Consider the following 144,179-nt stretch of genomic DNA (forward strand, 5'->3'; position numbering starts at 1 on the left):
GAAAGGATGGAAGTGTTATAGAATAAAGTAGAAAGTAAAACTTGGCTTATTTCATTCATATTCAGATTTACATTATCCATATTGAAAAAAAAAAAAAAGTATATTCTAAAAGAAAAATGTATTTTCTTCCATTTTCTATTTTCAACTCTCTCTTAGATCTTCTATTTGATATGTTTGTATTTCTACAAGGTGCTTTATGTTCATCATCATGAACATAAAGTCATCCTTTTCATTTGCAATAAAATCCTATTAATTATCCAAAAATATATATTTATCCTGATTTACTATACAGGACCTTTATACATTGCATTACTAACAAGTAACTAACTAAATCCTTCAAACTACTAAAAGTATCCTAACAGCTAACTAACTCTAATCTCTCACATGCTGAATTAAAATCTGCACGTGTTGGAATACAAGAATGTGTGATCTCAGCTTATCTTCGATGTTGCACAATATTCAGCACTTGCTCTTATCAAAAAAGCTATTCTGCTTATCATGAGAGCTCAGCTTAGCATACCAACTACTATCAACTACTTCTACACATCACCACAAATCCTACAATTGCACAGCTCTTCAAGATATCATAGCAGCTACAATGCTCAAGCTGGAATCCTAACAGAAATATAGAGTCACCTGATCCAATTTTGAAATGAATCATATGCCTTACCATTTCTCTCAATTGAAGGATTTTCCTCCCAACTCCAAGAATAAGACTGAGGAATGGAGAAAACTTATCAACCCAAGCTAAACAAAGTGAACTTGCCTTAACAAACAGATTCCAAAACACCTCATGACAGCAGCCTTATTCCAATTAGATAAGTTTACCACATCCAAGGCACCCTCATTTTTAGGAAAACAAACATATTTCCTAGCCACTCTAACACCACTAACTTTAGAATCCTTCTAAGTCCAGCCAAAGCATTGAACTTTGATCGTTCCTTCAATTACCAACCAGCATCTCCTTCCTATTCCTTTTTCCTCTTTTGTTGTAGGATATATATACGTGTGTTTGTGAATATATATATATACATATATATATATAGAGAGAGAGAGAGAGAGAGAGTTAGAATTTGGAGAACTTGAGTAAAATCCTGAAGAAGCTAGTTGTTAGTAATGAGAGTTAAACTAAAGGGTCTACTGCGAAAAATTGTGTTTGTGTGTGCGTGTGTGTACATAGCATTTTGAGAACTTGAGTGTGATCACAAAGAAGCTAGATGTTAGTAACCAGAGTTGAACTGAAGATTCTATGCTGAAACTTATGTATCTGAGACAAATCCTTGGGATTAAGGTATATTAGCCAAGAATGAGAGTGGGAGAACAAAGACAAATACTCTTCCAGGATTGGAAAAACCATTCCAATCCACATAGAATTTCACATTTGATTTCAAAATAAGAATTAAGGCAGTCCACAATCCACATAGAATTTCAAACTCAAACAATTACAAGCCATATATCATCTAATCAATACCTATAAGTACTACAAGAACTTTGATCGTAATCATTATCAGCACATCATTCTAAAATCCTAAACATCCATTCTAGCAATTCAAATTAGTTGCCTCCCTTTCATTAGGCATTGTCACCGATAAATTGTACTAGATGTGTAATTTAATGCGTCCCATTTTTATATTTGAATCCAATCATAAAATGGAAATGCTAGAGATAAAAATTTTCACCGCCATTGTCCTGATTGGAGGATCCATCACTTTGTATGAACCCATCACCCAATCATGTCGTAAAAACAGTTAAAAAATAATTCTCAGCTCAAAATAAGAACCAAGCCAGTCCACAAGGAATTTTCCAACGCAAACAAGTCCAAGCCATACGTCATCCAATAAGGACTTATAAGCATTAGAAGAACTTTGATCGTAACCTTTCCGACAAAGCAACAACATACTAAATAAAACATCTTCAAACACATGATTATAAAATCCTACGTTCGAACTAGTGACCTCCACTTTATAAGAAGTAGTCTCATCAAAAGATTAGACTACATAAGCAACTAAATAGGTCCGACATTTACATTCCAAGCCAAGTTAGCCAACCATTAAACCCTTAAAAAAAACATATTAAACACGGAGATAACACATAAAAAATTTCACAACTTTTTTCACAATCGATGACATTGTTTCATAGTAATAGCAAATTTTAAAGTTTGAAACTTTTTTTTTGGTACCCACATCAAATTATGAAGAAAGTTTGAACTTTTGTGTCTCTTAACAATGTTTCTTCCTCTATGGGCTACCTGCACTAGGCCTTCCATCTCGAATAGCTCGAAGCTTTTCCACAACCTCCATAGCATTGCATTTTGTTGCATCTGACTGTTCAATTATTGCTTCCATGCGTATCTTCGCCTCCTTCAACATTTCTCTCATCTCACGCATCTGCAACCCATTGTTTCTATTTCCTTCTGCTATAGCTTCCATGGATGCTAGTGACTCAGGTGTCTTTGTCCAAGCAAGGAACCCCACTACCTCTTTTAGTTCCTTCTCAGGAGGCTCTTTTTGGGTCCTCCTTGTCCTCTTTGTTGGTGGCAAAGAAGAAGGAGCGAGAGATGGTGATGGGTAAAGGTTTGGTGAGAGAGTAGAAGGTGGCAGTAGTGTGGACATGGAGCTTAGAGAAAATGGGAGCTCTGGTGAGAGAGAGAGCCATTCTTGAGGAATAAAAGCTTCGATTTTGCCTTTTGAGTATGGTTCGGACTTCGGAGAGCAGAGTGAACTGAGGAGGGTGACTGTGTGCGCAAAAAGCCAAAAACTAATATATTGCCTTATTTCCAATATGGGTGGATTAGTTTATTACTTTATTTATATCTCTTAAAAAAAATTGAGTTATCTAGTAACACAAATATTTTTGCCATTATATAAGTGATTAACCATCATTTATATATAGATTTATTTTTTTTACTAATCACACTTACAGAGTTATAATTGTGAAAAATTTTGTCGTCCTAAACTTTTTCAAAAAAAATTGGATCTATCTCTAAAATAAAAAAGTTTATTTAGAAGTTTTAGAAATTATTAGAGCACTCATAAGAACTTGTATAATAGAAAAAAAAAATCACATTTTAGCAAACTAACTCAAAATTCACTCACATCATGTTGTAGGGATAAGGCCCAAAATCATATATTAGGTCTTGGGCCTTATCTGAGAACGTCAACTGGTCCAAGGAGAGACAGATAATTATCAAGGATTCCAATTTAAAATTTCATGTGTAAGTAACGAATGAAAGTGGTCCAAGGAGGAACTCCTCATCGGATATGGTGAACGCAACTTAAGTATGTGTCCTGACAATTAAAATGGCCCTCCTAAAAGTTCCAATGATAGGGACGTGCCTCACAAATATATGAGAATGAAGGAAACATGAAAATATCTAAGGGAAAGTTGCTACCACCGCATTAAATGCACTACAGCTACTTTTCTGGCCGCATTTATGTGGAGAAAACCTCTGAGCAATGCTGTCTTAGCTACTACAACTCACAAAAAGCCAAAGAAGGTATCTGATTGGACAAGTACTCAAGTAAAAACTCAGATGATCAACAAGTAAAGGATCAAGATGATCCATGAGAAGCTATATAATGTGAGAGACCTTTCATGAGAAAAGGGATCCAAAAAAATAGAGAGAGAACGTTGTAGCAATCTAAATTGTCATTGTACCTAATTATGATTGACTCATACAAGTTTGACCTCCTCGGACTGAAGGTCCATTGTATCAGAACCTCTTATGTGTGTTTGATTGTCATTTAATTTAGTACTAGCCGTTGTCTAACTCATTAGGGCTTAGTTCTTTAACCCACTATTTACAAATTTATTGTACCGGGCTCATTGGGCCAAGATCCCATACATCTTGAGCTTGGATTCCAAAATCGTGTCCCTACAATCATGTCATACAAAATTGTTTAAAAATAAATGGTTACTATAGTAATCATGTAAATTTATACTGATATTGTTCATTTACATTCTTTCTTTACATTCCTAAGGATAAAAGGAAATAAAAGATGTTGATTGTTTTTGTGAAAAAAGAGAACATATTTTAAAAATCAAGAAAATTTGATATTTTAATGAAATGTAGTGTAAAATAGATAATCTGATGTAGAGTGTTTTGAAAAGTGAGTATATAAAATATAAAAAGTAAGTTTTTATGCTAAAATAAACATAAATTTTTGTACTAGCTAATGCAAACACTCTTAGAATCGTTAATGAGCTCTTGTAAAATGGCATAAGGAAGTAATTTTACATATTTAAGCTCAAAAATCACCCACATCAATCAGTCTAAAAGTATGTTATTTTACATTGTTGCTATACTTAGCATTCACATTAGTGTTTTTTTAAAATAGAATAAGGATCACATTTTAACCAGCCAAGCTCAAAATGCACACATATCAGACCATGCAAAGTTATGTAAAAATACATGATTAGCATTCATATCAACTCATGCACAAATTCATGTTTATTTTAGCATAAAATTTTACCTTTTCTATTTTACATAACCAGTTTTCAAAAATACTTACATCATGTTATCTATTCTAAACTTTTATTTCATTAAAATATCAAAAAAAATTTTAATTATTTCTATTTTCTCATACACAACCATTATTATACATCATATCTTCCTTCATTATTAAGATACGCAAAGAAAGAATAAATAATTAAATAAAAAAAAGAATAGTATCATGTAAATTTACATGGTTAACCATGGATATATACTTGAGCACTATTCATATTGGATTTCAATATTTTATTTTATTTTATTTCTCCTCTTGCTCTCATGTCTCATCAGATTCTCTCTCTTGAAGATAATAATAATAAAAAAGAATGGAAGATGATTATTTAAATAAAATAGAATATATAATAAATAATATTATATGAGTGTTTTTTAAAAGTGAATGCGTAAAATAGGAAAAAAAAAGAATTTTATGATAAAATAAACAAATTTTTTTGTACAAACTAATGCGGATTTAGGTTGTGTTTTCAATCATGTGATTTCAACACTTTTTTTTTTCTTGTTTGGAGAAATTGTTTCAAAAACAATTTTTAAGTGTTTTCTGACTTTCTTACTCTGAAAATCTATTTTGACATATGTTTTCTATTTTTATACTATCTTCAAAAAAATATTAAGCCTAGCCTTGCCAGTTGAACAGCCCGACCCAATCCAAAAACCGAACCCAAACAAAAAGCCCACAAGCTCACTGCAACCTAGGCTGCCTAGCCCCCTGTCAATTGAACAGCCAAATCCAATCTAATAACCCAAACCTGTTGCAAAGAGCAAAACCCTATTATTATAAGGCAATGATTTGCCGTAAATTAAGTTGTAGCAATTTCTAAAAAATGTATATGTATCAATGCCTCAAATAGAAACCTGTCTAGGTTTATATTTTTCTATGTCAAGATTGAATTTTTCACTTAATAGGGTTTATTTGAGGCATTGACACGTGTACATTTTGTCGGAGTTGTTGCAACTTAGTTTGTAGCAAATTATTGCCCTTATTATAATGTGAACAATAGCAAATAAAAGAAAAAAACTTTGCAAAGTAATTTTGAGAGCATTTTTTGAAAACGGTTTAGTTCATGTTGCCAAATAGTTTTGATCAATTAATTTTTGTTTTTAAAGAGAGGTAACAAATAGGCTTTAAATTCAATTACGTAACTACATTGACTATTGAACAACGTGATTTTAGAAAAGAAAAAAAAATAATTGAATTTAATTATCCTAAAAAAATGTAACACTTTTTTTTTATATTTTATTTTATTGAATGATAAAATCATGTGATTGGATTCAATTGGGGAACCACAATTGGCTTGGGGCTTATACCTAATACCTAATACCAATAAGGCTTTCTTTTACTTCTTCATTCTCCTTAATTACTTAGGAAAAAATCAATTAGGGAACCAAGTTAGTTACTGTGGAGGGACGAGGATCCGAGAATATAGATAGATATAGATTAAGGACAATGCCAGGAGTACAAACCTCGGAAAGTACCAGTAGAATGTCCTCGAAAAAATACAAGCGACCTTATGTAAGTGCAGAGAGACTACAACTCCCAAGGACTCCGAGGATGCCAACATGCCCTCGGGAAACTGAGAACCAAGGATAAGGGTCGTCTTGTGCAAACCGAGGGCAAGGAGGAAGATTTGTCACCAAGCTGGGAAGAAAGGAAAGAGGATGGATAAAACACCCATCACCTCCACATTCAATGATCTACACCCACTTTGATGGCCGCATGAATGAGAAAATGACCTATGAACAGTTTCAACACATCTCATGCCCCAGTGTGAAAGCCTTCTAGTAAGGTCTTAATAGGACAAGTATCAGAGAAACCTAACATTGACCTTCCAAATGTAGGGTTCAGATACATCTTGGTTTATTATATAAAGTTAAGAAGCCCCCTGGAGGAAGGGATGGACTTTTTAAGACTTGAAAATCATTTGTAATCTCTATTTCAGACTAAACCCGAGGAACTCAATATAAGCCTTTCAAGGCTGTGTAGTAAGGTCTTGATGGAACAAGTATCAGAGAAGTCTAACCCTAAACTTCCAAATGTAGGGCTTAGATACATCTTGGCTGAGTATATAAAGCGAAGAAGCCCCTGGAGGAAGGGATGGACTTTTTGAGACTTGAAAATCATTTGTAATCTCTATTTCGAACTAAACCCGAGGAACTCAATATAAGCCTTTCAAGGCTGTGTTTCTATCCGTGCCAACTAGCTTACACTTAGAATTAATTCAAACACATCCATTTAAATCTTTTCAACTTGTTAAGGGTATTTAAGGTTGATTGAGCATCCCATCTCTTAAAAAATTAATTATGTGAGTAAAAGTAGCAAGTTTGTGCCTGACATAAACCTGACTTACTTTTTGCCCACCACAGATACTTATTAAGAATTTTAGAGGATTGGGGGGAAAAATGCAATATTAGATATATAAAAAAAATCATAATTTTTTAAAAATTAATTGAAATATTAAATTGTGATTGATACAATTATTTTTATATCAACTTATTATTGGCAACATTACATAGAGATTGCTAATCATTGTGATAAAATAAATTTTTGGATGGGTTTATTTTGTTTGGAAGATAAATTGTATGCAAATAAAACTATATTTAAAATAAAATAATAATAACAAACGAGCCTTTAAAAATTGTTTATAAGTCGGTGACAAAAATAAGTTGTGATTTTAAACTAATAAAAGGTTCTTAAACCGTTTAGTTAAAAAATTAAAATAAAAAAGACCTTCTCTTTGGATAACGATAAATAAACAAATACAAAAAGACCTTAAAACGATAACCAATTGATATTGACTTATTATAGAAATGAAACTGATTATTGATTATCAAAGAAAAAAATAAATATAAAGAATTTGTAAGTTTTATGAAAAAGACCTATACATGTCCTTGAGCAATTAATCATAGGTCACAGCAACATACCCCGCATTAATTGAAATATTAAATTGTGATTGTGCTGCTAATTATTTGCGAAAAAAAGTGTATTTGAATGAGTTTATTTTATTTGAAAGATAAATTATATACAAATACAACTATATTTAATATAATAAACAAGCCTTTATAAGTCGGTGATAAAAATAAGTTGTGATTTTAAATTAAAACAAAAGGTTCTTAAAACTTTTAGTTAAAAAAAAACAATTGATATTGACTTTTTATAGACAAAGAAATAAATTATTAATAACGAAAAAAGAAATATAAAGAATTTGTACGTAGATGTAAACAGAATTATGAAAATGACCTATATAGTGTCCTCGAGCAATTAATCATTAGATCACAATACTATACCCCACTAGACATTTATAATAGTAGTTCCATTTAGGTACTGTTCATAGAGAAGCAACCACCAACTTCTAAGAGCATCCGCAGTGGGCTGGTCAAATGCTAAATGTAAAGGTTATTTAGCATGTAGGTCCAAAATATGCTCAACAATTGGATAGCTAAATTGGTAAATACCAAATTTTTTTGGCATTGCGCTACAGTACCATCTCATATGTGAGATGGTACTGTAGCGAAATGCCAAAACAAAATATTGCATTTTAATTCGTTCAACCCCTCTCTCTTGCTACAGTACCGTGATTTTTCTGTCTCATCCCATCTCTCTCTCTCTCTCCATAGCCTTCTTCTTTTATTAGATCAAAAGCAACAAATCAAAAGAACAAAATAGTAACAACAAAACAAAACTCTCATGAATCAAACCTCTCCAATTAAATGCCCAATCTGAATTCCTCTCATTTCCAATGGCCAACGTGTTGGTGGCCGCCGAGTGGCAACTTCTTGGCGACCGTTAATACCGATGCAATGGAGGCACATCAATCTCAGCCGCAACAAAGTCGCCTACACCCCATTCGACAGTCCGGTCACTCTCAGCCGCGACGATTCCAAAATCGTCTAGCTCTACTCCGAGTCCGCACTCCGAAAGCTCCGGCCCTTCAACTCCATCGGTGTTTCTCTCTCCGACGTCGTTCGAAAGAACCCCGACGATCGCTTGATCGGTCTGTCATGGAGTGACGATCAAACTTTGGTCTGTATCGTTCAGAGGGAGGGATTGCTGAGATTTTATTGCTAGCTTTTTTATCTTTGAATTTTTATGGTTGCTGGTTTTTTTTGTTTGGGGTTTATTGCTGAGATTTTGTTGCGACGGTGGCAAAATTTTTCAGGTGTTATTTGTGGGTCCGGCGTGTGGGTGGTGGCTGGGTTGCTGGCCAGTGGGTATGGTTGAATTGGCTATGGGTTTGATATGGATGGTGGCTGAATTTTATCTCTGCTCTTTCTTTCTTTGTGAGTATGGCTGAATTGGCATGGGAGAGCAAAAAAAAAAAAAATGAAGGCTTTTTTTCAAGTTTCAGCAAGGAGTGTATTGTTGGGTGGCTGTTCTGGGTTTAGGTTGGTGGTGGGTGGATGAGAAAGAGAGAAAAACAAAGTGAGGGAGAACAGAGATGAAGAGAGAGAGAGATTTTTTTATATTATTTTATTCTATAATTTATATTATTTTAATATATTGTAGGTAAAAATAGAAGTTTGGGATGTTGGGTGTATTGTAAAATGGTATTGTATAATTGATAAAGTAGCTTTTTGAGATGGTAAAATAAGATAGGATGGAATTTCCGGATGTGGATGCTCTAACTATTTTGTGATTTATATCCACTTTCTTCTAATTATTTACTTTGTTTTTGTTTTGATAAGCTGTCCAACACCTTCTCCAATGTCCAAACATTAAGAGGCCATTTGGATTGAGTTTTTTGATAACTCAATTCTCAGTTTCCATAACTCATAACTCAAAAATAGTGGGACCCATAGCAAAAAGGTTGTTTGGCCAAACGATAACTCTGTTTCCATAACTCTGTTTCCATCACTCAATTCTCTGATTTTTGAGTTATGAGTTATGGAAACTGAAAACAACAAAAGGCTGTTTTCAGTTTCCATAACTCATAACTTAATGGCATTTCCGTAAATAAACACACATGAGGGACCCACAGCCGCAACTTTTGACCACCTTTTGACTTTTTTTTCCTTTTTCTTTTTCTTTTTTGGGTTGGCGTTGGCTTTTTTTTTTTTTTTTTTTTTTTTTAAGTACCTAGACTCACCAAACTTAGTGAAAAAAAAAAAAAAAAAAAAAAACCAGACCGAACAGCCAACCCAGGAGGGAAAAAAAAAAAAGGAAGAAGCTGCTAGTGAAAAAAAAAAAAAAAAACACTGTACCGTGACAGGTGTGGGCCTCCAAATAGTGTGAAAAATAGTGAGTGATGAAAACTGAGTGATGAAGGCAAACGGATGTGAAAAATTGAGTGATGAGTGATGAGTTATGAGTGATGAGTGATGAGTGATGGAAATTGAGTGATGGAAATTGAGTGACGAAAATTCCTTACCCAAACAGGCCCTAAATGCCTTGTGAAAGTAACCAATGGGTTGTAAACTACTTGGACGTTTGTGTTTGTCATTTGTTGGTGATTCCAACAACATTAAGATACTTCTACACATTGGTCTCAGATTTCATAACATGGGCATTTGCCAAGATCTGGTTCTCAATACTTTATTACAAAAGGATAAAGAAGGAGATCATGTCATTCTCAGTCGCCTGTATCTCTCATGGACATGGTCCTGGTTGTGATGTCTAAGTTTGGCTCTAGTTATTACCACCGTAAATCAAAAAGAAAAGTCGTACTAATTAATATATAAGATTAGTTGGATGTCATACTCATTCACTCACAATTGCTAAATTGATCAAATAACCAAGTGTTATTAACAAAAAAAAGAAAAAGAAAAAAAAAGTGATGTTAGTAGTGGCTCATATTAAGAAATAGTAAAAATTTGTCAACTCAATTATTATGAAAAATGTTTAAAATTTTGTATATGTAACATTGCTCATGACTCATAAGGTAATTATTACCCAATGACATCTTAAAAAAACATTTAGAAAATCATCCCATATATATTATTATTAGTCCTACAATTGTGTAGAATTCATATATTACAAGAAGGTTGATGCATTTTGCGAATGCAAAACCTTCTCATGGTTGGGTTTTATTTAACACACAAAATGTTTTATTTTCCATCGATTTCTTTAGGTTGATTGTATGGTGAAAACTGAAAATTTCACTTTTTTTTAATTGATAATTTGATAATTAGGTGTTGAACTTGACCATTTAATATCTTCACTGAAAACTCCAAAAAATGCATGTTGAGCTACATGACTATTGATAAAAAATTCATTTAATGTGCGTTTGGGAAAAATTATTTTCGTCAACTTATTTTATTATTCAATTTATTTTTACTACTATTTTTGGGTCTTACTACATATTTTGGTATTATTCATGAGTCCTATTATACTATTTCAGCTAAATTTTACCTTTATTTACAGTAATTTTAGCAAAAAAATTTCAATTTCAACAAAATATGCAGATCCCAAATGAACCCTTAATTTGTAGCAAATAGCTTTCTTTATCATAATGAGTGACAAATAGTTTTCTTTATCATAATGAAGTAGATTATAATAATAACAAATAGCTTTCTTTATCATAATGAGTGACAAATAGTTTTCTTTATCATAATGAAGTAGATTATAATAATGACAAATAGTTTTCTTTATCTTACTTAATTTGCAAAACAAGGAACTATTTATTTGCCCAATCAGCCACCAAAAAAAATAAGTAAATAAAAAAAGAAAGAAAAATAAAGAGGCAAATCTCATTTACTAGTTGGAAGTTGGAACTTATAGACGTCATTACTGTCTCGTTAAGTTTTGAACTTCCTATCTCTTTTAACTTCAATTTCATAAAAAAAATAATTGTTCCAAAATCACACAAAAAGTACTATTAAACTAATTTAATTTTTGGAAAATTATAGACGAAATTACATCTCCTCCTTAATTGAGGTTTATGATTATGAATGAATTACATTGCCATATTTAAGGTTTGTGAATAAATAATACTCCCTTTAAAGATATATATAATTAATATGAGTATGACTTGTTATGTTTAAAGTAATTTCACTTTTATTTGAGTTTATCACTTATATTATTTTTATTATGTATCAATCACAATAATTATATCAACAGTTAAGTAAAAAAAAGTTAAGTAAATATTGTATCTTTATGAAAAAACCTTTAGAAAAATTCCATAGAAGCACTAATTAATAAAGCCTTTTCGATTTTGGTAGGCAAAAAGCCATTCACAATTTAAAATCAAACTTTATTTTTTTATAACAATTTAAAAATCAAACAAAACACTACGGTTTTATTTTATTTTATTGTGGATTGGTGCTCACTATGATTGCAAAGTTGAGTTCACACCAGCGACTCATGCAATCCCTCCAAAAGAGTTCAAAAATTCTAAGCCAAGTTTTATATCCTTTTTCCACAACACAAAAAACTTGGAGAGGTGGTTTTACTTTTTCAGTTTTCCAAGTTCTGACACACAAACCCCTTTAACTCAACAGCTGTTGTTGTTGCGGATTCACATCCAGTGCAATAGCTAGGGTATTGCACGGGGTGCAATAGCTTTAATATCAGCCATGGATTAAATCCAATGATCAGAAAATTGACACGTTATATCTCCACGCTGGCAATCCGCGTGCTTCAATTTCTCTCCTCTCTTTTGTTTTTTACCTCTTTTCACTTCACCAATTCAGCCTTCCCAAATATGAGTTTCAGAGAAAAAAACTCTCTTGGAGACTAAATCCAAGGCCGAATCTCAGTGGGCCTCAGCTCATCCCACACCACCACCACCACCACCGGCGATGCTTCCCGGTCTAGTCTTCTCCTCTTTCAAGGTTTTCTCGTAGCTCTCTCTCTTCTCATTGCACCCACACCACTGCCGTTGGCGTGCTTATTACCGGTGTCACCACCACTGGTGGCTACCGGGTTTCCCTCTCTCCCTCTCAAATTTATTTTCTCTTTTATTTTTGTTTTTGTTCCAGTTTTAATTATTTTGATGACTAGAGCTGTATGATTTTGTTTGGGTTTGAAAAATGGGGGTTTTGGTATGAATCTGTTTTATTGTGTAAATATATGTCATTTTGTGTGTGGGTTATTGAGTAAGTGAAATTTGTGTTCTTGAGAGTGCTTAAATTAGTGTAAACACATGGACTAGTTGAGTGCAGATCTTAAAATTTGGGTATGTAAAGGGTAAGTTCTACCCTTTTTTTTTCTTTCTTTCCTTTGCTATGATCTTTGTTATTGCCTTGCTTCTTTATTGTTGCTGTTGCTGTGGTCTTTGAGTCCTCTGTTATTGTTGCTGAAGGTGTTTGTTGAAATGCTTCATAGAGGGGTCAAGATAGTTGGGGCTATTGAAACCAAGCTCTTGAAATTCTGTTTTTTTTTTTCCCAATCGGTCTTTTGGCTAATCCGTCGGATTTTAAAAAAGGCGTTGAATTTTACTAAGGTTATTCATTGCAAAATTTTAATCTGAAATATTGTCCATAAATTGCAGTTGTTATTTTTAAGGAATAATCATACATGCAATAGAGAACTTTGACAAATGGGCTTTTTATGTTTGATTCCTTGTTTCATTTTTATGTGCCTTCAAGATCTTCATGACTTTCTCTTGTCTCCGGCTTAATTTTCTTTTCTTCTTTACTAAAATCGTATAAATATATATGCTGTATTGTATATGAATTGTGGTTTAAGCTTTAGTATCTATTATGTTTTTCTGGTGTGCATGCCCTTTGAAGGATGTTGTGCTTATTGGTTTCATTTACTTTCACGCTTCTATGTAGCACTACCATTGTCCTTTTATTTTGAGGTAAAGATAGATGTATTATTGACATAGTTTGTATACAAAGAAGTATAGACCCTGTGGGTCAGTCAGGGGAAACAAAATAGTAAATATAGCTGGAGCTAACTACAACAAAACTAAAACCAGTGCCAACTAAACCCAGTGCCGAGAGGGAAATCAATGCAGAATAAGAAAGCAGCAGCCCACATGCTGCAAGCAGCAGCTATCCAGTGTAGAAAAACCAGTGCAGAGGAATGTACAACAAGAAGAAAGACACCCCAAGAGTGGAACTAAATGAGTGCATATGACTTTTTATTTACAATTGAGTAGGGTCATGACACATTTTTATTTACAATTGAGTAGGCGCATAAGATTGTTGAAGCATTTGATCTTGAAGCATGCAAGACCTTTTATTTTTATTTTTTTGGTTATTACATGAGAATTAGGTAATATGATGGTAGAAAAAAAATTCTCTATTGTATCATGTTATTATGGCCTTGTAATTAAAGAATATAATTTAATACAATTTAGTTCATTTTTTGGATCGAAGTTTTCTTCTTTTTTGGTGGTTTACTTTTATCTTGGATCCATTGATTTTAAAATATGCCAAACGTTCTTGAAGACTCTTGTTATGTAATTCTTGTTTTCAAGAGAATATATTGAGCATGAAGTTGTAATTTGACAGAAAAGAGCACTAATAGTATTTCCAACAAATTCCATCATATAGATTGGCTTTTTGGTGAAGAGCCAGAATGAAGCTGTGAATAGTTTATATAATTTGTGTTTTTAAGTCATCCTCCAATTTTTAGTACTTGTTCCAAGCATATTCAAACACAAAGAACTGTTGGTCTGCAAGAATGACTAATTAGACTAGATAAAAAATTGGAATGCATTAAGACCTAAAAAGCTAATAATCGAACTCCATCACAACATGCTATTTGCAAAACAAATTTGTTTACATTTCATCTATTCATCAACACAAAAAATCAGTTACTACATGAAAATACAACTTGCACAGCAATTCAATTATACAATGGCAACAATGGAAGGCAAGAGATGAATCTCCTGAATGATGCCATGGCCGAGACAACTCCATTCGAAACTTCAATTTGTTTTGATTTTTCCATTACACAAGATGAATCTCTCCTGAATGATTTAACCAATTTTGAAGAATAGCTTGGCGCATTTCTCAATATGACGAATCCCCCTCAAGACTGCACAACACACAAATAAAATATCTTAACATCACTTCAAAGTTTCTAACAAATATTTTCACAAACACCTTCAGTGCATTTCACAACTCAAACCACAATAGGAACATAGGAAATGAGAAAAAACTGATCCATTGTGACAAATTTCAAACTGAGAAATTATTATCAAGCTAAGAATCATAGCTCTATTTCAGTAAAAGGAGTAAGAATTGTATGATCTTAGGCAAATAAATCAAGAAAAGAGAAAAAAAGGGGGGGGGGGGATTCAGGTGATTAATAATGAAAATGAATGGCGATTGCAGGATGACAATAGACAAAGTACCATGGCTTCCCAAAACACAATTTATTCCCCCTTATAATAGAACTTTTCTGATCCAGAATGGCATCTAATCTTTATGGAAATTCTTTAAAGGTTTCAGAATGAAAACACAGCAGTCATTTTTGGACCACAGGTCCACAACACACAAAAACAAACAAAAGGTAATATGATCAAGCTAAGAACAAAATTTTCACCACAAAGATGTTTTAGAGCCTGCAGTTTCATTGTCTCTTCTAGCGCAATTGATTCTAGTTCTGATAAGTTCTTCTGCACTCATCAATTACCTTAAAAGCTGTCATATTTTATATATATATATATATATATATATTTATACGATTTTAGTAAAGAAGAAAAGAACATTAAGCCTAAGACAAGAGAAAGTCAAGAAGATCTTGAAGGCGCATAAAAATGAAACAAGGAATCAAACATAAAAAGCCCATTTGTCAGAGTTCTCTATTGCATGTATGATTATTCCTTAAAAATAACAACTGCAATTTATGGACAATATTTCAGATTAAAATTTTGGAACGAATAACCTTAGTAAAATTCAACGCCTTTTTTAAAATCCAACGGATTAGCCCAAAGACCGATTGGAAAAAAAAAAAAAAAAGAATTTCAAGATCTTGGTTTCAATAGCCCCAACTATCTTGACCCCTCTATGAAGCATTTCAACAAACACACCTTCAGCAACAATAAAGAAGCAAGGCAATAACAAAGATCATAGCAAAGGAAAGGAAAAAAAAAAGGGTAGAACTTACCCTTTACATACCCAGATTTTAAGATCTGCACTCAACTAGTCCATGTGTTTACACTAATTTAAGCACTCTCAAGAACACAAATTTCACTTACTCAATAACCCACACACAAAATGACATATATTTACACAATAAAACAGATTCATACCAAAACCCCCATTTTTCAAACCCAAACAAAATCATACAGCTCTAGTCATCAAAATAATTAAAACTGGAACAAAAACAAAAATAAAAGAGAAAATAAATTTGAGAGGGAGAGAGGGAAACCCGGTAGCCACCAGTGGTGGTGACACCGGTAATAAGCACGCCAACGGCAGTGGTGTGGGTGCAATGAGAAGAGAGAGAGCTACGAGAAAACCTTGAAAGAGGAGAAGACTAGACCGGGAAGCATCGCCGGTGGTGGTGGTGGTGTGGGATGAGCTGAGGCCCACTGAGATTCGGCCTTGGATTTAGTCTCCAAGAGAGTTTTTTTCTCTGAAACTCATATTTGGGAAAGCTGAATTGCTGAAGTGAAAAGAGGTAAAAAACAAAAGAGAGGAGAGAAATTGAAGCACACGGATTGCCAGCGTGGAGATATAACGTGTCAATTTTCTGATCATTAGATTTAATCCATGGCTGATATTAAAGCTATTGCACCCCGTGCAATACCCTAGCTATTGCACTGGATGTGAATCCTGTTGTTGCTGTTGTTGCCCATCCTTAATTTTACTCACTTTTTCAGCTAATAAATACGCACAGTAAAAGAGTTACTGACACAAAGCACGTGATCAGTGATCTATCATTCTAGCTCTCTCTCTCTCTCTCTTCCCATGTTGTTTGATTTGTCTTAATCCACGCGCCATTTGCTCTCTCTCTTTCACTTTCGTTTGTTCATTATACAGTTATACTACACCATTTTGTTTCACACTCTCTCTTTGAACAAAAACCCAGTTGGCTTTTCAAAAAAAAAAAAAAAAAACCCAGTTGGAGTTTTTATAGTTTCAAACCGCCAGATCTGTCTCTACAGTGCTAGGTACGTGTAGTTCATGTTTTCTCTATGCTTTTCACTCCAATGGGTGTTCTGGGTTTTGCTAAAGATAGGATTTTTTTTATCAGTTTTTATTTGGGCTTTTCTAGTTGGGTTTTTAATCTAGGAAAGTTATGAATTTTCTCTGTTAAGTGCTTCACATTTGGTTCCGGGTGCTTCTGAAAACGCTTTTAGCTGGTGTAACTTTGGAATATGTATGATTCATGTTTGTTCTCATGTTCTTGTGTAGCTTCAGATGTTTTGGTTAATTCATTTATTTTGTGTTGGTGATTTTACCTCTCTTTTCTTCATTCTTGTTTTGGCCTTTTTTGGGGGTTTATAATTTATATCTCTGGAAATGTGTAGCTCAATGTTTGTCCTTTACAGCCCCAATGGCTGCCAACTTCATTTGTTTTTTGCATTTCTTGTTGGGTTGTTTCCTTTTTCTCTTTTTTGTTAATAAAAAAGAAAACTTTCAGTTTCTGGGAATGTGCTAATTTATCTTTGTTTTGTGTTCCACTAAGCTTTTCTGCTGGACTAGTGGGTTAATATTTGCTTGGGGTTTTTGACTATTTTTTTCCTTATGCTTTTGTTTGTCTTAAAAAAATTTGCAGGAAAATGGGGTTAATCTCCAGAAAGATTTTCCCAGCATGTGAGAGCATGTGTGTTTGTTGTCCTGCTTTGAGATCAAGCTCTCGACAACCCGTTAAGCGTTACAAAAAACTGCTTGCAGAGATCTTTCCTAAGTCTCTTGTGAGTTTCTTTTTCTGATCTGTTGCCTAAATGTGTTAATTTTTTAGTATTCTTATGGTTTAATTTCTGATACTGTAATATAAGCCTCTAAGGTGCTATGTGTATGTTGTGGTTGAACTAACAGACATCCAAGGTAGCTAAGCCTTGATTGAGATTAAATCTAACTAGTGGTTGTCAATGTGACTATTAGATTATGTAGTACAAGTGTCGCTGTGGCTTATGCTCTTATTTAACAAAAGTTAGTTGTAGTGCCATTATATTCCCATGACTAGGACAATATGCTTCCTTCTTTGAAGCAAAGAATATGCATGTCTTTTTCGCATATCACCCTTGGAATGGCTTTTTAAAAAAGAAAAGCTGGCCTTGTCCTTCGCTGCCATTTGTTTGTTTTGGAATGCTAGCCCTCTGAATGGATCATTGGATCTCAGAATAGGATTTGAAACTGGTTAATATGCTTAAGAATGATGCTAGTCTTTGAAGCAAATATGTGCGTTGTCTCATCCTTGTGTGACATAAATGTGTCTATATTTTATCTTTCATTATCCTTCTTTCCACAAGTTTTTCTTTTTTGTTTGGTCAAAGAAAGCTTGAGTCTTTGGTCCTACTCTATCTTAGTTATATAGGAAATTAAATTGAGTTTAAGTATTATGTTTTTGGTACTTAGCTACTTAAAGTGTTTCTTAATAGATATTTTGCCTGGACATTTAGTCTATTTACTATTTCCACCTATCAGTAACTAAAAAAATGATCAAAATATATGGCAGGATGGCCCTCCAAATGAAAGAAAAATTGTTAAGTTATGTGAATATGCTGCAAAAAACCCGGTTCGGATCCCTAAGGTATGGTCCCTAAATTTGTTGTTCTACTTGTGTGTCTCCCAGTAAAAGTTACTTTCATTGAAATTAGTGAGCCCAGTGCTGAATATTTTTGGTACTTTTTTTAAACAGATAGCGAAGTATCTTGAAGAAAGGTGCTACAAAGAACTGCGAGTTGAACACATCAAGTTCATCAATATTGTTACGGAGGCCTACAATAAGTTGCTTTGTATTTGTAAGAAACAGATGTAAGCACCTTTTTTTTTTTTTTTCCCTCATATTATTGCTGAACTTATATAGATTATTTAGCACCTAAGTTGATTTATTATAGTTTTACAAATAAACAGCTCATTTGTAGCCAATATATGTGTATGATTAGCAAATAAACTCTTTATATTTTGCATTCCACAGACCGTTGTTTTCTAAAACTTTGTATATTCTATTTCACTTACTGATATTTGATGTATCCAGTATATGATATTTCACTGAGAGGTCTACTGCATGTTGCTTTTCCATGGAGTGCTTTGAGTTGTTTTAGGGAGTCTATCGAATTAATATTTTAAACATTTAAGTATGATAAATTGTTTTGCATGAATATTCCTTATTATATATTTTTATAAACTTCAATGCAGGGCATATTTTGCTGTTAGTCTGCTGAATGTGGTTACTGAACTTTTGGATAACTCTAAGCAAGATGCTATGCGTATACTTGGATGCCAAACCTTAACAAGGTTCATCTACAGTCAGGTGAGTTTGGAAATAACTTTAACCTTTATTTTTTTTGTAAGTACCATCAAAATATGGCAAACAGGGAACTAAATTTTTGTATACACTTTGATGGACATTAAGAAACATGGAGCTCATCCAGCTTCCTGGACATACAGACACTCCCTATGCTATGACCGAAAACAGAATTAAACAAAGAAAAAAAATCTTTAACATGATATGGCTAAGGATTCACATCTTAATATGCACATGTAGCTCATGGTCCATTACGTTTATTTCTTGAGCTTTATGTTAAAGATTATTTGGACTAACAGAGATGAAAATTCAAAGATGGGTGAGAGTATAGATTAGCATTGTCATCTCAAGTTTTCTATGAAAATACATCTGGAATATATAAATATATAATGTTATTATGTAGATTTTAACAGAGGTATGGGCATACACACCTCATTTGAAAACAACAGCAGTATCTCTTTAGGTAATAGGACAATGGTCAATGTGCCCAGCAAAAACTATAGAATAAGAAAAGATTTTGATGTAAAAGGATTTTGATAGATGTACGAGTTTTGTCCATAGATTGGATGCATATTCTTATGTTAGTATTTATTTATTTGTTTTTGTAGTATTTTTGTTATATTCTTTCATATTTTTGGCTGTTGACCTGATGTTTGAACAGGCAGATGGCACTTACGCACATAACATTGAAAAGTTGGTTCGAAAAGTATGCGCTCTGGCTCGTGAGAAAGGGGAAGAACATCAAAGCCCCTGCTTAAGGGCATCAAGCTTGCAGTGCCTATCAGCCATGGTAGTTTTATGATTTGATGTTTTTCTTTGTTGTTTCTTATTAAATGGATTCAGAAAGACAATCTTTTAGAAAGTCAAAATGCCAACAGTTTTTAGTATTTGTTTCCCATTATGTCTCATTTAGTAACTTTTAAATATGTAATTGCTAATCACACCAATGTTTTAGCTGGAAGATTGGTTATTTGATATGTCTTCCTTGGCAGGTGTGGTTTATGGCACAGTTCTCACATATTTTTGCGGATTTTGATGAGGTTGGTTTTTCTTTGAGTTACTTTTTTTGAAGCTATTTAATGATTCTATGGAATCTGTTAGATTCTACAAATGTTGGCGGACATTTATGCATAATATTAACATTCAAGCACGGATTTTTTTTTTTTCAATGGTGTTTTAACAGAAGGGGTTGCTGTTTAATTGATTGATGTCATGACAGTAACCAAAGAAATTTTAATCTGGTGATGTCTTGAAAATTTTTAAGTCCTTGTATTTTTAAACAATAATTATATGAAAAAAAGGAAAACTAAGTGGCATTTAAAACTCAAGGGACTCCTTTTAAGTTCCCTATGAGACGAGTACCAGTCAATTTTTGTTTTTATGAATATCTTGATGCCTTTGTGTAAAAATAAACATATTTTGATGAACTTCCAAAGCAGTGGATAGAGAAATTATATGGAATCTCTTAAAGTTATGTTCCATATTATTCCCTTCCTCCTGCCCAAACAATCTGTTAGAACTCTTCTAATTATTGTATTAATTGTATGAACTATGAAGCAATATGTGCATGGTCCACTGTCATTGATATGACTAACTTATAAGAGAATTGGTCTAGTACAAAATTCTGCAACCTTCAGTTTTGCCTATCCCTTGTTATTATGTGGCGCTTCTCTGTTTATTTTACCAGAATGTGGCATTCCTCTTTGGGGTAGTAATTTTGGTGTTGGCTTACAATTTGTTGATATATCCACACTGCAGATTGTACATGTCACTTTAGATAACTATGAGCCTGATACTCATAATGACGGTGATGTTGAGAGAGGGGAGCCACATCATAATTGGGTGGATGAAGTTGTTAGATGTGAGGGCAGAGGTGGTGCAGTTGCAAGTTGTGATACTAGCCCTAGCTGCATGAACTTGAGGCCAAGACCAGAAAAGAAGGATCCTTCTCTTTTGACAAGGTAGTAGTTACTCAAAGCCTAGGATGGAGAAATTTTTAGGCCATATGAGAGTACTGGCAACTTATGTTGATGCAGTAACACAATTTTCTTTGTTTTAATTATTTCCTTTTTAATACTTTCTTGCCTTTGTTATAGAGAGGAGATTGAGATGCCAAAAGTATGGGCACAAATATGCATCCAAAGAATGGCTGAATTAGCCAAGGAGAGTTCAACAATGCGCAGGGTACTTGATCCGATGTTTGGTTATTTTGATTCTGGACGTCACTGGGTGCCTCAGCAGGGGCTGGCTATAATGGTTTTGTCCGATGTGTTGTATTTCATGGACAGTTCAGGTATATTGAGCCCTCTTAGACTTCTTCCTCAATGCGTGTGACTTTGTTATACTACTGTAATTCAATATGTAACCTTGAGTGGATGACTTATTTTTTTTACCTTCTCTCCTCTACTTTCAAAGAGTAGGTTGCCAAATATTTGTTAGTGCAATACATATTTGTATGGTACTTTAATCCCTATGTTGGGACAATATTTTGCTAATGCTTACTCTCATTCCAGGGAATCAGCAGTTGATTTTAGCTTCTTTGATCCGTCATCTAGACCACAAAAATGTTGCACATGATCCACAGCTCAAGTCTTATGTCATTCAAGTGGCTACTGCTTTAGCTAGGCAAATTAGATCAGGAGTTGTGCTGGCAGAAATTGGATTTGTCTGTGACCTATGCAGGCATCTGAGAAAAAGTCTTCAAGCCACAGTTGAATCAGTTGGTGAGCAAGAGTCAAACTCGAATATATTACTGCAGAATTCCATTGAAGGCTGTCTGCTTGAAATTGCAAAAGGGGTAAGTTTGATACTTCTTTGGTGTATGGTTGTTGCTTTCTATTGTGCTTTCAGTTTAAATGAGTGTGTTCTGGTCTATTCTAGATTGGTGATGCACGGCCGCTATTTGACCTGATGGCTATAACCCTGGAGAAGTTGCCATCTGCAGCTGTTGCCAGGGCAACCATTGGATCATTAATGATTCTTGCTCATGTGATCTCAGTGGCATCAGTCTCTTCACGGTCTCAGCAGGTTAGAGGAGTTTGATATAAATTGAATATCCTTTCCCAAGGATTTCTTTGCACTGCTCCCTTGTATCATATTATTTCCTTTAAAAGTACTTTTATATGGTATTGTTGGTTGTTGTCCTATAAAAAAAAAAGGTATTGTTGGTTGTTGTCCTATTAAAAAAAAAAATGGTATTGTTGGTTGTTGTATTCTGTATCTCATACTTTTGAAACAAAAATACATTGATAAGATAGTTATTAATGTAACTTCCACAAAATAACGTCTTTATGGATTCAAAATAACCCCTATACAAATTGTTTGAAGGTTTTAATTCTAACATGTTTTATGTGTTGTGTTAGAAAGCTACGTATTCAGAAAGTGACTGAAGGCTTTTACAATGTTAAATTGAAGTACATTTTTGCATACAGGCTCACCTTGTTAAATTATTTCAAATATTTTCATGTAGGTCTTTCCAGAAACCCTTCTTATCCAATTGTTGAAAGTGATGTTACACCCAGATGTTGAGGCACGAGTTGGAGCACATCATATATTTTCCGCTCTTTTAATTCCCAGCTCTAATCATCCCCGACATGAAGTTGCTTCTCTGAGAAGTGGTTTTTTATACCAACCAAGAAGATGGCACTCAAATACTGCATCTGCATCAATTACAGCTCTACTTGAAAAGCTCCGGAGAGAAAAAGATGGCATCAAAGCAGAAGAGCGTGGGAATAGTGTTCAAGATGATTTTAAAGAAAGGGACATTGCAGAAGAAGACTGGAAGCAAGGCCGTGTCCGCAAAAATTCTCCTAACTTTTACAAAATTAGCTCTATTATTGACAGGACAGCTGGGGCAACCAGCCTGTCTGAGGCTGTAAGTAGAATGTTCATTTCCATAAATGGTTTAATTTGTGTGCTGTTGTAGTACTTATTTGTTTTGACAAGATTTATATAAACCTTTGTCTACGATTGGCTCAGGAACCACATATTATGAAGTTTAGTGAGGATCAAGTAGCACAGTTGCTATCTGCCTTTTGGATGCAAGCCAATCTTCCAGATAATTTACCTTCAAATTTTGAAGCTATAGCACATTCTTTTGTTTTAACACTTATTTCTTCAGGCTTAAAGGTGAAAGTTCATCAATAAACACAGTGTCTGCTTTCTTATTCTTTCCTCAATTTTTTTTTCTTCCCCTTTTTCATTTCTGTTGCTTCATGTTGTCATGTTTACTTATGACTCATCAGACTGACCATGCTGAGCATAAATTGAATGATGGGCTTGGTTTGCGTACTTTAGTCACTTTTGATATCTAAAACTTACAATGCTGCAGAACCCAAACGACAGCCTTGTGGTCCGATTCTTTCAGCTTCCCCTGTCTCTCAGGAATATATCCTTGGATCCTAACAATGGTATGTCTAAGCAGTAGAAATTCAAAACAGCCTTTAAATTTTGGAGAATTTACAAATGTTTAACTGATGTGTTTCTCTCTATGCAGGGGTGTTGTCTCCAGCATGCCAAAGATCTATTTTTGTATTATCAACAGGCATGTTGATGTTTGCTGCAAAGATATATCACATTCCTGATCTGAATGATTTGCTCAAGTCATTAGTTCCATGTGATGTGAGTTCTGATTGCAGTATGTGTGTGTGGGTGGGAATGTTAGGGTAGTCTCTGATGCTCACAGTAGAATCAAAACTTCTGATTTTGATAGTTTTCTTAACAAAAAAATGTCTTCTACAAGTTCAGGTTGATCCGTATCTGGGTCTTAGCGATGACCTTCAAGTATATGTAAGGCCTCAGATGGATATCAGAGGATATGGATCTGTTACTGATAATCAACTCGCTACATCATTGCTCCTGGAGTTGAGGAACAAGACATATGAATCTGAAAATATCATAATGGACATTTTAGTTCAGAATCTGTCTAGCATTACTGAGGTATGGCATATTATCAATGGACTAGGCTTTTGCTGACTTAGTAATCTCTCTCTGTCTCTGATTTGTCTGTTTCTGCTTGTTAAGGTGGCTGCAGATGACCTGACTAAGCAACTGTCAGAATCATTCACACCTGATGATGCATTCATGTTTGGTCCACGATCAATACTTGAATTCGACCACAGTCAAACAGTTTCCCATTCCAAGGAATCATTGTCCTTTGATGGGGTATGCTCTTTATCATCACCGTTTCCAGTTAATAACCTTGTATGGAGTTCATTACATTCTGACAAACTGTCTTTTTCTTAATTGGGAAAAAGATGACAATTGTTAACAACGATTTAGTCATTTAGCTGTTCAACAGCCCAACCTGCCTCAGACCTGCCTCAGCTCATCAAACAATATGTTTGTGCTACATAACTATTGGCCTTGCTTGTTGCTTATGATGCAGGATTATCCAACAAATTCATTAGTTGAGGATGATGCAATAAGTGAAGCATCTGTTGCAGACATCTCTCGCTTCATCCCCAGAATGCCGCCTTCTCCATGTGTGCCCCATGTTATCAGCATTGGACAGCTTCTGGAATCGGTAACCTCTATTATGACAAGCATATATATATATATATATGCCAATGATGAAACAAGATTACTAAATTAACTTAATTTCTATAAGATTTTTTATCCAAGAGAAAAATAGTCTGATAAAAAAGGAGCAAACTTATAAGAAAGGCTAAAGTTATTTATGCATCTTTATTACTTTATTAACCTAGAGCAATGTAGTGAAATTTTTTGGAAATGTTCTTGTCTGTTGCAGTGCACCTACCTAGTTAAATGTGCTTTTGTAGATTAGGCAAGAATATAAACTAAGTTGTATGTGTCATTCCAATATATCAGCATTCATTCAAGAGTTAGAATGATTGTTCTTGTTGGTTAGAAACAGTGTGTGCGCTTCTTTCTTATCCATCATGGCATCTATATCTCTCTATGCAAATAATTTGTAAGCGCTAAAGTGTGTTGTTTTCAGGCACTTGAGGTAGCTGGGCAAGTGGTAGGAACGTCTGTGACTACATCACCCCTACCATACAATACCATGGCTAGCCAGTGTGAAGCGCTTGGCACAGGCACAAGGAAGAAACTCTCCAATTGGTTGGCACATGAAAATCACCAAAGTAGACTAGTTGACAAATTATCTCCAGCGTTTCCTGCAGATGGACACTTAGCACTCAAAAGGGTCTGCCTTCTATTCTTTTTATTAATTGCCTTGTTTTTTTCACACATTCCACTAGGCTGTTAAAATGAATTTTCAGTTGAAACAGTACGGCTTCTAGGAATTGAAAGTAAAGGTTATCCTATTCTAGCAGTCATGTTGTTTGGGTTAAGAGAATCTTGTAAATAACTGAGTATTAATAATTTGACCTTTGTTTGCATATTTTGTCAATTATTTATGCGTAATCTTGACTATTATCTATTCTGTTTATGTAGATAACAAGTATCGATCATCGTGCTCAGGGAGCTGTGTTGCCACAGGACCCATGGTTGTCTATGAGGCTGCCTCCTGCCAGCCCCTTTGACAACTTCCTCAAGGCAGCTGGGTGTTAGAAGAGAAGCCACATTCTGTCTATTTAGTGCTAACTATCTTGTAAAGTCTTTTCTAGGAAGTAACTAGGATTAGCTGCTTAACCTTTAATTTGTACTTATTTGTGGGCTTCAATGCCAGCTTACCATGTCTTCTTTGTACTTAAATGTAGTGCTAGGAACAGCATAGCTTGCAGAATTCAGCTCTCTCTCTCTCTCATATTATACCATGGTCCCTAATTTTTTTCAAAGTTTAAAAATGACAGATTAAAAGATCAGCTAGGCAAAAGTACAACCAAGTAAAATTTAAAAAGTTATCAAGTTCTTATTTTTATTTTTTTTATTTGCTAACTAAAAGTTCAGTTAAACTTAAATGGAAAACAAGATGTAGATCTTTTTAAAATCTCACAGTTTCTAAGTATAATTATACTTCTACACAACATAATTAATAAATGAAACAAAGCATTGAAAAAATTCATCCAATCACAATAAAATAATTAATAATCTAGTTTAGACCCTTTTGTTAAATATGCTGCGGAATTATTAATTAGATATGGATTTCCTCAGTTAAGTAATTCACGTAGACAATTATGCCCTACATTACAAGCAGCAATCATATAGTGAGAAATATGAAAACAATAATGAAGGATTTGGTGATATGGTGAGAAACCAATGAAACGCATCTTCAACGAAAAAATCATTCAAGGAGTAACACATCTTAGCAGGTGATCTATGACCTAGTGGATCATGACTTCTTGGTGTAATCACAGCAACTTCAGAACCTTTGAAGTTTTATAAGAATGCTACTATGAAGGACACATTGTTTCAAGAACTACAACTTCTATAACACTCCAAGGCAGGGAACTCACTAGAACATTTTCACACTTGCTGTGCCATAGGTCATAATTGAACCAAATTGCCTTCTTTTCTTGGACCCTTTGTTATATAGTTAGGTTAGATTATGCTTATGCTATCCTTCTAATTATTCAAGTTCAAAACATTTATGACAAACGGTGGAGGAGATGGTGAAGGCTCAAGCTTAAAACAAAAAAACCAACAAATGAATACTATTACTTTTCCACTTCAGGCTACGGTTATGTAATTTTAGAGATGGTGACTTTTACTTTAGGCTCTTAAAATGAGTTCACTTCTGTAGTCCATTGTTGCATATGGACCAAAAAAGGGGGAACGATATAAGAAAAATTTATTATTCAGCTTTGCAGTTTGAATTAGTTTCAAAATTCAGAACTTTATTTTATGGCATTCAAAAAAAAAAAAAAAAAAAACACCTTGGTGTTATGAGCATTTTTCTTTTACCTATCTAGTCCAAATTTCAAAATCTCATAGGCCTAACTCAGTTGGGTTGAGCAAACCTTAGGCAGCCTGGTCCAACTTGGTGCTCTTTTAGTCAATCCATTAAATAAATTGCTTTTTTTCTTTTGGAAAACTGGATCTTAGCCTCTTTCTTTCCCCTCTTGTTCACATGAGTATGTTGGCCTAGGTATGCCCAAATTTCAATCTGCAGAATTTGACATTTTACTTGAATTAGTTACAGATCAGCGCGAAGTATAGTAGATGAGACTTATAAGTGTTAGTCTCAAACCATTCTTAAAATGATGTGATTTTTTTCTAACAAAGTATAGCCGATACAATATATTATATTTTCTAAATTAAGTTGCCTATATTTATTAATTAAAAGTGTTTTAAAAGTTGTAAGTTTTTCTTTTTAAAGGAAGCATAATGCATTTTATATCCAATTATTATTTAAGACGAGATATTTTGTAGATATTGTAATGTACAAACCTTTAATCCCAAAGCATCACCCTTACAAATGGTTCATCTTCTATAAGTTTTGAATGGCCTTAAGAGAAAGCAGATATAAGTAAATCTTTCACTTATATTAGGAAAAAAAAAAGACTTTAATTACATAAGAAATCTTTTTTTATTAAAAACCTACTAACATTACGCTTAGAAAGTAGCATAATTTTCAATAAAACAACTCCTCTTTCTACACGAACTTCTTGTCCAAAAGCACCACCCAAGTGAACCGAATGGACTGAAATAGATCAAAATGGACTGAAGTGGACAAAATTGACAAAAATGTACCAAAGTGGACTAAAGTGGATCAAATTGACTGAAATTCTAGCAACAATAAATGTAATCCTTTAATTTTTAGATATTATATAGATGGGCTACAAGACTGTTAGCATTTTATGCAACGTTGAATGCAGCATTTTTTTGCTAATGCTAGGCTGTTAAAGACAGCACCATAATAATGTTTGCTCATGTTGGAATTTGAGAAAGACATGGTTTTTATTTTATTTTAGGGAACATCTATTTGTGTAGTGAAGTTATGAAGGTTTAGATTCCTTAGCCTTCTATTGTACACACGTAAAAGCTTGACGTTTTTACTAGAACATGAGGTAAGTTTTCAAACTAAAAAGATCCTTTGTTTCCCCAGAATTTCACCTGCCTAGCTATATGATCATATTATAAACAATAATTCTAACAACATATAAAATACAACAACTTTGGTCATAATTTTTCGCGTGATAGATTGCAAATAAAAAAAAATAATAATGAATTTATGTGAAAATAACTTACAGTTAATTATAGTCTAAGTTAATTATAGTCTACATAAGATAGTTCTGCCAAAAATTATAGAATTTTATTTGGAATTGGGAATTACTTTATAATAAAATAGGTTAAAATGGTACGTTGAATTATAAGCCTTGAAACCCTGAAAATTGGTCCTCTACTAACTGAACACAAACAGATTATAATATGGATGTACCGGAACGTAACATAGGTGGGACTTGTCGGCCATTTTTTTTGGTCTCTTGAGCCAAAATTGTTGAAAAGACTGAACCTCTAATATTCAATATGACTAAATATGGTAAATAAAAATAAAAATATTTGCTCGTGGGTACTGTTAACTTCATGTTTCATTTTTTTTCCTTATGAAATAAATTCCTGTGTACGGTGTACCTCATTCATACTTTACTTTGAATGAGACATTTGATTGACTACCATGGCCATTGCCAGAGATCTGAATAATTTTAGAACCACAAATTATTTTATAAATATTTTTGTTATAAATTTGACGTGGTAAGTTATGAATGATTTTCTATTTTTTATACATTAATTTACTATTTTTTCTTTATTACTTCCACTTTATTACCTAGAATTTTAATAAAAAAGTTATAAAATAATGGGTCAAGACTCAAGAGGTCAGGTATTTGAACCTGACACTGTTGTGACATAGTATAGTAGCCCTATATAGGAAGATTCTTTAGCCATGCAATTATCAAGGCATTTTGACCAACCCATTGAAAATGGCTTGACATGGCCACAGGCATGTGTATTGGTCCCAGCTTGCCATTTAACTTCTGCACTTCTCATTGCAATAACCACAAAAAAAGAAAAGAAAAGAAAAGCCTTCAAATATATAGAAGAAGACCTAACAGGTTAACACAAGCAATTAGGTAAGAAATATATACACATGCAGTGTGTATACACAAAACACGTACAATTATATAGAGGACCTGTTAAGTCATAGATAGAAGCTCCTGGTTTTTCCTCTAGTTCTAACTATGTGCACGTTTGTGTGTCAGCATATATGGTCATGGGGGCTCTTGTAAATCAAACTCTTGTACAGTGTGGTCAATAAAGTCTCTTTATGATCCATGAATTGCGGTCGATATGGGGTCTTTATCAACGAATTGTCTCATTCAGTAAACTCTCCTTACCATCCTCTCCATGTCTGTACTCTCTACAACATTGATTCAATGCTCTGTGGCCACTAACATCTATATGGAACTTGTAGTGGGAAGTCCCCTTTACCTTTTTTTTTTTTTCACCTTCTTTGGTCTTTAATACCAGTCAAGGTGCAATGCAATACCAACCACAGGCTATGTCCAGAGAGGTTTCAGTTCAAATATGTTTATGGGTCAAGATGTTAGGTCATGAATCATGATGACAAAACCCCCCTTGTTTCCAAAAAGAAGAGAGATTTTCAAATGAAAAAAAAGAAGGGATGCAAGAATTTTAGTTAAAAGAGGTTGGGAGTCTTTAAAATCTCCTAAATGGGTTTCATTGATATTTGCCAAGATGAAGGACAAACAAAATACACAATTAGTGCATAGGCAATAATGAAGTGCTATAGGGCCTATAGGCTATTTTATTAATTAGTGGTAAGAACACTTAATCATTGTTTTAAAAGATTTGAGGTTGTATTTAGGGAGGCGAATAGATGTGCCGATAACCTTGCTAGAGCAGACTGTTCTTTTTCTGGAATTTTTGTTGTACTTAATGCACCGCCTAATGATGACCTTTGTAATATTTTAAATGCGGATGCTGATGGTTTGTATACTCTAATGGTTTGTACACACCTAAGGCTTTCAGCCAGAACATCGCCATTTATGGCTAGTTAATATTATTGCAGCTCCCTCTTAACCAAAAAAAAAAAAAAAAAAAAAGATTTGAGGTTCAAACTCTGCTTATACAAAAAATTAATTGATATATTGATTTGATGATAAAGAATAATTATCATTGAATGGACATACTAGTTTAGTATATATTCAAAATAAATTATTGTTAAACATATTGGTACTAAGAAAAATGATAAAGATAATATTAATTTTACTATAAAAGATTTATAAATTGATACAATAATAAATATGAGTGATATTATTGCACTATAATAAATAATTTTTTATAGTATATTTAAAAATTGAGGCAATTAAAATTTATAAGGGTTTTAAAGTAAACTTTGTAATATCAAAAACTTAATTCCGTAGGTTTATCAAACTCAACTTATTTGGATAGCGCATCCCCACACAAACATTATACATTTTCTTGTTTTTTCAACTAATTTCATCGGAGTATGAGTGTATGACCCTACCATATCTTAACCTGCTAGGCTATCTATTAGTCTTACCCTACACGTCCCCTATCTGCTATCTACCACTATTTTTAGTCCTCTCTCTTCCGTTGCCTTCTTTCATATTTGCAGGCTCCTAATTTTGTATTGGTTAGTAATTTGAACTAAGTAATTCTTAAGTATTCTCGAAGCACGGAGAATGATACTTATATGATGAGATCCATCATGAATGTAAGAGGAGGGACATCATTTCTCCATGTTTCAAGAGTATTTAAGAATTTTCCATTTGAACCCCTAGTTCCCAATGATGAAGAAATAAGGTGGGATAAAATCTCTCTTGAGAACCAAAGTGGATGCAATTCAAAAAATTGTTTAAAACCATACTGAACTAAAAATCGAAATAATGGCCTTTGATAACTTATTTTCCCATATCATTCGAGCTATAAATAATTTTTTAGTGAAACTTATTTCATTAGAAAGTAAATATTTGGAACTTCAAAATGGACACAAATTTATTTAACTCAATTTAATTTAAAACGAGTAAGATATGATTATTTAAAGTTGGAGAATATATAATTATAGGAGGGCTCTGTCAAGCCATAATACTTACTGATACTTACCGTTTTGTTTGATTTGGTAGAAAATGTTCCCTCCTCCATCCTTTTTGTTGTTTGGCATGGTAGGAAACATATGTCAGCAACATACATTTTTTATGATCAACAAAGAACATGTCAAATATAGTGGAATATTTTTTTAGCTTTTTAAGTGTGAAAAACATTTTATATAATAAACTTCTTTCACTTCACTCCATCTTTCTATAAATTGATCGTTGACTAGTTGTTGACCAACCATTAATCACTATTGACTGACAACTGAATTTTTTTTTAAATGAATATTTTTGTTTAATCTAGTCACTTCCTACTTAACTTTTCACATAGGTTCTCAATTTGGGGTATTTTTTCTCATTTAAGGCTCTCAAATGAATGAAAAAAAAAAGAAAAAAGAAAAAAGATTTGTCTTCCCAATTGGGGTTTGTTTTCGTGATTGAAAGTTTTTGTTCATATAGTTACTGACAACTACAAGAAATATAAATGATTTTCTATCTGAACCAAACTACAAAAAATGGTTTTTTTTTTTTTTTTGGAGACATTTCAAGGATATAATCAAATATAAGAAATGAGTCAATTTTCCAAAAAATGAGTCATTTTTCTGAACTTGTGATTTGAAAGCTTAATTGAATGTGATTCCAGTAAATGAATGGGTGATAACTTACCCTTGACTCATTGTACAACTGGACACTTTCCATGGTTTTAAGTGGACAAGGTATTTAGTATCGTGATGATATATCAAATCTCACTCACAAGAGAGTGGTATTGTACCATAAAATAAAAACTGGTTCAAGTGCGTCACACACTTTTGTTAAAACGTATTTTTATGCCCTCCAAGAAATTTCTCTAACATTTTTCCTTTGAATTTACACATGCACTCGGTCAATATGATGATAATAATTTTTGGAATTAGACTCCCAATTTGTTTGGTTTTGATAGCAATTGGGCCATTTGAGATCAACCTTTTTATTGTGTGGCTGATTTAATTTGGGCATGAATGCATTTATATTTTTGGGCTTTTGTTCTGCCCCAAAAATTTCAGCCCCAAACACCTCGTAATAATTATTAGGTATATTTAGCATGGAATAAGCTATTTGGAGGAGTAAGTATGCATGAGAATAGTTGACTGGCAGAATATGCATGCATGTAGCTAATATGCTTATCTTTAGACAAACAAATCAATAACAAACACACATTTTTATAAAAACTATAGTTTGTCATGATGCTATTCTTCATAGGAAAATATGCATGTAATATATAGTACCCTGAATTCAATCATTAAATCACATTTCTGTCTTAATAAAAGAAACATATAATTGTATCCTAAAAGTTGGGGAATTCACCTTATCATTGCTAGCCAGCGTGCTTTTATATCATCAGCACTTTTGCCTAGATTCTTTGATCTCCAACATTATATTTTTTTGAAACTAGTAATTAATCATGACTACCCATTAATAATACTTTATGCATGTTCTTACTTTTAACAACATGTAAATAAAACAATCATCAATTTATACCCTTTGCTATGGCTCCAAATATTTAATTAATCTATTCTAAAAAAATTAATTAATTAAAAACTATAACATAATTAATGCAAAAGATTAACGTCCAAAGGAAATCAAAGTCCACTTAGTTGATATAAAACATAGCCATTTATTTTAGTGGCAACTCTAGAAATTTTGTTCAGGATGGTCATTAAGAAATCTAAATTAAGCAAAATTTTATAAAAATAAAATTTGAATATATTGACGTAAAAAAAAACAATCGCAAATACATAAAGTTTTAAAATTTCATTCTACAAGTTTTTCATATTTGAAATTGTTGTATGATAGCTTCATTATTAATGCTATCAACTACATTTTTTTTTTCAATATACACGGTCAAGTAATCATTAAACTACTGATCTTCCTTTCAATTACCAACATCTTACCTAAATAAGTAACAATATAAACAAAATGCATCATCCTTTTTTATGATCTGTTCCAACCTATATTTCATATTCTTTAAACTAATTAGGATTAAATTAATGCAGTGCTCCACTAATGTCTTTTTTAGGGAAATCATGGCAAAGAGGTTGATAAGAACATCTTTGTAAATATACTCTTTTTATTTTCTCTCGATTATTAGGATGAAAAGATGAGAACTTTTCTCATAGCCTAGGATCTAAAAGAAGATTATTCAAGTGAATACGTATTTGCTTAGAAGATAAATTTTGTAATAAAAGTGATTTCCTTATAAGAATTTTGTCCATAGTGATAACAAAAAAATAAAGGGTAAGTTACAAGTTCATTCAACGTATTCAACTTAGGCATTAAACCGTTACATTAATCATGTTCAATAAGATATTGAGGTATTATTTTAGTGCATACGTGTATGTACAAGATGTATCACATAAATCCAATAAATTCATCTAAAGACTAAAGCAAGTACTAACTGACTAGCTATTGAAAAATATGCATTTTTTTATTTATAAAAAAATAGCAATTTTAAAACATGTCTTTTGTAAACATAATTTAAAATATCACAATTAAACATTTGATTTGGGCTTTTAGGTTAATTTGTTTGTTTGGACAATTTTTGAGAAATACTACGTCTACAATATTTTTACAACAAATCCTAGTTGGCAATTGTTACTAGTTTTAATTTACATATCATTAAAATTGTTTTTTTTTTTTTTTTACCAGTAACAATCTACCACTTAAGATTTGTTATGAAAGTATTGAGGACATGTTGTGAATATAGCACTTCTCGCAATTTTTTGGTTCAATCTTCAATGGACCTGTAAGGACACAATTCTTTCGCGGCCCAATAATGATGTTGGGCTCGCATGTGAAAGATCCCTCACAATATGATTTGTAGAGAGTGGGCTTGAAAAGCTAGCCGTTGGGCACGGGGCGATATTCCGGTCTTGATTTCGGAGGAATTCATATGGAAAGAAGAGTTGGGTTTGAACATTTAGGCCCTACGGTGTCGCGTCCCATGGTGTTGGACTCCTCGGACTTGATCCGAGGAGCTTTAAGGTCCTACTCCAGTTCCCCAACGGTGGGTTTTTCTTTCGATCTGCATGAGTTGTTCCGGTCTCTCTGCCCCTGTCGTCTCTTTTTCTCGAGGTAGGAAGGGAGCCTCCCATAGATTTACTTACTTTCTTCTTTTATACTCGTCTGCGTTAACTGTCCTTCGTCCACGTGTAGGGTCAACCTTTACAAGACTGATATTTGTCCCATCAGTCTCATCCCAGAATTGTTGGGGATGATTGATAAGGCTGAAGAATACGGCTCTGCTAGGTGCAGAGTCTTATCTAGGAAGGGTCATAAGGGTAACTTTCCCAAGATATTTTAGGTCTCTTTTCAAGTTTAGTCCAATTCCAGTTTTACCCCTTTATTCCGGTGGGATTTTGGATTTGCCGAGGACTGAACTGTCCTTGGCTGTATTCCAAAACAGTCTTGTGATCTATGTTATCGAGTTTGGGCTATAGCTCTCCTCGGCTTGGGCCTTCGGACTCTCCACGAGCAAATGGGCCTGGCCCAGAGATTATTGGGCCTCACAATAGCCCCTCAAAACCCGACTGTCCAACCTCCCGGTTGGAAAGGGGGGTTTTGGCAATGCCGAGCCTTTATTACTGCTCCTTTAATTTAGCCCTCCATTAATGTTGACGGTTTCTCCACCTGCCCAGAAGATATATCGGCTTACAAGGCGCTCCCTTTAATTTGCTCGTGACTCGCTCCTGCCGTTTGGCTGTCCAAGATGCGCCTTTAATGACATTTCCTTTACGAGACCTTATTTGCGTCTGGCGGCTCATCTGATGAGGTGGGGAAGTGGAACGGACACATCTTTATTCTTCAGATTCTTTTGGAAACCTGAATGAATTTAATACCTTCCACTTTGCCCTTCCTATAAGAAGGCAAGCAGGAGGCCATTACTTTCGTGCAGACACCCTTCCATCTTTCTGAGATCTGAAACCCACAACCTCCCTTAGCGTTCACTTAACCTAATTGTTATTCCCCACATCAAAATACGTTTATTATAACGAGTGATGAAGGAACCATATCCCTCCTCAAAGCACCGTGTTCTAATAAAGCTCGAAATGACTCGGTTAGGGCAAGGGTGGCGGAGACTTAAGATTCGTCTCACCTTCCTTTCAGCCAAAATCCGAAGCAGGGACTCATCACATCCAACTTTCGGCGTGACTGAGTCGAGAATTCCCATCATCGTAACCAACCGCTCTCTTACGAGCATACCTAATATGGCTCCAGTGTGTTAGGAGTCAGGAACGAGGCAGGGACTAAGTGTCTCTGCTTCTTCCTCTCTTCGTTCACTGGTGGCCCTCTCCGCTTCCCTTTCTTAGTCTTCCCAGCACCAGATCCATTCTGGTGCTTTCTCTTCTCCCTCTTTTGCTCATTTTCTTTCTTTTCATCTCTTCTCTCTTCTTCTCCTCCTTCTTTACTCATGTCCTCCATCTTCCTCATTCATCTCCTCCATCTTCTTCATTGATTTCTTCCTTACTATTTCCTTCTCTTTCATCTTTTTCCAAAGAAGGTTCTTATCGTAATATGAGCAGTATTGAGGCAGAGACTGGAGAGACTTTGAAGATGAGTTTAAAAGACGCCTGACTATTTACTTATCTATACTGCGGATGTTATCGTTGCTTAGGCAGTTCACATTTTGTATAGGCTTGTTTGAGCCCCTCTTTGTATGTTGTAATAATTTCTCATATTAATAAAAATTGTTGTTATTTTACTTCGCATGTTCTGTCTCTATGTTTTTACAAATTTGCAAACGCTGCTCGGCACAATAATATAGCACTTGAATCGATGACAGCTAAGGCTAAAATACTTGCGAATAAAAAGATGTTACCATAACTTTAACAGAATTGCTTGACATGGCAATGCGTACTTGTGAATAACGATACTTGCCCGAAACAATGCCGAGATTAGAACTGGATGCTCCACGCGATGTAGGAAGTAATCATTCGAAGACATAACACCCGCAAAAATGAACAGCCCTTTAGGCTACCGAACAGTGGAGTGCCCCACCATCATCCTAACACTTTTATTGGCCTTAACATTTTACAGTATTCGGGCCGGGGATTTTCCCATCCGAGCAGTCGGTTTCCCCGTAGGCTTGAGTCCGAGGACCAGGCAAGGCCTTGGTTCTGTCCAAAACTTGTAATTTTTCTTTTTTTGTACTTGGTTTCCCCACAGGCTTGAGTCCGAGGACCATGCAAGGCCTTGGTTCTGTCCAAAACTTGTAATGTTTCTTTTTTGTACTTGGTTTCCCCACAGGCTTGAGTCCGAGGACCATGCAAGGCCTTGGTTCTGTCCAAAACTTGTAATGTTTCTTTTTTGTACTTGGTTTCCCCATAGGCTTGAGTCCGAGGACCATGCAAGGCCTTGGTTCTATCCAAAACTTGATTTTTCTTTCTTTTGTACTTGCTTTCCCCATAGGCTTGAGTCCGAGGACCATGCAAGGCCTTGATTCTGTCCAAAACTTGTAATGTTTCTTTTTTGTACTTGGTTTCCCCATAGGCTTGAGTCCGAGGACCATGCAAGGTCTTGGTTCTGTCCAAAACTTGTAATGTTTCTTTTTTGTACTTGGTTTCCCCATAGGCTTGAGTCCGAGGACCATGCAAGGCTTTGGTTCTGTCCAAAACTTGTAATTTTTCTTTTTTGTACTTGGTTTCCCCATAGGCTTGAGTCCGAGGACCATGCAAGGCCTTGGTTCTGTTCAAAACTTGTAAGATTTCTTTTATGTACTTGGTTTTCCCATAGGCTTGAGTCCGAGGACCATGCAAGGCCTTGGTTCTGTCCAAAACTTGTAATGTTTCTTTTTTGTACTTGGTTTCCCCATAGGCTTGAGTCCGAGGACCATGCAAGGCCTCGGTTCTGTCCAAAACTTGTAAGATTTCTTTTATGTACTTGGTTTTCCCATAGGCTTGAGTCCGAGGACCATGCAAGGCCTCGGTTCTGTCCAAAACTTGTAATGTTTCTTTTTTGTACTTGGTTTCCCCATAGGCTTGAGTCCGAGGACCATGCAAGGCCTTGGTTCTGTCCAAAACTTGTAATATTTCTTTTTTGTACTTGGTTTCCCCATAGGCTTGAGTCCGAGAACCATGCAAGGCCTTGGTTCTGTCCCTGGGCCCCTATGCTGAACGGGCCTGGGCCGCGAATTTACTGGGCCCACAAATTAAGAGGTATTCCCGTCGTCTTAGGTCACGCGGTACTTTTTGGCGTCCCAGTGTTCGAGGTGCGTCTTCACGAGGCTCCTTTAACCTCAGGGTTACAGACGGCATTGGAAATCGAGCCGGAGACATTTTGTCTGTAGCGTTCCTTGGGACGGTGCGCGAATTAAATGCCACCACTTTATCTTTTTAAATAAATAGGAGAGACAGTTGCTGTACCTGCGCACAAATCCTTCAGTTTCCTCCCTTAGCATATCATGTTTGAGGCGAGGGTTGGGGAAAAGGAACTCTCTCCGCCACAAAGGCGCCATGTCCTCCTGAGACTCAAAATAGTGAGGTACGGGCAAAGGAGGCATAAATTTAAGGGAATATTCCGTTTCGACAGAGGGGAAAGGGCGTTTCTCCTTCTTTTAGTCAAAATCCGAAACAGGTTCTGTTCATGCCAGAATTTTGGTGCGTCGAAAGATTCTCCGCCATCAGCACCTCTGCCTCGTTGCAGGCAAATTTTTGGTAAAGGCTCCTCAACTTCCGGCTCCCTGCACCTTTCCTTCAGCGGTGCGAGGCTCCAAGCTGGGTTCTTTTGCTGCCTGAGTTATGGGCATGCAAAAGCATTGAGGAAGAACAAGGTCTTGAAGCAGTAGCCAACCTCTCATCCGTGCTTCTTCTTCGGCTTTACCTTCATTCTCTTGTCTTTTTTCTTTTCACTCATGTAGTTAGCTTTAGCATAAGCTTATTTCAGCTTTTCATTGTACACTGTGCTGTTTCTGTGCCTTAATAAAAGATAAGTTTATTCATTTCTAAATACTTTTCTTTTCTGCAGCGACTACTTAGTGCATGAACATTTAAATACACGCTCGTCTTTAAACTTATCGATGTTATCGAGTATCATAATGGTAATTATCAGTAAATTAAACTCTGGAAACTAACCGGAATAACGGCCGAGCACTGAGCGACGCATGCAAAACAAATGACCGAGATCGATGAACTCCGAATAATTCGTCCGAGAGTGTAGCCGAATAATGAGGGACTTCGATTGTGCTTTTGGGTGATATATTGCACTATATTGCATCAATCCTTTTGGCGTTGGGGATCCGTGCAGTTTAGGGATTAACCCAACTGTTAACGAGAAGTTCTCCTCGGATAAAATTTAATGTTCAAATAACAGTTTTTTTATGTACTTGGTTTCCCCATAGACTTGAGTCCGAAGACCATGCAAGGCCTTGGTTCTGTCCAAAACTTGTAAGATTTCTTTTATGTACTTGGTTTCCCCATAGGCTTGAGTCCGAGGACCATGCAAGGCCTTGGTTCTGTCCAAAACTTGTAAGATTTCTTTTATGTACTTGGTTTCCCCATAGGCTTGAGTCCGAGGACCATGCAAGGCCTTGGTTCTGTCCAAAACTTGTAAGATTTCTTTTTATTCGGTTTATTTTTCGACCATAAGCCCCTATACCAGGGCGGGGAAAGTTGGCTTGAGGCCGGAAGCCCCTAGAGATGCCCGCGCCCTTGGCACTGCAAGGCGTAGCCCCCAGCAGAAGTTTTGCCAGAGCAACAACTGTATGTCGCCGGAGACAGAGGAAGCCCCAGGAATTTCTGCTTGCTAGAGAGCTGACTCCACCGCCACCTACGCCAACGCGCAAGCTTCCCACAGACGGCGCCAATTGTAAGGACACGATTCTTTCGCGGCCCAATAATGATGTTGGGCTCGCACGTGAAAGATCCCTCACAATATGATTTGTAGAGAGTGGGCTTGAAAAGCTAGCCGTTGGGCACGGGGCGATATTCCGGTCTTGATTTCGGAGGAATTCATATGGAAAGAAGAGTTGGGTTTGAACATTTAGGCCCTACGGTGTCGCGTCCCATGGTGTTGGACTCCTCGGACTTGATCCGAGGAGCTTTAAGGTCCTACTCCGGTTCCCCAACGGTGGGTTTTTCTTTCGATTTGCATGAGTTGTTCCGGTCTCTCTGCCCCTGTCGTCTCTTTTTCTCGAGGTAGGAAGGGAGCCTCCCATAGATTTACTTACTTTCTTCTTTTATACTCGTCTGCGTTAACTGTCCTTCGTCCACGTGTAGGATCAACCTTTACAAGATTGATATTTGTCCCATCAGTCTCATCCCAGAATTGTTGGGGATGATTAATAAGGCTGAAGAATACGGCTCTGCTAGGTGCAGAGTCTTATCTGGGAAGGGTCATAAGGGTAACTTTCCCAAGATATTTTAGGTCTCTTTTCAAGTTTAGTCCAATTCCAATTTTACCCCTTTATTCCGGTGGGACTTTGGATCTGCCGAGGACTGAACTGTCCTCGGCTGTATTCCAAAACAGTTTTGTGCTCTATGTTATCGGGCTTGGGCCATAGCTCTCCTCGGCTTGGGCCTTCGGACTCTCCACGAGCAAATGGGCCTGGCCCAGAGATTATTGGGCCCCACAGGACCAAAATTTTGGAGAAGTCAAATTTTATTTTTAACGGATAAATTTTTATTTAGGATGTTCAAGTTTTTTTTAGGGTGGTCAAGTTTTTTTTTAGGGTGGTCAACAATCCATATTAATTTAGAATTTTTTTTTTTTTTTTAGGAATAAAATTTATATATGGCGCCGCCCCTGATTTATTCCGAATCAAAGATTTGCCCCCAAAAACCATTTACACTTACAGCTACGTAATTAGCATGAGTAGAACAAAGATCATCTATTTTACTTAAAAAGTGTTCCATTTTATAGTTTATACTAGCTTTACCAATTTCAGTATCTTATATATATTTGTTTTTTGTTTCCCCTTTTAAACTTTGATTTCTTTAGAAAGAAAGAAAGAAAAAAAGAATGTAGAGCACAAAAATTAAAATAGAGGATTTTCATTTACATATTTCGTAGTTGAACATGAAATATTTATATACCATTTTTTTTTCTGAAATATTTTGATTATTAGATGCAGGCAACCTATCTGGATAATTAGGGACTATTCTTTTTTGTTTTCTTTTCTTATTTTGGTTTGTGTGTGAGCGTCTTGCAATCAATTGCTTTTCAATAAGAGAATTTTTCATTGGGTATAAGGAGGCACCATCAAGTCCATATTTATCACTCCTAATATTTTAAATTGTCATTAGAAGACAACGATTGATGAAAAGGAAAAAGAAAAGAAAAGCTTTGTCATGAAGTAAAGAAACATAATGTCCCAAGGTCAAAAATTAAAGTTAGAGCATTCTATGTAATTTTCCAGTCTCCGTGAATTCAGGAGTTTTAATTAATGAAAAACACATACCATTGATAAATATTATTGAAAACCATATGTGGTTTGTAAGGGTCATCAAATAGCCCATGACCCATGGGTTGGTCCAGTAGCCCGCTAGCCCACCAGGCTAATGGGCAGCCCAGCCCGGTAATATTGAAGCCTGTGGGCAGCCCAGTAGCCCAATGGGACAGGCTATGGGTTGGTTTCTTTACCCATGGGCGCCCAGTGGGCCGGCCCATTAGCCCAACCTAGTAGCCTGACTCATTGCCCAAAATTTATAACAAAATAATTTGGGGGTTGGGTGGGTGAGGGATTAAACTTTAGACATTATAAAAACTTTAAGACCACACACCTAACCACTAAATACTTGGAATGATTGTGATACAATATGCATAATAAATATATATTTTGGTATTAGTCTAGTAGTTTTGATTTTTAAAACAAAGTTACTAAGATGACTGTTGCCCTACCTCTGTGCCTCTGGAAAGAAAGTCATTCTTTCCTTTGATAAATTCCAATTCTTTCCTTACAAGTTACAATTATAGAAGAAATTCCTTTAAAAAAAAAAAAAAAAGCTTATCGTTGGTTGGAAGAAATTCTTTCCTTAATGAGTTGATATTTGATTCTTTATATATTTCCTTTAAGAATTGATATTTTATTCTTCAAATATTTCCTTTAAGAGTTGATATTTAATTCAATATACTTACTTATTCTTATCAATAAAAGTTAATTAATCTTATTTTAGTACCTTTTTAAGAGATATGTCTTAGTATTTTTTTTAATAGAATCTTTTTAGTAGATTTAATTGTTCAATTTGATAGTTTGTAATAATATATAATTCTTTCTCAAAAAAAAAAAGTAATAATATATAATTATAATTTTTTTGGTTAAATTTTTATAACCCCATTGAAGACCTATTAAAAATGCCCATGGAGAACCCATTAAACCCGCCTCACTAGCCCAGCCCGCTAAAGCCCAAATGGGCATTGCCCATGGGTAGGGCCATGGGCTAGGATTTTTCTATCCAGCCCGACCCGACCCAGCCTATTGACTAGTCAACAGCCCGTTAAGCCCAGCCCATTAGACCCATGGGCCAAGTAAAAACGGGTCGGGCCAGCCCGGCCCGGCCCATTGACGAGGCCTAGCGGTTTGTTTGTTCCATTGTCACTTTAGACAATGATAATCCTTCAAATGCATCATTGTTATGATAAACATTGGGCTCCCCATATATCACTTTCATTTGTCACCTGGACACACTTTAAGTTTTGTTCGATATAAAGGACAGAAAAGAAGTAAAGAAACACAATGAACCAAGTGGGGTTTCATGTGAGTTTAACTGGTCAAATCTTTAATGGTTAAATAAGAGATTTGATAGTCAATCCTTGTCTATGGTTTGATAATAAAGAGTACAATCATATAAACGGATGCCATAGGTTGAAACTCTATAATAATAAAAAAAATTAGAAAATAAAGATAAAATTATATATAAGGATAATGAAAATCATATATTATTACCTCTAAACTCTAAACTTTTGGTTCAAGTGGTATTTCAGTATTATTCAATTTGAGAGAACACGAGTTTGGTTTGAGACGTGTCCTTTATAACTTTGGGGAGGCTTTGTACCCATTTTATTTACTTGTTGGAGAAAATATAATAGTCTTTTTAATGTACCTCTAAACTCTATACTCTATACTTTTGGTTTAAGTGGTATCTCTGTATTACTTAATTTGCGAGAACATATGTTTAGTTTGGGACATTGTCCTTATAACTTTGGGGAAGCTTTTTCCCCCTTTTATTTACTTGCACGAGAAAATATAATAGTCTTTTTGATGTACCTCTAAACTCTAAACTTTTGTTTCAAATGGTATCTTTGTGTTATTCATAACTCGTTTGGTACTGTTATTCTAGTAACGTTATTTAAGTGTTGTGAAAATATGTATGGATAAAAAAGTGTTGTGAAAATACGTGTTGTATTGTTTAAACAATGAAAACAGGCTCTCAATTTGCGAGGACACATGTTTGGTTTGTGAAGTGTGCTTTTTAACTTTTTTTGGGGGGGGGGGGGGGGGTGTGGTTTATCCCCCTTTTATTTACTTGTAGGAGAAGATATAATAGTCTTTTTGACGTGACCCTAAGAATAAAGTTTACTAACGTGAATTTCATATGTTCCCATACTATGTCATGGATGCACTAAATATTTACATAGGAATTAATACATAGGATTTCAGCCAAGTAATAAAAATCTTCAGCCTAAAAAATAAAAAAATAAAAATGATGCATTTATGATTTAACACAAAGACCCCACCTATAGCGATTGAGACTTGAGTAAGAGCCATAAAGGCAATACAGATAATGTCTCACATGGAGCTTGCTATGCCTTTCCTTATATTGCAGCTTCATTTTATGGATCTTGACATACTCGTTTAACCAATTTGAGGAAAATCACACATAGGTTCAATAACCTAAATTGTAAAACCTCATCCACTCGAATTTGCTTGGAGTTTCATACAATATAATTTACATAAACAGAGCTTTGGTTGAATTTTCTGCAAGGAATAGTCAAGCTCAAGCCATATCACCGCTGGCTTCAATTATGAGTGGAATTAAAAACGCAAGTACTTTCTTAACAATACATATCTATTTGGAATGTAGTGGACCTTTGGCTAGAATCATTTTTCTTTGCTGAAGAGAAAAAAAGGGGGTTTGTACGTATCCGTATTATCACTATCACTTACCTACTTAAACCTTACTCTTGTATAATGTGGGGTCGTGAGCAATAATAGAGTTTGTTATTATTTGAACTCATAACTTTTAAACTTGTAGGTGTGATGAGACATGAGAATTTCTTATCACTGAGTTTTTTATAATTTTTTTTTTTTGTTTGTTTTGAATTTTTATTTAGAAATTTATGCATTTGAGATTTCCAAAGCAATCCATTTTAAAAATAATACATTTCATAATTGGGATGAAACAGCAAGCCAAATCCATGATAGGTTATCTATCTCCATAGCCAAATCTCTAATGTGATGGCTCTAATAAGGAAAATGATTTTGGCTTATAAAAAAAGAGCCCTGCCATTCTCCTCCCCATAGTCGTATTGTGTTATGATGACTTTTGACTTCGTAAATATGATTTTCAAAATAATGTGGATTAATTATTTTTCTTTATGTCATATCAATGTGAAATACCTAGATGCATCAAGGGGAAAATTTACACAAATTCAACATACACATATCCAAAAACTAGTGTAAGAAACTTGGTCCAGTGACGGAGCTAGGAATTTACCTTTGAGAGGCTAAATTGTAAATACAATTTAAGCCAAGAGGGAAATTTCGTGAACCAAGAAGCATGAAAGAGGCAGATGTTTTTCTTTAGAAAATGAATACTTTAAAAAGATGAATTTGATATGGTTCAACTTTTAAATAAGCACGTCTGATCATAACATTGATTAACTAGATAGTTCCACATTTGAGTGCATAATCATGGATCTTATTTTAATTAAGTAGCATATAATTCATTAGAAATAAGTGCTGAAGATTTAAAATGAACTTTTTCACGTTCCACTTTTGAAAATCCAGGAGAATGTTCTTTGGATTCAATCCTTGGAGATTTGAAAAAATGCTCATTGGAAGTTGAAGTTTCAACATTAGAATCCAAAAGTTTATTATTTTTTGAATTACCATATTCATTTATTTTGAAGAATGAATCAATAGTTTTTAGCTTGCTAGATTTTCCAATTAAATTCAAACACTAAAGATAATCACAAAAAATAATAATAAAATACTAATAGATTAAAGATTGCTGAATAATAAACAAACATTCATTCAATTTTTAATGCATTAAAAAAATATATTCAAACTTTCAAACAAAATCAATCACATGTTATATTATTTTACTTATAAATTAGATGATATAATAAAGTATATCTTTGTATCAGGTTTAATAACAGATTATTGTATTAATTTATAATCGTTTATTTTTTTTTGAAAACATTATAGGCATGACAATCTGAACACTACATATGTTTTTTAATTGGTGATCTAAACACTATTTAGAAGAACATGCTTTTGAGTCATACTTCGATTTCCACTCTCTTAAATAATATTTTTACTTTTTTATAAAATAAAATTATATGTTTAAAGCTTTTCTCTCTTTATTGATGTTCCCTCTCATGATTGTGTTTTGGGCTCTCTCCCTCTTTTAGAGTTATGTGGCAAACAGGACAGTAACCCATAAAAATTGTGTTATTTGAACGCAGTAAACAGTAAATTTAGATATGTTATTTCATTACAACATTCTCAGTCAAGAATCTAAAAAAATTTAGTATTTAATATCTTAAAAACCTAATTTATTTATTTTAATAATTCACTTTATAATATATTTAATATCAAATGTTTTATATTTTTTACCACTTTATTAATTAAAGATAGTGAAAGATAGTCTGGTGAGAAGAAAAGAGAAATGGTGGGAGAGAAGATATTTTAATTAAAGTAGTATTAAAATATTATTATATTTATAAGATTTGAGTTACAGTTGATTGTCATACATAGCAGTTGACTGTAGCTCAGATGCTAAAATTTTTAACACTAACACTTTTGTTATAGTGTTCTTTTTTGGAATAAAATGCTAAAAAATAACATTTTTAGCTTTTGAGAGCTAAAAATGCTCTTAATTTTCTGTAGTTTAACCTAAATATCTGAATGTTTAGATTTTCATGATTTTTAAATCCTAGGATTTGATACGATAGAATTATATAAAGGAGTTAGTACTCATCACCTGGAACAAAAGATCAATTTTTTTTTTTTTTATGTTCATGCATGCCAACATTTTTATCACCTTGAATTTCTATAATGGGTAAAAAGTTACTTAACATGGATAACAAAAACTGCAGAAAGAGAGAAATTTTTCATATTTTTACCACAGTGCATAAGTGCTATTTCACCAACTATCAAATAAAAAAAAGTGCTATTTCACCAGAGGGAGAGAGTTTGTGAAGGAAGGGTGAAAGGAGCAGGGTAGTGTACAGTACGAATGGGTATGAACTAACCAGCATGCATGTTGCTGTTTGGGACCCACAGATTGAGACCTCAAACCAATAAGGTTTCAAAACCTGTCAAGAATGTCATGTCAGAGTAAAACCTGGCCCTATCAGATAGATGAGCCTCTATAAATACGGGCTACTCACTCCAACTTTGTCAAGACTCCCACTGTTTAAGTCTTTCACTGCATCCAAAGTCTCTCAGAGTCACAGACTCACAGTTTCTTGGCTCTCTCTATTTTTCATCACTTTCTCTCTCCCTCTCTCTCTCTGTATTTCCCTTATCCAAATTTTCTTGGAAAAGAACATAGGTCTAGTCTCTTTTCCTTCTGGTTTTAGTTATTGTTCAATCTCTTTCTGTCTATAGTGACTGACTTTCTTTGGTACTCTTATATCAATAGGATTCTGAAAGATTTATTTTTTGTTATAATGGCGGCTTGTACTAATCCCAGAAAGATTTACTGTTTCTAGTTTAGCTCATGTAATTGGTCTTCCTTGTGGCTGTGTTTACTGTTTTTCATTGACTTCAACATAAAGAAGAAGCACTTAAGAGTCATTTCTCTTTGTTCACTTTGCTTAAACCTAAACTCTGTCTCTATCTTTTATAAAGTTTCCATTTTTTTCGTGTTAAAGCTTGTACTACAAGTCTACAGCAATACCCAGTAGTGGATTAATCAAATATTTGCTTAAACCACAATGTATTTGTCTCAAACATTCTCTCTTTCTCTCTCTGTGGGATTCTTCTTGAAGTTGGAGTTTTTTTAGGGGGATATATAGCATAGGGACTTGCACTATTCTTGAATTTCAGTATCTATGGAAGAGTTTTACAGGTTGAATTCTGTGTTGTCATGTTCAGATGAGATTGTTAGAGTTGACAACATTGTTGATGCTACTGCTACTACTTCAGCTGGATTTCTTTGCCCTATGGATAACATGCTTCAAGTGGCTGAGACTGGGGTCACTGAGTCAGAGATGACAGATCTGATCAAGACCCAGATTTCCAACCACCCTCTTTATCCAAATTTGGTTTCTGCTTATATAGAATGCCAAAAGGTAACCCCTTTTTTTATTGGATAATTTATTGGTTCCTTTGAAGCACTATATATTATTATTATTTTATTATTTGATTAGCCCTTTAGAATTGCTTTTATTGTTTCCAAAAACATATTTTTGCTTAATGAAAAAGTGAATTAGTGAATGATTTTTTTTTGGGGTAATTATTATTTATTAATTTTTGTGGGCACGAAAGGTTGGAGCTCCACCAGAAATGGCTTCTCTTCTTGAAGAAATTTGCAGAGAAAACCACTTATTAAGCACTTGCAGTGAGATAGGAGCTGATCCAGAACTTGATGAATTCATGGTACTTATTTTTTTCTTTGCTTTAATTTTGCTTTTTAGACATATTATAATATTTGTTTAATTTGGCTTCCAAGAAATAATAGTAAGAAAAGAAAACTTGGAATCTGGTTACTGTTTCCTTTCTTTCTTTTAAAGTTTATGTTCTCATAGTGGCAAAGGTGCATGTTACTTACTGTTCACTATTGCTTTTAAAGGAATCGTACTGTGAGGCTCTACATAGATACAAGGAGGAGCTATCCAAGCCGTTTGATGAAGCCACCACATTCTTGAGCAGCATTGAATTACAGCTCAGTAACCTCTGTAAAGGAACATTGACAAGAAACTTAGATTATCGCTCTGGTATGGTTTTTTTAAATTATATCTTTGAAACTTTTTTAAACAGTGAGAGTTATAATTTCCTGTATGGATTTGCACCTTCAAGTTATTGCTAGAAGTTAATAAATGGGTCATGTTGTTTTGTACTGGAGTGTTGAAGCTAGTGCCACCCTAACCATTTATTTTGTCTTGGAAGTTAATATATTTGATTTGTAAGGTTTATACAGTAAAATTTGTATTAATAACGCAAATAAATAGTTTTTTTTTTTATCGTTAAACCTCTAAAATGAGCACTATTGACTGAGTCCATACTTAGAAATTAATTTGAGGGTATCTTTTAGCTCCCCACCCCACCCCACCTCACCTTATCTTATTATTGTCACACTAAACTACTGTAAAAAATTTGCTTATGTACAAACACATGTTTTCACAATACAAATCATGAATTCAAATGCACCTTGCTTGATTTGTTTATGTTTCTTGGACTAAAATATATACTACCAGAATCAGAGCTTTTAGGCTTTGCTTGTTATATTTTATTAAATCAGTCTGCTTTGTGATCATGTAACATGGGATTAGAATCATAAATTCTTTAGAGCTCCCAGAGTAACTCCACTGTAGAGTTCTTAAAATCCTAACCCTTCATGGTTGTCATAGTGATCATTATCTTTCATGGACACCAAAAATAATGCTAGTTAATGTTTGTGTAAATGTTGATGATGCGGCAAATTTTGGACCATTTATTTAACAATGATTGATTAACATTTTTATAGTACCCTAAAAACCTTATCAGTTATCAGATCTCAATCTTGTAAAGTGTTTTTGCTTTTATTTCTTAGATGAGTAATCATGTAATGGGCTTACCACTACTATTTTTCTTTATCTTTTTTCAAATAAAACATTCATGAAGTTTATTAAACTGTGGAAAAATCAGCTAAGATACTAAACCATATTCATGAATATGTATATCAGAATGGATCCTTTTTGATTAACCTAGTTTATGTAATATAATTAAAACCCAGACACCTTAGTGACTTAGTGAGACTCTAATTGAGTAGTTAATATAACACATAGAAACACATTTAACCCAAGAGGCATAAGCCCAATAGGTATGGGCTCAGTTATGTTATACTAACCACTCATTCATCTCATTAGTATTTAATGTTGGACTTCACTCAAGAACTTACTGTAATAGAGCTCTTGAAAGTTGACGTTTATCATTTATATATACTTAGAATTTAGATTTATACTGCTATTTTAGACGATACTATTTATATGTATAACTTTGAATTGTTTGAAATATATATTAACTTGACCATTATGGGTAATTTTTATATGGAAGAATACCCTTGAACATTGATAAACATCTTACTTGAATGGAAAATAGACATTTTATTTTCTATAATTAATTCTATAAATCTAGGTAGTCAGTTTTAAGGTTTAAAAAAAAGTAAAAAATTTATTTTTGGAAGGAAAAAAAAAGTAGAATTAATTTAAGAGTTGTATAACTGATTCCCAGGAATTGTTAGTATTTTCCATCTAGAAGATAAGAGTTAGAACTTTCGTGTTTTATGAGATTTGAGATGGTGTTAGAATTGTAATTCTTGCAAAACATTATCAAATGAAAACTAAAATTTCAAGAATTCTGGTGAGTTAAATATTCCTGGTCAAAATCCCAACCAAAGTTAGTATTAAAGGTGATAGCTTTGCTTCATTTATTGTATCACTTGCTTTCTTTAATGGTGATAGGTGACTTTAGAGTCTGATGTGGATGGTTTCCAACTAAAATTTTAGGAATAACTTATTACCTTGGGAGAGGCTCTCCTCCAATCTAATCTTCCAATTGCCTCCAAATTTTAGACAGATGTGAGTGGCATTTAAAAAATTCAATGGTCTTAAAAAAATTTATGTAAACCATATAAATCAAATAAATATTCTGTGTTGCATTTGAATAAAAATATGAAGAGAATTGGAGGATTTTAAATGGGAAGGAGTATTCCCCTGGTTAAGCTTATAGCAAAGACATAACATTAATTATTTCAAACTAAACTGTCCTGAAGAATTCCAACTGGTTAATTTCTTTTCATCTTCGCTGCAAAAGAATTAAGATTCTAGTATGGGAACTCCCATCTTGTTCCATAACTCTTTCTCTTTGCTTGTTTTACCATTAAAAACTAGTATCCTCTTTTATATGGCATTTAAGTGTAAACACTTTTTGAATGGAAAATCATTTATACTAAATGCCATAGAAAACCTATTTAATTTTCAATCAAATAAATAAAAAAGACAACCCAGTAGAATATTTAATAGTTAATAAATAAACTTATTAACTATTCTACTCATAATAGTTCATGGCTATGTTTATTTATAGGGCACTCGTTAAGAATCCATTTTAGGAAAGTTATGACATCACTTTTATAGGAAATGAAAAAAGCTGTCAAAACATTAATTGTTTTTTTTTCCCCCCTAAAAACTTTTTTTAACTGGATTCTTAACCAGTACCCTAAGGACACTCATTAGCATTTCCCTTTATTTATTTTTGTTATTTAAAGTGTGCTGTATCAACATTGGTAAAAATGCAACACCAGCATTGATGAAACTTGCCTTCTAGGGAAAATAGGCTTTCAAATGTGCACATCACTGCATGCATGCACAAATTCATTGTGATTGTGTGTGTCTTTTTCTTCATATTTATGAACAGTTTGACTTTATTTTTTAATAAATACATAAAAAATATTAAATGTACCTTACCTCGTTAACGCCTATTCAAGGACAGAGCTATATATTGACTAGGGGGCAATGGCCCCTCCTAAATTTTTTTATTTATAAAAATATTAATATTTTAATAGGTACTTATTTTAGTAATTTTGTTCAATAAAATTACATTTTCCCCCCTTAACAATGCCATCAATTCTTTTTAAGAATAATGTTATAGTCACACTTTTTTACAACATTTTTACAAATTATTGAGGTAGCAAATTCTTATTTGTATGCACACTTGCATCATTTTTTACTTATCAATAACCACTTATCACATTAGTAATTTGTAAAAATTTTGTAGTTTTTTCATTTTCCATCTTTTAAAGGCCATAAAAATTAATAGATTAAATCTAAAACAAAATATACAAGTCCAAAAAAATTAGCCCAACAACAAAAATTAGCAATAATAAGCTTAAAAAATTTAAGCCCAATCAATCTATTTTACCCAAAACAGACAACTTAGCCATTTAAAAAGTTTTAAACAGAAATCCTTAGTGATAAAGTAGTAGAGTTAAAGGCCGGAGCTGCCGCACACAGCTAACAGTAGAGCCGTCCCTTCTAACTCCAAGTCCCGGCACCATCGGTGCGTCTGTTGGTTATATTTTGCTCCTTAGAGCTAACATTGGTACCAGTAGTGAACACATACCAACAAACCACCCAGAAAACTAACAAATGTGGAAAAGTTAAATATTTTGTCTGATTGTGTTTGAGTGCTTCTTCATGAGGGCCTGAACCGTTTGAATGGTAATTCTGTAGTGAAGTGTGTCATGTCCATGAACCTTCTTAATTTGTTTATATAAAGCTGGAACTGAAGATGAAATTTCATTGTTCACTAGCTACTCTTAGCATGTTCAGAACTTAGTGCTAAACAAAATGGGCAAATAGAAAAAAAAAATGGCAGTTTTAACTTCTGGAGGCAGTGTTTCTTTATGAAATATCCCTATTAGGTTACACAAGAAGTTAAGGATTTAAAATCAAGATATTTGAAGAACATTCATCAGTATAAATTTCTTGATTTGAATTTTAACATGATGTAATATTATTTAAGGGTTTTTCTTTAACAATAACGTCTTCCACCTAATCAAATCTACAAATTAACGTCTCAAATTTATTCATGTATAGCAAAAAAATTGCACTTTCATACTTTATTGAAACCATTTAAACTAAAAACTGAAATCCAAATATCTCTTCAAATATTTAATCCGAATGAACCATTAGGTTTTTTAGTTTTTTTTTTTTTTGAGAATGAGGTTTTTTAGTTGATGTATTAATTAATGTGGTGAAAGTAGAGACAAAATGACTAAAATTAGCCACATGCTGCGTAGCATTATTGAAAGTCATGTTTAATTGTTTCTACTTGCAAATTCTTTTAGAGTTTAAACTTTGAATCATTTTTCCTTTTTCTACCCTCTTTAATGGATTACTGCTGAAGTTAAGCTTCCAATAATTTGTATATAGATTGAATAATTTATATTTATCTATGTCATATATATCAAAACCCTATGCCTGAGTCCACTGTAATTGATCCTAGATAGATAGTACAAGTGGAATTAGGATGTTATTTTGCTTGCACTACAAGTCAGTCCTAGTACATTGAATACTTGAATCTAAACTTGTTACAATTACAACGGGCTGTGACCGTAAGTCTTGATATCTCTGACGACCTAATTGGGGTATGGATGTATTTCAACCTTTTCCCGATTACCATGTAACTTTTCTTTCTTTCTATGTCTATTCAGATGAAGGTGCAGTTGGGACTTCAGAGGAGGAATTAAGCTGTGGGGAGGTGGATGCACCTGAAAGCCAAGAGTACTCTTCTGGTGCTGGAACTTCAGGTGAGCAGGACCTTAAAGGAATGCTCCTTCGTAAGTACAGTGGCTATCTTAGCAGCTTGAGGAAAGAGTTTCTAAAGAAAAGAAAGAAAGGAAAGCTACCAAAGGATGCAAGAACTACATTGATGGACTGGTGGAATACTCATTATAGATGGCCATATCCTACGGTAATTTCAACACACACACACACACATATATGATCTCATGGGTGTTAACTTATCCTTATTTAGTTAATTTCTTCTTTTTCCCTTCATATTTTCACAGATCAGTACTGACTTTTCTTAAAACTATAACTTTGTACAATACGTTTCCTGGCTGACTGAGAGTGCAAAAAAGTATATATATATATATGGAAAAGATTGGAAATGAAAAATTAGCTTACCAATAATCTTTTGACAATACTTGGTACAACAAAGATATTCTTAAAACTAAAGACACCAGAAGAAAAGTACTTTGAAGCTTAAATATTTCTGGTCCTGTGACTCATGAAACTCTAAGTTCACAAAACTAGGGAAACCAGGTTGTTTTTTAAACAATAGAGGCTAATCCTTGTGCTAATGTTTTATAGGAATGAAATTTCAATTCAACTCAATGAATATAATAGCAATATTTTTGTTCTTAATTTGATATGCAAGATTTCAATTGCAGCTAAACAAGGAAGAATTACTTGAATTCAAGTTCTAATACCATTTTGATAAAATTTATGGCCATTGCTCTTACGGAACTAATTAAGTGGCTCTGGATTAGTCAGATTAGTATTGGAAGATTGAAGTCTTAATCTATCCATGTACTGTCAAAGAAGTTCCAAATATCTATGTACGTTATAGAGATATGGGTTCGGGTTCAGCCCATTGTATAGTCCTTACTACATATAATGTATCCTTAGGGTTAGTCTTATTATAAATACTAAGCAGTGTACGGTAGTTTAATGCAATAATTTGCGCTGGGTTCAAGGCCAAATCCCATTGTACCATATTGCCTAGTTTGTACTATCTAAATTCTAGTTAGACTAAAGTAGCCAGAATTGTGATACTCTAATTATGCGGATGAGATGGTTATGCGTGAGTGTGCTGAGTCTCAAATTGATTGTCTTTTAGGTCGATCATAAACTATATGAGCGATAACAAGGAGCTTTAATTATTACTTAATCAGCATTTTTATGGTATAGCGCAGATGAGGTACATCACTATACGACGTGTATTGTAACCTTGCACATTTTCAGTGAAATTAACTCCAAGATTTATGTATTCTTTGTCTGCAGAAGATGTTTGAAATAACATAATGCTCAAAATTAAAATAAACCTGTTGGACTTGGTAATGTCATCATATAATTTCAAAGAGACAAAGGTTATGCATTTTGTTGTTTTCCCTTTTTCGAATCATAAAAGAATGGATGATGTTACAGGAGGAGGAGAAATTGAAGCTATCAGAGGCTACTGGATTAGATCAAAAACAGATCAACAATTGGTTCATAAATCAGAGAAAGCGGCATTGGAAACCGTCTGAAGACATGAGATTTGCTCTCATGGAGGGTGTTACAAGCAGTGCTAGTGAACCTATGTACCTTGATACTGAAGGTGGAACAGGAGGTGATGATATTTGATTTGATCTAACAATTTGGATTTTGTCCAAGCTTAATTATCTGGTTTTGGGAAAAGTTAAAACTATTACAAATTTTACTACATAAAACTTACAAATTAATGTGGCAATCAATGTGGTTGGTGGGATTCAACCACCTTGCAATTGAATGTTTGAACTGTTTTTGGTGATTGGTGACACATAAGTTTGTTAGATCTATGTAGTAAAATTTGTAGTGTGCTTAGCATTATTCTACATGTAAAGGTGCATAGCTCTTCTTTTCCTTCTCTCTTTCTTCTTTTTAGTTTTCCTTTTTTTAGTAGATTTTATTACTTATAGTGGCTATTTCAATTACCAATCATTTACTTTTACAAATGTAAAGAATGCAAGATGAGATCATAGTTTTCTATCCAACACCGTTGTTTCTTTACCATCAATTATGAATTGATGTTCATTGTGATCATGAGTTATATCGTTGATAGCAGGCAGCCCTTCAGCGTGGTGTTGGACTTTGGGGTTGTACTATTTTATTTCTGACTAAAGTTTACTTTTGGCCCATATTTGAAATTACTTTCATTTTGGTCCATAGTGTTTCAAAAGTTTCATTTTGACCCTTAAGGTTTGGTTCCTGTTTTTAAGTGCCATATAGGACCTGCCACGTGGCACATATCATCCTTACATGTCAAAAAATGTTACATCACCATCTCTTCTATTAAAAAAAAAAAATCAAAATTAGCATGTCGCCCTCAAAAAATACAAGCACTACTCATCTCTTTCAATCGCAAGACCCTTAAACCCTGTCTGCCTCCATTTCCTTCACATTCCTGGGTATATCTTAAGCGTCTTATCCTTACTTGTGGCGTGTTTGTACAGCTCCATAACACTCGCCAGATTGCACACCATGTCCTCACTGCCATAAACTATAATAAGCTTAGGCACCTCCACCTCTTCAAACCTACTCCTGCAGCCCAATCAATACATATCCTGATCAGCACACGGGCCAGCAAGTTGTGGTTGTAACATTTACAAGTCTTTCTGCAGGTTGAGCAAAAAACGCAAAGTTGAGAACTTATGGCATCAGCAAGTATTGGTTCTACCATTCATTTACCAGTTTTTATAGCCACAAAAATTAATTTATGAAGCTCTTGCCCTAACAAAACTTATTTTTAACACGGCCATATTACTTAAACTCCCTCAAATGTTAAAAAAAAAAGAAAAAAAAAAGAAAACACGGCAATATTAAGTTATGAATGAGAATGAGCAGTGTCAAGGCAAAATGTGCACCTATAAAGAGTCCAGTAGTAACGTCTATAAGTTCCAACCCTAAAAAACCCTCCTAAATGCTTAAATCCTGGGAACTCTTTTAACTCTGAAATTTCTTGTTGAGTGTAGTACATTTGAAAAGGGTGACCATACAAAGTGCCTTTAGTGTGTGTGTGACCCTACAAAAGAAGCCTCAACTTCAGAAGTGAACCCTTTCCAGTAGAAAACCTACTTTTTTTTCCTCAAAATTGGATTCCAAAGTTTTGGTTAGAACTTGATATGTCTTGGCCTCTCATTTTCATACGGACACCAATGAAGTCAGTAAAAGTTCTTATAATGGAAAGTATAGTAGTAAACACTTGTAGGACGTGAAATTCTTCCCATACTAGGCATTTTTGTATGATTCCCATATATGGTGCAAATGAATCAAACCCAAGTCGATCATAAGCAACTTGCACAATTCATTTACACCTCTAATTTTTGGATGGAAAAACAGTTACAACATGTGCCCAAGTCCGTTATTATAGTCAAGAGTTTGCTTAACTAGTTGACATTTTCTAATATTTTCAAAATATTCAGGGTTCAAATATCCCTCCTTATTGTAATTATCAAATTATATAAAAAAAATTGTCATTATAATTTAAAGTTTGTTGTGACTATTGAAAACATTTATGGCATTTTTTGTTATTTGATTTTAATTTTAATTTTTTTGATCCCATTATTTTCTCATTTTGGTCAAATACTAGTCTTAAGAGCATTCATATCCAACTATTCAGAAGCAGAAAAAGAGAGTTCTATACACAATCATTTCAGCCGTGGAGTCTTGGTGGCGTTGGGCTTTGCTATTGTTGCTAGGCGTGGGGCATAATTAGGTGTCAAGTCGTTATAGTGAGATTTCGTGTATTAAGAAATATGATTTTAATCACTTAAGTGTTAAAATTATGGTTAAGTGATTAAAGTCACAAAGTTTAATCGTAATGATTAATCTAGTCATGAGGCGCATTAAGACCAAAATCAACAATGAGGTTCTTACAAGGCAACAAATGTGATCTCATGACTACTTTAATTCAATCATATGTTTTGGTGGCAAATGATATGTGATATGTATTATAGATTTTTTTTTTTTAAAATAAAAATTATTATAAAATGAAGTGTGGAATGTATTATAAAAATGGATGACTAAACTAAAAAAAAGTGATTTTTATTACAAAATTTGACCAAATTTTAGCATATTGAATGCTTTTATAATAGCAATAATACCACAGTGAATTTGAATAATATTATACTCTCTAGATATGGGTACCAATGTGGGTTAGTACCAAGTCAAAATTCACTTGCCATTTTTTCCAATTGTCCTCCCAAGGTGATTAAAGATATGAGACAAGTCAAAAGTCTTTGAAATTCTTTTTTTAGATATAAAAGTCTTGTAACTTAATGGCATTGCTTGTTCTCCTTCATTTATTGTTGTAACTATAGAATTACAAAAGAAAATATATGGAACAAAATTTTGAGGTTTTTTTTTTTTTTTTTTTTTTTTTTTTTCCTTAAAAAAAGAAAAGTTTATAAATTTTTTTATCCTTTTACTACCCTATAGAAAATACAAAAACCTTAAAAGCAATATGTTTTAATTTTTAACTTGTGTTAATAAATTAGATTAGTTAAATATTAGCATTGATACTCTATGTTGAATATGCTAGTATGGATGCGGAAGCGAAAACATAAAGTATAGAATACAATAACACACGAGGGTTACGTGGTTCAGCCTAATGGCTAAAATCCATGGAGGAAATCCTAAAGGGTTACATCAATAATATATTAGAGTATAGTATAAATTTTGTGTTATAATGAATCATAACATGTGTATATATAGTATACTAAATCCTAGACTAATAGACTTCTAGTAAAAGTCGGAGACTTAGCTTGCACAAAAAGTAGAATTAGGCTTGGGCTTATGTTAATGGGCTAATATATCCCTAACATCCCCTCTCAAACTCAAGATGGAAGCTTGATGGAACTTTTCAACCTTATCAAATCTCAAGGTTTCATGAAGCTAATGAGTTAATAGAATTAGACTTGGACTTATGCTAATGAACTAATATATCTCTAACACCTTGGGTGTTAATATATTTTTTACACCCCCTCTCAAACTTGGCTAAAGAATATGGTGGACAATATGGTAGTGGTGGGGTACTTTCCAGTGCCAAATCACATAGGCGTGGTCACCAAACAAGGTACACGGGGAAACATTATTCAATGTTTCATATGGCTGAACAACATTGTGGGTCTACGACTTTTAATTAATCCAAGTCTGTCTACATGTGTCCACAAGCCTTTGCAAGCATATTATAGACTATGGAGTCACTCACACAAGGGGTTTCACAGCGTCACTATGGTTGGTTTCACAAACCTAAGGGATTCAACTCAAGGGCAGCTTGATGCATTTAGGGGCCTTGAGCGAAAATTGACTTGAGACTTTTCATATATTTAAATATGATTTTTTTTTTATAAAAAAATTAATATTACTTAAATTCTATAATCTTGTTTTAGATGCAAAATTATTAATTAACCATGTAAAATCTTTTTTTCTTTAGAAAATCTATAGACACAAAAAAATTGACAAAACTTTGCACAGTTGTTGATGTGGCAGATTGATAATGGTAAGTAAAAATGTGACGTTAGTGGTAGACCCAGATGAAAACTAGTAAAAATTTGCCAGCTCAACTGTTGTGAAATTCTTTGTATATTGCTTTTTTTCTTTTTCTTTTTCTTTTTTTGTAAAAAGTGTTATATTCACAATATTTTCACAACAAATCCTAAATATTAAGTTATTACTAGTTATAATTTAAACTCACCACTGAAATTACTTTTTTCCTGCCAATAATAACCAGTAACAACCTTCTACTTAGGATTTGTTGTGAAAAATGTTGTGGACGTAGCATTTTTCTCTCTTTTTTCTTGTTTTTTATTTGATAAAAATGTTATTTTATTTATTGGCTAATATTTTTGGGCTTAATAAATAAGTTTATAATATAAAAAATTATTGTATTGGCCAAAATTTGGGGGCCTTTTTCTACTTGGGGCCTTAGGCGACCGCTTCACTTGCTTTCATACTAGAGCCGGCCCTGATTAAACTTTCAAGCATCTCAAAAATAAAAAGTAAAAATAAAAATTCACAAGGCGTTACCACGTCAGTCCTACCCACATATAGCTTGTTTTTAAGTGGTGTAATTCTATGCAAGGTATTGACACAAGATCCTATCTGCCATAGTAATTCTATCATACCAACCAAGACGTTCACTTGCATGTCAGCGACACAAGATCTTGCCATGTGAATCGAGCAGCATAGGTGCCACATTAAGCTATAGACATTCCAAACTCAAGCTTTGGTAGACTCATGTACTTTTAGGACAAGCATATTAATCTTAGATTAGGCAATGGTTAGTTTAGGATTAGTCATATATTCTCTAGAAGACTAGTATATAAACCCGACATTATGTTCATTGTATGTTAGAGATATATTAGCTTATTAGAATTAGGCTTATATTAGCTTATTAGAATTAGGCTTGGGCCTATGCTAATGGGCTAATATATCTCTAACAAGATTTATCTTAGAGGTTAGAGTAACTTATTTTGAGGTATGTTGAGAACAGTTTCATCCAACTTTGTTGTTAGGTTAGTATACAAAAGCAAGTCTGTGCACTTAGGCCCACGCATTAGACCATCATTCAAACACTAGCTAGGTTTCTATCTCTCATAACTTTTCTCTAGCAATTTCAATGTCACAACTTTATGCTACCCGTATTCTATGGGAATTGTAGTTGTGTAATATGGCTTGCTTTATAACTTGTCGTGAAACAAGCATCGTGTGCGTGGAACCACTTGTTACCAAATCTAAGAGGCACAACAAGATAGCTGAGAAAAGTGACTTGCCTTCAATCATGTTTTAAATCTTTCCAACTCACCTTTCTATAGCAGTGCATTTTGCAATCAAACTGATAGAAAAGTGAGCATAAATGAGGGGTAAACACATAATGCTTGCATGATACGTGGATGAGTAGTAGATATGTGTAACTCAATTTTCATAGAAGGACGTTTTCAAAAAAAAGAAAACAAATAAGAGTTTGTTTGGATACCGCTTGTTGCTAAAAATTGAAAATACTGTAACAAAATAATTTTTAAATATGTGAATAGTGTGTGGGACCCAGTTTTAAAGTTATATTTGCTAAATTCTGTACTTGCGGGTCCTGTGAACAGTATATGAGACCCATAGAAAAAAATGTAGGCGTGCAAAGCAACGCGTTTGCGTTGCTATCCAAACCAAGCCTAAGTGAGCGATGCTGGAAATACAAAATTTTATTTTGTTGCACAATTTATTGAGGTTGCAAATTGTGATTGATAATTTGACATAGTATCATTATCGTATCATTGATATCATCTTACTATATATTAATAATAATATGTCACCTTAATAATTGTTTAATTTTTTTATTTTTTATCTCACTAGACTTATTGATATTTTTGAGCTTCGTAGAGAATTGGTTTTCATTTATTAGAAACCGAGATATCTTTGAAGCATGGTGAAGGATTAGAACTTTGAAACCAATTCTTGGCCCACATGAATTTGGAGTGCAGTAAGTTGTTTGGGCCTAGTATGTGATTCTTAAGATATTTATGCCGAATAGAAGTTTGAAGGGCTCTCCTTGCGCAATGGGCTCCTTGACAAAGGCAAGAGGATGATTGGGATTTCAAAGCAGAGTGCTCTAGCTTAAATTTGGCCTTAAGAAGATGCAATATGCAGACACTGACAGAGGTTGAAGCCTTGTGCATGAGCAAATCACTAAACCCCTCCCAATTAATAATGATCTCATACACATGGTGTATGCATCATCTCTTTTACAACAGGTGAGCTCTACATAATTATGGAATCCGTTAACCATTTATCCACATAATGTGAAAGATATAATATGTACGTCGGATATACAATATATCTTTGCTAATTATCAATTTGGAAGATACAAATGGCAAAGGTCAAATTTTTTATACTTTGGTTGGGAGTCGGTCCTTTTAATGTGTTTTTAATTTATTTATTAATCTTATGTCGATCATTTCAGCTGTGTCATGCATTTTTTTTTTTTCATATCCTACAAGCTTATTTGACAAGCTCGATGAATGACAACAATTTTTTCATGAATATTACGAAAAGCATAACTTTGATTAATGTTAAATTTGACACTGACGATGCTAGCTAGGTATTCATGTCTGATTCAAAAAAATATATAATAGTTCTAATTGAGGATATAAATAATTTCACGTCTACGCTATCAACTAACACAAGAAATAATAGTAATCACAAAATTCTTAATATTTTACTTTATCCATTTCTAACTAGTCAAGTTCATTAGATTAAGCATAACATAAATTTAAATTAATCATAACCCTTAATCACATCACCCCAGAATTCAAAAATCTAACCTTAATGACTTTAAATCTTTGATTATTCCCAAATCCATAATATTTTTCTCCAATTTTTGTTATCAAACACTAATTAAGTGTCCCAATTACATATTATTTCATCCAGTTTATTTAAACCTTTACCATATTGAAAATTCCTAATTTTCATAATGAACTTAATACCTCAAAAACCCATTTTGTTAGATCCCTTCACTCTGGTCAATATATGACCAAATTGGGATTTCAATTTTTTAATTTGGATCCTTAATTACATTTTGAGCAATAAATTTAATATATTGAAAGTCATAATACAAAATGATCAATTTAAGCATAAAACCCTAACCCTAATATATGAGATCTCTAATAATATGTTAACCAACCATTGTGTTTTGATTAACTGGTGGTTGTTTAAATCTTCAATTCAGGTCCTCAATTTCACTATTTCATGATCAATTGAAAGAAAATACAACTGAAACATAGAAATTCCTAAATAAGTACTAATAACCCTAACTTTAGGATTTCTCTAATTCCAACCAAAGTAATAGAATTTTAGGAAAATTGACATCAAATATAAAACGAACAAGCTTGATTACTTGAAAATGTCTGCGTGATGGAATGAAATATGTGAAAGAACAAAAATAGGTTAAAAAGGGTGATTTTTTAAGAGTTTTTTTCCAAGGTTTGCCAAATCTTGGTAACATTGACACTAAGGAGGATAGGGGAAGGCTAGGCTGAGGTCAAGGAAGGCCAAACAGCCTTTGTGAGTTCTTATTTTGGTCTAGAAGGGCTTGATTTAAAGTGTTTTGGTTGTTAGAAAAGTTGTCAATAACAATTTGTCATGTTTTCCAAATTTCCAATAACTCATCCGGGAGAAGAGGCTTCATAATTTTTTAATAGCAAGTGTAATTATGAGTTTATATATCCTCTAATATGGTTAAGGAAATGGGGGAATATATATATATATATATATATATAAATTTTGAAAATCTAAACTTAATTATTTGTACTGTTTTATTTATATTATTTTAATTTTAACATGTATATTGCATATAAACTTTTGGATTAAGTTGTTATAGTAATATTTGCTCTTAAAGCGTCAATCAGAATCTTCCCAAAGTGTTATCTTTTCAATAAGTTGGTATTAGAGGTGATGATGCCATGATGATGTGCAACATGATAACAAGGTCATCAATATTTCTTTCGCGTTGGAGTAGGGATATGGTGCATATATGTGGAACATTATTTACAAGTGTGCATCCCATAAGACAAGCCCACAAATGATTTCGTAAAATTCCAACAAAGTAATATTGGCCAATAGTGTTAGATCAAAGAAGAACGATGGTGACGCAACATGAAGTTCCTACTGATTGAGGTGGACATATGGGGTGGTTTTGTGGAGATAAGCATGTGGGGTAGACATATGGTTCTTACAACAACTTTCAAGGCATGTTTGATAGACTGTAATAGACGCTGTAATGTAATAGATATTCCTATGACATAATTATTCGGTTGTTTGGTTATATTTTTATTACAATGAATAGTTATTCCTTATGAATAGCTATTTTTCAAAATGAGGAATAATTATTCTTTATCAAAAGTACTGAATATCTATTCCTTCACCTTATGTAATAACTTTTTAAAAAAGTTTCCTAAAAAACCATTATTAGTTGCACATCTTCAAAAGGAAAGAAAATAAATTTTTCTTGTTAATTATTAGCTCTATTTTGAACACCCTAAAATAAGTATATTTTAGGAAATTTGACTTAAAAATGATTTAATTACACCTTCTTTTTATACTCTACTAAATTGCGGATGCATCTTCAGGATTCTATTCCTAAATGGTTACCAAACTAATGAATGGTAATACTTATTACATTCCAACTTAATGTATTTCTGGTAGGAAAATTATTGTGTACTCCCGAAGTATCATAAATGCGTACTCTCTCCTCTCACATGAATGGTGGGTTTCACTAATTAAATTCATGGTGGGACCCACTATTAATGTGAGAGGGGAGAGTACGCATTTATGGTACTCTGGAAGTACCTAATAATTTTTCTTTCTTCTAATACTTATTCCTATTCCCATGTAATAATCATTATAGTGTACCAAACGTGCCCTCAATGAGGGAAAGATTATCGAATATACATGTATGAGTGAATTCCAAATGGGAAAAGAGTAAAAGGATAATTTAAGAGCATTGGTTTAGAAACTATTTTTAGAAACTTTTTATAAGAAAAAAAAAAAAAAAACTATTTTGAAAGCTTATTATTATTATTATTATTTTTTTTTTTATAAATATGATATTAAAACTTTTTAAAATTTTTTTATTAACAAATTCCCTAAAAGCATCTGTTAACTAGACCATTAATATAACATGATTTGGCCTAAATTTATAGACTCAACATTTGATTTAGTAGTATCACAATATGTTATATTAAGGTCGCAATTAGATTTTTCTCAAACTGTCCCAATAAATAACTATTTGTAAAATGTAAACTCATATGTTTTTTTTAAAAAAAAAAAAAAAAAAAAAAGATTATAGACTAATATGTTAGTATCATAAGATGTGGTAAGTTTCCTAAAAATAGGCTGAATTACATAGCTTCGCCATTTATCTTATATTAATTCATGTGTTACTTCAATGATAATAGGATAAATGTTATGCATAGATTTTAATTGATTCATGCTTCTTATTCACCTTGTCCCATACTGATATCTAGCTGAACATTTCTAAAAGTTAACTTCAGGAATCTGTACACATGTAGGCAGCATTAGAATTGAGAACATGGGAAACCAAATCCAATTAATATCCAATTGGGGCTTACAAACTCCTAAGCTCATTTCAGTACCAACTAGTAATTCATTGATTACCTTTAAAAACAAAACATTAGAAAATTTGTCATAATGCTAGGAGAGGTGTTTATTACACATAACCCTAATCTACACTGTTTTGCACACACGCCTCCGGAATCAATAGAAGTTATGACTTGAAGTCATGATTTCAGACAAAGCTGTGTGGATTAACAGCCTGTGTGCAACAACATTTATCCAATATGATTACTTGATAGGCAGCATAATGGGGCCAAGACCTTCCTCAAGTGAGTTTGCAGGCATTGCATATTTACGTGCAATGACAACCGAGCTAATAACCTCATTGGCGGGATGAAACACTGAAAGAACCTCGAATCCATGAAGATCACTAGGATCAAGCACTAGATAGAGAAAAGCACGAGCCCCATGTGCGCTTCTCAGCATCAAAAGAGCTCCTGGAGTCATGTGCTTAGCCAAATGATCAACAAATTTAACCTTGTCCTCTTTGTCCATGCCAACTAGAGCTGCCAAGAAAACAACTTCATAATCTTTAAGAGCATTTGTTTCATTCATTATATCATTGGTATGGAAGAACATTCTTTTGGATTTGTCAGAATCAGATGAAAATAAGCCAATAGCCTGTAAATTGGCTAAAGGGTCAATATCATAGTTATGAAAGGTGGTGTTGGTAAGGTGATTGGAGGCCAAGACAATTGAGGTAAGAGGAAGGGGACCTGAGCCCACAAAAGCAATTTTGCTAGGGACATGGGTGTAGTGTTGGCTAAGGATATTGAATTCAAGGAGGCTAAGCTTGAGGTAATTAGAATAGTAAGGAAAAATATTGAGATGGTCAAGTGGGTTTTCATATGAGCCTAAAATGGTAGAGTAGTGACTCTCCAAAAGTCCCTCAGCCTCACCACAAAGCCTAATGAGCTTTGACCTCATTTCTTGCACCTTTTTGCACAGCTTGGTTACATCAATAGGATTTGGTGGCATGCATGTGAGCACAAGTTTTGTGAAGATAGTGTTGACATCTTTGGAAGGCTTGAGGCTCTCAAGGCTTGAGATTTGCTCATACAACTCGCAGACTTTTTGAACCAAAGTTTCATCCTGGCAATCCATGTCAACACTATGAGGTAATTGGCAGACTCTCCAAGGGAGGGTATTGAATTGAATGATAGAAAATTCAAGAGCTATTTGCAGCTTCCAGTCCTCCAAGGGGGTCATTTTATGGGCACTTGTTGGGCCCACATGGCACAGAAGGTTGGCCTTGTTCTTACATATTTTTAATAGAATATTTTGATTATTTTCTTTCTTTTATTTAAAAGAAAAAAAATTCCATGGAGCAGTTATGTGCATGTGTCAAGATAGAAACTCATTTGGTGCATTTGACATGCCAAGTTAACCTACTAGTTGATGTACTGTGTGATGTGCGATGTGTTTTAAAATATTTTGTAAGAAATAATATCATATCTCATGTATAATACTTTTTATGTGTTATAATATTTGGGGAGACAACTTCAATTATATTACATGTTATTAGAAAGAAAGAATAGCTATGAGCCAATTGTTTAAATAAATTTACAAATATTTAATTATTTTCACTAATTTAAGTTTAATTACAATTATCTATTTTATTCTTTTTTTTTGAGAAGTTCTTTTTTATTCTTGATTATAAGTATTCCAAATAATTTTTGTTGCAATATAAATTTTATAAAAAAAAAACCATATAAATTATTTTTATATAAATAATTAATGCCCAATTATGAATAATTAATACACGAAAAAAAATTAAATTACTCCATTAATATATGAAAATTAATTAATACATTGACATAAATGCAAAATATTTGATGAGGTGGAAGGTTAAATGAATAGAAGTTTCATGAAGGGAAATTCAAATATTTATTTATGAGGTAGTTGAAGTCCACCAATTATATTCATTGTCACATCAATTTGTAAACTTTATATATTAAAACTTGTAATACTCTTTGTGTAATGTTAGAGATACAAACTTTTTTACAAAAAAAATTTACAAAGTGCTGACGTAGTGAGTGGTTATTGGATTTTTAAAAAAATGATATTAATGGTGGACTTAGATAAAAACCAATAAGAAATTAGTCACATCAACAGTTTGTAAAAATATTATAAAATAATTTGTGATTATAACAGTACTCATATTCTTTAACATTTTTCATGGAAGTCTCATTCCTTCTTAAGAAATTGGCACTTGGAAAAACCTTAAAAATAATAAATATATGAAAATAAATCAATTTACTCTATTTATACTCTATTTAATTACATAATACAAAATGTTCAAGTATTTCAATTTATTTAAACATAAAATTATTTTTTGAGCAAAAAAAAAAAACATAAAATTATTTTATATTTTTATTACAAGTACTATTAAATTTTCTTGACTTTTGACGGTTTTTGTTTTAATTGTTGTCAAAGGTGTAATTATAGAATAGAGAACAATAAATACGTACTCACTTTCACATAATTGTGGGTCTAAATTCATCATAAGACTTGCGAGTGGGGTGTACACATTTTAGTAAACTCCAAGTGTATTCTATAATTTTTCCTTTTGAAGCAACTAAACATAAGGTTAAATGTCTTATTATTCCAAATAAATGATTTCTTATTCAAATTATATATTAGAGAAATGTTAACCAATGCCTTTAGGGCATTGGTTTAGGAGCTATTTTTAGAAAAAATTTATTGGGAGAGTGATAAAATAATAAATGTCATTGACAGTTTTTTATATTTTCCATGAAAGTAGTGTTAAAACTTTCTTATTATGGTTTATTAACAATTACTCTAAGGGCATCCGTTAACATAACCCTAAAAACAAACATATAAATTCAGCCAAAATGACCATATTCCACTGTTTAAGAAAATATGTATGGATCTACCATTATTTGCGAAATATTTAGCAATTTACCACCTTTTTGAAGCTTGATTTTGTGGAAATCAAGTTTTCCATGGTACTTGAGTTCATGGAACTTGAGTATCATGAAAAAATTTTGAATTTTTTTGATGAAACTGGAGTTCATGCATGAACTCCAGTTACTTCAAAAAATTTCAAAAATAGTGGTAGATTGTAAAATATTTTCAAAAATAGTGGTATTTGGCCATTTTAGCCTATAAATTCTTTATATGAGTAATTAATGCACCATTTATGGATAATTAATACATAGAAATACATTCATTTTCAATAAATACATGGAAATTAATACAAGAATAGTATGTTCTCTTCCTTCTTGGAAGTTGGGACAACAGACCTTAGACCACTATGACTAAGATTCATGCTTTCATATCTGCTAGCTGATGCCCTAGCGTGATATGAACGGAATTTTGAAATATTTTGTACAAAATTATCTTATGACCTATGTATGTTACTTATTATGTGTGATGATGATATAATAAGGAATCAACTTCCTTTATATTACATTTTATTAGATTTTCTTTAAAAGAAAGATATTTTGTTAGAAAGAGAGGAAATGCAAATTAATTGTCGAAATTAATATAATTAAGAATAAAAAGATGTTCCTATCAAAAAAAAAAAAAAAAAAGAATAAAAAGCTGTTACTTTAAAAAAGAAATTTTGGTGAAGAAAAAAATGTTAGAGGGGGTGCAACCAGTGTGGCTTTTCAACATGCTACTAGTGGGGCTATTTGAACTGATGCCTTGGGGCATGTTAGCTCAAGCCCTTACCATTAGGCCAAATTAGTAATCTATTACTTAATTGAGCGAATTGAAAAATATTTAATTACTTTTATTAGCTTAAGGGGATAATTATTTTTTTATATACTTAAATGCATGTTATTAAAATTTGCTTTTATCTTTTGTTGGACACTGTTTCTTTTTTATTTAATTATATATATATATATATATACGATGTGTTTTTTGCATAGAAAATTAATAAAGGTATACAACTTTTTTTTTTTTTGTGGAGAATCAATATAGCTACAACTTAAAAAAAAAAAAGCTACAACTTATTCAACCAAAATAAATAAATACAACTACGATTGAGTGTATTTGATATGTGAAGTTAGTATATACGTATTTTTTTTTAGAAACAAACTAACTGTTAAACATACACACACTTAATTACACTCACTCACAAAATCCAAATACATTACTTAACCTAAAGTACCACTACAACAAAAGGGCCTAAGTTAGTATATATGTACGTTCGTTATACATAAACCAATAATAAAAATGCAAATGTCTCTGTCTCAGTCATATAAAACCTTCATCTACTCTATCAAGAAAAAAAAATCATCTACATTCTTATTTTGCCCAATTTTCAAACCCGTCAATAATAGTACTATTAATTTCAACAAAAGTCAAATGTGCTAGCTGAAAGTAGGTTTATGCAAGTAGCAAGTGATTGACATACAATATCTAAAACACAATTAAAATAAATTATGGACCCTCAAAAAAAAAAAAAATGCAATCATTTAAATGCTTCTTTCCTTTCTTTTTTGACTTGAATGCTTCTTTCCTTTCAATCCCATACATCTTTTAATTTTAGCTACTGTAATTAGGATTTTAGTTCAATACGGTTTATTAATTAGCTTGAACTGTTCTGAGTTCTCTATGATACGAGACTGTTCCATTAATCTTTATAATATAGACTTTTTTTTTTTTTTTTTCCTTTTCTTTTCTTTTTCTTTTTAGGAGAGAGTTGAAAATTTCATTAAGAAAAATAAGCTAACTAAGAAATTTTTTGATAAGAATTTTTTAGTTTATCATTTTTTTTGCAAACTATATAATAGAAGCTTATATTTATAATTTCTTTATACTAATAACAGGGTTTTTTTTTTTTTTTTTTTTTTTGAGATCTTATACTAATAACAGGTTGAAAACTAAATTTACATCTTCGGAAAGATGAAAAATAACGTTAAACTATAATGTTTCAATATAAGAACAAATTTAAACCTATTTAATATGGTTACTAGTTTCAATATATATTATAATTTAAATATTTTTATGCATTTCGCAGTTAAAATTTTATTTTTCATATCTAACCGTGTAGAAAGTATCACATAATTTGAAATTTTAAATAGTATTACACTACATACATTGTAATATTTAATTTAAACTATGAAATAGATTTTGGAGATCTATTTTTATTCAAAACTAGTCGCTAACCTGTGCGATGCACAGGAAAACTATTAGAAAATAATAAAGCATGCATATATTAAAAGACAATTTAAGTTCATGTGTGCTTGCAAGGGATACATACCTAAATAGTTCTTGCAGTAGAAATAAAAGTCTTATCTTTAAGATAAAGAACTGATGTAAACAAACTAACCTTACATAAAACAAATTAAAAAAAAAAAAAAACATAAAATTGATGTCACGGGAAATTCAGCCACATAGTAGTAATATATAAATCTCTTAAAACCTAAACCTAAACCTAAACATAAGGACTAAATATATAAACAAACTAACCTTACAAAAGCTGAACTTTATAAGCTAAAATCTATACCATGAGTTGTAGATCTTGCTATACCGTGCGTTTAGGGCTTCCTACATCTGGAGAGAGAGAGAGAGTTTGCAGAAACTAAAGAAAATCTTTCTATAGCTTAAGAAACACAATATACTAAAATCAAAGAGATAAAATTTTCAGAGGACAAAATATTATAGATAATTTAAAAGAATTTTGGTTTAATTCTTGAACACCGCAACTCCATAAAATTCATACTAATAATAATATTTTATGATAGCGCAGTTAGAATTTTGGTTTAATTCTTGAACACTGAATTAGAAATTGATTATATGAGTATTCAATGGTGAACAAAGTACTATGTATTAATTAATATATAAACAAAACTAACCTTACAAAAGCTGAACTTTATAAGCTAAAATCTATACCGTGCATTGTAGATCTTGAATGTTTTAGGGCTTCCTACGTCTGGAGAAAGAGAGAGTTTGCAGAAACCGTGGCTTTATATTTCTTAACTTGAGAGAGGGGTAAGGTTGCTAGGGTTTTGAGGAGTTATAATTTTTATTTATTTTTTATTTTTTATTTTTTAAATAATGTGTTGACGTGGAAAATTGTGGTGCTAGCAAAGGCTTCGGTTATATATATATATTTTTTAAATATTGTGCTGACGTGGAAAATTGTGGTGCCAGCAAAGGCTTCGGTTTTATATATATATATATAGATTGGTAAAGTATAAAGTAAAATATAAAAAGTGGGATAAATGGCAGGATTGTATCATAAAGGTCAGGATTTTATAATTCTCATCATCTCTGATGTTACATTCAAGAATCATACAATAATTACGTCTCCTTTGACAAGGAAATCAACCATATTTTCATGAGCATTCTTAATCATTAGTATCACTCAATTCACACTAGTTGGCCAAATAAAAACACAAACCCAGCTTGTCTTATCCTATATATTATCAGAGATTCAGAGACATGAAATTGGGTCCACTGCCGGCTGCCGCCACAAGTAATAATTTTCTCATTGCATTATACTTTCGGATATATATATATATATATATAGATATATATTTATATGGATAAACTTAGCAAAAGGATTAGAAAGACTAATTTCCTTGATTTCAGTAATTTGTCTATTTATTAATTATTCATATATTGAAATATAATGATGGAAAAAAATATATTTAAGATTTAACCAACCTTAAGAGTAGGGGTGTTCGCAGTGCGGTTTTGGGCCATTTTTAGCACTGTACTTTGCGGTGCGGTTTAACTAAAATCATAACTGCACTGCACCTTATTTTTGCGGTCACATGTGTGGTGCGGTGCGGTGTGGTGCAGTTTAGAGTTTAACCAAAATTATAACCACACCGCATCTCATTTTTGCGGTCACATGTGTGGTGCTATATATAAGATGAGGTTTGAAGATGGTATATTTTTCAAATTTTGGGCATTTCCTACCCATCCCAAAACTAATTTTTCCCTTTTTTTGTCCAAGTTTTAAATTATTTAGCTAGTTTTTTTTAATTTTTTTTATTATTATTTTGGGTTGGCTTTTCTAGTCAACACTTACTAGGGTTATCAAACTTTTTTTTTTTTTTTTTTTAAACAAGGGTTATTAAACTATTAATAATATATTTAATATTAAAAATAAATAAAATATATTAATATATAGAGAGGGTGCGGTGCTGTGCGGTTTTCTTATTATAAAACTGCAAACCGCACTGCACCATGTGGTGCGGTGCGGTGCAGTTATGCTATTTTGCGGGCAGTTTTGGTGCGGTTTATGCGGTTTGGTGAACACCCCTACTTAAGAGGTTGGTGTGAAATCATAAGCTACCCAAAAATTTTGAGAGTTTTTTTGAGGGAGCAATTTTTTTTTTTTTTTTTTTGGAGATTAAAACTTAATTATTGTTGCTGTTTTTGTCAACTATACATTCGTTAAAAATTGCTATTCTTTAATTTGTGTCATTATAATAATCCATTTTGCTTTTCTTTTTAACTTTTTAGTGATTACACATAAGAAATTTTAACCTTGTAAATCCTAACTAAATTAATATTGTTGGATAGATAACACCTTTAGGGAGGGTCAATTAAGAGCAAAATATATTATAATGGTTCAAATGTTATATTATGGCCTCAAATGACCTCTCTCCCCAACGTGTTATCTTCTCAACAAGTAATATTAAAGCTAATGGTGGTGTGTAGCAACCTGCCTAGATTATCATAATCTCTTTCATAGTTTGAGTAGGAGTGTGTCTTTTTTGCAGTCGGATTAAGAATGAGGTGCATATAGTTGCAGCCCAATAAGCGTACATTGCATTAGATAAGCTCACACAAGTGATCTTGGAGAAATAAAGATCAACATTGTAGTCTTGTCAATTGTGCTATATCAAAATGAAGAATGACAGCAGTGTAATCCTATGGATGTGGACATACAGGTTGCGCATTGATGGGCATGTGAGTTTGACAGTTGATTCCAGGAATGATGTACAAAAGGCCCATGGATGACATGCAGGGGAAAGAAAAAATCCATAGAGAAAGAGAAGTTTAATTTGTTTGTGACCCATAAAAAGGTCTAAAAACTTACAAAGAGGCATTGATTCACACTTGAGTAGGAGATTATTAGGTATACACCAATACTTAAATATAACATATAAGGACATAATCCAAAAGTTTAAACTTATAAATTTGGGTTTCAATATGCTATGCTAATTTCCCAAGTCCTATTTTTTTTTTCCCTTCATATTGAAATTCCACTCACATGTGTGTATATCCAACGAAAAGTAGAAATTCCTAAAGAAGCACTTAACCTAACCCTAATTTCTCTAATTCCAACTAAGCAATAAAATTTAAGCAAAATTGACATTAAACACAAGTGCAGTGGAGTTTAGTGCTTCTCAACATAAACAGTTTTATTCTTTTTTGATAGTTCAATAATTATAATGGGAAAGGGTATTTAACTTCTAGATGTATCCGTTGAAAACACTAAGCGATGCTAGTTGAACTAATTAAACGACTCTTCTAATATACACGGTTAATTAACTTTATTCATATATATATATATATATATGACTTTGTCTGAATAGCCATGTAATTGTTTTTCAATTGAATTTGATACTTGAATGGATGTTAAAGCCTGCGAAATATTGATAGTGTATAACTGCACCTAATAATGTCTGTTGAATTATTAATCATCCTCATGTTTCCTCTTCTTCTTTTTTGTTGTTGTTGTTGAGAAGACTTATGTTTCTATTTTTTTGTTTGTGGGTTCCAGTTTGCTTAACCAGTAAAGTCTTTGATGGTTGAATAAGAGATCTATGATTCAATCCCCGCTTACACCAAAAATCGATTAGTATCTTGATTTAATGATAAAAATCTTTCAATAGGAGTGGACGTCATACGTTTAAAACTCTAAAAAATATGTTTCTATTTTTTTGTTAGGTTATCGTCGTATTGTTTGCATTGTGGACGTTAACATCTTAACAAGTTCCAAATATGGATCCTCCATATTCATGAAGGCTTTCAATGAACTTGAAGAGGAATGTTAATCTATATTTATATATATTTAAAAGTTAAAGCATAGTATTTATTGTGGCTGCGCTCTCGTTGAGCCACATCATCATCTATTTTCAACATTCTTTCTTATTTTTAATTCTTTTTTTTTTTTTCTTCCTATTAATTTCCCAACTTATTGGTATACTTTTTCTAACTTTTCTCATCTCTTTTACCTTTTCATCTTCCCACTACTTTCTACATTAATATCACTTTTCCTTTATCCCTCTGTCCCTTTATCTTCCTTTATTTTTTACTTTTTTTATTCCCATTCTCTTACTAAAAATTAACAAATCTCTTTCCATTCTATTCATAGTTTTTCACATACAAAAGGTTATTTCTCTCTCTTTTTCTCTCTCATTTTTTTTTTTCATTTTTGGTGGATTTAAAAAAAAAAAAATTCTTGCATCTCTACTTTAGGTTGATAAATTTTCGCATTATTTGGATCTCTACTTTGGGTTAATGTGATTAAGTTTTATGTTTTTAAGTTGTTATCTTTTTTATTCATTTTGATTAAATTATTTCATAGATGTTATCATATTGTATTATAAAGATAGTATATAAGAATATAATGTTATTTTAATAAATAACACGACTTAGATAATTTGATGTTTGTTACTATATTTTTTATTTTTACTTTTTTTTTCTTCTCATATTATTATTATTTTTAATAAATTTCTTATTATTCTCTTTCACATTCTCTCTTGAAAAAGTGGTTATTATCATTCTCTTGATTTTTTATTCTTTCTTGCAACTCTATTTTATATTGATGAATCATTATGATTTTTGAAACTCTATTTTGGGTTCATTTGTTTTGGTGTTGTATTTTTTAATTTTCCATCATAAGTAGTCTTTCTCTCTACAATAAAATTTAGAGAATAAATTATAGATATTCAATATAAGTTTAATATAAGTTTTGATTATTATGATAATCTCTTTTAAGTGAATGAATAATTAGAATAATTTATTTAAATAAAATTTATACATACATACATACATACATACATATATGTATTTATTATTTATTACATTTATGTCTAGCCAAGTGCCTACTGCTACTCCAGTGCAGCGGATTCATCGTCCCAGAAATCATTGGAAGCCACCACCATCGCAGCTATTCAAAATTAATTTCGATGGTGCCGTCTTCCCACATGATAAAAAGTTTGGCATTGGAGTTGTTATAAGAGATCACCAAGGATTAGTGATTGCATCATGCTCAAAACTAGTACACCAGGAGTTATGCAGTGAGGATATTGAGGCAAAAGCTGCGGCTTGGGCTCTTTTGTTTGCCTTGGAAGTGGGGGTGAAACGGGCTGTATTGGAGGGTGACTCTTTGACTGTTATTAAACGGTTAATGGAGGAAGAAAGGCTGCTAATACCAATGGGTTTGCTCATTGAGGATGCCAAAAAGTTATCTCAACATTTTGAAGAATTACATTACTCTCATGCTAAGAGGGATTGTAACGTTTTAGCTCATAATGTGGCTAGACATGCCGCTGGCATTTCAGATTTGTTAGTTTGGATGGAGGATATTTCCCCACAATTTCATGATGTACTTCAAGCCAATTTATTAGGCTTATTTGAATAAAAGTATTTTACATGGTTTCCTCAAAAAAAAATTCATGCAATTCATTTAAAAGTAGTAACGTTAAAACAGATGAATAACGGCCCTAAAGATTACATTTGTATATTCATAACCTTTATGTTTAGAAAGAATTTCACTTAAATTTAGTCATATCGAAGTGGACTAAAATGCTACATTAACGTGGCTCAACAAAAGTGCAACAATAATAAATACCATGCTTAAGATTTTAGATATTACGAGTTTAAGATTTATATATATTTTTAATAAATTTGGATTTAGATTAGATACTTTCAACCCAAACATGTATTACTCTTTTCCCATTATCTAAGTGCAAAAAAATAGATTGAAGTGGCCCAAAATGAACCGAAGTGATCCGAATGGACTGAATTGAATCAAATGGAACAAAGTGGACCAAATGGACAAAATAGGACCAAATGGACCGAATAAGAACAAGGTGGACCAATGGGACCAAACTGGATAGAATGGACCTAATGGGCTAAGTGGGACTGAATAGGACCAAAGTGGACAGAATGGACCGAATAGGACTGAAATAGACATAATGGACCGAACGGGACCAAAGTAGACTGAATAAGACCGAAGTGGACAAACTAGACCGAAGTTGACTGAATAGAAAATGGACCGAGTAGGACCAAGGTGGACTGAATGGCCCGAATAGGAATGAAGTGGATTACAGTGGATAGAATGGACCGAATAGGACCAATGTGGACCGAATAGGACTAAATAGAATCAAAGTAGACTGAATGGACCAAATAAGACCAAAGTGGACTCTAGAATGGACTGAATAAGACCTAAGTGGATAGAATATGACCAATTTAGACTGAATAGAGCCATGTGGACTGAATGGACCGAATTGAACCGAAGTGGACTGAATAAGACCGAATGTACTAAATTGGATCAAATGGAACTTTAGTGAACAGAATGGATTAAATAGGCCCGAATAGGACCAAATTGGACCAAAGAGGACAGAATGGACTGAATAGAACAAATGTGGACCGAATAAGACTTCTGAAGATTTGTTAAAACAAGCGTCCTTGTGTTACAATAAAATGGTATTAATGCATCCCAGATGATGGAATTCCCATTTTACGTGCCTTGATTTTTGTTCACATCAATCTTCTACCGACTGTATCAATCATGTAATGTAATGTGATTTGTTCTTTTTGTTGAAATTAATCTTCTACTGACTATACCAATCATGCAATACAATGCAATGTCGTCTTTAATGTTTACCAAGAAAAAGGGAAAAAAAAACTTGTTTTTGATTAATCACTAAAAGTGGCTAACTAATTAACATAGTAACTTGACTGAAAAAGGTAATATAGGTTGAAAAAATTCAGTTTTGCAATTACAGGCATCACAAGCTGGTTTAAGCTTAACTAGAATCACTAAATACAACAGACTTTAGTGAGCTATAGTTTCTGTTAAAAGAGAAGGCTATTTTGCAAAAAAACTTGCCAATTTTCTTCTTAATCAAAAACTCGAATTTACATCAAAACAGAGCATGTGATGGTTCTGTACGGCTCCAGCAGCTTGTAATCTCCACAAGACAGATGCAACCAGTAAAAGTTCCTAGATAAAATGCCATGGTCTGAAGTAGACTGGCTTTGGATTTTTAGACTTCGGTTGATACTTCATCTCAACAATAGGCACTATGTTTTTTTTTGGCCTGGAGCAGAGAGTTTCTAGAAAACTTTGTAGTACGAACAGGCACCTCATAGATCCCAGACTGAAGCTTCAATAGCTATGTTAGATTGTTCCTCTGATGTAGTATTGACAAACTGCTTGTGAAAGGATCAGAAAACAATTGCACAATTACATATCATCTCTAGATTGGGTAACTTTTAATAGCATAAAGTTTGAGAAATGTCTTCCAGTTAGATGCGTTAGTTTCATATGTCCTCTTCTGAAACATTAATTTGGTTTAAGAAACACAAAAGAAAATCAACTATGAGTATAATTGCCAGATTATTATTATTATTATTAACTTTTGTATTTATTCTTATTAAATATATAATCTGTCCGAACGAAATTCAGTTTCATTTATTGAACTCGAGTGATTTGTCCAGCTCAATATGTCTTCTGTATATGAAAATACCCCATCAAATAAAAAAAAAAAAAAAAATTTGTTGTTGTTTCTCAAGTAAATCATATATTCTATAAATTTATAATACGTGGAACAGGCCTTTAACTATTATAAATTATAAAGATCCAAATCAGTGTGAGGTAGATAAAATGTTTCTAACCGTACTGATCTATATATATATATATATATATAGACGCAATACTGGCATAAATTATGAAATTCTATTAATTAATATTGGGAAAAGATGAGCGTGGTAATTACTTCAACCAAATGATGTACCTCACCCTAATAATAAACGTCGTATGGAGATTTTTCTACTTTCTTTTTTGTTTTTTTTTTTCTACTTTCTAGTATTAAGCTAGTTAATTATTGTGGAAAAGCCTGCTAAGTGTTATTATATGTTCTCTTTTATCAGTAGAATCAAGTTTCTAATTCCTGTTGCTTTTTTATTATTTTTTTGGAAGTATTATTATTGTAACTATAATTTTTTTTTTCCTTAAAATGAAAAATATTATGAAAAGGATCAAAAGAATATATACAGCTCACCATGAAGATTCATAATCTATCTCGATCCCAAGGAGATGGCTAAGTGGTTCTTAAGGCCTCCTGATATTCGTTGAATTGTGGGTTTGAAACTACTTGTCAGTATCTTGTGGACCACCTTATATGAGATTTCTCAATGTAATGACCTAGTGCGTGTGAGTTCGGAGAATTGCAAAAAAAAAAAAATCAATCTCGAAACTTTGGAATTAAGGAATTGTTGTTATTTCAGAAACTAAGACACAGGAATGGAAATCAAAACCAAAGTATGTAAAAGCAATTATCTCAAACTTACCAACGTAAAGGGAGCTTCCTGACGTAGTTAATGCAATTGGATTTGGATGTGTTGCGATAAGGTTGGAACAATTGCCATTGGATATAGAGGGATTTAAATTCGTCATGTCCTAGCAATGCGACAGTTACTTCTTCCCCCAGAGTCCAATAACTTGCATCAAGAAACACAAAACTCCTGAAATAAAATGGCCCCAGACACAGATCAAAAAGGAAAAGAAATGCAAGTATATACATATAGCTACCAACCTGAGCTGTAAGATGGAGAAAAATGCAGCTTATTGTTTAGCAAAATTTGCTGCTGCTCACAGGTCTTCCTTTTGTTATAACAAGTATCTTCTTTCTGCAGCAGTTGTGGATGCTTGCGGGAAAGATACCTCTTATGTTTCTCTTGTTTGAATAATACTCTCTTTTATTACCCAAAAAAAAAAAAAAAAAAACACTATGGGGAAAGATGGTAACTTACAAAAGTTTATTAGGCTTCCAAATTCATCAAAGCTCCCACTTTCACATGGATTCCTGACAATCAGAGTCATCATCAACGCCATAAATTCCAAAACCAATTTCCCAAAGGCAGCATTAGACTTCAAATTTGATTAAGGTTCCATACCCTCTCTGTGCCTGTCATGACATTAGAGCTACCCTCTCCACTATGTCCAGGCTCATCACTGAAGCTACCTTCACTACAATCTCTGAAGCTACCTTCTCCACTAGGTCCAGCCTCATCACTGAAGCTACCTTCTCCATCGGAAAAGAAATCGATCTCATTTGTATGGCTGAGACCTTCAATGTCTTGCTTAAATACAAAATGGACCCCGCATTTGTTAACCTTCAAGCCTGTACTTTCTGTTTTAAATTCAGTCTGATGATCAAATTCGTTCTCCTCAATTTTGTGCGACCCATTTGAATGTACATAGCTCGTACCTTCTGTTTTAAAACCAATCTGACGATCAAATCCATTCTCCTCAATTTTGCGCAACCGATTTGAATGTACATAGCTCGTACCTTCTGTTTTAAAACCAATCTGATGATCAAATCCATTCTCCTCAATTCTGCGCAACCAATTTGAATGCACAGAGCTAGTACCTTCTGCTTTAAAACCAATCCGATGATCAAATTCATTCTCCTTAACGCACAACCAATTTGGATGTACATAGCTCGTACCTTCTGTTTTTAAATCAATCTGATGATCAAATCCATTCCCCTTAATTTTGCGCGGACGATCAAGCCCATTCTCAATTTTGTCCAACCCACATGAATATAAATAGCCTGTACCTTCTTTTTTAAAATCAATCTGAAGATCAAATTTAATCTCCAGAATTTTGCACCCCCTGTGAAAGAGCCTATGGAGGTATTCTCTACGCACATAAATCAGCCAAAGGTGACTTGGTTTAACCTGACCAATTTTTTCGGGAAAGGGAAATAATATGCACGCTTTGGAGGCAGTTGATCTGTCAACTCCATCATTTGGATAGGACGCAATGGAACAACGAAGCATATGTCTCGTTCTATCATGAGATCCACTACCAAACAAACCGCCTAGGCCAGAAGGAAGATACTCAAAAGCAGCGCACATTCCGATTGCCAAACATTTCGCACCAAAATTGGGAGGCACTTCCAGAGTCACTGAAGCCCCCTCACTTTGATGGGTAAAAAATTTTGGGAATTTTTTTCCAGGAACAACGAGTTCATATCTATTTGCTCTTGAGAAGTCAGCATAACAGAGTTCCTGAAACCATAAAACCATGATGTTTGAGAGAGAGAGAGAGAGTACCTGAAAGTAAGATGATAGCAGTGTTAAAAGCTTGTCACTGAAGCGTTGATTGTCAGCCAATTTGAAGCAATTGAGAAGATAGACATTCGGCTCAAAAGGGCTTTCCTGTTTTAATTGATCAGGTAATGTTTCTAGTGAGGTACAACCATTTGCCCAAATATTTCGAATAGATAATGGAATTTGTGGCAAAGATCGAAGACTAGTGCAATTCTCAATATACATATCCTTCAACTTAGACAGACGAATGATGCTTTTAGGAAGACAAACAAAATTATTTTCGCTTAGATTTAGTTTTCTTAAGAGGTGCAATCTGTCAATATCATTAGGTACTGCTTGAAGATTGCAATTCCTTAATTCCAGATTGACTAAAGAACGCAAAAAAGATAGGGAAGGAACTTCCAAACGCACAGGATTTGGACTCCGCATAGACAATGTCCCTTCACATCCATGAAAACGTAGTACTTTGAGATTTTTTATGAGAAAGATAGAGGAAGGTGGCTCTTTCACAGCAGTTCCAATAATTTCTAGCTTCTTTAGGCCTATGAGATTTCCAATGTTCTCCGGCAAATCTTCAAGTTTTGAGCAGCCAGATAAAGTGAGAGTTTCAATATTTGTAAAATTACAAATGGCATTTGGAATACTCAGAAGTTCCTTACAATCGCTTAGATTCAATGAAGTAAGATTAGATAAATGCTCGAATGATGATGGTAGTTCTCTTATGGCAGTTTTATTCACATCTAGCTCCTTCAAACCTGTGAGATTCCCCAACTTCTTTGGCAATACAAGTGATGAGCAACCAGAAAGAGTGAGCGCTTTTAGATTTGTCATACTACAAATGGTATCTGGGAGACTCAAAAGGTCCTTGCAATCACTTAGATTCAATGAAGTCAAGCCAATTAAACGCTCCACTGATGATGGTAGTTCACTTATAGCAATTCCAATCACTTCCAGCTTCTCTAGGCATTCAAGATTTCCTAGATTCGTTGGCAATTTGTTAAGTCTTGAGCAACCAGATAGAGTGAGTGTTTTTAGAGATGTCAAACAACAAATGGAATCAGGAAGACTTAAAAGGGATTTGCAGTCTCTCAGATTCAATAGAGTAAGACCAATTAAATGCTTTATTGATAACGGCAGTCCTTCTATAGCAGTCCCATCCAAAACAAGGTGTGATAAGTGTGACATATTTCCCACAATCTCTGGAAACTTCTTCAACCTCAAACAACCGTTAAGAACAAAAATTTCAAGAGATTCCAAGCTGATCTTGCATGGAAGACTTTCAAGACATACACAACCATCCAAATTCAATAACATAAGTTTTTTAAGATATCCAAGTGATGGGTGAATCTTAGACAAACTTGTACAATCTTTAAGAATTAGCTTCTCAAGATTTGGGAGTTCAGTGGCATCAGGGATCATGATCAAGTCCTTGGAGTAACTGAGATTGATGTGTTTTAACATCTTTGAAATCTGTTATATATATATAAAGTAAATAAAGAAAATTAGAACATTTTGAACATAATATTTATTTTAAGGAAAAAAAAAAGTGCATTGTTGCATTAGCGAAAATCTTACCTTAATTCCCTTCCATATTTGCTTTAAACTACTGGCACACATAATGAGTTCAATGAGTTTATTTGGATGGAAACTTTCTGGCAAAGATTCCAAAGGATATTTTTCCCAGTTCATAAAACATAATTCATTAGAAAGATAATCCAGACCTCAGGGAAGGTGGACATGATTGATTCGAAGCAATCTTAAGTTTATCATCTTTGAGAAGACTTCAGCCTTCAATTGTTCCTTTTCTTCTAAAAAAGGTGAGCTAACGAATATGCCTTTAACTTTTTGTGTTCCCTAGTAACAAAAGAGAGAGATAGAGAGAATAAGCATATTGTTAGATAAGAAACACTCAACTGTATTGCCCAAATATATAAGATAAGAAACACTTAAAAATTGGTATAGTGGACTTACTATATTATGTTTCAATACATGAAAGATATCATTACTAAGCCACAACCTACTTTGTTGACCAAGCTCATAAAGGGATTCATGGCGAACAATTTCCCTACCAAAATCTTGTAGTGTATCATGCATCCACAACGTTCCAAAACGTGAGATGTTTATGAAAGATTTTTCCTTAAGACTATCTATTTCTATGCTTATTTGTAGTATACTTGCTACCCAACCTTTGTTCTCCCCTTTGAAGAAACAAGCAATATCTAAAAACAAGTTTTTCTCTTTGGAATCTAAGCCATTATAACTGATTGCAAAAGCATTCATCAATTTTTCTGGAGGATCTTCTTTCAGCTTAGCTAGGATATGTTTCCAAACAACTAGTTCTCTTTGCATCAAGCTAGCACCCAAAACTTTGAGAGCTAAAGGAAGTCCACTAGCATAATGAATAACATTTGCGGATAGCTCCTTGAAATCTTCTGGAGGGTAGTCCTTCTTGAAGACTTCCCTACTAAAGAGTTTTAGAGCTTCAACATCATTCAGTTTATTAACCTCATATATTTCAGCTTCAGTCATATCATGTGTGATCAATAGACGTTGATCTCTGGTTGTTATAATGATTCTACTCCCTGGACAAAACCAATTTCTCTTTCTTGCTAATGCTTCTAATTGTTCAGGTTGATCCACATCATCAAGAATGATAAGAACCTTTTTCTTACGTAATCTATCCTTTATCATATTGATTCCCCATTGAATGTCCCGTATTCGAATATTGCTTTCAATCAAGATATCATCAAGAAGTTGTTTTTGTAGAGAAATTAGACCATTTTTACAACTTTCTTCTCTAACATTGTCAATAAAGCTACTGGCATCAAAATGATAATGAATCCTTTGATGAAGGACTCGTGCTAGGGTTGTTTTACCCATTCCACCCATTCCCCAAATTCCTATAAAACGTACATCTTCCAACCCAATGCCTAAATATGAATTTTTTATTTCTGCCACACGAGAGTCCAGTCCAACACAATCCTCGTGAACATTTGAGTATATAGAATTCAACTGACCATATATCTTCCTGACAATCTCTTCAATAACTGGTGACTCGCTCCTACAAAGAGGAATATTGAACAAAAAATTTATTGAGTCAGAAAAAGAGGCAAAAGGCTCAGATTTTTTTTTTCCCATAAATTTCAATTTAATTACTATAGCAAAGGGAATTCTGTTCTCAAAAAAGGAAAAAAAGAAAGAAAGAAGGAATTCTAAATTTCAATATAGGAAGAAAGAAAGAAAGAAAGAAAAATAAAGATAAAACAAATAGACCAAACAAAATTTGCACTAAATAGTTGGGCATCTGGACTTACCATTTGCCTGAATACTTTATCTTTGCTTACCAAGCAGTACTAGAGAAGACATAAGTTAGTGCCGTTGTGGAAGGCAGGAAAAAAAAAAGTCGTAATTAGGTGAAAGTGATATGCGAAGTGGTTAATTACTTTCCCAAAAATAGAAAAAGAAAAGGAAAAAAGATCTGCATAGTGGCCTTTGTTTGGAATGATTGAAAAGGAACAATTGCCTTTTTGAATCTGAAATTAACAGCCTTCTATAAAGCTTCGCATAGCTAGCATTATTTCAGTTTTAATATGATTCATAATTTTTTTGTAACTATTTCTAGTTCTTTTCTTTGCAGCATGTCATATTATATTAAGTGTAGGCTTGTAGCTTCACTATTTTTCTAATTCAGCTTTAGGAATTCTTCAAGCTTTCGTTGCTTGAGGATTTTTCTCTACAAAAATTGAGTTTGTTTGTGATGACGAGGATGATGCCAATAATTTATTTAAAGAGAAAAGGAAAAATAGAGGAAAAGAAGAGGGCAAATTTTACTTTAAAGATTATTTAGTTTCTAAGTGAGATTATTTATACCAATCATTTATTTAAAAGAAAAAAAATAAAAATAAAGGGAAAAAAAGGGGCGAATTTTACTAAATTAGGGATAGTCCAAATTAAAGCATATATTTTCAAAAGTATAATTTTTTTTTGAGAAGGTATCAAATTAAACTTTGAACTTTCATCAACAAATTTATTTATTTTTGAGAAACATGTTGCAACTTATGAGAAATTATGTTTTTATGTTGGCTTTATTCAAGGAGAAAACTTTATATGTAATGTATTGTTTGGTGATGTATTAGTTTTTGGGTTTTCATGTAAATTGGGGTAGTGTACTTGAGCCTTTCCTTGAAAACTGGAAGCTGCATCAACCTGAGATCTCATAGCGTAGAGGCGACCTTCTTGCAACCTAAGCTGCCCGCAAAATCCACATGGAAGGTGTTTGTCTGAAAGTGCAGACATGCACCTCGCGACCATCTTGTGACCTTAGGGGGCGAACAAGTCACGAGATGCACGATCTTTGTACTCTGCAAAATGCACCAGCCACTGTTTTTCTACTAGCAAACACACAGCTATGAGGCGTGGCAAAGGGCTTCAGATAAGTATTAATCATAACCTAGAAATCCTAAGTGTGCCAAGAGTGTGAAGCCAATCCTTTGTATGAAAAGAGAGAGTTTTTTCTTAGAGAAAAACCAATAAGTTCTTCATCTCCCTTTTCCATCTCTTTCATTCCATTGATAGAGATTCTATAAACACATTCCTCATCCACAAACACATACCTATGAGTGAGTGAATAAAAAATGAAACTTGAGAAGCCATAACCTAAATCCAATCCTCATTGGTGGTGATTCCATTGGAGATTCAATGGAGGGTCTCCAGTAAGCTAGGAAGAGAAAAGGCCTGGTGAAGTTGGTTGCTGGATGACACTTGGAGGGCTCAAGTACATGTAGGAGAGTGAGCTTGGAGAGGGTTCATTTTATACCTTATGTACTGCAACTATTTTACCTAGTGGAGATTTCCAACAAGTGGTCGGGGGAGAGAGGTTTTTACACCATGAGCTCGGGTTTTCCTCTTCCATAATATTTGTGGTGTTATGTGTGGTTTGCTTGTCTTCCTCTCTCTACTTTATCTAGCATTATATATCGCAATGCTTGTGTAGAGTAGTTTGTGTGTTTGGAAGTTTTGCTAAGTCACTTACACTTTAACTTGTGATTAGTTTAGTGTTAAAATCAACTTAGCCATACAATCTGGTATTAAGGGTTCTAAATACTTGCTAGGATTGTTTTAGCATACTTTCAACTTACAAACTAAATTTGGAGTTAAAATTTGTGTAGCTCTGTTCAATTGAGAGAGAGAGAGAGAGAGAGATGTTTCGGTTGAATAAGAACCATCTCTTGCTGTTTTGTGGCTGTCTGAGCTCCCAATTTTACAGTTGGTATTGTTTAATGAATTTTGTAACAAGCATTCATTTGCAAATTAGTTGAAAATGTTTTTGTAATTAGTGTTAAAAGGTTAAGAGGTGGTGGCTTTTATAAGTAGAGTCCATTCACTCGCAATTGAACAAAATATTGTGGCTATTGTTAGTGTCTATGTTTTAAAAGCCAAACTATTTAAAGAATTAAAAAAATAAGAGGCTTAAGGTTTTTGAGATCGAACTGTAGTGATGTCATAAATAATTTAATAATTATATAAAAATGCAAAAAATGAAACAAATTTGTACAAATGAGCAATATTGATCTAAAGATACAGAGAAATTAAATCATTTTTAAATATATTTTCACATCTTTTATATAAGAAAAAATAGAAATAATAAATTATAAAAAAGACATTAAAGTTACAATTAATATTTCAAAGTATATTAGTCATAATGACAATCGCTAAATATATTATTTATAATAAAAACTAACATAAAAACTTTATTATTTATAGGTAGGTATCATAAACGATTTTAATAGAACGAAGACTTTAAACTCTTTTTCTCCTAAAAAAAAAAAAAAAAAATCTTTAAAATGTATTTAGACCCAACATTTTTCCTTTCCTAACCAAAACCAAGCATGTAGCCCAGTAGTTGTCATATTGGACAATTAAAGGAGCCTTACGGATGGGGTTCCAGCCCTTGATGAGCTGGTTCCCGGTTATATAACCCGGGCCGCACAGGGTTTCCAAACTATGGTTATTTTCCCAACCAACCCAAATATGACATGCTTATCTTCTCTCTCTCTCTCTCTCTCTCTCCATGGACTCCATTGTTTAGTTTGGTATGGTTTCTATGCCAAAGAGAAAGTAAATTTAACTCAATTAGAATCTGAACCTTAAAAGTCAGTTCATACAAGATCCAAGGATGGGCATGTTAGAAATTGTCTCAAATTCCTAATTTGATTTGGTTTGCGTTTTGCTGGTGTGAAAAAAAAGCCTATTCCTTGTCTACCAACAACAAATAGAATTCCTTGTCTACTAAGAAACGTATTCCATATTTACCAATCAATAGATATTGTAGTCTTACATATAGATAATACCACAAAAAGTTTTTTGACTTTGGCCCAAGCTAGGGGTCCTCTTACATGATCAAGGAAGTGTAGACTTTTAATTGATATGTTAGTGTGTCTTAAGTGTGTAAGATACATTAAACTGGACCACTATGAGATTTATTGTTCTATTAACTACTGTCACTTGAACAATAAATTTAATGACTGCTATTTACATAGACTCACAATTCTTAGAGGATGGTGAACTCTAACATAAAATGTTGGTTGCTTTAATGTATACCAAAGTGAGATATTGTATGGTCAAAACCTTCGTGCATTAGGTAAACATGTATAGTATTCTAGAAACACATTCTTAAGATGAAATCCATATTCTTTTTCTAGAGACACAAAACATCCTCTAGAGATAAGTTTAATGGGAATTGATCATTCAAAGTGTTTGGTCCGACCAATTTAGTAATAGTTACTAAATTTTATATTTAATGAAATTAGATTTCATAAATATAAGAATAATCGAAAGATTTAACTTCGGACTCAAGGAAATAAGATATAGTGATTTAGTAAGTGACAATAACTTTTATGGTTTTGTTTCACTATAAGTGATTTCATAAAGGGGTTGAATGTTAAATAATAGAGTCTTAGGATAAATATTTTATTAATAAAAATTTAGAGTGCAATTATATTTTTATAGTTGAATAAAATATAAATAGTAATTTTGGACTTGTTAAGAGTTGACAAGAACTAGTGTTTTTATTTCCCTTTTGTCCTATCTCAGGCAAGGGCGGCTCTACATAGAGTTCAGGGTGGTCATAGGACCACCCACCACCCTAACTTGGAAAAAAAAAATACAATTATTATTTATAAATTTTAAAAATTTATGATTTTTTTTTATCTTTAAAAAAACTTTGTGACCACCCTAAATTTTTTTTAGGCCCAATATAATTAAACTCTGGACAAAATTTGGCAACAAGCATGGTTGTAGATTAAGGCTACAACTCTATTCAATATTTTTTTATTGAACATGAATTTAACAAATCCATAATTTAATTACATTTTCTTCTATCCTTCATACTTGAAACATTTCAAAAAGATAAAAGATCAATAGCTATGTTGTCAATCAAATATTTAAATTTCAAGTTTTTGTAATCTAAAATTATACATAAAAAATAATTTTATAGATTGAATGGTAAATAACATCCGATTAGTATGAAATTTTAAAGTGTTTTAAGAATATAGAGAACATGCAATTTATCGATTAGATTTTCAAAAAATGTAATAATATTAATTCATTTAGTGAGTGTAACTACAACAAAGTTTGTAGCCAAATTTTATTCTTAAAATTTGGTCTCCTTAACAATATATTAAGTCCTTACAAATAAAAATAGAAGTCCAAGAAAAATTTTATTTAACTAAACTTTTGAAGAGATATAACTTGCAACATTGATAATGAGACTATCATGTAACGATTTCAAAATAAAAAAGACTTGTAGAAGGAAATTGTAAGCTTTTTTGTATTTGTGTGTGTGTGTGTGTGTGTGTGTGTGTTTTTTTTTTTTTTGTCAATATATGAAATTCTCTTTTTATTATATTTTGTATAATTAAAGTTTCTTAAGGACCACCCTCAAAAAAATTCTTGAAGCCGCCATTGATCTCAAGCCCTATGCTAAAACCCATTTATAAAGGATCAGTCTAAGTCAATAACCATTAGAAAAAATTGCTTCAGGAAATGTACGTGAAAAATAGAAGAGAACAATTTTCTATAATTCACTGGTAAGTCCAGGGACCGGACCAAGATTCAAACTTAAGGGGGGCCGAAGTTCTTTATTCAAAAATTTTAAAAAATTGGAATATTAATACTAGAGGTTGACAATGTTGTATTATTAGCAATAATTTATTAATTATTATTTGTATTTTTTCTTTTGAAAAAAATCAATAATAGGATTTTATAATCAAGAATTTTGTAAGTCAATTGGTACGTCCTAATATTTTCAAGGTCTAACTGATGTGTAGATGGAGCGATTAGTATGTGGCATAGGAGTTGTATCTATGGCTATGAGGGTGAAGTCATTTGAGATGGACATAGAGCTCTCAAGTGAGAGGGAGAAATTGGGTAAAGGTTATTGGGTTTTTGTGATTTTTTTTTTTTTTTTTTTTTGTTAGGATTTGTAATTGATTTGTTGTTATTGATTTTGCTTATACTGGATTTATGATTTGTCTAAAATTTTTTCATATAATCTGGATATGTGCATTTTTATATAGGTTATCTATTTGTTGGATTTCTTGGGTCAATTTGTAAATTTTTTGGGGAGAGAGAGGGGGGGAGTATATAAATTAAAATTCTTTTTTGTTAATATACAAACTAGTATTTTTTTTTCTCATCAAAAAAAAAAAAAAAAAAAAAACTAGTATTTTTTTTTCAAAGGTTGGGGGGGCCATGGCCCCCCTCAGCCCTTGAGTAGTTCTGTCATTGCTGGTAACTGTATGTTTGGTTTCAAGGAGGAAGAAGAAAAGTTCTCTTCTTCTAAGGTTTCTGCATCAATCCCCATTACAAGCAGTTACACAACCTTTTGACAAAATTTTGGGGTTTTCTTTCTTAAGATACATCATTATCTTTTCTTTTAGTACTTAGCTGAAGTTTCAATCTTCTTAAAAAAGCTGAAGTTTCAATGTTATCCTTGTCCATCCACATCCACGATTTAATTTAATTTTTTTTCTTTATTCTTTTTACATACAATCCCTCAAAATTCTCCCACATTCACCACTTTTTTTTTTTTTTTTTTCAAATTTCTTCTTCAAATCTCTTCTTCTGTACTTTAACGTGTCAGTTATCTAAAAAATATCGGAAATTTAAATTTTTATGAAGTCCCATGATCAGTAAGTTAAATCCATTCTTGGCATTTTTACTACTAGGGTCTTTTGGGTTTCTGATGTCTTCAACTTCTACATGTTTTTTGCTTTCTGATTATGTTCTCCTCATTGGGTTTGCCATTTTTTGAGTTTTAGTTTTGCAATTTTCAAGAATTTGTACGTAGGTTTCAAGCATTTCAAGTCTCTCTTTAATATCTACAATGAATGATCTCATCTCCTGGCAGTTATCTCTCTCCTCATATATTTTTTCTCTCACCTTTAAATTAGGACTCAAGTTTTTAGCTTCAAGATCCTTGATTTTAGATAAATTTTTACTCTCCTACATCCCACGATCACCGCTTCCAAATCTGACTTTTTTTTTTTTGGATAAAAAAAATCTGTTCTTCTTTATCTTACTCTCATTGTATAAGCACACACAGCCACACACTATCTCTCTCTCTCTCTCTCTCTATATATATATATATATATTTCACACAGTTTCTTTACATAGACTTTTGGATTTCATCAATTTTTTGCTCACTTCATTATTATCTCCAATTTCAGAAAGGTTTGTTTCCTTTTACATTGTTGAAATTATTAATTTATTAGTTTGTATATTTTTCTTTTTGTAGTTTTTTACTAATCTCACCCTTTTTTTAATCTCTTTCTAAAGTCTCTTTTCCAGTTGATTTCCACAATTTTTTTATTACTTCATCACCATCTTTCTTTTCAAAAAGGTAGGTTTCATTTGACATTGTTGAAATTATTATTTGTAGATTGTGTATTTTTCATTTCATAATTGTTTTTCTAAGAATACTTTTTTTATTAATATATATGGCCTTAATCAAAGAGATAGAGAAGCGATAGAAGCGAGAAGATGACCATTTGAGTATATTTAGATTAGCGAGGGATGTGTTTGGCTAGCTTCATTGTTTTAATACTCTCTGCAACAGAAATTAACACCTATATCTTTCCAGATTTGTTACAGATCCAGTAGAGTAAATTACTTATTCAAAAAAAAAAAAAAAAAAAAATCCCACGTGATGTATTACTATAATTGTTTTTTTTTTTTTTGGGAAGGGAGGTGTTTCTTTTTTTCTTTTTCTTTTTCTATTTTGTTTTCTATTTGTATAATATTGACTTTATAAAAATTCAAGTTGCACATCTTTGGTGCTTTCTTTTCATGTCATTTATTTTTTATGAACTTTTTTTCCCTATTTTTTACTTAGCTTTGTTTCGGAAATTTGTTGTAATGATCATTGGCCTTTTTGAAGTTGTAGCTTTGAGTTTGGCTGATTATGTATCTGAAAACTAACTTCATTTATTTAATATATTTTTTAATATTATGAAAACTTACTTAATATTTAGTTTCCTAGAAGTCTTATTAAGGGTATTAGTCTTTTAAAGGGTTAGGTAATTTATTTGACGGCTTTAACACTTTACTAATTTAGTTGCTTAATTGTATCAAAGATTTAAATTCGAATATTCTTGCCGGCCATTTTTTGTGTGTATCATCATCTTACCTATTTTGTAAATAGTGATTTTAAATATGTACTGAAAAATATGATATGAAGCATTGTGTTTCCATCCAAAAAGTACAAAACACCTAGGAACGTGATGAGATGTATGAGTTTGTGGGTGTGTAAATTTTTTTGTGGTACCTCATCGCTCTCCTAGGTGTTTTGATGATTGGTAAATGCATAAATTTTAAAGACAAAGCGTAAGCCCCAAATTGAGATGAATGAAAAATATTAGGGTAAACTACATATTTGGCCCCTATCTTATACACCATATTTCAATTTGATCCCTAACTTTTTCAATTATGTCAATTTTGTCTTTAACTTTTCAATACTGTGTCAATTTAATCTATACCGTTATCTTTTGGTCGAAAATTGATGACGTGTTTAATGACCAAAATAAAAAATTAGCTTTTATTGATGTGACAATAAACTAAAATTTTATTTTGGTCATTTGCCATGTCAACAATTTTCATCCAAGATATAATGGCAAGGACTAAATTGACACGACATTGAAAAATTAGGGAATAAATTGATACAATTAAAAGGTTATGAACCAAATTGATATATGGTATAAAGGATAGGGACCAAATATGTAGTTTACTCAAAACATTATTTTAAAAAATATTTAAAAAACCTCTTAACACTGGTAGTGCATGTGCGGAGATTTTATAATGCTTAAATTTGCTAATATGTTCATTGTAAAATTGTCACGAATCTATGTTATTGGATAAATTAAGGCTTTAGTTCAAGAAGCATTCAAATTGAGTAATGTTTTTAACACTATTTTTTTTAACAATATAGAAAAATTAATATTAGTATGATCACAAGCACTTCGCATGTGCGATGGGTTCTTTTTTTCTTTTGTGGGTTTAGTGTCATAATTTTTCATTTATCTCAATTTAAGTTTACACATTTGTTTTCTAATATTATGCATTTGCGGACTGCTAATACAACCAGGAGTGTCAGATGCTAGCTTTAAAAAATGAACACTGAATTAGCATTTAGTAGTTCTAAATGTGCAATATTAGTGGGAAATGTGTAAAGTTTAAATTAGAATGAGTGAAAAAATATGACACTAAACTAAAAACAAAAAGCCTCATCCATCCAAATAAAAGTTATAAACTGAAATTTGACAGCCACACTCCATCCAAATAAAAATAATTAAAAAAATAGAGAAATTAACAAATTAAAAAGACAAAAAAAGAAAGAAAGAGAACATAGAAAAAAAAAATGGAATTAGCTTGGGTCAGCCATAAGTTTTTAAGGTGGAAAGTCCTTAATGGTTGGTTACGCATGCTTACTAAGTTACCAACTTACCACTGAGTTGAAGATATTTAGTTATATTGTATATTTGTATGTATACTAAATCTTGATCTAATCCATGTGTGCATACTAAATCTTGAAGTAATCCAGAGTTCTAATACTTACAACACCAGTAAAATTATGATTTTTTTACTTATACTTTAAGTAAAATAAGAATTATTTTGCTAGAATTAGGACTAGATCTTGGTATCTTTTTAGTTTTTAACACTTTTCTATCTAAATGAATGGAGAGATCAAGTTACCCACTTGACAGGAAGTTGCCCATTTGAGTGTATTATAATTTTATCTAATATGCAGGGGAATTTAATTGAAGATTTCTCTAGTTCTCCATTCGACTAGAAAATTATAAAATGAAATGTGCAAGCAAGTAATCATAAATAACGATCATTAACATCGTTGTCCAAAAGTTTTCAGAAGAAATTCTTACCTATCACGTAAATCCCATCCAGCAATATTGGCAACTTTTACCAAAGCATCTCTCCAGTTGTTCACTTCATCTATCTTATCCTCAAAACGAACACTATGTTCAGCAAAGGCTTCTTCAAAAACCCCCTTCAAATGTCGCACATCACTTGGATCCACTTCGTGAAAAACAGGCAAAACTGTCAGCCCTGTCTTTTTCATGCACTTGATAATTTTTGCAAGTTCAATCAAGCACCAGCTTGATGAAGCATAATCTTTTGACAGAATTACGACAGCAAGTCTGGATTCTTCTATTGCTTTCAAGAGTTCAGACTTAATGGTTGTTCCTCGTTGAAGTTTTTCATTGTCTTTAAAGGTATGTATGCCTTTATTATTTAAAGCAGTATATAGATGGCCTGCAAAATTATTGCGGGTATCCTCGCCTCTAAAACTGAGAAAGACATCGTATGTGTATCCAAAGGTAGAAGATGGAAAAGATGAAGAGGTGCTTCCCATGCCAAAATCCATCGGAGATATATATTGGTAAATCTGGAAACACAATAATGATATGTATCAGAAATATATTCAAACAAATGATGATGAAAAAACAAAAAACACAGAGAAAATAAATTAAGGAAGAAAGAAAAGATTTGATGTGATTTTTTTTTTTTTTTTTTTTTGTTAATTTCAATAAGGAGAAGAGATAAGATCTGCTCGAAAATTGATTCTTACATGTTTAGGAAACTGCAGAAGTTAACTGAGAAGCTCAAGAAGTCTCTTGAAAAAACGGAATTCAGTTTCTATATATTGTGTCCTTTTAAAAGGAATGAATGGATACTGTTGTTTGTAAGTGAGAGAGGAAAAGGCATTCACACGGCATCTGCTTGAAACCAGATCAACCAGGAATTCAGTTTCTATTGTGTCTGTGTCTTTGGCTGGCTGAATGTTTCTTTTTTTTTTTGAGAAACTGACTGGCTGAATGCAATGTAATTGTAATGGTGAAGTGCTGTACATCTGTACACCATTCAAATATAATATAAAATTATATAATAATTTTTTTTATCTTGTAGGTTTTTTGTTTTAAATTTTGGTCAATATTCATTTTGAACCTCATTTCATATATTTTAAGAATAAGGATAAGCTAATTAAATTAGGGATATTTTTAGAGGTAAAAAAATGCAATAACTAACTATTTGAACTCTCTTAATATATAGAGATAAAGAATGCTGAGTATTTTTTTTTTTTTTTTTTGAGAAATTGGATACCAAGCATTGGTTGGACACCTTTTTATATTTTCCATAAATATTGTATCAAAACTTTTCTAAAATAGTCTATTAACAGATATCCTAAGGACACCCATTAATAGGATAATAGTTTTTTTTTTTTTTTTTTTTGAGAGTCAGGATAATAGTTTATTAAGTCTGCATATATATATATATATATATATATATATTCCACAAAACTAAGTTCCAAAATATGGTAGAAAAAGGTATTTTCCCCATTTTACCACCTAGTCAATTTCATTCTGCTTAATCCCAATTTCATGGCCATATATATTTCTGGCTAAGGAATGAGAAATCCAATTTTTGTTTCATCCAAGGAAAAATCATCTTTTTTTTTCAACGATGTCCTTGTCATTTGATTCAATAGCGTTCAGTTAGATGGGAACAGATTTATTTATGTTTGGTAAAATATTCAGTTAGATAGGAACATATTTGATAAATACTCATAACTCTATATATATACAAATATAATGTTATTTGTTTATGTTTGGTAAAAAAGATTTGAGTTGTTGAATTTTTATCTTGCATGTTATACATGATATTTTCTAATTGGAGGTTTTGAGATAGCCAGAAAGGCAACAAAATCTAAGTTCTAAGATGTTTTTGGTAGGCAAAAAAGTAATTTTAATAGTAAGTTCACATTGAAAACAAATAAAATTTATTATATAGAATTTATTGTAAAAATGTTGTGGAACATAACATTACTCATTGAGATAATGTAGAGGCAAAGAAATCTAGATGTGATATGGAGAGAGACGATGCCAAAAAAAAAAAAAGGCATCTTCCTAGCAAAACGACTATAAATTATTAAACGGTATTGGTTGTTAGTTGTTACAAAGGAAAATGGCGTGAAAGAGAGAGATTATATTTTGTTTTAAGTCTTTCAAGGGTTTTCAGCCTTTCAGGTCAACAAATCTTTTAAATTGAGTAGGTGCTACTTTACCTCCCATTCTTCCTGGTACCTTCCTAACAAAACGACTAAAAATTATTTGTTTTTTATTCCCCTGAATCATGGATAAAGTATTGAAGGAGTCTTAAATGGGTGGAGTTTGTATTTGGCCAATGCCATTGGACACGTTGCGATGTGGACATGTGTTTAAGAGTGGACATGTGTCTGTATCCTAATGTGTCCAATGGCCACTGACCACTGGACATAAGCCATACCCACCTTAAACACATTAATTTTAGATTCCTAGGAAGATGCCTTTTTCACAATAAAGAAGATGTAAGTTCACAACCCTATTCTTAGTTTATGCGAATCACTGACGCACATACAAACATAGATATAATAACCTCAACATTATGTGGGAAACTATTACCTAGAATTTTTGTATTTATACATATATTTAAATACCTCTTTGCCCTGCGCATGTCGCGATATAATAATGCTTGACTAAGAATTTTGCCAACTGCTTCAAATATAATATAACTGCTTTTAATTAAGTTAACCCAAATGCTTTTAAGTTATGATTATGAATTATGAGTACTCAATGCTTGTCACGTGCTCCCTTGATTAACACTGCTATAACCTATAAAGCAGTTCAGAAATGATATTTGGCTGAATAAAAAACTTTGGCTGGCTGAATGTATTGTAATTGCAACAGTGAAGTGCTGTACAGCTGTATAACATTTCACATATAATATAAAACTGATCTGTAACTCATGTATATATATGAGATACATTTATAAATAAGCATAACTAAGTTTTATAAAAAAAAAAAAAAAGCATAACTAAATGCATATTAAAATTTTATCAAGTTTATATATATAGCCAATTAAAAAAAAAAAAAAAACCCCTTTAGCGGCATTTTAAAGCACCACAATAGGTGAAAGACCTATAGCAGTGCCTAAAGCCAATTTCAAAAAAAAAAAAAAAAACCTTTAGCGGTGTTTTAAAAACGCCGCTATAGGTGAAAGACCTATACTGGCACTTTTGAAAACACTTGTATAGATTAGCCATGTCTATTGCTATGGTGCAACATCAATGCTAGAAAATGGAACTATAGAAAGCGCTAGTATAGCCCAAATGGACCTATGCCAGCGCTTTTAGGAGCTATACCCGTATTTTTGAAGAGCGGGTATAGGCCTATTTTTTTGTAGTGTTGAAAATATAAAATAACTACTAATAAAATACATATAAGTTTATTTGGAACAAATGAAAAATATATATTTAAATTGTTATCCATGAAATTCTCAATTTTAGTTTGTCTAACCACTTTTTGTATAATAATAATAATAATAATATAAGAAAAATGAATCAATAATGGTGATTTTTTAAAATTTTATTAATTTTGATTATATGGTTTTTTGACTTTAAACACTTAATAACTCATTTAGAACAAAAAAATTAAGAAAATCAAATTGGACTCCTCAACTTTTGAATGTACTAAGTAGTTGCACCAAAATTAAGAAAATTGAATGAGACACATGACATAAATTAGACTCCAGATATGGTCTTAGAAATATGGACAAAGTTCAGCTACAAAACTGGTTGTATCCTAAAGCTACAACCTTACTCAATAAAATAAATATTACTACATATTTAAAAAATCTAACTATTGAATTGCATATTCTTTACACTCTTAATACACATGTTAAATTTTGTGTCAATTGAATATTATTTACTATATGATTTATAAGTTTATAATTTATGCATAATTTTAAGTTACAAAAATTTGCAATTTAAATAATTTATTGATGACATAGCTATTGATCTTTAATTTTCTAGAAATTTTGCAAGTATGGAGAATATAAGAATAAGATGTAATCCAAGGGTGGGTTTGTCAAAATTCATTTCCAACAAATTTTGTAGCTAATCTTTGTCGACAAAATATAATGTTATCTATTTATGTTTTGGAAAGATTTGAATCAATGAATTATTATCTTGCATGTTATATATTGATATTTTGTAATAGGAGGTTTTGAGATAGCAAGAAATGTTATATTCATATTGTTTTCATAAGATTTGTTGTGTAGATGTTATGGACATAGTCATCATCAGTGGGATGAAAATGGAATACCAAAAGAACCTCAACCAAAGAAGATCACAAAATATTCAGTAAAACCCAATGGGCACGCATGCACGCGCATGCACGCACACACACACACACACACACACACACACATATATATATGGGTTGAGTTCAAGTTACACCTGGTATAACTCTAAGTAATATCACACTACTCAATATTTTTTAATTGGATGTGAATTTTGACAAATCCACCATTAGATTACATTATTTTTGTATATTCTTTCCATGTTTGAAAATTTTCAAGGTGATCAAAGATTAATAGTCCTATCATCAATCAATTATTTAAATTCAAGTTTTTGTAGTTTAAAATAATGCATAAAATATGAGTTTTTGAATTGAATGGTATATAACATCCAATTGACAAGAAAATTGGCATGAATATTAAGAACATATAGAACATGTAATTTAACAGTGAGATTTTCAAATTATGAATTCTATAACAAGTTATTTTGTGGTGTAACATTGCTTAAAGTTACACTAGGTGTACATTGAACCTGAAAGTTCAAATAGTGTATAAAACACCCTTGAACGTTTAGACCCCCAATTACAAAATAACCAATTCAAGCTTTATGACAAACAACAAGTGTGCGGAAAATGAACAAAAACTATAAACAGAATTGGTAAACAATCTAAGCCAATTAAAATCACAACCCACAACAGATAATAAAAGGCAAAGATAAAAGGGAAGGAAGATGCAAACACAAGGACAACACACAATGTGTTATCGAAGAGGAAACCGAAGCCCTCGACGTAAAACCTCTCTGCCGCCCTCCAAGCGGTAAGTAATCCACTAGAAAATGTAGTTGGGATACATGAACAGCAATAGACCCTCCAAGCCTAATCTACCCAGTGTACCTAAGCCCTCCAAGCTTCTTGCTCCAACGATGTTGCGGCGAACCTATTTTTTTTCTAGCTTCCCGGATTCCATTACTTGACCATAGCATCAACCAATGTAGATTGGTTACTTCCTAACTGCATCCCAGAACACCAAACAGCCCTCTCACAGTAATGGATATGGTGAGAAAAAGGTTTTGGTAAAAAGACCTCTCAAGGGTTTAACAATGGAGAGTAAGAGAGTTGAGGAATTTGAAGAGTCTCTTATGTGAAGATTGTGGATAAATCAATCTTGTATAACACTAGGGTTTCTCTCTCAAAATTCTCTCTGGAAGCTCTCTTTCTTTTATGGGTATAAGGGGTATTTATACTGGGGTGAGAATGGAATGTGAAGAGTCAGATTTTTCAAAATAGGGCTGGCTCGCGGCTTGGCCTCGCGACTTGATTGAGTCACGAGTTCTAGCCGTGAGGTAACTGAATGACCAGTTCTCCTATTTTGTCCTATAGTGCTCCAGTTAGCATGACGCTTCAACTTCTGGCATGCTTGGCACGTGTGCTGCTTCTGGTGGCTTGAAGCCACGAGTCATCCGCGAGATCAAGTTGCGAGTCTCTGTTTTCTTGCACACTCTTGAGCATTTCAACACTCTATCTCACTCACTACCCTTACAACAATCCCATCTAAATACAGGGTTACTAAATGCTGAAATACAAGCAAATTTGGCACAGAATAAAGCCAACAAGATGGTTAATTAAATTTAACCTTACAGAACCCAACCAAACCCTATATATATTCAGGAGCCATGTAATTATCCAAATGATATAGCATTCACTATATAACTATTATGGAAGAAAATAATGAATTTGATGAGGTATGGTGAGGTTAAGGATGCTAAGCTTGAGAGAACTGAAATAGCAAGGGAAAATATTGAGATATTGGTCAAGTGGGTTTTCATTTTAGCTTAAGAAATGCCTCTCCATATATATTTAAGGTTTGTTTGGATACAACTTATTTTTGCTGAAATTGAAAACACTGTAGCGAAATAATTTTTAAATGTGTAAATAGTGCTGTGGGACCTATTTTTAATGAAAAAGTTTCTGAAAAGTGTAATTTGTGGGACACAGTGCACTGTTCACGGAAGACTTGGTCAACAACTGCGGCTGAAAAAAAAAAAAAAAAAAGGAAACGTAGACACGCAAACGCACTATCCAAACCGCACCTTAAAATCAATCTGCATGGGTTGGACAAAGTAATCGTTTGGCTTAAGCTTATTTGTTTAGTTTTTAACTTTTAGCCTTTATTTATAGCTATTTAAAACCTCTTTTTTTTCTTTTTTCTCACTTTTTCAAAGTGTAAGTATACTTTAGATTGTTGGTATAGTAACTGTATAAATATACACAATTACTATTTAGTTTTTAATAGTTCTTTATTCACACACACACACACACACACACACACACACACACACACACACACACACAACACACACACACCACACACACAGAGAGAGAGAAGAGAGAGAGAGAGAGAGAGAGAGAGAGAGAGAGAGAGAGAGAGAGAGGAGAGAGAGAGAGAGAGAGAGAGAGAGAGAGAGAGAGAGAGAGAGAGAGAGAGAGAGAGAGAGAAGAAATTGATAAAAAATAATATTTTATATTGAAATGTAGTGTAAAATAGATAATTTGATGTTGATATTTTTGAAAAGTGGTTGTGTAAACTAGAAAAAATAGGGTTTTATGCTAAAATAGACAAAAAAAAAGTTTTGCACAAACTGTTGCGAAGGCTCTTAGATTTATTAAGTTATCTTGGAGGATAGAGTAACTTATTTTGAGGTATGTTCAGAACCAACTTCCTTAAACAAGATCTGTCCTATAGGCTCATATCTCTATTGTATGCTTGATCACTAAGGAGACAGGGGCACATTTAAAACCAACTTTTATTAATAGGGTTTTGTTAATGGGTGTTTTAGGGCATTTGTTAATGAACCATTTGAGGAAAATTTTGATACCATTTTCATGGGAAATATAAAAAATTCTGAAAAAAAACAAAATCAATTATTTTTTCCCCATAAAAAGTTTCTAAAAATATTTCATAAACCAATACCTTTTCATGTTCATTAACTTTGTTATTAGTTTAGTATACACATGCAAATCAGTGCACTTAAGACCATTATTCAAATGCGCAGTGAGAAATATAATGGTCACAACCATCACTATGTTTGTGACACTAGTAGCTAGGTTTCTATTGCTCATAACCTTTGATCTTGTTGGGTTATAGATTGGCTCCAATTAATTAGTCCAACTACCCAAGTTGATTAATTAGTCAATATTACATATCAAATCACCAAACTAAATTAGAGTTCAGCAGAAAATAAGTTTGTCATAGTGATTTGATCATGATGAGGAAAATCTTCATAGGCAAAAACCCCACTAAATGAATTTCAAGTCACCACTCACAAAGAATCCAATAATCAAGAATCAAGTGGTTACAATTATAGTGAATCTTACCCCAATTGGACTAGCCCAAAGTACCTACCAATAGTAAAATCTATTGACTTATACCAATATCAACTCCAACAAACAATTGGACTTGTTCTTATAGAGACTTCTCATTTGCACGTATCCCAATACGTGACTAACACCATAGCAACTGTTGATTGTTGTAGTTTGGTAGAGTTCTTCATTCCACACTTGAAGATATAGAAGTAGCTTGTCACAAAACCCTAAGGTACACAAAAAATCATAGTAGCTCTTGTTAAGTGTGTATCTCTATATGTTTCATTGTGTATATGATGACGACTATAAAATTTAGCTTTTATATGCTTTCGAATCCTAGTACACAAAAATCTAAGTAAGAAATCTGTTGCCATTTCTTAAGAAAATGTTTGCATTTTGTTTTCCTCCAAATGTAGTAATCGTTATTTTTGTTCAAGTTTTACAAATAAATACAGTTTAATGTTGCTCTACAGCGTAATAGAAGAATGTTCATAGATATCATTACTTGCTTCTCAAAAGGCATATTCAATTGCGAACTTGAGAAGATGACATGTGAACCTCTAAGGGTCCAAGATTTCTGGAATGCAAAAGCTTGTACTTAGTCTATATAGGGGTTTTTGCGAATAGTTTGTTCCAAATCTGTTGAAGATCAACATAAGATTGAGTTGAGTTCTGCAGTAATTCTAAGCAAGAAGAACGGAAAATTTTCCTCTATATAGAGTACTTACTTTACTGTGGTAAGAAACAGTATTTTCAGCTCAAGAGCCCTGAAACTATTGGGCTATCGTAGTTAATTTTCTGTCTCTGAAACCACAAATCTTAAACCTTGAACCAAGACATTTATTTAATTCTTATTCTGTTTTGAAGCTGAAATTTGTTTTATTCTCTAGTTAAATGATTATTTGATGAAAAGGATATCTTGGTCCCAAATTCTCAGTATTAGTAAATTAAGACGTGGTATACTGCTTTAAAAGTTGTAAATCTTCCCAGCTATTGATTATTCCATCCTCTTCAAGGGCAGCATATATGCATGAATCTTAAAGTTATTTATCAAATGGTTCTCTGTTTTTGCAATGGTAAATCTTGCCAATTATTGCTTGTTCATGCTCTTAAACATATGTGTAAGGTTGAATTTTATCAATCATCATGTTGGCTTTATTCCGTAACAAATTTGCTTGTATTTTAGCAATTAGTAACCTTGTATTTATGTGGGAATCATGTAAGGGTAGTGAGTGAGAGAGTGTGAAGAAATGCTCAAGATTGTGCAAGGATGCAGAGACTCGCGGGTGACTCACGATTGGCAAGCTGCCAAAGTTGGCACACGTGTGGAGCATGCAGGGGAGCTGAAGAGTTATGCCAGCTGTTACACTACAGGACAAAAGTCCCAGGTTGGCCAGGCCGTTAGCTTGTAGCTTGAACTCGTGACTCAGCCCAGTCGTGAGGTTAAGTCGCCAGACCACCCTGTTCAGGAAAAAGTGACTTTTCACATTCCTTCTCACCCTACTATATATATATATACCCTTATACCCACGATATTAAGAGAGCTTCGAGAGAGAATTTTGAGAGAGAAACCCTAAAGAAAAACAAGATTGATTCATTCACAATCTTTACATAGAGACTCTTCAAATTTCTCTACTCTCTTCCTCTCCATTGTCAAATCCTTGAGAGGTACATTACCAAAACCTTTTTTCACCATACCCATATCTGTGAGAAGGCCATTTGGTGTTTGGGAAGCAGTTAAGAAGGGACCAATTTCATATTGGTTGATGTTATGGTCAAGTAGCGGAATCTAGTAAGTTAAAGAAGAAATAGGTTCGGCATAGCCTTGTTGGAGTAGGAGCTTGGAGGGCTTAGATACATTGGGTAGATTAGGCTTGGAGGGTCTTCTGCTGTTCATGTATCCCAACTATATTCTTTAGTGGATTGTTTACTACTTAGAGGGTGGCGGAGAGGTTTTACGCTGAGGGCTTCGGTTTCCTCTTCGATAACACATTGAGTGTTGTCCTTGTGTTTGCATCTCTCTTCTCTTAATCTTTTCCATTTAATTTCTGTTGTGAATGTGATTTTAATTGGTTTAGATTGTTTATTAATTCTATTTTAAGCTTATGTTCATATTCTGCATATTAATTGTTTGACATTAAGCTTGAATTGATAATTTGTAAATTGGGGGTCTAAACGTTCATAGTGTTTTATACACTAATTGAACTTCAATATGCTTACTTTCAGGCTTAGATGTCCAACTCTTATACTTTGTGTTCTTTATGATATGATAAACATTTTGCCGTGTCTCAAAACATGCAGGTAGTGAATACTATCAATTCCCTAGAAATAAAGAAGGATACAGAGTATGATATCTTTATGATACGGATTCAGCCTTTTCAATCTATAAACTAGTTTTTAGTTTTTTATAACACTTTGAACATAAAAGTTACCAAAACTATATTTTTATTGAACACTTTATAAATAAGTTAACGAAAACAAGAAATTTCGAATCTGACATTAGTGAAAGTGTAAGAGATGAAAGAGGAAGACATAGCTAACAGTAACTTCCAGATGGTTTCGTTTTTGATGATTGAAAACGACATCATCTGATTAAGTGGAGCGTGCTGGTGTTTTAACGAAGACAGCGTCATTCTATTTAAATGAAGACGGTGTCGTGTTGATATAGTGTTATTGAGTCTAATTAAGAGACACGACGTCATCTTGGCACAGTGCTTCTTCCCCTACTCTGCTTCTTCTTCTTCTTCAACATCAAGATTCTGTTCTTGGCAAACTAGATATTTTCCAGTTAGATATTTTTGGTTGTTACAGCAGAGATATTTATAGAATCTGTTAGAATAGTTTGTTAGAAGTGGAATCCCCACGTGTTCAATTATAGAGCTCTATAAATAGAGACTCCTTGTATAGATGAAGCTCTTAAGCTCAGTATTCTAATAATAAGCACTGTTTAGCTTTTTCTCTCAAATCGTTTCCACCATGAGTTTATGCCTTTCTCTGAGTTTTCTCTGAGCTTCCAAGCTTCCTTTCAATTAGAACTTCTGAACTTATTGGGATAAAGTTAGGAAGCTATAAAAGTTATTTTTGTTAGAGATACCAAACATTGCCTCATACTCGCTGATCTGAAAATGCAGATTTAAAATCAATTGTTCAGTCCAAGTGATAAATTCCAAACCTTCGTCGAAAAAGCCAAGATCCAATCACAATTATTTTAATGGTCTCATACGAAAAGGAATATAGGAGTCTACGTTTAAGTGTGAACACGGTGACATCTTTCTCAACATTATATAATATGATGACTATTGAAGACTATCTCAAAAGGTGAAGCAAGTGAGCTATTATCTTTTTCCTAAATAATTCCGAAGGTAGACAAGCAATTGAATCAAAAGTCATAAAGTGAAGCAAAAATCATGAATGGGAAAATTGTGAAGGCTCTTCAGTCCATGTCAATCCGTTTGGGAAAGAAAATTACAAGAGGGAAAGCACGAGGAAAAAGCCAAATGATAACAAAAGAATAAGAAAGATAAGGCTAGTCATTCTCAAGTGAAAGACAATGGAGAAAAACCATCTTGATTTATTTTTTTTCCTCATTTGCAAGCCCCTTTATTTCTATTTCTTTATCACCTTTAATTGTAAGTTCTATTAAGTGTAATTTTCAAGTAAGTTTATGTTTTAAAATATTTCACCACTTTATATAAAATTAGAATTATGGGTAAGCGACATCTATAACCGAATAGACCCTAATTGAGTGTGCCTTACTCTGGTACCACTTATTGGGTTATAGATTGACCACAATTAATTAATCCAATTACTCAAGTTGATTAATTATTCAATATTACATGCATATTAGATTAAGGCACAATCAAATCACCAAATTAAATTAGAGTATAGGGAAAAATAAGTTTGACACGACGATTTGATCACGATAAGGAAAACCCTCGCAAAGCAAAAACCCTATCAAATGAATTTTAGGTTATCACTTTTGAAGAATCCATTAATCAAGAATCAAGCGGTTACAATTTCAAAGAATCCCACCCTACTTGACTATCACAAAGTATCTACTCACTGTAGAACCTAATTGGATTTGTTCTTGTAGATACTTCTTACTTGCATGAATTCCAGCACGTGACTAACACTACAACAATTGCATCGTAGTTTGGTAGAGTTCTAAATATGACAAAGGAGAGAGACATTTAAAGAAAGGAAGATTTGAGATCCTAAATATAACAAAGGAGAGAGACATTTAAAGAAAGGTATGGAAAGAAGAACACAAAAAAATTATTGAAGCTCTAAATACGTAGGCTGGATTGCTTAAAAACTTGGTTGTATTTTATTTTTTATTGGGAATTTATAAACCGCAAACGGATATACATTTAACTAAAAACAGAGTAGTACATCCGCAAACGGATTGTTGTTTTCCACATTTGTAAGAAAATAGTGCCCCACGTGCCTTGTACGTGCCGCATAATTAGTGTTCTTTCCATTTCTTAATTACTCATGCTTCTCCTTCTATCTTTATAAGAGTTTGTTGAAATGAAAATCTTATTCACTTAATGAATGATTACACAGCTGTGCTCTTTATATACAAAAACAGAGCATCAGTAACTAACTTAACAAATTAACAGATTAACAAAACTCACTTAACACTAAACTAAAAAACTCACGTGCTCTCTCACGTGCAACACTAAAAAGCTATATACAATAGAGCTAAAACTACCTACAGTTTATACATAGTGAATTATACAAAACTACAAGTCGTTGCCTTTTTGTTCTAAGTCTGACTCCTGCTTTGAATCTAACTGTTGTTGTTGCTGCATAATTTGCTGTTGCTGCTACTTCAATCTTTGACACTCCCCCTCAAGATGGACACCATTGGAATGAATATTTAGGATTCCCATCTTGCCAATCAAGATTGTAAACTAACTTAGATTCAAGGCTTTTGTCAATAAATCTGCCAATTGAGAATGACTCCTAATATTCATCAACCTTATAACTCCATCTTGCACCTTGTCTCTCACAATATGATAGTCTATTTCAATATGTTTTGTGCTCTCATGAAACATAGGGTTAGACCCTATGTGGATTGCTGCCTCACTGTCACTGAATAACAAAGCAGCCTTGTCATGTTCTATATTTAGATCCTTCAACAAGTACAAAATCTAGGTCACTTCACACACAGCCACAGCCATTGATCTATACTCAGCCTCTGCAGTAGATCTAGAGATTGTATTTTGTTTCTTAGACTTCCAAGAGACCAATGAGTCACTTAGGAAAACACAGAAACCTGTAATGGACCTTTTAGAATCTGGGCAAGCTGCCCAATCTACATCTGCAAAAGCTTTTATGTGTAGTGAAGTATCTGATGGAAATAACAACCCTTGACCTGCCGTGCCTTTAATGTACTGAATGATTCTATATGATGCCTTCAAATGAGGCTTTCTAGGCTTAGACACGTACTGACGTAACCTATGCACAGAGTAAGTAATGTCTGGCCTAGTGATTGTTAAGAACAACAGTCTACCTATCAGCCTTCTATACATTCCAGCATCATGTAGTAACTCACCATCATCTTTGCTCAACTTTAAACTGGCTTCCATGGGAGTTATAGCTGGTTTACAACAAAGCATTCCAGCATCATGAACAATTTCAAGAGCATATTTTCTCTGACACAAAGAAATGCCCTTTTGTGATCTTGCAACCTCCAAACCTAGAAAATACTTCAAACTACCCAAATCCTTTATGTTAGGTTCTAAATGTTTAGAACAATTAGCAAATCGTGAACACAAACTTGTCTAGATATAGATCTTAGAGTCTATAGGTTTTATTAGACAATGCTTAATGTGATTCAAGAACATACAAGCTGCAGGAAGAAGATTTCATAATCTGTCTGGTTCGATCGATCGAAAGACAGGCTCGATTGATTGAAAGTCGTATCTGCAAAATTTTAATTAAGCCCAAATAGCAGTTTAAGCCCATTTAGGATTAGGGTTTCTAATCTACTTCTCCCAGTATATAAAGGAAACCCTAAGCACGTTTTTATAAGGCTTTTTAGAGAGAAAAGAGTGTGCTTCTTTTGTATTTAGGGTTTTGTTCCTAAAAAGCTCTCTTATGTCTTCTACCGATGCTATTCCTTGAAGAATCTCAAGATCCGGTATTGTAGAAGTTGCTGCCTTCTCTAGTCATCAAAGGTGCTGATAATCTAAACCTTCAAGGGTGATCTTGGAGTCACAAACAGGAGAGTTTGTGTTGCTAAACCTTTGAGTGGGATCTCAAAGTCACAAACGTGGGTGTTTGTGTTTTGCAAAGGCCAAAGAAAGAAGGAGTCCGTGGATTCGGAGCTTGCACGTGGTCGTGTCAGTAAGTTCTACTGGTAGGTAGCAATAAGAAGTTGAGCGTGGGGGCTTGTAAGTCTTATTGTATGAACTTCGATTCTTTCTAGTGGATTTGCTTTTTACCTTGAGGATAGCTAGGTTAAATCCTCCCCAGGTTTTTTATCGGTTTGGTTTTCCTGGGTTATCATATCATTGTATTATTTATCTTTCCGCTGCTATGCATGATAAGATTGTTTGATTGTGATAACCTAGACTTGTAATTTGGACTAAGTAATCACTTGGCTAATTACCTAGGTTAATTTGATTGTGGTTTTAAGGGGTCTAAAAACCATCACTTTAGTTTGAAATGCTTTTCTAGATACACCTTAAGATCTTCCACAACTTTAGGATCATTGCTACCAATGAGAATGTCATCAACATAAACTGGAAGAGTAATGAACAATCTGCCATCCTTCTTAATGAATAAAGAATAATTTTCTTTGGATTGAACAAAACCATGTTGCAATAAGGTGTTTGAAAACTTTGAAAACCATTGCCTTGAAGCTTGCTTAAGGCCATACAATGATTAATGCAACTTGCAAACCAATTCCCCCTTGGACTCCCCCTTGCTATCCAACTCCCCCTTGCTGTGAAAACCAAAAGGAAGAGACATGTAGACTTCTTCACGAAGATCACCATTTAGAAAAGCATTATTAACATCTAATTGGTGAACAACCCAACCTTGCACAGCAGCCAATGCCAAAAACAGCTTTATAGTGACCATTTTAGCCACAGGGGAGAAGGTCTCAGTGTAGTCCAAGCCTTCTTGTTGGGTATAACCTTTGGCAACCAGCCGTGCCTTGTACCTCTTTATGCTACCATCAGCCTTATATTTAATTCTAAATACCCACTTACAGCCAACATCCCTCTTAGTTGGTGGCAAAGGAACCATAGACCATGTATGATTCTGTTCCAATGCATTAATTTCAGCTGCCATAGTAGCTTCCCAATTAGGATCACCAACAGCTTGATGATAGAATTGAGGTTCATTAAGGGCAGAAATACTATTGCAGAAGTGAGAATAGCTAGGTGACAAATGTTGAGAAGAAACAAAATTAGAAATGGGATACCTAGTAGAAACTGTATTGCATTGATAGGATTGGAGATATGGAGGAGGTTTAGACACCCTAGTAGACCTTCTAAGAGAGGGAATAGAAGCAATAGGTAAGGCTGAAGGAATAGGATCAGGATGTAAAATAGCATCATCAACAATTTCATTAGGTAAGTATATGGACAGATCTTCTGGAAGATCAGAAAAATGATCTTCAAGGATGTGAGATTCTGGACTAACAGTATGAGAATGGACCTTAGAATGTGGAATAGGAACATCAATAGGTAATGGTGGCGCATTAGGAGTACAAATCTGAGATAAAGGATCAGAGGGAGAAGACAAAGTTGAAGATGGAATAGAATGAAAGGGAAAAATTGACTCATGAAAAGTAACATCCCTTGAAACAAAAATCCTTTTAGAATGTAAATCAAGTAATTTGTAACCTTTAACAGCAAAAGATAACCTAAGAAAACACATTTGATGGCTTGTTGTGAAATTTTAAAATACTCGCAAGTGTACGAATCGTACCGAAGTATAGTTGGACAAGAACGAGGTCGAACCCACAAGGACTTGTATGAACGTAGGAAAATTAATTAAACCTTAACCAAATTAATCCTAATCTAATTTAATAAAAATTGGTTGTTTGCAATTAAATAAACTAAGCAAATAATAAAATTAAGCAAATAGTTAAACTAAGCAAAAGATATAAAGCAATAAAAAGATGTAAACAATCAATAGAAAGGAATTAAGGTTTTGGAATCTGCCTTGTAAGTCATATCAGCATATATTTATGATCATTAATTTTTCCCAACTCACTACATGATAATCTAGAAATCAATCTTGCTATCATGGAAAATATCATCATTTAAACTTATGTTTAAAAATCTAAAGCATGTTCTTCTTCACTTCTTAAGTATAAAACCAAATCATTAATTGTATCCGTAGCCAAACAAATCACAAGATATATCCAATTCTATAATCAAGAATTAATAAACCAAGCATTCAATTAGTTAAGACAAATCCTAAATCATGAGAAAAACATGATTGAACTCATATCTAGAATCTCATCTTAGTCAATTGATATGAAGTAAGAACAATTTAAATCATTAAAGAATAACTATTGTGGGAAAAATCAAATCACATAAATATGACTGAAAATCCTTAACAAGGTTTCATCCTCAACCTTAATTATAAATTTAGCTAATCATAGTAATTGAAGGAAAACATAAAAATAAAATACTAAACATTAAACTAGACAAATAAAATAGAGAAAAAAATAGTTATAATGCTAGAGAAAAGTCATAAAAGAAACTATGTGCTGCTGCCTGCTCTCTAGTCCTAGCCGTCTCCCCTATTTTTCTGTTTTGCTCTCTATTTATATACTTGCTTACACCGCCTGATACTATGCCTCATCCTAATGCAAGTGGAACTAGAGCTTTTAATGCTTGGACCACACGCTATGCTTAAAGTTGTGCCTAGCGGAAACCAAAGACTAGCCCAAGAGTGTTTGTGTTTCAATAAGAAATAGAGAGGCCCACCAACAGTTAACAATTGTTCATTTAAACCTCAAGCCCATGTATCTCTTCCACGTGAATAAGCTCCCTATCAATTAGTTCTTTTCTTTGCTCCTTCACATATCTCCAGGTCCTTTTCATGTTGGCTTTGAATCAATAGGCCTGGACCTCTTTTCTTTAATTTTCTTTTTACTTGGGTAGCTCGTGTTGCTTTTCTTTTCTTTACTTCGTGCCCTCCACGTCCTTCAAGTTGGGTTAGCAATTGACTTAGCTCCACTTTGCATGTAAAACCCTTATCACCTATTAAACAAAGATAATATATAATCAATCACAAAATAACATAAAAGTAAGGCTAAATATGTAGATATGTGAGTACTTTATTGTATATATTTCATGCACATCATGGCTCTAGGAATCAAATTTAGACCTGTTATGAGCCAGTGTGGATGCAAAACAGAGACAACCAAACACCCTAAGAGAATGATAATCAAGGATCTTACCATAAAGCAACTTAAAAAGGGGTTTTATGATGAAGAAGAGGGGATGAAGCCTATTAATGAGATGCACTGCAATGAGAATACATTCACCCCAATAGGCAATAGGGACATTAGACTGAATTCTCAAAGCCCTTGCAACACACAAAATATGTTGCAGAAATCAGTCATTTGAAACTCAAGACCATTATCTGTTCTAAAAACCTTAATAGATTTGTTGAACTGAGTTTTGATCATAAAATAAAAGGATTGTAAAAGAGGCCTAGTATCAGACTTGGACTTCATGAGATAAACCCAAGTTGACCTAGTACAATCATCAACAATAGTAAGGAAGTATTTGTGGCCATCAATAGTAGGGACTGAATATGGACCCCAAATATCACAGTGCACAATATCAAAAGGAAATTCTGAAATGTGATTTAGAAAAGGAAAAGGTAGTCTCTTGTGCTTTGCAAGTGGACAAATTTCACAATCTTTATTAAAAGTATAAACAACATCAGAAAGTACATTCTTTAAGGAAGAAAGTTTAGCATCAGAGGGATGTCCTAATTTGAGATGCCATGAAGAAGAAGGTACAACAACATTATTGATTATAGGAGATTGTGATTTATTTAGAACATACTTGAAAACAAAATTGAAGAGAGATTGAAAGGATGAACCAGAGTTGATTGGAGAGGTACAAGCATCTGAAGGGTTTTCCTGCAGCAAATACACCCCATCATGAACTTCACCCACACCAATCGTCCTCTAGCAAATAAGGTCCTGTATGAAACAAAGATTTGCTAAGAAAATAAGGCAACAGGAAGAAGATTGTGTAAGTTGACTGACTGACAAAAGGTTAAAAGAGAAAGAAGGAACATAAAGAACATTATGAAGAACTAAAGTGGCTGAAAGGGAAATAGAACCTATATGGGTTACCATAGTTGTTTCACCATTTGGAAGCTCAACATTAGTGCTAATGGCAATAAAATTAGTAAATAAATGAATAGAATGCACAATATGGTCAGTTGCCCTAATGTCAATAACCCAAGTATTTCCATTAAAGGCTCTCCTATTCACTACTTGAGCAGAAAAAATAGAATGCCTCAAAGTAATTCCTTCAAAAAGGGTCATACCTAACATATTGAGAACATTGTCAGACTGGGAAACACTTGCTTGGTGTGCTGCTTGAGAGTCTGAATGAGACTTGATCACATTACCAGCCATATGGACCTCCTTATTTCCCATATTAAATTGAGCAGCTTGCATTTGATTGCCCAACATAGCCAAGAACTGCTGACATTGTTCCTTAGTAAAAGGAAATTGATTAGCATCAGTGACTGATGGATTGTTCTCTGCAAGATCTTCTTGAACACCCACTTGATTCACCATTGAAGTCTTTCCTTTAGGCTTGAATCCAGGAGGGAATCCATGCAGTTTGAAGCACTTCTGCACAGTATGATCAAGTTTCCCACAATGAGTACAGACAGGCCTATCCTTGCCCTTAGAATTCTTGCCCCTAGAGAAAGAAAAAAAAAGAATTGGAACCTTTCACAACAAGAGCAGTGGACTCAATGTAAGTATTAGAACTTCCCACATGCCTCTGCCTTTCTTCTTGAATCAACAAAGAGTAGACTTTGTTAATGGATGGAAGTGGTTCCATTAACAAAATTTGTCATTTGATTTGAGAGTATGAATCATTAAGTCCCATTAAGAATTGCATCACTGAATCTTGAAAGTGAACATTCTCAATTCTTTGTGAAAGATTACAAGTACACTTTCCATAGGAACAGGTTAGGGCAGGCCTGAAATTCTTGAGTTGATCCCAATACAGCTTCAATTAAGTGAAATAAGCAGTGATTGAAGAATCATCTTGATTGATTGATGCAATATCCTTCTGCAACTCAAAAACCCTAGGTCCATTTCCTTGCGCATGTGTGTCTCTGAGATCATTCCAAATCTCTAATGCCATGTCTCTATAGGTGATGCTTGCTCTGATCTGAGGTGAAACAGCTTTCATCAACCATGAACCAACCATGTTATCACAACGAATCCAAGCATCAACTGCTGCTGGTGTTTTGATCAGTGGAGAAGATAAAGTGATTGTGCCATCAACAAAACCAAACTTATTCTTTGCAATTAAAGCCTTCTTCACATATTGAACCCAAGCACGGTAATTTTCACCAATCAAGACCTCTGATACGAGCACAGATCCAGGACTTTCAGCATGATAAAGATACAAAGGATTACGGATATCCTCTACCAATGCTGGATCACGTTCAATCGAAGTAGAACAAGAATCTGATGTAGAAGCTATGGACGCCATTGAAGCAACTCCAAGCTTTCAAGAATGAAAACCCTAGAATTTGGGAATTTTCTAGAACGAGACTCTAGAACTTGAGAGAACTGCTCTGATACCATATAAGAGTTTGTTGAAATGAAAATCTTATTCACTAAATGAAAATCTTATTCACTAAATGAATGATTACATAGCTGTGCTCTTTATATACAAAAATTGACCATCAGTAACTAACTTAACAAATTAACAAATTAATAAAACTCACTTAACACTAAACTAAAAAACTCACATGCTCTCTCACATGCAACACTAAAAAGCTATATACAATAGAGCTAAAACTACCTACAGTTTATACACAGTGAATTATACAAAACTACAAGTCGTTGCCTTTTTGTTCTAAGTCTGACTCCTGCTCTGAATCTAACTATTGCTGCTGTTGCATACTTTGCTGCTGCTGCTGCTTCAATCTTTGACAAACCATGTATTTCAATAGCACCTTTTAATTGCAGTCTATTGATTCTATCCACCTTTAGACAGATTGCTAAATTACATGAATTGCCTCCATAGGTTGAAGAGCTAGAGAGAAAGATTGAGATTATAAAGCTAACAAACAAGTGAGAGGTACAAAGGAAGCTCCGGAAAGGACACAAAAATATTATTGAAGCTCTGAATAGTGAATACGTCAGTTGGATTGGACTGTACTTTTAGGGTTAAGATTCAAAGTAATTAAGATAGAAGGAGAAGCACGAGTAATTAAGAAATGTAAAAAACACTAGTTAGGGCAGCACGTACACATGTAGCTCTTTTTTCTTACTAAAAAAATTATATTTTTCATTAGACAAGACAAAACCACAAAATTTTGCACAAAAATAATAATAATAATAATGCTAATTTTTTATTTATAACAGTAAGGAGCTAGATTATGGTTTTTTCATGGTTTTAAAAACCAGACTGGACCAGACCAGTCGATTCAATTGGTTCAATTAGGAACTGGTCACTAATCTTGTCGTTTATGCTTAAAAATAAAAAATTAAAGAAAAAGTGAAAAAAAAAAAAAAACCCAATAACTAGAGGTTCAACTGTGGAAACCGGGAATCAGGCCGGTTGAATTGGTTTTGTAGAATTTGTTCAAAATTATTCTTTTTGAACAAATTATGGTTTTTTTTTCTCTTTTTTTTTTTTTTTTTTTGTAAATTTTATATTATTAAGTGGATTATAAATATTTAAGATAGTAATTAGTATTTGGAGTGTGGACCGAGGAGTGATTTATCTTTATCTTCTTCTTTTTTTGTATGGAACTTTAGTTTCAAGAAAACAAGTATAGGGTAAATTATTTTTTTTTCACTTTTTTTTTATTCTTTGTAAATTTTATATTATTAATTGGACTATAAATATTTAAGATAATAATTAGTATTTAGAGTGTGGATTGTAGAGTGATTTATCTTTATCTTTTTCTTTTCTTTTTTCTTTTTGTATAGTACTTTACTTTCAGGAAATAATGTACTAGGTAATTTTTTTTTCTTTTGTAAATTTTATATTATTAAGTGGATAATAAATATTTAAGATAGTTATTAGTATTTAGAGTTTGGACTGTGAAGTGATTTATCTTTATCTTTATCTTTTCTTTTTATATTGTACTTTACTTTCAAGAAATCAAGTATTGGGTAAATTTTTGTTCACTTTTTTTTTTCTTTTGTAAATTTTATATTATTAAGTGGATTATAAATATTTAAGATAGTAATTAACATTTAGAGTGTGGACTGTGAAGTGATTTAATATAAAATTTAAAAATGTGAAGCACTAATCTAAAAAATAATATAAAAGAAGCTGTGTCACAACAATTATTCAAAAGGCAGAAAAGCAGTTGAAGCGAAAATCTTAAAGTGAAGCAAAAATCATAAAGTGGAAAAAGTGAAGACTCTTCAGTCCATGTCAATCCATTTGGGAAAGAAAATTACAAGAGGGAAGGTGCGAGGAAAAAGCCAAGTGAAAACAAAAGAAGAAGAAAGATAAGGCTAGTCATTCTCAAGTGAAAGACACAATGTAGAAAAACCATCATGGGTTGAAGAGAGAGAGAGAGAGAGAGAGAGAGAGAGTCAGGGGAAGATAGAATGTGAGGGGAGAGAAAAAATATTAAAATAATGTACAGAAAAGTTACATTAACAGTGTATGCATGTACGGTTACTGTAACAATTTCGTATATTTGCACACTTTTGTAAGCACTAATGTAGATTTTTTTTTTTGGTTAAAATGTGCAAAATTAAGAATTTTTTGTATTTTGCAAACTTTTTCAACCACTGATGCGGTTGCTCTTATGACCTATGTATGTTACTTATTATGTGTTATGATGATATAATAAGGAATCAACTTCCTTTATCTTACATTTTACTAGATTTTCTTTAGAAGAATGAGATTTTGTTAGAAAGAGAGGAAATGCAAATTGTCGAACTCAATATAAATAAGAATAAAAAGCTATTTCTTTTATAAAAAAAATTGGTGAAGAAAAAATTGTTAGAGGGGGTGCAACTAGTGTGGCATTTCAACATGCTACTAGTGGGGTTACTTGAACTGATACCCTGGGGCATGTTAGCCCAAGCCTTTACCATTAGGCCAAATTAATAATCTATTACTCAATTGAGTGAATTGAAAAATATTTAATTATTTTTATTAACTTAAGTGGATAATTATTTTTTATATTCTTAAAAGCATGTTATTAAAATTTGCTTTTATCTTTTGTTGGACATTGTTTCAATTATTGTAAAGGATTAAAGCAACTACATTTGAGCAAGAATGTTTTATTCCAAGTTAATTGTTTCTTTTTTATTTAATTATATAAATACAATGTGTTTTTTACATAGAACATTAATAAAGGTATACAATATATATATTTATATATATTTTGTGGAGAATGAATATAGCTACAAATTTTAAGCTACAACTTGTTGGAACATTTTAATATTAAATAATTAAAATGAGTAAATGTTATAAAAATAAATGTAAAGATGTGGAGTGAATATGGAAGATGAAGAGTTGTGAAAAATGTTTAATCCCACATTGAAAAGGAGAGAGACTTTTTTATTCTTTTTAATTGTGGTGATTAATGGGCTAACATGAATTGTCTCAGATATTGGGCTAGATACGTGCGCAAGGGGGAGGTGAAGAGTGGAGGTATCAAAAATGGAAATGAATCAGCCCCTTGGATCCTCCTACTTGACAGTCCATTCAGAATAATTACCATATCCGTTGGTGAGTAAATGGCCCGAATTAATACTCCATTTTTATTATGGACAATGAAGAGCCATTAACCCACTTAATGGACTATCCGTTTGGGCCTATTCATTCTTCAGAAACTCCTCATCTCACCATTAATTGTGTAACTCCAGCCCATCAGATTAATATCCAACAATTAATCTTGTAACACCCATTACATCAGAATAATTGGACCTAATTAATTAGAATAAATTGGGTAGTAATTTCGTAAGGCCCATTGAGCCTATAAATAGACTCATTCAGACCCAATCCAAGTTACTGCAATTCACAATACACACTAAAAAAATAGAGAGATTATTGGCAAGGAAGGGTGTTCTTTCTGGTGGAGTTTTGGGCTTGAACACTTTGTGCAGAGGTTGTTCTAGCCATACAACACTTGTTGGGCTGTTGTATCCTGGGGGAGACAAGTCAGAGAAGGTCTGCACCGGTTACAAGAGTTAGCCAACCAAGGGCTTGAATCTCCTTAAAGAGAGCGAGTGCCGCGCCTCAGTCCAAATAGTGTTGTGTATTTCCTTTCTTTATATTAATAATATTCAGAAGTACTATTCAGTTTCTCTTTGTGTATTATTTCCATTATTATTGTGTTTGCACCAACAATTTTAAGGAGATTCAAACACATGGAGTCTTCACAAGAGAAACCAAATGAGCCTGTTGGAGATCTCAACAAGCCCTTTCGCTTTAAGGGAGCCCATTTTAAGAGGTGGAAAGGAAAGGTCCTCTTCTACTTAAGTCTTCTCAAAGTCTCCTACATCCTTACTGACAAGAATCCGTCAAAAGTTCCTACCGATGAGATGAGTGAGGAAGAATATATTCTCCATCAAGAAAAAATAGATAAGTATACAAAAGATGAATATAATTGTCGCTCTTATCTATTGAATTGTCTTGCCGATCATTTCTATGATTATTATGATACAACTTACAATTCTGCTAAGAAAATTTGGAAGGCTTTACAAAGCAAGTATGATACCGAGGAGGCAGGTGCAAAGAAGTATGCTGCTAGTAGATTTTTCCGTTACCAAATGGTGGATGGAAAATCGGTGGTGGATCAAGCACAAGACTTCCAAATGATTGTGGCAGAATTGAGATCCGAAGGCATAAAGATTGGAGACAATTTGGTGGTAGCTGGCATAATTGATAAACTACCACAATCTTGGAGGGAGTTCCAAAAAACTTTGCGGCACAAACAGAAGGAGACATCCTTGGAGACTTTGATCACACGCATCCGTGTGGAGGAGGAGGCTAGAGGACAAGATGCACTCATGACACAAGAGAGCAATGGTAATTCCACCACAAAGGTAAACCTTATTTCATCCAATAATAATATGCCCAAAAATCATTTTCCTAGAAATGTTCAATTGAAGCCTAAAAAAAGAGCCTTTAAAAATAATAATAGACCTCAAGGAAGGGGAAACCCAAATAAAAATTACAATAAGAACCAAGGACCCCCTTCACAAGATCAATTTAATAGATCCTGTTTTGTCTGTGGCAAGAGTGGGCATATTGCTCGATTTTGCAAATTTCGGAAACGTGAATCTGTCCCGCAGGCTAACGTAACCGAAGAGCCTTTAGTGGCTATGATTACAGACATCAATATGGTGCAATATGTTGAAGGGTGGTGGGCAGATTCCGGTGCTAATAGGCACGTCTGCTATGACAAGAATTGGTTCAAATTGTACACTCCTTTTGAAGAAGAAAAAACTGTTATGCTTGGTGACTCTAGTAAAACCAAGGTTCTTGGGAGTGGTGAGGTTGAATTGAAATTCACTTCTGGACGTGTGCTAACATTGAAAGATGTACTTTACACTCCGTCCATGAGGAAGAATTTGATGTCAAGTTTTTTGCTTAACAAGGCTGGCTTCAAGCAAACTATGGAATCTGATAATTATGTAATCACAAAAAAGGGATTATTTGTGGGCAAGGGTTATGCTTGTGATGGAATGTTTAAATTGAATGTTGAGAATAATAAAGCATCTACCAGTTCAGTTTATATGCTTTCTTCTATTAATTTTTGGCATGCTCGTTTGTGTCATATAAATAGTAGATATGTGGGAATCATGAGTAGTTTAGGATTAATTCCAAGACTGTCAAAAGATTTTGAAAAATGTGAAACTTGTAGTCAAGCTAAGATTACAAAAAGGCCTCATAAAAATGTTGTAAGAAATACCGAATTGCTTGAGTTAATTCATTCCGATTTATGTGAATTTGAGGGAATTTTAACTCGTGGAGGAAATAGATATATTATCACTTTTATTGATGATTTCTCAAAATATACAACTATTTATTTGTTGAAAAATAAAAGTGATGCTTTTGAAAAATTTCAAGATTTTTTACAAGAAGTTGAAAATCAATTCGGTAGAAAAATAAAAAGAATAAGAAGTGATAGAGGCCGTGAGTATGAATCAAGTGCATTCAACTCATTTGCTCAGTCTTTGGGAATTATCCATGAAACTACTGCACCATATTCACCTGCTTCTAATGGTGTGGCTGAAAGAAAAAATAGAACTTTAATTGAGTTAACAAATGCCATGTTAATTGAATCTGGTGCACCTTTACATTTTTGGGGTGAAGCTATTTTAACTGCATGTCATGTTTTGAATAGGGTGCCACATAAAAAGTCACACACCACACCTTTTGAGATGTGGAAAGGACATAAGCCAAATTTGGGATATTTGAGAGCATGGGATTGTCTTGCTTATGTAAGGCTTACTGACCCTAAAATGCCTAAATTAGGTATAAGAGCTACTACCTGTGCTTTTCTTGGTTATGCGATTAATAGTGCAGCCTATAGATTTTTTGATCTTGAAAACAAAATAATTTTTGAATCTGGTGATGCAATTTTTCATGAAGAAAAATTTCCTTTTAAATTGAAAAATAGTGGGGGTGAAGAAAATATTTTGTCACAACCTAGTTCTTCTACTTCACATTTTCAAAATCAAGAAAATTTTGAAATGGAACCTAGAAGGAGTAAAAGAGCTAGAGTTGAAAAGGATTTTGGTCCTGATTATTATGTTTTTAACATTGAGGAAAATCCCAAAAATTTAAAAGAGGCTTTAACATCACCTGATGCCATATTTTGGAAAGAGGCTGTAAATGATGAGATGGAATCTCTAATTTCTAATAGAACTTGGAAATTAGTAGATCTTCCACCGGGTTGTAAGACCATAGGTTGTAAATGGGTCCTTAGAAAAAAGTTGAAACCGGATGGGTCAATAGATAAGTTTAAAGCTAGACTTGTTGCAAAAGGCTTTAAACAAAAAGCTGATCTTGATTTCTTTGATACATTTTCTCCGGTAACAAGAATTACATCTATTAGATTGTTAATTGCCATTGCTGCAATTTTTGATTTGAAAATTCATCAAATGGATGTAAAAACTGCTTTTCTTAATGGGGACCTAGAGGAAGAGATTTATATGGACCAACCCGAAGGCTTTGTAGAGCCTGGCCAAGAAAGCAAGGTATGTAAGCTAACTAAATCCCTATATGGCTTGAAACAAGCACCTAAGCAGTGGCATGAAAAGTTTGATTCCTGCATGATTGAGAATGGTTATAAATCAAATGAATGTGATAAATGTATTTATTCTAAATCATGGAATAATTTACATGTTATTATTAGCCTCTATGTGGATGATATGTTAATTTTTGGCTCAAATATGCATGTTATAAATGAAACAAAAAATATGCTTAAAAGCCATTTTGATATGAAAGATCTTGGTGAGGCTAATTTTATTTTGGGCATGAAAATTACAAAAACATGTGATGGAATATATCTTGATCAATCACATTACGTTGAGAAAATATTGAGAAAATATAATTTTCATGATCACAAAAGTGTAGCTACTCCTTTTGATTCTAGTGTTCATTTATTTCCTGTGAATAATGATAATGAGATTTTTAATCAAAAGGATTATGCTAGTATCATTGGTAGTTTGCGTTATGCTACAGATTGTACTAGACCTGACATTGCATATGCAGTAGGAGTGCTTAGCAAATTTACTAGCAAACCTAGTAAAGATCATTGGCTAGCTATTGAGCGAGTTATGAAATATTTAATTGGTACCAAAAACTATGGCTTATTTTATAAAAAGTACCCTGCTGTGATTGAAGCTTTTAGTGATGCCGATTGGAATACTTTGTCAGGTGATTCTCTCTCTACCACTGGTTATATTTTTACCTTAGGTAGTGGTGCTATTTGTTGGAAATCTAAAAAGCAAACAATAATTGCTAATTCAACAATGGAAGCTGAATTAATAGCATTAGCTTCAGCTAGTGAAGAGGCAAATTGGCTCAGAGATTTGTTATATGAAATTCCCCTTTGGGAAAAGCCAATTCCACCTATATTAATTCATTGTGATAGCACTGCCACAATTGGTAGAGTTAAAAACCGTTACTACAACGGTAAATCCAGACCTATAAGAAGAAAGCACAGTACCGTGCGATCTTATTTGAGTAGTGGCATCATAACTGTGGATTATATTAAATCTAATGATAATCTTGCAGATCCATTTACCAAGGCCTTGGCAAAAGATAGAGTCTGGAATACATCGAGGGGGATGGGACTAAAGTCCATAGAATCATGAGCCATGTATGAGGATACCCAACCCAAGGACCAGAGATCCTGAGAATTGGGTTCAATGGGAAAAACGAATCATATGATGGTCGTAAGAAATGCACTATTTATTTTTTTTTAAATTATTTATTCTGTAAATAATTTTTTAATTGTTCATCCCTATGATGTAAGTGCATTTATCCTGTAATGTGGAGAGGTTGAGTAAAAAACTCTTAATGAAATTTGTAGCTCGTATGAGTGGGGTGTCAGAATTGCAGGAGCACCCTTGACAAATTTCACCTATGTGAGTGTGGGGGTGGGGCCGCTCCCTATGAGATTTGGACTTAATCTCAAATACACCCATGAAACTGGGATCAGCACATGGCCGTAAAGTGCTAGCTATAAAAGCTCATGTCAACACCTGGGTTGTTATGTGTAAGCAGTGCTGTTTAATTTCCCTAAAGCAGTCCTAGTTCAAGTCGGAGACCACTACGACTCTGGAGTTGAGATCGCTGTTTTACTAAGTGAAGGTTCAATGCAGAGCACACCTTCATGATGCATAGTGACCCATCTTTGCCTGGTAATCTCTCTTTAACTAAAATTTAATATTAAAATGAGTGGGGGATTGTTGGAACATTTTAATATTAAATAATTAAAATGAGTAAATGTTATAAAATAAATGTAAAGAAGTACTATTCAGTTTCTCTTTGTGTATTATTTCCATTATTATTGTGTTTGCACCAACACAACTTAAAAAAATAATATAGTCTCTATGATATGAGACTGTTCCATTAATCGTTATAATATAGACTCTTTTTCTCTTTTTAGGAGAGAGCTGAAAATTTCTTTAAGAAAAATAGGCCAACCTGACTTGTACGACTGTTAACAGGTGTGGTAGATTAGTGGGATATTTTTTATCCACACAAAAGAATCTGTGATATGTAAAACATGTTTACAAGATTATGAGTTAATTAGTTATAAAGTTGTCTTCACGAAAAATATGAGAAAAACTTATAGCCTCTGTAATTATTTCAGCGTCTTAATTGTATCAATGACCAAACCAGGCCATAGAAATAGACTTCATTACTAGAGGATGAATAGAAATTTTCATATATTAGTCTATTAGATAAAGTAATCAACTCATTCATCTGCTTGTCATTAAAAAAAAAAAAAAATACAAGATATTTTAATTTTAATAGATTTTGCTCCTGCAATAGCAGCACCTAGCATGGTTTTTTCTTTTTTTTTAAAAAAAAATTATTTATTTGTATTATTATTATTATTATAAATGGTTTCATACCTTAAAAAACATTGGAAGTATATCTGTGTCTATAAGACACTAGGGTTATGATCCCAATGTCGACATTTACGGCATCAAGCTTATTGTTTTATATTTGATTAATGGTAACTTAATGTACATATATATATATACTTTTTAATAATATAATTTTTTTTAGAAGAATTTTTTAGTTTATCATTTTACTTTTTTTTTTTTTGGTTGCAAACTATATAATAGAAACTTATATTTATGATTTCTTTATACTAATAACGGGTTGAAAACTAAATTTACATCTTCGGAGAGATGAAAACATTGAAAAGTAACGTTAATTGTTTCTCCCCCTGTGTGTGTTTGTTTCTAAAAAAAAGAATAGGTAATTGTTTCATATTGCTTAAGAGAGTGTGTTGTGTGTAGTATAATTTGTCCCGCTCTCCCTTAAAAGTTATCATGGCTTTTGAGTGAAGTTGTGATGTGCTTTTGTATTAAAACCCCTTTCTCTCTCTCCTGTGTGTGTGTTCGTTTCTAAAATAATAATAATAATAATAATAATAATAACAACGTTTCAAAATATGAACTAACTTAAACCTATTTAATATGGTTACTAGTTTCAATATATATAATAATTTAATTATTTTATGCACTTCATGGTTAAAATTATATTCTTCATATCTAACTTTGTAGAAAGTATCACATAATTTGAAATTTTAAATAATGTTACACTAGATACATTGTAATATGGGGTAAAAAAAGAAAAAGAAAAGATACATTGTAATATTTAATTTAAACTAAGAAATATATTTTAGAGATCTATTCTAATTTAAAATTGGTAAAATATAAAGTGGAATATAAAAAAGTGAGACGGAGGCCAGAATTTTATAATTCTCATCATCTCTGTTGTTACATTCAAGAAGCATACAATAATTATGTCTCCTTTGACAAGGAAATCAACCATATTTTCATGAGCATTCTTAATCATTAGTATCACTCAGTTCACACTAGTTGGCCAAATAAAAACATAAACCCAGCTTGGCTTATCCTATTATCAGAGATTCAGAACATGAAATTGGGTCCAGGGCCGGCTGCCGCCCAAGTAATAATTTTCTTATTGCAAGTTCAACTCGACTGATTTGTTATTGGATTGTACTTTCGGATATATATATGTGGATAAACTTAGCAAAAGGATGAAAAAGACTAATTTCCTTGATTTCAGTAGTTTGTCTATTTATTAACTATTCATATATTGAAATATAATGATGGAAATATATATATCATATCATATCATATATATATATATATATATATAATAAAAGTTGGGTTTAGACGTTGTAGTTGTGTCACGTGGCTTCACCAAATTGCAGAAATTTTATTAAATTTTTAGATTTTTAAAGAACTAAAAAGGAATAGTATACTACTTGGACTCTAATTCATTCTTATCATTAAATAAAATTAGATTAACATTATTTTTTTATTTGTTAAGATATATTTCTTAAATTAAGGGATAATATTTAACATACAAAAATTTAATTTAAATAATATTTATCATCTAATTAACATTATTTTTTTATTTGTTAGGATATATTTCTTACATTAGGGGATAATATTTAACATACAAAAATTTAATTTAGATAATATTTATCATCTAAATTTTCAAAATTTTAATATTATTAAATTAATATTATTTTATCAGAATATCAAGTTACAAAACTTGATTATTAAGGGATAAGCACAATCCAAGTTCTTTAAGAGGTGATTAATATAAGAGTAATTCTACGATACCCCCCAAAAAAGAGGGGGGGGGGGTACGATACTCACTAATAGGTAATCTGCTACATGAAGTTACTTTTTTCTCACACTTGACGATTCCATCCTCACATTATGAAATTCCAACATTACATGTGACAGTTCTTTTCTCACATTTGGTGGTTCTCTTACTTTTTTCTAACATTTGACGATTTTATTCTCACATTATGCAGTTCCAACATCACATGTGACAGTTTTTTTCTCATATTTGGTGGTTTCCTTACTTTTTTTTTCTCATATTTGACGGTTCCATCCTCACATTGTGCAGTTCCAACATCACATGTGACAATTTTTTTCTCACATTTAGTGGTTCCCTTACTTTTTTTTTTCCTCAAATTTGACGGTTTCATCCTCACATTGTGCAGTTCCAACATTACATATGACAGTTCTTTTCTCACATTTGGTGATTCTTTTACTTTTTTCTCACATTTGACGATTCCATCCTCACATTGTGTAGTTCCAACATCACATGTGACAGTTTTTTTCTCACATTTGGTGGTTCCCTTACTTTTTTTCTTCACATTTGATGATTCCATTCTCACATTGTGCGGTTCCAATATCACATGTGACAGTTCTTTTGTCACATTGGATGGTTTCCTTACTTTTTTCTCACACTTGACGGTTCCATCCTCATATTGTGCAATTCCAACATCACATGTGACAGTCCTTTTTTCACATTTGGTGATTCCCTTACTTTTTTTCTCGCATTTGACGGTTTCAACCTTATATTGTGCAGTTCCAACATCACATGTGACATTTTTTTTCTCACATTTGGTGGTTTCCTTACTTGTTTTCTCACATTTGACGGTTTCATCCTCATATTGTGCAGTTCCAATATCACATATGATAGTTCTTTTGTCACATTGGGTGGTTCCCGTACTTTTTTCTTACACTTGACAATTCCATCCTCACATTGTGTAGTTTCAATATCACATGTGACAGTTCTTTTCTCACATTTGATGGTTCCTTTACTTTTTTCTCACATTTGACGGTTTCATGCTCACATTGTGCAGTTCCAACATCACATGTGACAATTTTTTCTCACATTTGGTAGTTCCCTTAATTTTTTCTCACACTTGACAATTTCATCCTCACATTGTGCGGTTTCAATATCACATATAACAGTTCTTTTGTCACATTGGGTGGTTCCCTTATTTTTTCCTTACACTTGACGGTTCCATCCTCATATTGTGCAGTTTCAACATCACATGTGACAATTTTTTTCTCACATTTGGTGGTTCCCTTACTCTTTTTTTCTCACATTTGACGGTTCCATCCTCACATTGTATGGTTCCAACATCACATGTGACAGTTCTTTTGTCACATTGGGTGGTTCCCTTACTTTTTTCTCACACTTGACGATTCCATCCTCACATTGTGCAGTTCCAACATCACATGTGACATTTCTTTTTTCACATTTGGTGATTTCCTTACTTTTTTCTCACATTTGACGGTTCCATCCTCATATTGTGCAGTTTCAACATCACATGTGATAGTTTTTTCTCACATTTGGTGGTTCCTTTACTTTTTTTCTCATATTTGACGGTTCCATTCTCACATTGTGCGGTTCTAACATCACATGTGTCAGTTCTTTTGTCATATTAGGTGGTTCCCTTACTTTTTTCTCACACTTGACGGTTCCATCCTCACATTGTGCAGTTCCAACATCACATGTGACAATTTTTTTGTCACATTGGATGATTCCCTTACTTTTTTCTCACACTTGACAGTTCCATCCTCACATTGTGCAGTTCCAACATCACATGTGACAGTTCTTTTTTCACATTTGGTGATTCCCTTACTTTTTTTTTCACATTTGACTGTTCCATCCTCATATTGTGCAGTTTCAACATCACATCTGACAGTTTTTTTCTCACATTTAGTGGTTCCCTTACTTTTTTTCTCACATTTAGTGGTTCCTTTACTTTTTTTTCTCACATTTTACGGTTCTATTCTCACATTGTGCGGTTCTAACATCACATGTGTCAGTTATTTTGTTACATTGGATGGTTCCCTTACTTTTTTTCTCACACTTGACAGTTACATCCTCACATCGTGCAGTTCCAACATCACATGTGACAGTTCTTTTCTCACATTTGGTAGTTCCCTTACTTTTTTCTCACATTTGATGGTTCCATTGTCACATTAAGTAGTACCAATATCGCATTTGACTCTATTTTTGTCACATTCAGTGGTACCCTATTTTTTTATTCTCAAATTTGACCTTTCCATTATTACATTGGGTAGTACCCACATTACTCCTAACCGTACTTTTGTCACATTCACTGGTACCCTATTTTTTTCTTTACAATTGATATATCAATCGTCACAGTTAGCACTACCAATATCACATCTGACCATAATTTTACATTTAGTCTTATCATTGAGGTCACTTTTTTACTTACTAATAACCGCTCATCACAATAATAATTTTTTTAAAGTTATTAAAAAATTTAGATCTAAAATCGAAAACCAAAAAAAAAAAAAAAAAAAAAAAAAAAAAAGCATCCCATGAAATTAGCCCAACCACAATAATTACTCTTGTTCACAAAAAAAATCAGTTGGAATTATCTTGGTTTCTTCCACAAATCTTTGAATATACCAATTAACTTCCTACGTATCTCCCTTGGTAGCTTCCATCACATTCAGGGGCATACCTCCTTATAAAATAACATAGTTGAGGTCATGTTCCTGATGATTATATTTATATTATTTATATATGATGGTGAACCAAAAATTAGACTATCTCCAATTCGTCTATAGTATCGTCCAAGACCAGAAAGGTCATCCAAGTGCAAGAAGGTCGTCCAGCATGGAGTCACCTAGACGACTGCCAAACACTTAAAAATTTTCAGAGTAAATCTATATCCAAAAGCTTATGATTCGAACCATGTTCTACTATTCTGAAGTAGAAGCAAAATTCTTATTCATCACTCTAACTTCTCACTAAATTCTTAACTTCTGATGGCAGTTGTAAAAGTTAAGTTTAAACCTTCTAACTTCCATTCAATTTGAGGAAGTTACTAAACAAATAACCACTCCAAAGCTCACTATAAAAGGTCTCAGCCATGTGAAATCAAAGTAACAAAAGGAAAAGTAGGAATAAAAATGAAGAAATTCTTAAGAGGGTGGAGGTAGTGGCTCCAATCTAGGATAATTTGAAGGAAAGTAATATCATGTGGTCCAATCACTTTCAGAAAAGCTATGTTGGCACTGATGGGAAAAAAATTATTCAACTTGAGTGTTGTGAAAAGGGCTAAAAGAAATGAAAGAGCAAGTTTGTCAAAGATTTAAACGAAACATTTGGCTTCAAACAAGGTTGAATGGCCAGAAGTTTAGCAGAGCACAATTAATTGAATATTTAAGTTATTTGGGACTTATTGCAATATTTGCACCATTCGATAACATTGTAATTAAAGAACTAGTTCATTATTAACGCACTCGTGATTTATTAAAAGAAATGGATCCATGGTCAAGAGGGTGTATAACTCCTAATTCCATTTCCTTCTTTCTCATATTTTCCTTCTATCCAAATCTATGGTAAACACTTATCTACACTCATCTCAACTTGTATCACCCTATGAGGTTGTCACAAGACATGAACAGCATCTTGAAGTTTGCCAATATAAGCATCCCTTAACTTTGAAAATCAAGGATTTGAATTAATGAACTATTATTAGGTCCTCCTAAATAGCATTGATTCATCATAAACATTTCATTTCAATTGGAATTTGGTTAGCAATAAAGAAAGAGAACTCTTGGTTCAATTCTCCACCTTAACAACAGGGGAAATAAATTGATCAAAGAAGTTCCTGTGGGTTGAAGTGGAACAACAACTGAACCTCTGGTAGCAACATGCTATGGGGTGGCAGTCCTGCTTATGGGATCAAATCAATGCGTTCAAGAAATATTTGAAAGTAGGCTAGTGAGAGCATCCATGAGGCTGAAATAAAGTCAGCAGAATATGTACAGGTGATATCATGGCTTCTTCTAGAGAACTCTATGGGTATTTTTTTTCATCATTATTAGGGCTATTTTATGCAACCAACAAGCTGCGATGGAAAATAACACTAGCCCATAAGGCTGTAGGTTCCTAACTAGGATGTTTAGTTAATACCTGCTTTTGAAGAACTTGAAAGAGTTTATACCTATAAGTTGGCACATACATGAAAACTTAAACAGATTTCACGTGAAATGGACAAAAAGGAAATTAAAGAATTGTTCACAAAGGTCTAATGTAAGATGAAATCCGTACAATACAAACATAAAATATAAGAAAAGCAACCTTTTTCCTTAACCATGATTTCCATTTCTTTTGAAACAACTTCATCCCATTTTGTAATTGTCATATGGAAACCATAATCCATAGTCTTATATTGGGGGTTGTGAAGTAAGTCAGTCATCAAATCTAGTGCTCCAGGTATATAAGCACTAGCTGAAATGAAAAACAGAAAACATTAGACAAGCAAAAAGGAAGTGACTACACCAATTACCTCAGATGTTCATGTCATAGTTCCATAAAAATATTGTTTTGGTTAGCAGCTGAAAAAAAAAAAAAAAAAAAAAAAAAAAAAAAACAGAACCTAGAACAGAAAATTTCTAACCATTAAGCCACATGACTAAGAACTCAGGGTTTGCTTCTAAGATCAGTTCTCAAAGAGTTTTTCATATCAGCAAACATAAAGCAAACAACTAAAAAGAACCAGTGATAACAAGATGAACTTAATACCAACTCCAATCCAGTAACATTATTCCGAAAACTAACAATGTGATAACAATAACCAAAAAATGAAGTTTAACCAAAACAATTGATATATATCTGTATTTATGTTTTTAGTTGCATACATTGTTCATTAGTCATTACTTATTTAACTTCTATCCTTCACTTATTAAAAAAATGCAGATGCAAAGAGACAGGCAGAAGCTAATATGATTAGATCTTAGAAAAAAGAAAAGATAATTCTTTTTTCCAATTGATTCCACATTTAACCAAAACTAAGATAAATCAAAATTTTTATATCAAGTAAATGAACTCAGTCAGGATAGACCCTAAAAAATAACAAATATGGCAGCTAATGTGGACAAGAGGGCCACATGTCTGATCAACTCCAAATTCCATCACAATAACACAAGCGTGCATCTGTTAGAGTAGGTGTTCTTCTCCAACCACAAGCACAACACAAACTTCGATATAAATCAATTTCCATAAAATGAAAAGATGAAACAGGGAGTTAGGCTACTTAATCTTGTCCCATGGGCATTTTCACTATTCAAGCATCACTACAGCCACTAGGTTGGGTTGCCATTGCAGTCGTTGCTGCTATTAGGTAGTGTAAAATACCTTAATCCAAAAGAAATGAGTACACAAGAGTGACTATGATAAGTATAAAGATTCATTTCATAGACAGTCAAATAAAAAGTGGAAAATGTTTTTTGTTTTTTTTAAGATATAGTTCAAAGCTGAAATTATGGTATGATTTGCTGCTATGAATTTAATAGTATCCAACTTCAAAAGCAGCTTCCCAATCATGTACCTACAACCCAAAAAAATTCCACAATGGTCAACCAATTAATTGTAATTGAAAAACCAAATAAAAATTCATTTTCTAAATCAAAAATATTTTACTCCTAATGTTTCATCCAAGTATATAAGAGTATAAGTAATAAATTTACTCAGACACTCAAATAATGATCCCTATATAGATATAAAACTAACAACAATCATCCAACTGATTTTTGCCAAGAATGCAGAGATGATATCTTTGAAGGTAGAGGGAAATAGCTTGAGGCTATAACTTGACTTAATCATAGTGACACGGCCATCTCAGGAAAGACATTTATTGGCTTAACCACTTAGCTTGCTTTCCAGTTTTTGGTTGAAAAACTAAAAATCCTTTGCTTCCATTCTGGTTTAAGAATAGAGGAGACCCAAGATATTTCAAATTGGCACCAAGTCTTTTGAAACTAGACCTTTGACAAAAGCTTGTTCACCATGCCATTACTCACATTCCTTGGAGCAAAGAGTAGTCCACATTTGGCTAAGTTCATGGCTTGTCCAGATCATTGGCAATATTTCTGGACACATTGCTAGACACTATCTAACTCCACTTTTTCTGTTCTTATATGCCTTTTATTCTACCAACAAGATAAAAAATTAACATACCATAGACTAAACAACAGAATCAATCATTGATTGCATATACTAACTGCCACTGATATTGCGAATGGCAATGTAGCCAATCCCATCAATTTAATTTCCAATGTAGAAAAGATATTGGTCACACATAAGTCCTCCATTGCCATAATACTCTCAAGGTAGCAAGATATATTTAAGACATGCAAACGTTGACTAATATGATTTTTCTCTCAGGTCTTAAATCACTAACAAAAATGGACAACCTTAAGCAAATATAATAGTGGGAGCAAATTGTAAACATCACCATTAGCCAAAACAAGACCACAAAGGTACTCCCAAATACGGGATATCTAATGATGACAGGCATGTCCTATATACATAGAACCATCTGAAAGGAAATTCGTGTTTATTTTACCTCAATCATGGGGTAAAAACATGATAGCTGCCATGTTTCTTCTTCACCAGTACGGTCTTTTCTAGCACCACGCTTTTTCTGACATTTAAAAAGTCCAGTTAGGCAAAAATCACCAACCAAGCTGCATTCAAAACTAACATAAAGCAATTACCTTATGCATATCAAACTTTAAAGAGAAAGTTACACAAGAGGGACTAAGAGAGTAATAAAACATATTCTATATTAATGTTTGCAATATATTATAGCATTTGCTAGTTCATCAATGTTATTTAAATTTTGTATTCATTTTCTAAGAAAAATTGGAAAATTTTCACCATCAATACCTAAAAAGAAATGATATTTATATAAAGAATTCAGAATACCAAGTCAAAGGTTGAATTTCAAAACTTCAGGACTTCATGATTATAGGTGGACAAGGAACATGGTGAAAAAATATTCAATATCATACTTGGTCAACCATTGGAACTTTTCTTCCCACAACATAAACCCCCTTCACACTCTAATGACCAGGGTCAAAGCGAGGCACTTCACTGCTTCAACTGATAATTTGGCCCAAAGGTTATCAATACACACACACACACACACACACACACACACACACACATATTTTATTTTTTTTCCTCTTTTCAGTAAGCAATTTAATTCTGACTGTAAGGGGTTTACCCAGAGAAATTATCCAACTCCTGCCAAGCTAGAGAAAAAAAACCCAAATTGTTCAACCCAGCCAGAAAAACCTATGATAAATAACCCAAATAGTATAAACGACAATACTAACAAACCCAGCCAGACAAAATAAAGAAAAATAAACCAAATTGAAATCAGTATTAAACATACAATTAGAAGTTTTACTAATTCAAGTATATACAATAACTTATTCTCTCACCTGCTATGAACCAAATGGAATAATAGATTGGTTTTGTTCCTAGCAACCTTGCGAAACCAAAAGGTAAAAAAAAAAAAAAAAAAAAAAAAAAATTAATAACAATTCAGCCATACAGAGAACAAATGGCAACAGTTAAAAAACCCATATGGAAAATTAAAGAATAAGGATGAGACGTATTGAGATTTTAGATTTGATAAATGGTGGAAACTTCGAACAAAAGGGCAGAGAGACGGAAGAAGTGCTGCTGAGTTGGATTGGATGTGGATTTGAGGTTGGATTGGAGAGGCTTTAGCATTGAGACAGAGCTGGAGAGGCTTTAGCATTGAGACGAGACAGAGTAGAGAAGAAAACCAGAGGCGTTGTTGATGCGTGAATGATTCTATGTTCTTTTGGTTTGTTTTTTTTTTTTGGTTTATATATATATAACCTGTTTAGCCAGTAACCAGTATCCCTTAAAATTTTACCAATGGTCAAGATTTAAACAATGTTAAATCAACGGTGAAGATTAAGGTGGGTACCGTACCCCCTTTTTCATCTATCCCAAGAAACAGTATATATCTTCAATAATTTGATAATCTCTATCTATTCCAAAAAACAGTATATATCTCCATTAATTTGATAATTTCTACGTTGATGACATTTAATATATATATATATATATATATATATCAAAATTCCTTATAACTATCAATCACGTTCTCTTTCTCTCTCTCTCTCTTTTTAATTTTTAATTTGTTATATGTTATGATATGTTGAATCAACTTTTTTTTTTTTTTTTTTTTCCTTTTGACCTTTTTTTAATTCCAATTTTTATGGGATAAAAACAAACACATTGATTAGATATCTTTAATTTCAATACGATTTAAATGAATTATATTTCAAATGGAACTCTACCAATATATATAACCCTATATATTCTTTTTGGAGTGAAGCTTATTTCAATATGTGAATGCCTAAATCTCATGACAATGCAGGTATGCATTCTTTCTTCTTTTATTATTATTATTTTCATTTTGTTTATTTTCTTTAGTGTTATTATTGGTTTTTTGTCTTCATGTGATTTTAATTAATGAATTCAAAACATTTGAAAACATTGTCAAGTTTCTAAAGGCTCCTTTGTTTTTGTATTTTGTTTTTATTAAATTGATTAGGTTTTGAGTATTGGTTGCCTTTTGTTTAAACTAATTTTCTTAGCTTTAATCTAATTTATATGCTTAGGGTTAGGGTCTTAGAATTAATGATTAAATATAGTTAGAATTAATAGATTAATTTTAACAATTTTCTTATTTGAGTTTTATGTTACATCAAATTATCAAGATGTTCTACACATGTATTCTTGAATTATCAACTTTAATTTTAATTTATAATATTATCAGGATTATATTGATTTTAGATTTATCAAATGTTTAGTACGTTGTTTAAAAAAAAAATAATAATTATCAATTTAAAATTCAATTTGGAATTATCAATTTAATTTAGTTTTAGGAAGAAATCTTACCCCTTATTTTAGTGAGATACTTATTTACACTTGATAATTTTTTCTTTTATCTTTATTGAATCTATTAAAATATATAATTATTTATACATTTATTTTATAAGCTTTTTCATAAAACCGTGCAACGCATGGGCCTATAACTAGTGTATATATATATATATTTAAGATTTAGCCAATTTTAAGAGGTTGGTGTGAACTCATAAGCAACCCAAAAATTTAGAGATTTTTTTTTTTTGATGGAACATTTTTTTTTTTTTTGGAGATTAAAACTTAATTATTGTTGTTGTTTTTGTTAACTATACATTCGTTAAAAATTGCTATTCTTTAATTTTTGTCATCATAATAAGTCATTTTGCTTTTCTTTTAACTTTTTAGTGATTACACATAACTAATTTTAACCTTGTAAATCCTAACTAAATCAAAATTGTTGGAAAGATAACACCTTAGAGAGGGGTCAATTGAGAGCTAAATATACTACATTGGTTCAAATGTTATATATTATGGCCTCAAATGACCTCTCTCCAATGTGTTCAACAAGTAATATTAAAGATAATGGAGGTGAGTAGCGACTGGCCTAGATTATCATGATCTCTTTCGTTGTTGGAGTAGGAGCATGCCTTTTTTGCAGTTGGAGTAAGAATGGGGTGCATATAGTTGCAGCCCAATAAGCGTACGTTGCATAAGGTAAAGATCAATATTGTAGTATTGTCCATTGATGAGCATGTGAGTTTGAAACGTGATTCCATGAATGATGTATAAAACGCCTATGGATGACATGCAGGGAAAGGAAAAAAATCCATAGACAAAGAGAAGCTTAATTTATTCATGACCCATAAAGAGGTCTTAAAACCTATAAAGAGGCAATGACTCACACCTGAGGGGGAGATTATCAGGTATACACAAATAATTAATATAACATATAAGGACTTAAAAGTTTAAGCTTATGAATTTGGGCCTCAATATGCTATGTTAATTTCTCTAGTCTTTTTTTTTTTCCTTCATATTAAAATTCCACTCACATGTGTGTATACCCAACGAAAAGTAGAAATTCCTAAGGAAACACTTAACCTAACCCTAATTTCTCTAATTCCAATCAAGCAATAGAATTTAAGCATAATTGACATTAAACACAGGTACGTAGTAGAGTTTAGTGCTCCTCAACATACACACAATTTTATTCTTTTTTTATAGTTCAATAATTATAATGGGGAAGGGGATTTAAATTCTAGATGTCTCCGTTAAAAACACTAATAGGATTGAATAAGAACAAATGGACCAAATAGGACTGAAGTGGACAAAATGGACAGAACGTGACCAAATTAGACCGAATAGGACCAAAGTGGACATACTGGAATGAAGTGGACTGAATAGGACTGAAGTGGATATAATGGACTGAACGCGACCAAATTAGACCAAATGGGACCAAAGTAGACTGATTAGAACCAAAGTAGACAAAATTGACTAAATAGGACCAAGGTGGACCGAATGGCCCGAATAGGACTGAAGTGGATAAAAGTGAACAAAATGGACCGAAAAGGACTAATGTGGACCGAATAGGACTAAATAGAACTAAAGTGGGCAGAATGGACCGAACAGGAGCAAGCGGACAGAATGGACTAAATAAGACCTAAGTGGACATAATAGAACCAATGTCAACCAAATAGCGCCAATGTGGATTAAATGGACCGAAGTGGAATGAATATGACCGAATGAGATGAATTAGACCGAATAGAACTTTAGCAGACAGAATAGACTACATAGGAAGATTTGTTAAAAACAAGCTTCCCTGGGTTACAATAAAATGGTATTATGCACCCCAGATGATGGAATTTCCCATTTTATGTGCCTTGATTTCTGTTCAAATCAATCTTCTATTGACTATATCCACTAAGGTCGCAATTAGATTTTCCTCAAACTGTCCCAATAAATAACTATTTGTAAACTCATATGTTTTTTTTTTAATAAGATTATAGACTAACATGTTAGTATCATAAGATGTGGTAAGTTTCTTAAAAATAGGCTGAATTACATAGCTTCGCCATTTATCTTATATTAATTCATGTGTTACTTCATTGAAAATAGGATGAAATGTTATGCATAGATTTTAATTGATCCATGCTTCTTATTCACCTTGTCCCATACTGATATCTAGCAGAACATTTCTAAAAGTTAACTTCAGGAATCTGTACACATGTAGGCAGAATTAGAATTGAGAACATTGGTAACCAAATCCAATTAATATCCAATTGGGGCTTACAAGCTCCCAAGCTCATTTCAGTACCAACTAGTAATTCATTGATCACCTTTGAAAACTAAACATTAGAAAATTTTGTCATAGTGCTAGGAGAGGTGTTTATTACACATGACCCTCATCTACACTGTTTTGCACACACGCCTCCGGAAACAATTGAAGTTGTGACTTGAAGTCATGACTTGAAGTCATGATTTCAGACAAAGCTGTGTGGATTAACAGCGTATGTGCAACAACATTTATCCAATACGATTACTTGTTATTGTTAGGCAGCATAATGGGGCCAAGACCTTCCTCAAGTGAGTTTGCAGGCATTGCATATTTACGTGCAATGACAACCGAGTTAATAACCTCATTGGTGGGATGAAACACAGAAAGAACTTCGAATCCACGAAGATCGCAAGGATCAAGCACTGGATAGAGAAAAGCACGAGCCCCATGTGCGCTTCTCAGCATCAAAAGAACTCCTGGAGCCATGTACTTAGCCAAATGAACAACAAATTTAACCTTGTCCTCCTTGTCCATGCCAGCTAGAGCTGCCAAGAAAACAACTTCATAATCTTTTAGAGCATTGGTTACATTCATTACATTATTCGTATGGAAGAACATTCTTTTGGATAAGTCTGAATCAGATGAAAATAAGCCAATAGCCTGTGAATTGGCTAAAGGGTCAATATCATAGTTATGAAAGGCGGTGTTGGTAAGGTGATTGGAGGCCAAGACAATTGAGGTAAGAGGAAGGGGACCTGAGCCCACAAAGGCAATTTTGCTAGGGACATATGGGTGTAGTGTTGGCTAAGTATATTGAATTCAAGGAGGCTAAGTTTGAGATAATTAGAATAGTAAGGAAAAATATTGAGATGGTCAAGTGGGTGATATGAGCCTAAAATGGTAGAGTAGTGACTCTCCAAAAGTCCCTCAGCCTCACCACAAAGCCTAATGAGCTTTGACTTTCTTCCACCTTTTTGCACAGCTTGGTTACATCAATAGGATTTGGTGGCATGCATGTGAGCACAAGTTTTGTGAAGATAGTGTTGACATCTTTGGAAGGCTTGAGGCTTTCAAGGCTTGAGATTTGCTCATACAACTCGCAGACCTTTTAAACCAAAGTTTCATCCTGGCAATCCATGTCAACACTATGAGGTAATTAGCAGACTCTCCAAGGGAGGGTATTGAATTGAATGATAGAAAATTCAAGAGCTCCAGTCCTCCAAGGGGTTCATTTTATGGGCACTTGTTGGGCCCACATGGCACAGAAGGTTGGCCTTGTCCTTACATATTTTTAATAGAATATTTTGATTATTTTCTTTCTTTCATTTAAAAGAAAAAAATTCCATGGAGCAGTTATGTGCATGTGTCAAGATAGAAACTCATTTGGTGCATTTGACATGCCAAGTTAACCTACTAGTTGATGTTCTGTGTGATGTGCAATGTGTTTTAAAATATTTTGTAAGAAATAATATCATATCTCATGTATAATACTTTTTATGTGTTATAATATTTGGGGAGACAACTTCAATTATATTACATGTTATTAGAAAGAAAGAATAGCTATGAGCCAATTGTTTAAATAAATTTACAAATATTTAATTATTTTCACTAATTTAAGTTTAATTACTGTAGGGACACGATTCGTGGCGGACCGTAACAACGTCGGGTTCGCACGTAAAACGGCCCTAACAATATCATTTGTAGAGCGTGGGTTTGAAAGGCTAGGCCTTGATCGATAGGCGGTGGGTTTTTCAGGGGATTCCTACAAGGTTAAATGATCGTCACCTCTAGAGTACTTCTCATGGAGGTGGGCTGGGAGGCTCTCGTTTCTTGGCCATTTTTCCCACCCTCCCCCTCTTTAGGTTGCTTATTTTTCCTTTTATATTTGCCTGCGTTCATTGTCCTTCGTCCACGTATTGGATCAACCTTTCCTAGATTGATACTTGTCCCATCAGCCCATATTCAAAGTCGTTGGGGGTGGTTGTAAAAGCCAAAGAATGCGGCTTTGTCAGGTTCAGAACATTAAATGATAATAACAGCAGCTTTCCCCGGATATTTTAGATCTTTTTTCCGAGTTTCAGTTTTATACCATTTTTACCCTTCTTGATGAGGGGGAACTTTGGGTCTGCCGAGGACTGAACTACCCTCGGCGGTACCCAAAGGCTATTTTGTTGAACTTGGGCCATAATCCTCCTCGGCTTGGCCCATAAATCATTTACGCCCTACAATTACAATTATCTTTTTTTTTTTGAGAAGTTCTTTTTTATTCTTGATTATAAGTATTCCAAATAATTTTTGTTGCAATATAAATTTTATAAAAAGAAACCATATAAATTATTTTTATATAAATAATTAATGCCCAATTATGAATAATTAATACATGAAAAAAAAAATTAATTACTCCATTAATATATGAAAATTAATTAATACATTGACATAAATGCCAAATATTTGATGAGGTGGAAGGTTAAATAAATAGAAGTTTCATGAAGGGAAATTCAAATATTTATTTATGAGGTAGTTGAAGTCTATCAATTATATTCATTGTCACATCAATTTGTAAATTTTATATAATAAAACTTGTAATACTCTTTGTGTAATGCTAGAGATACAAACTTTTTTACAAAAAAATTTACAAAGTGCTGACATTGTGAGTAGTTATTGGTAAATAAAAAAAATGATATTAATGGTGGGCCTAGATGAAAACCAATAAGAAATTAGTCACATTAACAATTTGTAAAAATGTTATAAAATAATTTGTGACTGTAGCATTACTCATACTGTTTAACATTTTTCATGGAAGTCTCATTCCTTCTCAAGAAATTGGCACTTGGAAAAACCTTAGAAATAATAAATATATGAAAATAAATCAATTTACTCTATTTATACTCTATTTAATTACATAGTACAAACTGTTCAAGTATTTCAATTTATTTAAACATAAAATTATGTTATATTTTTATTACAAGTACTATTAAATTTTCTTTTGACTTTTGATGGTTTTTGTTTTAATTGTTGTCAAAGGTGTAATTATAGAATAGAGTATAATAAATACGTACTCACTCTCACATAATTGTGGGTCTAAATTCATCATAAGACTTGCGAATGGGGTGTACACATTTTAGTATACTCCAAGAGTATTCTATAATATTTCCTTTTGAAGCAACTTTTTTTTTTTTTTGAGAAACCTTTTGAAGCAACTAAACATAAGGTTAAATGTCTTCTTATTCCAAATAAATGATTTCTTATTCAAATTATATATTAGAGAAATGTTAACCAATGCCCTAAAGGTTTAGAAGCTATTTTTAGAAAAATTTTATTGGGAGAGTGATAAAATAATAAATGTCGTTGACAGTTTTTTATATTTTATATCAAAGTAGTGTCAAAACTTTCTTATTATGATTTATTAACAATTTCTCTAAGGGCATCCATTAACATGACCCTAAAAACAAACATATAAATTCGACCAAAATGGCCATATTCCACTGTTTAGGAAAATATGTATGGATCTACCACTATTTGCTAACAATTTCTCTAAGGGCATCCGTTAACATGACCCTAAAAACAAACATATAAATTCGGCCAAAATGGCCATATTCTACTATTTAGGAAAATATGTATGGATCTACCACTATTTGCTTAATATTTAGCAATCTACCACCTTTTTGAAGCTCGATTTTGTGGAAATCAAGTTTTCCATGGTACTTGAGTTCATGGAACTCGAGTACCATGAAAAAATTTTGAAATTTTTTGATGTAACTCGAGTTCATGCATGAACTCCAGTTACTTCAAAAAATTTCAAAAATAGGACATCAAAAAAAAAAAAAAAATTCAAAAATGGTGGTAAATTGCAAAATATTTTCAAAAATAGTGGTATTTGTCATTTTAGTCTATAAATTCTTTATTTGAGTAATTAATGCACCATTTAGGGATAATTAATACATAGAAATACATCCATTTTCAATAAAATACATGGAAATTAATACAAGAATAGTATATTCTCTTCCTTCTTGGAAGTTGGGACAACAGACCTTAGGCCACTATGACTAAGATTCTTGCTTTTATATCCGCTAGCTGATGCCCTAGCGTGATATGAACGGAATTTTGAAATATTTTGTACAAAATTATCTTATGACCTATGTATGTTACTTATTATGTGTTATGATGATATAATAAGGAATCAACTTCCTTTATATTACATTTTACTAGATTTTCTTTAAAAGAAAGATATTTTGTTAGAAAGAGAGGAAATGCAAATTGTCAAAATTAATATAATTAAGAATAAAAAGCTGTTACTTTAAAAAAGAAATTTTGGTGAAGAAAAAATTGTTAGAGGGGTGCAACTAGTGTAGCTTTTCAACATGCTACTAGTGGGGCTATTTGACCGATGCCTTGAGGCATGTTAGCTCAAGCCCTTACCATTAGGCCAAATTAGTAATCTATTACTTAATTGAGCGAATTGAAAAATATTTAATTATTTTTAATAGCTTAAGTGGATAATTTTTTTTTTTTTTATATTCTTAAATGCATGTTATTAATTATAAAATTTGCTTTTATCTTTTGTTGGACATTGTTTCAATTATTGTAAAAGCTTAAAGCAACTACATTTGATCAAGAAATTTTATATTCCAAGTTATTTGTTTCTTTTTTATTTAATTATATATATATGATGTGTTTTTTACATAGAACATTAATAAAGGTATACATTTTTTTTTTTTTGGTGGAGAATCAATATAGCTACAACTTAAAAAAAAAAAAAGCTACAACTTATTCAACCAAAATAAATGAATACAACTACGATTGAGTATATTTGATATGCGAAGTTAGTATATATGTATTTTTTTTTAAGAAATAAACTAACTGTTAAACACACACACTTAATTACACTCACTCACAAGACCCAAATACATTACTTAACCCAAAGTACCACTATAACAAAAGGGCCTAAGTTAGTATATATGTACGTTCGTTATACATAAACCAATAATAAAAATGCAATTGTCTCTGTCTCAAATCATATAAAACCTTCGTCTTCTCTATCAAGAAAAAAAAAACATCTACATTCTTATTTTGCCCAATTTTCAAACCCGTCAATTATAATACTATTAATTTCAACAAAAGTCAAATGTGCTAGCTAAAAGTAAGTTTATGCAAGTAGCAAGTGATTGACATACAATATCTAAAACACAATTAAAATCAATTATGCAATCATTTAAATGCTTCTTTCCTTTCAATCCATACATCTTTTAATTTTAGCTACTGTAATTAGGATTTTAGTTTAATACGGTTTATTAATTAACTTGAACTGTTCTCTATGATATGAGACTGTTCCATTAATCTTTATAATATAGACTCTTTTTTTTTTTTTTTTATTTTTTTTTTTTTATGAGAGTTTTGAAAATTTCATTAAGAAAAATAAGCCAACTAAGAAATTTTTTTGATAAGAATTTTTTAGTTTATCATTTTAGTTTTTTTTTTTTTTTTTTTTTTTTTGCAAACTATATAATAGAAGCTTATATTTATAATTTCTTTATACTAATAACAATTTGAAAAATAAATTTACATCTTCGGAATGAAAAATAACGTTAAACTAATGTTTCAAAATAAGAACTAACTTAAACCTATTTAATATGGTTACTAGTTTCAATATATATAATAATTTAATTATTTTATGCACTTCATGGTTAAAATTATATTTTTCATATCTAACTGTGTAGAAAGTATCACATAATTTGAAATTTTATATAATGATACACTAAATACATTGTAATATTTAATTTAAACTATGAAATATATTCTAGAGATTTATTACAATTCAAAATCGGTAAAATATAAAGTGGAATGGAGGCTAGGATTGTATCATAGAGGCCAGAATTTTATAATTCTCATCATCTCTGAGGCTACATTCAACAATCATACAATAATTAAGTCTCCTTTGACAAGGAAATCAACCATATTTTCATGAGCATTTTTAATCATTAGTATCACTCAGTTCACACTAGTTGGCCAAATAAAAACATAAACCCAGCTTGTCTTATCCTATTATCAGAGATTCAGAGACATGAAATTGGGTCCACTACCACAAGTAATAATTTTCTCATTGCAAGTTCAACTCGACTGATTTGTTATTGGATTATACTTTCGGATATATATGTGGATAAACTTAGCAAAAGGATGAAAAAGACTAATTTCCTTGATTTCAGTAGTTTGTCTATTTATTAACTATTCATATATTGAAATATAATGATGGAAAAAAATGTATATATATATATATATATATATACACATTTAAGATTTAGCCAATTTTAAGAGGTTGGTGTGAAATCATAGGCTACCCAAAAATTTTGAGATTTTTTTTAGGGAACAATTTTTTTTTTTTTTTGAGATTAAAACTTAATTATTGTTGTTGTTTTTGTTAACTATACATTCGTTAAAAATTGCAATTCTTTAATTTGTGTCATTATAATAAGCCATTTTGCTTTTCTTTTTAACTTTTTAGTGATTACACATAACTAATTTTAACCTTGTAAATCCTAACTAAATCAAAATTGTTGGATAGATAACACTTTAGAGAGGGGTCAATTGAGAGCTAAATATATTACAATGGTTCAAATGTTATATATTATGGCCTCAAATGACCTCTCTCCAATGTGTTATCTTCTCAACAAGTAATATTAAAGATAACAGAGGTGAGTAACGACCGGCCTAGATTATCATGACCTCTTTCATAGTTGGAGTAGGAGCATGTCTTTTTCACAGTTGGAGTAAGAATGGGGGTGCATATAGTTGCAGCCCAATAAGCATACATTGCATAAGGTAAAGATCAACATTGTAGTATTGCCTATCGATGAGCATGTGAATTTGAAACGTGATTCCATGAATGATGTATAAAACGTCCACAGATGACATGTAGGGGAAGGAAAAATCCATAGACAAAGAGAAGCTTAATTTATTCATGACCCATAAAGAGGTCTTAAAACCTATAAAGAGGCAATGACTCACACCTGAGGGGGTGATTATTAGATATATACCAATAATTAATATAACATATAAGGACTTAACCCAAAAGTTTAAGCTTATGAATTTGGGCCTCAATATGCTATGTTAATTTCTCAAGTCATATATATATATATATATATATATATATATATTTTCCTTCATTAAAATTCCACTCACATGTGTGTATACCCAATGAAAAGTAGAAATTCCTAAGGAAGCACTTAACCTAACCCTAATTTCTCTAATTCCAATCAAGCAATAGAATTTAAGCAAAATTGACATTAAACATAGGTGCAGTAGATTTTAGTGCTTCTCAACATACATAGAATTTTATTCTTTTTTTGATAGTTCAATAATTATAATGAGGAAGGGGATTTAAATTCTAAATGTTTCCGTTAAAAACATTAATAGGACGGAATAAGAACAAATGGACCAAATAGGACTGAAGTGGACAAAATGGACAGAACGTGACCAAATTGGACCGAATAGGACTAAAGTGGACCGAATAGGACTGAAGTGGATAGAATGTATTGAACGAGACCAAATTAGACCGAATTGTACCAAAGTGGACGGAATAGAACCAAAGTATACAAAATGGACTGAATAGGACCAATATGGACCGAATGGCCCGAATAGAACTGAAGTGGATAAAAGTGAACAATATGGACTGAAAAGGACCAATGTGGACCGAATAGGACCAAATAAAACCAAAGTACACAGAATGGACCGAATAGGAGCAAAGTGGACAGAATGGACTACATAAGACCTAAGTAAGACCAATGTGGACCGAATAAGGCCAATGTGGACTGAATAGACCGAAGTAGACTGAATAATACCAAATAAACCGAATTAGACCGAATAGAACTTTAGTGGACAGAATGGACTAAATAGGACCAAAGAGGACAGAATGGACCAAATAAAACTTTTGAAGATTTGTTAAAACAAGCTTCCTTGTGTTACAATAAAATGGTATTATGCACCCCAGATGATGGAATTTCCCATTTTACGTGCCTTGATTTCTGTTCAAATTAATCTTCTTCTGACTATATCAATCATGTAATGTAATGTGATGTGTTCTTTCTATTGAAATTAATCTTCTACTGAGTATATCAATCATGTAATTTATTCCAATGTTGTCTTTAATGTTTACCAAGAAAAAGGGAAAAAAATTGTCATTGATTAATCACTAGAAGTGGCTAAATAATTAACATGGTAACTTGATTGAAAAAAGTAATAAAGGTTGACAGAATTCAGTTTATGCAATTACAAGCATTACAAGCAGGTTTAAGCTTAACTAGAATCACTAAATACAACAGACTTTAGTGAGCTATAGTTTCTGTTAAAAGAGAAAGCTATTTTGCAAGAAAACTATCCCAATTTTCTTATTAATCAAAAACTCGAATTTTACACACACATACATACATACATACATACATTAAAACAGAGCATGTGATGGTTTGTATGGCTCCATCAGCTTGTAATCTCCACCAGACAGATGCAACCAGTAAAAGTCCCTAGATAAAATGCCATGGTCTGAAGTAGACGGGCTTTGGATTTTTAGACTTCGGCTGATACTTAATCTCAACAATAGGCACTATGTTTTTTTTTTTTTTTTTTTTTTTTTTTTTTTTCTGGAGCAGAGAGTTTTTAGAAAACTTTGCAGTACGAACAGGCACCTCATAGATCCCAGACTGAAGCTTCAATAGCTATGTTGGATTGTTCTTCTGATGTAGTATTGACAAACTGCTTATGAAAGGATCAGAAAACAATTGCACAATTACATATCATCTCTAGGTTGGGTAACTTTTAATAGCATAAAGTACGAGGAATGTCTTCCAGTTTTTGATGCGTTAGTTTCATATGTCCTCTTCTGAAACATTAATTTGGTTTAAGAAACACAAAAGAAAATCAACTGAGTATAATTGCCAGATTTTTATTATTATTATTAACCTTTTTATTTATTCTTGTTAAATATATAATCTGTCCGAACAAAATTCAGTTTCATTTATTGAACTCGAGCGATTTGTCCAGTTCAATATGTGTTCTATGAAAATACCCCATTAAATAAATAAATATTTATTTTGTTAATGTTTCTCAAGTAAATCATATATTCTATATATTTCTCATAAAATGTGCAACATGCATTTAACTATTGTAAATTATAAAGATCCAAATTAGTGTGAGGTAGATAAAATGTTTTCTAACTGTACTGATCTATATATATATATATATATATATATAGACGCAATACTGGCATAAATTATGAACTTCTAATAATTAATATTGGGAAAAGATGAGCATGGTAATTACTTCAACCAAACGATGTACCTCACCCTAATAATAAACTTCGTATGGAGATTTTTCTACTTTCTAGTATTAGGCTAGTTAATTATTGTGGAAAAGCCTGCTAAGTGGTATTATACGTTCTCTTTTATCAGGAGAATCAAGTTTCTAATCCCCTCTCTCGGTGCTTTTTTATTCTTTTTTTTGGAAGTATTATTGTTGTAACTATAATTTTTTTTCCTTAAAACGAAAAATATTATGGAAAGATCAAATGAATATATACAACTCACCATGAGGATTCATAATCTATCTTGATCCCTAGGATTTGGCTAAGTGGTTCTTAAGGCCTCGTGATATTCGTGGAATTGTGAGTTCGAAACTTCTTGTCAACATCTTGTGGACCAACTCATATGAGATTCCTCAATGTAATAACTTGATGCATGTGAGCCAAGAGAACTGCAAAAAAATAATCAATCTCGAAACTTTGGGATTAAGGAATTGTTGTTATTTCAGAAACAAAGATACAGGAATGGAAATCAAAATCAAAGTACGTGAAAGCAATTATCTCAAACTTACCAGCGTAAAGGGAGCTTTCTAAGGTAGTTCATGCAATTGGATTTGGATGTGTGGCGGTAAGGTTGGAACAATTACCATTGGATATAGAGGGATTTAATTTCATCGTGTCCTAGCAATGCGACAGTTATTCCTTACCCAGAGTCCAATAACTTGCATCATATTCAGTATGGCCCCAGTCACATATCAAAAATGAAAAGAAATTCAAGTATACCAGCCTGATGTGTAAGATGGAGAAAGATGCAGCAGCTTATGGTTTAGCAACTACCAACAAAAAAAGAAAAGAAAAGAAAGAGATGGAGAAAGATGGTGACTTACAAATGTTTATTAGGCTTCCAAATTTATCAAAGCTCCCACTTTCGCTAGGATCCCTCATTGAAGCTACCTTCTTCACTAGGTCCAGCCTCATCATCACTGGGGCTACCTTCTCCACTAAGCCCAGCCCCATCATAGTTACCATCATGGCTTGGTTCAACTCTAGAGGTTCCATCATAGTTACCACTGAGTTTAGATGATAATCATTGGAAACGAAATCCATCTCGTTGGTTTGGATGAGATCTTCAATGTCTTGCTTAAACACAAAATGGGCCCCGCAGTTCGTAACCGTCAAGCCCCAACCAGCCCCATCCAGCCCCATCATCACTGGAGCTACCTTCTCCACTAGGTCCAGCTCCATCATAGTTACCATCATGGCTTGGTTCAACTCTAGAGGTTCCATCTGCCGGTACCACTGAGTTTAGATGATAATCATTGGAAACAAAATCCATCTCGTTGGTTTGGATGAGATCTTCAATGTCTTGCTTAAACACAAAATGGGCCCCGCAGTTCGTAACCGTCAAGCCCGTACCTTCTGTATGAAATTTAATCTGAAGATCATATTTATTCTCCTCAATTTCGTGCAACCCATTTGAATTTGCACTGTATTCGATCTTATGGAAGAATTCTCTGCGCACATATATCAGCCAAAGGTGTCTTGATTCAACCGGACCAAAATTTTCGGGAAAGGGAAATGATATGCAGTCACTGTCGGTGCAGACCATGAATCTGTCAGATCCACTTTTTGGATGCAACGCAATGGAGCAAAAAAGCATATGTCTCGTTCTATCATGAGATCCACTATCAAACAAACCACCTAGGCCAGAAGGAAGATGCTCAAAAGCAGCGCACATTCCAATTGCCAAACATTTCTCATCAAAATTGGGAGGCGCTTGCAGAGTCACTGAAGCCCCCGCACTTTGATGGCTAAACCATTTTGGTAATTTTCTTCCAGGAACAACGAGATCATAACTATTTGATCCTGAGAAGTCATTATAACAGAGTTCCTGAAACATAAAAAACACGATGTTTCACACACACAGACACACAGAGAGAGAGAGAGAGAGAGAGAGAGTACCTGAAAGTAACATGATAGCAATGTTAAAAACTTGTCACTGAAGCCTTGATTGTCAGCCAATTTGAAGCAATTGAGAAGATAGACATTCGGCTCAAAAATGCTTTCCTGTTTTAATTGATTAGGTAATGTTTCTAGTGAGGCACAACCATTTGCCCAAATACTTAGAGTAGATAATGGAAATTGTGGCAAACATCGAAGACTAGTGCAATTCTCAATATAAATATCTTTCAATTTGGATAGCCGAACAATGCTTTCTGGTAAACAAACAAAATTATTTTCGCTTAAATTTAATTTTTTTAAGAGGTGAAAGCTATCAATATCATTAGGTATTGCTCGAAGATTACAATCCCTTAATTCCAGTTCGACTAAAGAACGCAAACAAGATAGGGAGGGCAATTCCAAACGCACAGGATTTCGAATCTGCATAGACAATGTCCCTTCACATCCATGAGAACATAGTACGAGATTTTTTATGAGAAATATGGAGGAAGGTGGCTTTCTCACAGCAGTTCCAATAATTTCTAGCTTCTTTAGGTCTATGAGATTCCCAATGTTCTCTGGCAAATCTTCAAGTTTTGGGCAGCCAGATAGAGTGAGAGTCTTAATATTTTTCATAATACAAATGGCATTTGGAATACTCAGAAGTTCCTTGCAATCGATTAAATTCAATGAAGTAAGATTAGATAAATGCCTCAATGATGATGGTAGTTCTCTTATGGCAGTTTTATTCACATCTAGCTCCTTCAAGCCTGTGAGATTCCCCAAGTTCTTTGGCAATCTGTCAAGTATTGAGCAGCCAGAAAGAGAGAGCGCTTTTAGATTTGTCATACTACAAATGGTATCTGGGAGACTCAAAAGGTCCTTGCAATTACTTAGATTCAATGAAGTCAGACCAGTCAAATGCTCCACTGATGATGGTAGTTCTCTTATAGCAATTCCAATCACTCCCAGCTTCTTTAGGCATTTGAGATTTCCTAGATTTGTTGGCAATTTGTTAAGTCTGTAGCAACCTGATAGAGTGAGCGTTTTTAAAGATGTCAAACAACAAATGGTATCAGGAAGACTTAAAAGGGATTTGCAATCTTTCAGATTCAATAGAGTAAGGTCAGTTAAAAGCTTTATTGATATCGGTAGTCCTTCTATAGTCCCAGCCAAAACAAGGCGTGGTAAGTGTGACATATTT

The 144,179-nt window shown here is 33.0% G+C and overlaps 8 protein-coding genes, 3 long non-coding RNA genes and 1 pseudogene across 18 annotated transcripts in view; 3 read left to right on the forward strand and 9 right to left on the reverse strand.

Moving 5' to 3' along the window:
* Nucleotides 1–12,406: 12,406 nt before the first annotated feature.
* LOC115979470 lies at nucleotides 12,407–13,751 on the reverse strand. Its single transcript, XR_004089062.1, has 2 exons — nucleotides 13,557–13,751; nucleotides 12,407–13,523 (listed from the first exon to the last, which is right to left on the reverse strand). It is a non-coding gene; the product is annotated as an uncharacterized LOC115979470 (long non-coding RNA).
* A 372-nt stretch (nucleotides 13,752–14,123) lies between these two features.
* On the reverse strand, nucleotides 14,124–16,029 carry LOC115979469. Its single transcript, XR_004089061.1, has 2 exons — nucleotides 15,859–16,029; nucleotides 14,124–14,429 (listed from the first exon to the last, which is right to left on the reverse strand). It is a non-coding gene; the product is annotated as an uncharacterized LOC115979469 (long non-coding RNA).
* A 252-nt stretch (nucleotides 16,030–16,281) lies between these two features.
* LOC115979468 lies at nucleotides 16,282–25,585 on the forward strand. 2 transcript variants are annotated; one of them, XR_004089060.1, is made up of 20 exons: nucleotides 16,282–16,512; nucleotides 17,121–17,259; nucleotides 18,024–18,098; nucleotides 18,207–18,322; nucleotides 18,707–18,821; nucleotides 19,477–19,605; nucleotides 19,808–19,855; nucleotides 20,574–20,776; nucleotides 20,912–21,108; nucleotides 21,329–21,612; nucleotides 21,696–21,842; nucleotides 22,285–22,689; nucleotides 22,794–22,943; nucleotides 23,146–23,224; nucleotides 23,311–23,435; nucleotides 23,562–23,753; nucleotides 23,838–23,978; nucleotides 24,071–24,339; nucleotides 24,775–24,981; nucleotides 25,233–25,585. XR_004089060.1 is itself a non-coding variant. In XM_031101522.1 (20 exons), the coding sequence occupies exons 2-20, from the start codon at nucleotides 17,125–17,127 to the stop codon at nucleotides 25,347–25,349; spliced, it is 3,003 nt and encodes a 1,000-aa protein (XP_030957382.1). In that variant the 5' UTR covers nucleotides 16,289–16,512; nucleotides 17,121–17,124; the 3' UTR covers nucleotides 25,350–25,585. The 2 variants fall into 2 exon arrangements, 1 of the variants encoding a protein (XP_030957382.1); XM_031101522.1 differs by having other exon boundaries at nucleotides 16,289–16,512; nucleotides 24,202–24,339.
* Nucleotides 25,586–45,431: 19,846 nt separating this feature from the next.
* LOC115981936 (homeobox protein knotted-1-like 1) lies at nucleotides 45,432–53,626 on the forward strand. The gene is made up of 5 exons (XM_031104374.1): nucleotides 45,432–46,306; nucleotides 46,503–46,613; nucleotides 46,807–46,951; nucleotides 51,427–51,686; nucleotides 52,925–53,626. Exons 1-5 carry the CDS (start codon nucleotides 46,067–46,069, stop codon nucleotides 53,120–53,122), a joined length of 954 nt encoding a protein of 317 aa, XP_030960234.1. The 5' UTR covers nucleotides 45,432–46,066; the 3' UTR covers nucleotides 53,123–53,626.
* Nucleotides 53,627–62,869: 9,243 nt separating this feature from the next.
* On the reverse strand, nucleotides 62,870–63,757 carry LOC115980241 (nicotianamine synthase-like). Its single transcript, XM_031102518.1, has one exon. It carries the CDS (start codon nucleotides 63,743–63,745, stop codon nucleotides 62,870–62,872), a length of 876 nt encoding a protein of 291 aa, XP_030958378.1. The 5' UTR covers nucleotides 63,746–63,757.
* Nucleotides 63,758–72,671: 8,914 nt separating this feature from the next.
* LOC115980242 lies at nucleotides 72,672–73,226 on the forward strand. The gene has a single exon (XM_031102519.1). The coding sequence runs from the start codon at nucleotides 72,672–72,674 to the stop codon at nucleotides 73,224–73,226; it is 555 nt and encodes a 184-aa protein (XP_030958379.1).
* A 1,305-nt stretch (nucleotides 73,227–74,531) lies between these two features.
* Nucleotides 74,532–79,632, reverse strand: LOC115982447 (probable disease resistance protein At4g19520). 6 transcript variants are annotated; one of them, XM_031105057.1, is made up of 6 exons: nucleotides 79,505–79,632; nucleotides 76,769–79,399; nucleotides 76,625–76,677; nucleotides 76,163–76,336; nucleotides 75,874–76,016; nucleotides 74,532–75,022 (listed from the first exon to the last, which is right to left on the reverse strand). In XM_031105057.1, the coding sequence occupies exons 1-3, from the start codon at nucleotides 79,616–79,618 to the stop codon at nucleotides 76,666–76,668; spliced, it is 2,757 nt and encodes a 918-aa protein (XP_030960917.1). In that variant the 5' UTR covers nucleotides 79,619–79,632; the 3' UTR covers nucleotides 74,532–75,022; nucleotides 75,874–76,016; nucleotides 76,163–76,336; nucleotides 76,625–76,665. The 6 variants fall into 6 exon arrangements, with proteins under 6 accessions (XP_030960917.1, XP_030960916.1, XP_030960915.1 ...); XM_031105056.1 differs by having other exon boundaries at nucleotides 76,163–76,519; XM_031105055.1 differs by having other exon boundaries at nucleotides 76,163–76,677.
* Nucleotides 79,633–79,649: 17 nt separating this feature from the next.
* On the reverse strand, nucleotides 79,650–91,290 carry LOC115982449 (TMV resistance protein N-like). Its single transcript, XM_031105059.1, has 4 exons — nucleotides 91,071–91,290; nucleotides 90,364–90,887; nucleotides 79,901–80,990; nucleotides 79,650–79,783 (listed from the first exon to the last, which is right to left on the reverse strand). Exons 2-4 carry the CDS (start codon nucleotides 90,864–90,866, stop codon nucleotides 79,652–79,654), a joined length of 1,725 nt encoding a protein of 574 aa, XP_030960919.1. The 5' UTR covers nucleotides 90,867–90,887; nucleotides 91,071–91,290; the 3' UTR covers nucleotides 79,650–79,651.
* A 34,353-nt stretch (nucleotides 91,291–125,643) lies between these two features.
* On the reverse strand, nucleotides 125,644–128,385 carry LOC115982450. 2 transcript variants are annotated; one of them, XM_031105060.1, is made up of 4 exons: nucleotides 128,189–128,385; nucleotides 128,012–128,059; nucleotides 127,129–127,249; nucleotides 125,644–126,111 (listed from the first exon to the last, which is right to left on the reverse strand). In XM_031105060.1, exons 1-4 carry the CDS (start codon nucleotides 128,332–128,334, stop codon nucleotides 126,070–126,072), a joined length of 357 nt encoding a protein of 118 aa, XP_030960920.1. In that variant the 5' UTR covers nucleotides 128,335–128,385; the 3' UTR covers nucleotides 125,644–126,069. The 2 variants fall into 2 exon arrangements, 1 of the variants encoding a protein (XP_030960920.1); XR_004089621.1 differs by lacking the exon at nucleotides 128,189–128,385 and having other exon boundaries at nucleotides 127,129–127,206; nucleotides 128,012–128,064.
* Nucleotides 128,386–132,009: 3,624 nt separating this feature from the next.
* LOC115980243 lies at nucleotides 132,010–132,892 on the reverse strand (annotated as a pseudogene).
* Nucleotides 132,893–140,372: 7,480 nt separating this feature from the next.
* LOC115982451 lies at nucleotides 140,373–141,712 on the reverse strand. Its single transcript, XR_004089622.1, has 3 exons — nucleotides 141,607–141,712; nucleotides 141,321–141,486; nucleotides 140,373–140,490 (listed from the first exon to the last, which is right to left on the reverse strand). It is a non-coding gene; the product is annotated as an uncharacterized LOC115982451 (long non-coding RNA).
* Nucleotides 141,713–142,175: 463 nt separating this feature from the next.
* LOC115980244 (TMV resistance protein N-like) overlaps nucleotides 142,176–144,179 on the reverse strand; it is a 10,688-nt gene continuing 8,684 nt past the window's right edge. The window contains exons 4-5 of the mRNA XM_031102520.1: nucleotides 142,997–144,179; nucleotides 142,176–142,925 (exon numbers count right to left, since the gene is read on the reverse strand). The exon at nucleotides 142,997–144,179 is cut by the window's right edge and continues 278 nt beyond it. Of these exons, the coding sequence (XP_030958380.1) occupies nucleotides 142,176–142,925; nucleotides 142,997–144,179 (1,933 nt within the window). The remainder of the gene's footprint in view (nucleotides 142,926–142,996) is intronic.

This window comes from Quercus lobata, chromosome 3, assembly GCF_001633185.2.
Source record: "Quercus lobata isolate SW786 chromosome 3, ValleyOak3.0 Primary Assembly, whole genome shotgun sequence".
In the NCBI taxonomy this organism is placed as follows: Eukaryota; Viridiplantae; Streptophyta; class Magnoliopsida; order Fagales; family Fagaceae; genus Quercus; species Quercus lobata.

Coding starts and splice junctions, on each gene's coding strand:
- LOC115979468 (XM_031101522.1), top strand. CDS start 17,125: ATGGGGTTAATCTCCAGAAAGATTTTCCCAGCATGTGAGAGCATGTGT. Junction 21,843..22,284: donor TCTCTTCACGGTCTCAGCAG/GTTAGAGGAGTT, acceptor ATTTTCATGTAG/GTCTTTCCAGAAACCCTTCT. Junction 24,340..24,774: donor TTGGACAGCTTCTGGAATCG/GTAACCTCTATT, acceptor TGTTGTTTTCAG/GCACTTGAGGTAGCTGGGCA.
- LOC115981936 (XM_031104374.1), top strand. CDS start 46,067: ATGGAAGAGTTTTACAGGTTGAATTCTGTGTTGTCATGTTCAGATGAG. Junction 46,307..46,502: donor CTTATATAGAATGCCAAAAG/GTAACCCCTTTT, acceptor TGGGCACGAAAG/GTTGGAGCTCCACCAGAAAT. Junction 46,952..51,426: donor AAACTTAGATTATCGCTCTG/GTATGGTTTTTT, acceptor ATGTCTATTCAG/ATGAAGGTGCAGTTGGGACT.
- LOC115980241 (XM_031102518.1), bottom strand. CDS start 63,745: ATGGATTGCCAGGATGAAACTTTGGTTCAAAAAGTCTGCGAGTTGTAT.
- LOC115980242 (XM_031102519.1), top strand. CDS start 72,672: ATGTCTAGCCAAGTGCCTACTGCTACTCCAGTGCAGCGGATTCATCGT.
- LOC115982447 (XM_031105053.1), bottom strand. CDS start 79,618: ATGAACTGGGAAAAATATCCTTTGGAATCTTTGCCAGAAAGTTTCCAT. Junction 79,400..79,504: donor AAATATGGAAGGGAATTAAG/GTAAGATTTTCG, acceptor TATATATAACAG/ATTTCAAAGATGTTAAAACA.
- LOC115982449 (XM_031105059.1), bottom strand. CDS start 90,866: ATGGATTTTGGCATGGGAAGCACCTCTTCATCTTTTCCATCTTCTACC. Junction 80,991..90,363: donor GGATGGGATTTACGTGATAG/GTAAGAATTTCT, acceptor TCCTCTTTGTAG/GAGCGAGTCACCAGTTATTG. Junction 79,784..79,900: donor ATGTATTGAAACATAATATA/GTAAGTCCACTA, acceptor TTTTGTTACTAG/GGAACACAAAAAGTTAAAGG.
- LOC115982450 (XM_031105060.1), bottom strand. CDS start 128,334: ATGCTAAAGCCTCTCCAGCTCTGTCTCAATGCTAAAGCCTCTCCAATC. Junction 128,060..128,188: donor TTATCAAATCTAAAATCTCA/ATACGTCTCATC, acceptor TTGGTTTCGCAA/GGTTGCTAGGAACAAAACCA. Junction 126,112..127,128: donor GTTTTTACCCCATGATTGAG/GTAAAATAAACA, acceptor TTTGGGTTGTAG/GTACATGATTGGGAAGCTGC.